Source organism: Podarcis pityusensis (genome assembly GCF_964106645.2).
Source record: "Podarcis pityusensis genome assembly, chromosome: 1".
NCBI classification, from domain to species: Eukaryota; Metazoa; Chordata; class Lepidosauria; order Squamata; family Lacertidae; genus Podarcis; species Podarcis pityusensis.
Window position 1 is genome coordinate 36,222,912 of NC_138028.1, and position 144,179 is coordinate 36,367,090.

At 41.2% G+C, this 144,179-nt stretch overlaps 2 protein-coding genes and 2 long non-coding RNA genes across 11 annotated transcripts; 2 read left to right on the top strand and 2 right to left on the bottom strand.

Annotated features, from left to right (window-relative positions):
- Positions 1-2,922: 2,922 nt before the first annotated feature.
- SCFD1 (sec1 family domain containing 1) lies at positions 2,923-46,180 on the bottom strand. 2 transcript variants are annotated; one of them, XM_080978191.1, is made up of 25 exons: positions 46,044-46,180; positions 44,120-44,190; positions 42,268-42,356; positions 41,356-41,446; positions 39,127-39,249; positions 38,759-38,846; positions 38,147-38,236; positions 36,675-36,730; positions 29,384-29,469; positions 28,899-28,998; positions 23,690-23,829; positions 22,458-22,548; positions 21,492-21,565; positions 20,306-20,387; positions 15,775-15,871; positions 14,452-14,522; positions 13,294-13,373; positions 12,426-12,488; positions 11,503-11,578; positions 10,607-10,660; positions 9,225-9,277; positions 8,304-8,337; positions 5,375-5,440; positions 4,612-4,680; positions 2,923-3,145 (listed from the first exon to the last, which is right to left on the bottom strand). In XM_080978191.1, the coding sequence occupies exons 1-25, from the start codon at positions 46,072-46,074 to the stop codon at positions 3,122-3,124; spliced, it is 1,899 nt and encodes a 632-aa protein (XP_080834317.1). In that variant the 5' UTR covers positions 46,075-46,180; the 3' UTR covers positions 2,923-3,121. The 2 variants fall into 2 exon arrangements, with proteins under 2 accessions (XP_080834317.1, XP_080834318.1); XM_080978192.1 differs by lacking the exon at positions 42,268-42,356.
- Positions 45,617-60,997, top strand: LOC308462500. 5 transcript variants are annotated; one of them, XR_013979180.1, is made up of 7 exons: positions 45,617-45,909; positions 52,480-52,660; positions 53,425-53,541; positions 55,951-56,085; positions 56,550-56,632; positions 57,286-57,348; positions 59,087-59,224. It is a non-coding gene; the product is annotated as an uncharacterized lncRNA (long non-coding RNA). The 5 variants fall into 5 exon arrangements; XR_013979181.1 differs by lacking the exon at positions 45,617-45,909 and adding an exon at positions 46,124-46,263; XR_013979182.1 differs by lacking the exon at positions 45,617-45,909 and adding an exon at positions 46,270-46,405.
- G2E3 (G2/M-phase specific E3 ubiquitin protein ligase) lies at positions 52,180-68,291 on the bottom strand. The gene is given in 17 exon segments (XM_080977985.1): positions 52,180-52,376; positions 52,379-52,596; positions 52,852-53,051; positions 54,407-54,579; positions 54,833-55,014; positions 56,285-56,586; positions 57,562-57,690; positions 59,112-59,244; positions 59,332-59,459; positions 60,443-60,559; positions 61,199-61,305; positions 62,788-62,950; positions 63,484-63,608; positions 65,189-65,290; positions 65,447-65,544; positions 66,783-66,838; positions 68,191-68,291. Coding segments are annotated over 17 exon segments (2,322 nt in total). The 5' UTR covers positions 68,235-68,291; the 3' UTR covers positions 52,180-52,331.
- On the top strand, positions 67,116-105,440 carry LOC308462518. Of its 3 annotated transcripts, XR_013979192.1 has the most exons (5): positions 67,116-67,571; positions 68,282-68,489; positions 84,037-84,129; positions 97,538-97,656; positions 105,125-105,440. It is a non-coding gene; the product is annotated as an uncharacterized lncRNA (long non-coding RNA). The 3 variants fall into 3 exon arrangements; XR_013979193.1 differs by lacking the exon at positions 84,037-84,129; XR_013979194.1 differs by lacking the exon at positions 84,037-84,129 and having other exon boundaries at positions 68,362-68,489.
- Positions 105,441-144,179: the final 38,739 nt, after the last annotated feature.

The window sequence follows — 144,179 nt, forward strand, 5'->3', positions numbered from 1 at the left end:
GTGGTTTTATGCTGGCTCTGATAGCTTTCTTGATGCTGGTACAGAAAATCTTGCAAATAAATTACTCCCATGTGCAGCTTCATTTTCAAAATGCTAATTGTGATACCTAATTTCCCCAGGGTGATGAATGGCCTATGAAATCTGGATGTACCTTTGTTTGAAATCTGGATTATCACTGCCTGTGGTGGTAGGAGCATTTGGAGGGAGGGGGAGGGGGCAGTAAAGGATTTGAAGAAAATGGCACAGGGATATACACACTATAAGGGTTATTTTATAGCCTTGGTAAAATGCTTGATATGTATTTGAGTTTACTTTAGATAATGTCAATCCATAGAGCAAAGTAACTCATCATTATCAGTGAGACACACAGCTCCCTTCCTTCCTTCCTTCCTTCCTTCCTTCCTTCCTTCCTTCCTTCCTTCCTTCCTTCACAATTTTAGAAAGAGTGTCTGAATGGATTTTCATTCACGTTTATATTGGAGTAAGAGATCATAGAATCATAGAGTTGGAAGAGACCACAAGGGCCATCGAGTCCAACCCCCTGCCAAGCAGGAAACACCATCAGAGCACTCCTGACATATGGTTGTCAAGCCTCTGCTTAAAGACCTCCAAAGAAGGAGACTCCACCACACTCCTTGGCAGCAAATTCCACTGTCGAACAGCTCTTACTGTCAGGAAGTTCTTCCTAATGTTTAGGTGGAATCTTCTTTCTTGTAGTTTGGATCCATTGCTCCGTGTCCGCTTCTCTGGAGCAGCAGAAAACAACCTTTCTCCCTCCTCTATGTGACATCCTTTTATATATTTGAACATGGCTATTATATCACCCTTTAACCTCCTCTTCTCCAGGCTAAACATGCCCAGCTCCCTTAGCCGTTCCTCATAAGGCATCGTTTCCAGGCCTTTGACCATTTTGGTTGCCCTCCTCTGGACACGTTCCAGTTTGTCAGTGTCCTTCTTGAACTGTGGTGCCCAGAACTGGACACAGTACTCCAGGTGAGGTCTGACCAGAGCAGAATACAGTGGCACTATTACTTCCCTTGATCTAGATGCTATATTCCTATTGATGCAGCCCAGAATTGCATTGGCTTTTTTAGCTGCCGCGTCACACTGTTGGCTCATGTCAAGTTTGTGGTCAACCAAGACTCCTAGATCCTTTTCACATGTACTGCTCTCAAGCCAGGTGTCCCCCATCTTGTATTTGTGCCTCTCATTTTTTTTGCCCAAGTGCAATACTTTACATTTCTCCCTGTTAAAATTCATCTTGTTTGTTTTGGCCCAGTTCTCTAATCTGTCATGGTCGTTTTGAAGTGTGATCCTGTCCTCTGGGGTGTTAGCCACCCCTCCCAGTTTGGTGCCATCTGCAAATTTGATCAGGATGCCCTTGAGTCCATCATCCAAGTCGTTGATAAAGATGTTGAATAAGACCGGGCCCAAGACAGAACCCTGTGGCACCCCACTAGTCACTCTTCTCCAGGATGAAGAGGAACCATTGATGAGCACCCTTTGGGTTCGGTCAGTCAGCCAGTTACAAATCCACTGAGTGGTAGCATAGTCAAGACCGCATTTTACCAGCTTCTTTACAAGAATATCATGGGGCACCTTGTCAAATGCCTTGCTGAAATCAAGGTAGGCTAAATCCACTGCGTTCCCTTCATCTACAGGTTGATGCAGGTTGTGGTGTTCTGGTCTGGAAATCAGTTTGGTAATTTGGGATTAGAATTCTACTGAATCTGGGGCTTGGATTAAAATCCCAGTTTATTTCCCACCCATCAGCAAAATGGCAGGTGGGGACGCAAAGAGTAATTATTTCTTGTCCCAAGAGTTTTTAGTGGTAGGTTGCTATTTGCGCCCCCCCCCCTTCCCAGCTTGCCATTTTCAAGGCTGCAGAGTCCTTAAATCTGTGTTGAAACCCAAGTACTTGGATAAATTCCACCTACAACTGTAACCAATAAAGTTGTGGTCATTTTTAATCCAGATTGTTGTCTGTCTGAGTTGTTATTAACCATATATTACATGTAGACACTGACGGGGGGGGGGGCAACACTGAGACTAAAGGTGTCATGGGCTTTGAAGATACCCAAACTCAGGACACAAGGGAGAAACATGCTAAGAGGAAGGCACGCTTGGCAAATCCACACTGTGATCAACTCTCTCCCCCCCGGAAACCTATGTCCCCACTGTGGAAGGACGTGTGGATCCAGAATTGGCCTCCACAGTCACTTACGGACTCATTGTTAAAACCGTGTTTATGGAAGACAATCTTACTCGGCTACAAGTGATCGCCAAAGAGGAAGAAGAAGAAGGGTCTGCAACTAACACTCCAATGGCATAATGGACTTCTGTGCTTGCAAATGAACTTCCTCTACTGTTCCCTCCAGCCCCTGCACACCTTCAAAATCAGCTTCAGAGTGCTGGAGGCCTGTCTGGAGCAGATTTTGGGGGCTGTAGAAGAAATGGCAGTCCCATTGCACCTGTGGAACTATGTGTGTGGGGCATCGGCAGTAATTCACAGGTTATAGAATATATGACTGGTAAATGTTCACATAGTACAGTGATGATCACAGATCTCTCAAGACTCATTAGGCTGGTACAAAAGTCTCGCCCCGCTCTGCCCCCAGGCAAAATGAAGTGTTTCCATATCAAAGGCTTTCGAAGGTAAGAAGAACTGAAAAGCCACCTTGTACAAGAAAGATGAAAGATGAATGATTAATAATCTATGCACACACAATTGAATGCCTTCACAGCTAGATAAAATTACACAGCTGAGCTAAGTGTTCCTTAGGAGGGATCTGATCTTAATTTATTCCAACAAATTAAATGAAAAATATTAGTACAAATTACATTCCAGATGCAATAGCCTACCGATAAATTATCACTTGAATCTAACAACATACAAACAAATTGAAGAAATATCACAGCAGGCAGAATCCAAGTGTTGTGGTTTATTTGATATCATTCTGCATGTAGTATGTCTTATATATATAGAAGTACAGAATATCCTTTAATAAAAATTATCAGTTTAAGGGATCATTTGAGGTTTAAATACTATGCACAGGTTAAGATGTTACATGTTGCCATGATCTTTTCTTCACATTTTGTCAAAAAGCCAGGTAATCTTTTCCTATTTCTGTCCAAGTTGGGAAAGCTAAATATAAAAAGATAAGAAAAACGTTAGATTACCCATTATACTCCAGTTTATAAGGAGAAAACTGACTTCATCCAAATATTGTGTACTAATGTATTACTAAAGAGAAACAAAGTAGGCAATATTTTCAGACTCAAAATAATTTATTTTCTCAATAATGTTTCATTAAATAGAGCAGGGTTGAGGAATCTGTGGCTCTGCAGATGTTGCTGGACTCTCATCCTTAGACAGGATGTCCAATAGTCAGGGATGATAGGAGTTATATAGCAATATTTGGAACACCATAGATTCCCCACTCCTGAAACAAAGCAATATTTTTAGTTAAGGAATGATTCTTCCCTGTGGGTACACAGCCGTTCTCTCTTGAGCATGACAAGAGACAGCACAACTGTCTGAATGGGAGACCTGGATGTGTGTCATCTCCACATCATACTCCATCTCTCCACTTAGACAAGTTGCCTGGGTCAGATCTTCCATTTCCAAGATTTCCATGGGATGAAGGCAAACCAATTTATTTTAAGTCCTACAGGGATTCATCTGCATGTAGGGTACTGTGTGCCCACAAAAGGCTCATAGGGGGGAAACCCCAAAATAAACACCTAGTACAGTATAGGTGTGAATCATGCTTTCATGTCTTTGCAGAAGAACTCCATTATGGGTACTTGTTATGTAATAATAATAATAATAATAATAATCAATTAAATTTATATACCACCCTTCTTCCAAAGATCACAGCGTGGTTTAAAACATAAAAACTTAATACCCAGATATTACTTTGCTCTAATACTACTAGAAAAAGATTTAATATGCACAAAACATCTGGAAGGGGAAGTATGACCAGCAACGCTAACTAAGCCAAGCTGTTAAACCTTCTGACCATCAGGAGAGGAAGTTATTTTAGCACTGCTACATAGTGGAGGGAAGATCACTTTAATAGGGACACCACTTTTACTCGTTCCTGGTTTTTTCTGCTTCACACAGCCCTCCCTTCACACGGGATGAACAGGCTGCTGTTGAGGAAACAAGTAGCAGCAGGGTAAGTAGAAGCAAATTTGAGAGGCTTGTTTTACACCAGGTTTCTGGTTCACTTTCCCAATAGGTTGGAAAAGACTTTGCAAATTCAATGGAGTTGGTGCTGGCCCACCCAAAGCAACATCTGAGAAACTTGCATGCTGTTTTCAATCTAGCTGACGAATCACCCCACATTTTTTAAAAAAACATGCCTCAGATAGCTTTGAAGTATGCATGCAAAGTGTGTATTCTCTCCCTCCCTGCCAGCTCGTTTCCTCTATAGCACTTCTATGAGCAGTGAACATCTTGCCAAGCGCAATGAACCAACAAACTTGATGGGCCTTTCTTGGGTTTACGATGAATACCACAAATAAAAAGACTTGTTGAAAAAAACTTTTAGCTGACTTGTGCATTATATTTTAAAATGATAACTGCATTATCATTTAAATTCTTACCTGTTTTAAAAACTGTGCAGCATTAAAGAGTTCACTGCAGCCATATAAGACATGTTTACCTTGCTTGCCCTATGTGAGACAACACAGATTTAATCAAAACATTGCTCAATTTTATATTAGGAAGGCCGTTCTACAACTTCAGAGAATGGAGGTGTGTTGTTTTTTTTAAAGAACTGCAGTGTAGCAGGAAGAGAGCTCAGTTTTCCCCCATTGTTGTATATAAGCAATTGACAACCAGAACAACAATTTATTTATATGCCGCCCATCTGACTGGGTAGCCGCAGCCACTTTGGGTGGCTTCCAACAAATTAAAACACAGTAAGACATCAAACATTAAAAACTTCCCTATACGGGGCTTCCCTATTTAGCCTATCTTTCTGTTAAAAACATTTTCAAAGCATTTTAAAAACAAACAATATAAATAAAACCATAAATTTGTGAATCTGCATTTCAACCCTCACTTGTGTTTCAAACATACCACAAAAAAAGTAATTGTTTGCGGTGGAAAGTTAAAGAAACTGAAGAAATAAATCACTGACTTTACCATTATATAAATGACCCGATGTATTAATTTCATGTGTGTGCTGCTGCCTTCCCAATTTACTTCAATGGAGGAGGAAGCATGGTGCACATATATCTGTGTACACGTCTATACTTGTGATTAAAATGAAAAAGGAAGTCCACTTGTGTACCCCAGAGAGGCATGCAAAAAAATGCAAGAAGAGATATAATAATAAAAGAAACTCATAAAGTGGTAACATACCTTTACGTAATCAATAAGGTTTTGGTATTCGATGTAATTGCCTCCTCCAACTACAAACACAATTGCCTACAATGCAAAAACAAATGAAACAAATAATATTCTGTAGCTACTGCTGCATTCTAAGCTTGCTACAGAAAGAAGATACAAATTCGTCATATTTTTAAAACAGTTGAATTTGTGTTATTTGGATGAATTTCAGGGCATCAAAAAGCCGAGTACCAAGAAAGTACTCGGTTTGTGATGGTAGAAACAGAACTTTTCAGCTGTTTAAACCTTTAGACTGCATCTCAAAATCTGGGCACAGCAATCCTATAATCCTGCTAAATCCTTTTGGGGAGGGTAAGATGGGGCACAAATGTGGATCCACTAACTCAATGATCTACCTGCCATGGAGACCTTGGTATGCCTATGGAAAAGCTCTGTGGATGTAGAGTTCAATCCTGGGATTGGTCCTGAATCTGTTAAATCCAAAGTTGCTTTGCTCCTGTGGAGCTGGATTTGGACCATTAACTATGCCAGCCTGAAGCAGTGCAGTTACCGTATTTTTCGCTCTATAGGGCGCATCGGACCATAGGGCGCACCTAGGGTTTTTTTTGGGGGGGGAATAAGGGGGGGGAAATTTATTCCCCCCCCCCGAGCCCCAAAGAGCAAAGAAGCCATGGATCCCGCTCAACCTCGCCATCGCTCCCGGAGCTTGACGGGCTGGGGGCGGGGGAAGCCCAAGCTTCCCCTGACCCCAGAACGGGTTGGGGAGCGAAGGCGAGGAACTCCCGACGGGCTCTGCAGGCTTGCAGATAGCTGCCCTAAGCCCGGGGTGCGCAGCGCCGCGCTCCCTGGGATTCAGGCTGCAAGCACCTATCCGCAAGCCTGCAGAGCCCGGCGGGAACTCTCTCTCTCTCTCTTGTGTGTGTGTGTGTTTGTGTGTTTATAAAGACAGAAGAATCCCTGGCCTCTTCAAAATTTTGAGGTCAATGTCACCCTTATTACAATGTAAGATTAGCCACTCCTGTTCTAGAAAATGTATGATTACGGTGGATAAACAGTCAAATTTTCTTTTAATTCTCCAAAGCAAAAAATGTCCATCTAGTAACAAAACGTCAGTTTAAACACTCACTTATTTTTATTGAGTTAAGTTACTACCACAGATGCTATTTATTATTGTGATTTTAATTACTTTTTTATTTATTTAAGGTATTAATATATTTCCCTTCATAATATTTATCTCAGGACAGAATGTGTTTTGATTTACGCCTTATGGGACTTTTTATAGTGGAAATGCAGCATCACATTAAAAATAGATAAATATACAAACATATAAATCATGGGCTTCATCCGATGCTGTCCACCCTTGAAGACAACAGACTTCCACTTGCACAACGGGACTTCACCTAACTCTCTTCCTTTCTTGTAGTCTCTTTCATGCGATCAATTCTGCTCTGAAGGGCTGGCGGACCCTCTAGAGTGGATTTTATTTGGCAGGGTAAGTTTCTAAGGGTCCTCACACAACGACAGATTGTGCCTCATGTATTTTGCCAAAGGCAGCTAATTATCCACACAATTTATTTTGCCATAGGGTTTAGATATTTTATTTTTGCAGTTAAGAGCATTGAACTATTTATATTTGATCCAATTCTAATTTAAAATAGCAGTTTCATGACAAAATAGTCATTTAACGGGAAAGTATTGAATCATATTTATTTCGTAAATATTTGCAGTCTGCTTTTCTATTTCAGGGAAATACTCGACATCAATCAACATCAAAATAGTAAACTTCATCTAAAAAATGATAACCACCATAACCAATTAAAAAAACTCCCCAATAAATCAAAATTTACATTAGATAACATTTTAAAACACTGCAATTTTACTGCCTGCTGGAAGAAGAGCAGAGAAGAAGCCCGGCAGGGCTCCCCTGGAAAGGGCATTCCATAACCTTGGCACCACAACACAGAAGGCCTTGTCCTCATGCCCACACTTCTGGAAGTGAAGGCGCACAGCTGATGTAATATTCAATTAACTTCATTCTGTTTGACCATAATATTGGAGCTGTATATCAACATATTTAAGCTTAACCATTTCTACATTCTATTACAAAATATGATCAGAGAAGTCAAAACTGGTTTTTGTTATTAGCAACATTTCCCTGTAAAAATAGGGATTTTGTAGGAAAGATATATAAGCAGTAGGAGTCAGAAACCCAGTCTTCTGTTTAAGAACTGCTTCTGAATTGTGCATCCCAATAGTGTTTTTCATGTGCTTTCCTTCATGTGTAATTCTCTATAGAGGAAAACCAGTTACTGTTCAAACAAGACCATCAACTCCAATATTGTACCTAGGAAAGACTAGGAAGAGACTCTGAGCTTGCTCACAGCTCTTTTCCCCAACACAGAGAAGTGAATGACCAGACCAGGACCTTTAACTGATACTCCCAACATTAAAACCAAATACCGATATCTCCCTTGTGCAATATTGTCTGCACAGGGCTATTATGCTGGGACTGGGTCAAAGTTAGGAGAGAGAAAAAAGGTGCAGAATGTGTGTTTTTAGTGTGTACCCACTTTCAGCAAAATGGTGAATTTTTTTTTGAAGTTACGTTTTACATTGCTCCTTAGAAGTGACATTTTACATTTTAAATTGCTCATCAACCAAGAACCTATACACATTTCTTTACAATTAATTTCTCCTAATATCTTAAGTAAATGTGTTTAAGGCCAGGGTGTTAAGAATGTTGGAAAAGATTAGCTTATGCTTACTTGACTCTTTGAAGATGAAAGGAGCTTACTAGTTCTGAATATCATTTAACAAAACTGTAATCACACTAATGATTTCATATAACGGGATCCAATTTTCTGTAAGGAGTGACCAACATCTATTATATTTAAAGCAAATGTTCATACCACTGATTTGGAGAAGTACGATCTGTTCTTACCTCCTGAAATGGATTTTTGTTTCTTGGAACTGAGCTGAAATAAATAAATAAAAACTTTATTGAAAGCTCAGTTATCTTTTAAACATCAAGCATTCAATATTCATAAACACCTTGAACTATAAAACGCTCCTGTTGGTCTTACCTAAAATGTGTTTGTGACTGGGTATTAATATTCCTCTAAGTGGGACTGTGTTGCTTCTCCTGCTTGCCAGGTTCAGGCTCGGGGCATTTGTGTAAGGGCTAACTCTTTGGTGACAATGCAATTAGAGAACCTGCTGCTCTAGAGGACTTCAGTTGACCTTTAGTGGTTCACAAGGCAGAAACTGCCACTGTTCAAGCTTCTAAAAAAAGTTTAAAGCTCCTAAAATCAATCGCATATTCTCAAACTAACCATTTCAGGGTTGTCAGGAACAGAACTTTCAGCCATCAAATGCTTGGATTAACAGGAATGTTTCAAAATTTCTCCTAAAAGTTCATAGTGAGGAAGACAGACACATCTTATTAGGGAGGGCATTCCACAAATGAGGGAATGTCAAAGGCCCTGTCATTGGTCACTGCCAACCAGGGAACCCTTAGTAGTGGGTCCACTAACAGGGCCTCCTCTGCTGATCATAGGGCCCAAGATGGTTGATAATGAGAATGGCACTCGGTCACCTAAACATTTAACTTAAACATTAGAAAAGCACATCCCAGAACACATGAGTTGTAGTAGAGTTCTGTTCAGACAAGAGAACTTCATCTTTTTCTCCTCTTTGTGAACCCTCAAAATCTTGGGCCAAGTGCAGATTTTGGCATGTGTACAGGAGGATCCAGATAAGAGAATGGTTTCTTTACTCTTTTATTTAATGTTACACAGACTGCACATTAACTACATTTCAAACGGCAGGCATCACACTTACTAAAATTTCATGGTAAACTCACCTGTCACTGCCACGCAACATCTTAGGGTCAAAATACCTGTAGTCATCTGTTTCCTATTTAACAAGAGAAATCTTGGTAACAATTTATTGCTATGTTCAGTCCCACAAGTTTGACTACTGTGGCTTCTATTAATCCATTTCCCAACTTACAAATCTAGAAGTATTCATACATAAAAACAAACACATATGCTAGCAGCCACCAATATTCATTCAGTCACATTGGTAAAATACCTATGTTAGCTGCTACCAGCTGGTGGGTGAGGAGAAGAGGTGGCTCATGGGAAATTCACAACTCCCAAACTTTTCAAAATATACTACTTGCGTAATATGTTCTAGCTCTGAAGCAATATATTAATCTAAAGATGTCACTAGTTTTAGATCTCACACTAGGTCCCCCAACAGTATGTTTTCCCCCCATATAGTAACCAAGATTGCCTGCTTTCTTTTCAAAAATGGCAATGAATGTTGAAATGATGCACCAGTCAAATTTATTTCAGCCCATAATTTACTAGTACTATTAAAGCAAAATAAGTTTGTTTTTAGAAAACATGAGGCATGACATTTTTTTTTTTACTGTTGACATCATTATGATATGAAGGTTTTTTTCCTCCCTCAAAGACACTCAATATTTTTATTGGCAAATAGCACCAGTTTTTCTGTCTCTACTTTTGCAGTTACTTTTATCAAGGAAGTTGAAGAAGAAATAACTCTCACTAGGCTATATTTTCCAGATTATATCTGTAGAATTAAAAAAACCTCCTCCCAAATGAATCCACAACAATTTTCAGAAATTTAGTTTATTCTTGTGCATACCAATGTACAAAAACTTCTGAATGGAATTATCTTATAGAGATTCATCTCGTAGGCCACCAAAATATGTGCCCTCAGTTGTGTTTGGGAGCTGTTTTTCATGATACAACCTCACAGATGTTGGTTTTTCTATAGTATTTACCACCTTGGTGGCATATTTGTGTGTATATCTACACCCACACAAATAAGGAAAGGTAATGAGATGATACTGAAATACTTGAAGTTTTATGTTTTGGTCAGCTTCATCATTCTGTTAAACTGTAAAGTGGTACATGCAGATTTACAGATACGATATGAAACACAATTTCTTCCTATAATGTTAAAATTAGTAGTAGTTCATGGCACCAAAATTGTGTATATCAGTATTTTTAAAAAATTATTAAATTTAATGCACACCCTTCACTAGCAGAACCCAGAGTGGGTTACAACAATTTACAATTCAGTGTTAAAAGCAGTTAACAAATTAGTCACAGGTATAGGGTGGATCTGGAAAACACACCTCAGGTTTCAAAGGCCAGGGTAAAGGGACTTTATAAATAAAATCTAATGTGCAAGCTTGTTTGCTGTACTTACAGGATTGGACTTCATCTCCATAAGGTTGTCTAAAATGCGGGTGACAGGAAGATTCTATAGAAGAGAGTACTTAATTCAAGTAAATTGCAGAAATTGTTGTTCAATGTAGCTTAGGAAAGAAACAGGCACAGACACAATTGGATCACTTTTCACATTGCTATTGGAGCCCTTCCTCATTTTAAAATGAATACAGTTGGCCTGCTATACATGCCTCTGCCATAGTAAAATAAGCACACACTATCTGAGTGTTTGTTCCCAGGGTAAAAAAGAAAAAAAAGAGAGGTGATTCAGATATTGCATTTATTTATTTATTTGGTCATTACCCATCCTTCACCCTGATGGAATAGCAATGGACATACCAGGTGGAACAGCACACAGGCGGTCTGGATATTAAGACTGACGGAACTGCGCCCAAGTTAGTAGCCACTGAACTTTGAGCCTCAATATTAGGAAAAGCAGCTTCAATCAGTTAGCCTGCAGCTTGTCTTAAAGCACCTGTTTTTTTCCCTTTCAAAGCTCTCACTGGGTCCCAACTCATCTGCCACCCTCCTTCCTTGAGAAACAGTCAAGAAAGAGGAGATATAATAATAGGTAGTAGCATGGAGACTGATGGGAACAGACAAGTCTTCAGAGATATTCTGGAACTGTAGTAGATTATTCTTGTATCGCTTATCAATTTCTTTAAAATTCTAGGTGTCCCATATGAACTACTGAATGCCAAAGAGCTGCATGCAACTTAAGAAACAGTTTGCCCTTTTCTTTAAAGTTTCTTGTTGGCAGTCCAAGAAATCTAACCCATGCTTTCTAGTTATACTGTGAAATATCATTGGTTTCAAATACTAGAATATGAACATGCTTAATGTTCGTCAACATAGAATCTACATTGTTAAACACACCTGTTGCTTTAGCACGAAATTCTTGACTCCTTCCATCACAAACTGGGATCCTGTATTCATGACACGTGAGAAAAGGCTAAAACATAAAGAGCACATCGAGCATGATTTTGTGTACTTTCAGGTGTTAAAAAAATTATTATTATGGTGAACTATACCATATGAAGGTAAGAAACAGAAATTAAGCATCAAAGATATGAAGAACTGCCACCACTCCCTTTTGTTCTGTTTCCGATTTATCTGAATATCGTTTATTTTTTAATGCACCTTTTGTTTCTTTGTTCATTTTTTTATTTTATTTAACTGAATTTTTAAAACAAAAAATAAAATTAATAGGAAAAAACCTGCGTGTGAAATATTTTACCACACTTTTCTTCTATTCCCTTAGGATCTACACAATCAGACTATTAGTTTTTTTGTTTTGTTTTTTGTATGGAAAATAAATTTTGCATCTACTTTAACCAATGTAATGCTTGGGAAGCTCTGTATTGAAACAGCCTCTAGAGAGTAGAGCGAGGGTTGCTGGTGGGAAACTGCCAAGCAGTGAAATCCTGAATCTTCAGCAAAGCTTCTGCATACCAATTCATACCAATACTGCAATACTGCATACCAATATTACTATTACTGCTTTTGAAATTATTTTTTTCTGTTGCTTTTACATATATTATACAATTTCATTGCTACATAATATTCATTGAATTTTGTTTCACTCTTTGTTGTTCTAATAGTAAACCACTTTGGGAGTCCTTTGGAACCGAAAGCCCAGGGCAGTAAATTAAATAAATGAATAAATAAATAAATAAATAAATAACCTAAGAGAAGTTAAACCTCACAGGCAGAAGCGATCAGAGGCAGCACTCAACTTGTTCCCAGTAAAAAGGCAAGGCTTTTCAAGTAGCAGTAACAAAATGTACTTTGAAACTTACCCCAGAGACTTGGCTGCACTGTTTCCATACGTAGTTGGAGCTGAAGCCATCTTGGCAAAAGCTCTGTGAAATAAGTAAGTTAATATCTGCACACTTAATTTATTTTCATCAGAACACTACTAAATCTACCAATTATACCATGAAAGAAGCATTAAGTTTGAAAATCTAGCCTTTCTAGGCATTTGAGGATGAAACTGCTCTTTACTTCACATTAGAAAGGCAACATGACTAATAATAAGCACATACTACAAATAACACCTGTCTCCTACTTTACTACCTCCCAAATACTTCAGCTTCACAATTCACAAAAAGAAACCATTTTGAAAGTATTATAGAGAAAATTCTGTGTTCAAAGCAGAACAAATAATTGCAATACATGTTCAAAGTCAAAGGGGTCAAAGGGGACAGGAGGGAATAGCTTAAAAAGAAAAGGAAAAAAAGGTATTTTTTAGAAAGAATTGTAATAATCTTATCTATTACACTGGCTATCATCCTGAACCTATAAAAGTCTTAGGCCAGTTTGGTTTGGAAATGTTATATTCTAATACTTTAAAATTTCTGTAATCACTATGAAGACCCTTCTCCCCTAGAGATGTGACTATGGTACTGAACAATGTATGACTGCAGATGCTGAATCTGACTGCTGCTCCACAATCGTGAGAATCTGAGGCACTATATTTTGAAGCAGAATAAGTTTTTAGTGTGCATGGTAGTATCTACTGCACTTTTTGTTGAATTGTTTGAGGGGAAAGAGGGACAGGATGAAGTGCCCAGTAGCCAGACAGTAGACATTTTCTTTCAACTCCAGGTCTCTCTAAGTTTTTGCAATATATAATTTCATTGCTTTATGAAAACAAAAATAACTTACTTCCATTGTTTAATGTAGTTTAAGGGACTAAGATTACACCCTGCATCTGTCAACGCTTTTTTGTATTGTTCCAGATCTGCCTAGAATCAAACAGGAGATTTGAGATGTGTTACATGTCTTCTAAATTTAGCAGTAAACTGCATTTTCAAATTTAAAATAAAAAATGCATATTAAATAAGATCCAAGTTAGCATAAAAGAGGAGTCCTACATGTTACTCTTCTTTGTGCAGAATATTTTTTTTAACACGAGCAAGCATTCAAGTAAGGATTCTCCACCTGCAGGCTGAAGCACCTGATCTCACTGTGTGTGTCAGTCAGCTCCTATGAAATACACTTTAGAAAGGCTAGCATTAAAAAAGCTACACTCTTCCCTTGCTGTATTAAAGGGTATGTTTCATGACGAATGCAAATCCAGAGACTCCTTGGCCATGTGGAAATAGAAAAATAATCTGTATTTTTAATACAGATTATCTTTAGTCACCTCAAATAATAATTATCCTAATTGACTTATTGCATTTTAAGCTATTTAAGCTGTCCTGATAATATATTTATAGGAAGTGATTTAGAATTATTAAAAAATACAATAAATGCTTCCAATTTCCTGTCACTGCCAAATACGTATTTCTTTATTTCAAGAAAACACACCAAAGCTCCTCACAAATTTGGTTAGTTGTGACCAAATATTTGGCAACATTTCAGAATTTAGCTTCAAGTGTGACGGCTGGGGAAGCTAGAAAGACCATATGAGTAAACATGTTTAGGACTGCATTGCCAAGCAGTAAACTTTTATAGAGTTCTTTCTTAGTGGTATAAAACGCTTTATTGAGATCCTCAACGTTGCCTACCTTTACTTTTCAGGACAGGGCATCTATGGACAAGAATTTTACACTTAACACACTGAAGTTGCTCTGTTTCTTTGTGCCCACAGAGGCAAGTGGTGAAACAATGCCTGCACATAGTACTGGAGTGAAAATAGCAGATTGCTTGTAAATCTCCTACTTTTAAACTCCAGAAGAACATGTGTCTGTCAACCTGACTCAGGCCTGCATTTTCTATGCTCTGTCTACAGCCAGTGCCACAGCATACTACCAAGTAAGAGCAAAACACGGGGAAGGATTCCTAATGAAATTGTGTGACCGTTTCATAAAAAATCCATACCTCAGAAGGACACTGTACACAACTTATGTAATATATAAGAAACAGTCGCATCTTGTCCTCTGCAGTTCCCGCTGAGGAAAGAAAAGTTCTGAATTAATTTTCTCTCTCTTAATAATAATAATCTGTGTAATTAAAAGCAATTTGGTATACAATATCATAGGCAGGAAGTAAAACTTTGAATTGTTTCAATGAAGTGAACTAAGTTTAGTAACATACAACTAAAGTTTTATATACAACTAAATAAGCAGCCTTTTAAAAAAAAGAGTACTGTAAACAGTTAAAATCTTTAGCAGGGATGCAATGACACTTGTAATGTGGAATGATTTAGGATAATTATGGTAGTATAACAGATGGATAATGGTAAAAGATGCTGCAAATTTAATCTTAAACATGGAATACATGGAGAGAGAGAAGAAGGTCCGAAGGCTCAAAAGAATGCTTGAAATGGTTATATTAAATGTGTATAAAATTATTTTTAAAACCAATAAAAAATTATAATAAAAAATAAAAAGAGTACTCATGAAGCATGATATTAAGACTGAAGTATGGGAAGTTGCCATCAGAGGAGGAGGATTTGTCAAGACAAAGCTATCACTCTGGGAGTGTGACACAGCTATCACATCTCTGAAGGACTTTTCCATCAGTTGTTCCAACTCAGCCTACTTGGCCTCAAGGAAAGGTACTTGTTGCCTGAGGGCCAGGAGCTCAGGGTATCCATCAATCGAGGATACACCCGCCACTTCTGTCCAGGAGGCAGATAGTAATACGTGTGACATTCTGTACAATACACTGGATATCGCTCATCCCTGTTGTCTTTCAACCTATCTGTTTTTGTAGCCTATTGAATTAGTTTTCTAGGGAGCTTAGAATTTGTTAGTTCACAAAGGAGAAGGGCAAAGTAGTCTGCCCTAGCCTTCTCACCCTGCAGTCGAACTCGGCTGTTACCTTGGCTTGATGCTTTGTTACTGGGGTTAAGATGCTGAGCTAGCTGGGGTTCTTTATAGCCCTAGCTAGCACCCTCTACTTGCTGAAGCAATTGGACCAGGAGTTCCTGAGGCCTACCCTTTGACTTTAGTTTGTAAGCTGAATGTGCAAACTTTAGAAGACTGGCCAAATTTTAAAAGGTAAGACATTTAAAGAATAAACATACCAAACAATATCATACGGTGATATATTGTGTATGATATGATATCCAACCGGCAGTGGTATTTCAAGTTCCCAGGCAGAAAGTGTTTAATAGCATGAGCTTGTTTATATGGCAACAATTCTCAGAATGTTATGAACAGAAAGAAACTTTATAGTAAATTATTTTTTTTTACTCACCATCAGGATCAGAAATCATGTCCAAAAGTGATTTATCCAAGGTCGACTTGCTCATGATTTTCTCTTCATATTCAAAATACAAATCTAGTTTCCGTGTCTTTAAATTAAATAAAAACAAATTTGTTGTTAGAGTATCATTACTGCAGTAGATTTGATTAGCTACTTTTAATATATGAAACTGTTCATATGCTGATTTTCCTCAGCCCGGGATAACCTATGATTAGAGATTGGAAGCCGGTCTCAGAATCATATTTGTACACTCCTTCCCACCATGGGAGAAAAAAAGTCTGAATAAGGGGAGCCAACATTCAAATAACCACACAGTATGTTAGTTTGGTCATTCCCTTCCTCCCATGATCAGAAGTGAGAAAGTAGCATTCAAACCTGTCTTAAGACCTGTATTTATATAACATTTATATGCCACCTTTCTTCCATGAAACTCAAAGCAGCATACATGAAGTCCCCGGGGTAGTCTCAAAACCAAGCACTTATCAGATTCAAATGTACTCATTTTCAGCAAGGTTGCTATACTATGTGCCTTTAGACTGTGCTCTGGGGTCTTTGCTATAGTAGTACATACATTCTACTCATGTAAAAACACTACGCAGGCCCCACAAATAAACCAGAGATGCATTTTAAATAAAAGCACACATTCTACTCATGTAAAAACACCAGGGAGGCCCCACAAATAACCCAGAGATACATTTTAAATAAAAGGACACATTCTACTCATGTAAAAACATGCTGATTCCCGAACTCTATGCGGGCCGGATTTAAAAGGCGATTGGGCTGGATCTGGCCCCCGGGCCTTAGTTTGCCTACCAATGGTGTAAACAAAAGCAAAATGATGCATTTTGAGGCAGAAAATCTTCATTTTATATATACTCTTATGAGGCCTGAATTGGCGGTGACTGACCAAAACGAGATCTTGGGGTCAGAGTGGATAGCTTGATGAATATGTTGGTTGAGTGTGTGGCAGCTGTGAAAAAGGTAGCCCAGAGTTTAGTGCTATGCAAGAGGCAGACAAACAAGATGACTTACTAGAAGGCCCTTAGGCCCCTGTAAAGCAAAAAAGTACTTGATGGCTACCGTACAGGGGAAGGTGCTAATAGTTCTGCAAATATTTCAGGTCTTTAACTACATTCACATATTCTATGATGCTAGAGTAGTAATTGGCCAATTGTCACAATCCTTCTGTCAAACTATTTGTTCTATTATATCTTAAAATACACTTGTAGAAAAAGTCACATATCTACATTATTATTTTTGGAAATACTATAAATCTATGAAAAAATTCAACAGAAATCAGAACCACAATTAGATTAAAATAAGGAAATACTATACACCAAGACTTCAACCATGTACCCACTGCTAACGCTTAACTCTCACTGAAACTAGTGGGAAAGAAAAATGTGTAAAGGTGCCCAGAACAGCAGTATAAGAATGTTTCCAATAAAACGACAGCCTTTTTAAAAACAAAACAAAACAAAAAACAAACCCTATTTTGGCTATGATTATTAGTTGCCAAACTCCTAACAGCTTAAACAATTAACCTAAAACAAGGTTTCTTTTCTTCTAAGCTTTACCAATAAATATTTGCTAATCCATCCTGGGAAATACTGGTGTGTTCTTTCCAGAATTTTTGCTCAACACTGAAATATGCCAAAAAACTGCCAGGTTCCATGAGCTGGTGATTAATCTCACAGTTCCTCTTGCTGTGCCTTCGAAAATGATCTAACGGAATGTGGAAAGCAGCTGTAAACTGAATCTAAAAATACCACTATTACACATAGTATGATTTTAAAATTACTTCTCAGATAAGGTACAAATGATCAGATCAGGTAATACTACACTGTACGAAGTAACACCCTTTAAATAAGTCTTTGTAAATCTTTAACTGCAACTCTGTGCCCAATTACTCTTCTCTAAACTACACTGACGTCAAAAGGTATGTGTGTGTGTGCATGCGTGCACATATATGTGCAATCTTAAGACATAGTCTAATCCAAATACTTTATACTAAAGGGTTTTTACCATCAGAGCCTTGTGCCTCCTTCCCAACGCCCAGTGCCTCCAGCTTTGGGAAGGCAGCATGAGGGCTAGAGGAGGGGAGGTCAAATTTTGGCCTTCTCCTCCCCCTTGGCACGACAAGGCCCGCAGGTTCCATGCTTAAGTGCTCTTGCGGCCCACTTGGTATGAAAAGTTGGACTGCCCTGAGTTCGATGATAGATCTGTCTTTTATTTTTCTTTAATAATCTCCCATCTTGAGACAGAAAGGGGACACACTAATAATTTATTCTACCTCTGCAGTGTCAAAAGCATCCACTTCAGAAAGGACATCAGATTTCTGTGCCTTGGAAGTGGGAGATAGTCAACCATGCAATTATTTCCAAACCACATCCTGCCTTGGAATTTGATCGAAGTCCAGTGTAAAATGCTGCTGTCAATGACCTGCCACCACTTTCCCAGAAAAAAAAGGTGACAAATAAGGCATCAAATAAGGACTCAACGTCACCCACTGCACATTTGACTTCAATCAAATTCTATGGAAATACTGCACTATTATTCAGAACTCATAAAGCTTTCATAAAATGTTCCATGTCAAACACTGCAGAAAAAAGTGATATTGCTGTCAAATCCAGAGGAGGGGAAATAGTGTGTAAATAATAAAAATTCTTTCAATTAAAATTACACTAATTAGGTGCATTGCTGAAGGTGGGTATTCATTGTTTTAGGTTACATAGATTGGGCAGCTGGCGATCACAAATTTTCAAAATTCAACCGACGTAAATTATTCTTTGTGAAGTTATTATCAGGAACCAATAAGCTTTTTAAAAGGAAAGCAGTGGATAAAAATTGCTTGGGTTAGCTATTTCTGATAGTGTAGTTGTTCTCCTAATAGCAGCATGATATACAGGCATGGCCTTCTGCTTAAACCTTTTCCTCTCTTTATTTGTTCGTAAGATGAGAATATGATCTGGCAGAATACTTGCTTGTGTCTAAGATCATTTCTGAATAAGATAAAAATAAGTTTCTTATTCATTTTTATCAAACATGAGATGCTGTAGCTGTTTCAATTTTTGTTAACACTGTACATTCCAAAAATGTAGCCTATAAATTGACAACACAATGATATTCTCTATGAAAAAATGAAGGCTAGAACTTTAAAACTGGCTATGTTTTTCCACCCAAAGAATGACCCCTGCTTTAAATAATAGAACCAGGATTCCAAAATGGAACTAATGTATCCCTTCAGAGTCCTGAGAAAACAAACTTTATTTTACAATACAGTGGACGCTCGGGTTGTGAACGTGATCTGTGTGGGAGGCACTTTCGCAACCCCCAGCATCCGCAACCCACAGCGCCGTGTCTGTGCATGCACGGGTTGCGATTTGGCGCGTCTGCGCATGCACCGAAAACCAGAAGTAACCCATTCCGGTACTTCCGGGTTCGGTGCAGTTCACAACCCGAAAATGCGCAACCTGAAGCATCTGTAACCCAAGGTATGACTGTACTCATATTTTTAGCTCCAGACTGAAGATGAGCGATAGTACTTTGCCTAAATTCATGTAGAGTGTTTGTGGCTGATGGCAAATTTGCATTAGTCTACTGTTTATGCTATTGGCTTCCAAACTGCACCAGTTCTCAAAAATGCTGGAGATGATGGTAGTAGCTGCTAATGATTCAGACTGTCATGAAGTGGTGATCCTGCGAGCAAGTACTGCTGGGTGGGGCTCCTTAGGCAGGTGGTAACAATTAGTCTCCCAAAGTGGGAGCATGTGATGGGGCTGGCTGGTTGCCTGCATCCCCCAGCCCCTATAAATCATTGAGTTAACCTGCTGGGGGCAGGAGAGAACATGCCGTTTATTAGATTTGTTGTTTGATGCCCTGTAACTTTTGCCAAGGAAGAAGCCAATAAAGCCTGGTAACCCGCTCAGTGCCTGTGTGTAATTGATGAGTAGCCTGGAGCGAGGAATTGGGGAGCCGACACCCTCCATGACACAGACAACTATGGTTAAGTTTGCACAGCGAGGAAGTGGAACATCATTGCCTATCCATGTAGACTGCAATACTTGATACTGACAAGTACATACAAGCAGAATTACACTCCTTGCTCAAGGCACTTAGGATGAATCCAGCTCAAGCAATTGTTCACTATAACAGCTATTATCTACTGTCTCTCTTCCCATCAAAAATTTCTGCTCTCCCAGTTTCCTTCCCTTGCTCATAATAAGGCTTCATCAGTGGCAGCACCACAGCTATAGGAATAGCCCCTTCCCCAAAGGAAGCATAGCAGATCATTTCAGTGGTTCGCTTAAGCGCTCTGCAAAAATGTTAATTTTTGTCTGGCATTTTAATTTAATTGTGATAGATAGTATCTTTCTTGTTCTTTTTGCTGTTAACTTACTTGTTCCTTCTTCTAAAAATGAAGTTATTGCAAATGTTTTACAGAAGAACACTGATTTCAGAATATTTAGTATGTTAGAAAGCTTCATGATTAATGAGCTTCAAATAACTCTATTTTCCATACCTTTATGTGTTCCAGAACAGCTGTTGCCACATTTGTATGAAGATCTATGAGCCTCTTCTTTTCTAGAAGCTCTGGAAGAGAGCTGAAGAAATTACATACAAACTAACTGTCCACACTATGTAGTCCAATTCAACCCCATATTTAGCAACCAAAAATATGATATACATATGAGGGAACAAGATAATACTTTTGAGAGACAGTAGTATGCTCAAATCAGCAGCTTCTGAGATACAGGAAATGGATATCCAAAACAAGTTTAGGTTCTCTGTGCCAAGACACACTTTAGACCACCAGCCTTTTCCAGCCTGGTATTCTACAGATGTTTTGGATGACAACTCCCATCAACCTCAGCCAACATGACATCACGAAGGACAGAATTGTAGTCCAAAATGTCAGGGGGAACCAGGCTGGGAAAGGCTGCCTTAGGCCCTACCTTGCTCTACTCACTGGCTCTGTGATAAGAGTTCCCAAGTATGTGACTTGGGGACAGTGGGTGGGGAGGAACTTGACTGGAATCACCAGCCACTGAAAAGTTTTAAATGCCTCTAACGCACCTGTGATATCTGAGGCCTTTGGTCACTTGGGAAGCAAGCCAACAATAACAGTACCACCAGAGAAGAGATATGGAAGCTTGCTCGGGTGAAGGCAAACACACAGGCAGGCAGGCAGGCAGGCAGGCAGAACAGGCAATTTCAGCGGGCCATACATTGAGGCTCCCTGGCCACTGCCAGCACAGCGCAGGCAGGCAGACAGATGGGAGTGAAATGCGCTGTGCTGGCAGTGGCCAGGGAGCTGTGATGCGTGGCAGCCTCAAAAAGTCTGAAACCGATATCACAATCTGAACTTCGTACCAGTTTCAGACAAAGAATCAAAATATCACCCAGCTCTAGCACAGGATCAGGATACTGGATATGTAAATCCTATTTCTCTGCCCCTCAGCAAATGTTACAAGATGTAATCTGTAGTGGTATGATTTCAATAATCAGACTTCCTAATCTTCCCAGCCTATAATTTGGCACCCATGTTATCTTATATCATTGGGGTACACTAGTGTGTCACAGTGTTATGCTTCTACTATGGAACATACTCTGGAGAGTCAGTCAAGTATCCTTAAAACTGAATAAGAAAGAAAACCGATTAAATGTCTTTTGCAAACACTTAAGAATGCTTCAGTAATATTGCTTACCTAACAGCTGAAGTTAGCTTAGCTGTGTTATCAGAAAGCATACTTATTGCTCCTTCATCTTCCCCTTCTAGTCCCTGGGAAGAAAAATAATTTCAAAAAAACAACCACCATATATACTTGAAGAACAAAAATATGGTGAAAATCCAGTTGAAATATTGAACTTTATAACAGAAGAACCACAATTCAATTTTACACAGGTTTTGAAGAAAGATAACTCTAGGTCTACTGGTTTATATATTTGTTTATAATTTATATATCACTTAACTGGAAAAATAATTTCAAAGCAGTTCACAAAAATCCCAAAAAAGGATTGAAAATACTGAAACATTTTCAAGTCTCTTCTGTGAATGGCTCCCTAAAATATGATTACCAACACAATGGGTGAATGCAGACTTCCAACAAGCCCTCTGCCAGACCTTAAAATTACCTCAAAATATAGAGATATTGTTCACTGCTTTCCTAGTGTTGTTGGCAGCTGTCTGCATCAAAAGATACAGTGTGCCTCCAGGGATGAAGTCAAACCACTGGAGAATACCAGCACCTGCTGGGGGGCTGCAGAGACCAGTAACATGTAACTGCTGCCTCCTGTCTCCTCCAGCACTGAAGGGATTTCTTTGGGGTACAAGCCTGGACAGTGTGTATGGAGGGCCTGGGCTGCCCAGATGAGACGACCTTCCCCCTCTCAGCCCTGCTGATGTGGTCCAAATGAAAGCAGAGCAATACATCTGGCACAAGCTTGGTTGCAGGAGTTGTTTTCCATGCATCTCTTAAAAGTGCAACCTTGTTAGAGGTTTAAACTCCAGTCCTAATAGGGCTGTGCTGCACTGCCTCTCAAGTCCTCCCAACTCCCCCTTCCTGTGCATTTACTTCCTGGAAACACCCAGTACATTTCTTGAATGTCAACATTTTAAAGCACTGTATAAATTCCAAGAATAATATTTTAAGTTAGATATAAGCAAATCTTACCATTATACTTTTAAGCCTCTTGACTTCATCTTCCTGAGCTCTGTAAGTTTCTAGCTCTTGCTGAACTGACTCAGCTACCTCTGGGAAAGGGCTAAAGAGATTATGTAGGCACTGTTTAAATCTACACTTTAAATAAACACAGTCTGTAAAAAACCCGGCTTCCATAGTCCTTTATTCACTTTCATTCAGCCCACCAACCCTTCATCGCAAACACACCTGGGGCTGCACACAGTAACTCAGTACCCTTCTCTTTTCTCCTTGTTAAAACTGTTTTTTTTTAAACGAACCCTCACTGTCTCTCCATCCCTGCTTTACTCAAACCTCAGTTTTCTTCTCAGTGTCCCTCTGCCTAACTTCTGCCATTGTTTGAGGAGTCCAGCAAGAAGGACACTGAAAATTGGCTGTTTTAAACCTCTTCTTCTTCTATTCCTCAGCTGCTTCATGTGAGAGAGATAAACAATGTGAAGCCTTCAAACATTTCATAGTAACTTCCCACAATTATGTATTTCACTTCTCGTACCCTGTGTTGTCTTCGATATGACGTTCTAGATTCAATGTAGTAATTTAGAAGATATTTTATTAACAAGCAAACACCAATCTATGTGTAACACCCATCAAGTGACCTTAGTCTTCTGTAACTGAATAAGCTAACTGACAGATTTGCTGTTAAGATTTTATTCATCTTAAATATAGAGTAACATATATCATCATGTTGTGTAAAGAAGGCTGCAAAACTGGAGAGAGGAGGAGGCATGAAAATGGGAGTGGTCTGTGTGCAAGGGAGAGGAGGGTGGAGGAGGTGCAAAGGGGGTTAAAAAGGAGGGAATAAGAGGAATGGGATTGAAGCAGGGGCATGAAAGGGTCTGTAGAATAGAAGGGGGTGGCTTCATAGACAGGCAGAAGGTGAAAAGGCTGCTTAGTAGTTGCAATGTGTGGGATGAGAAAGATGCAAGAGGTTACTATGGGGGTTATTTGTATTCAAGGAGAGTTGAACAAAAGGAAGTTGGGGTGAAGGTGAAAATGAGTGCAAAGCAAGCCTGAAGAAGAGAGACGTGGCTTTGGAAATGGGGTTAGGAAGGTGAACAGTGATCTCCGTAGTGGCATGAGGTGGGAAGGGGTTTGGTGTGGTGGGGAATGGCAGAGAGATTGGTAAGTGGAGTGAGCAGGGGCAAAGCCCCTAGTTAGTAATAGACCTTGAAGCAGAAGTAGTTAATTTAAAATATCCAGCTTACCTTCCTTTATGCTTCTGCCAAAATTTATCAGCTACAGTTAAATCATATGACTTTTTATTTTTTTTCTTTGGTCTAGCACCTGCTGGGGAATTTTCCATTCCTGAAGACTCTTCCAAAACAACTCTGTTCAAATGAAAATCCTTTAAAGAAAATTATATGGATTAAACATTTTTGCCTGCTGCCCCACAATGGAAAGCAGAATATTCCTAATTCAAAATGGGATTATAAAAAGGGCAACTGTTGAATGTGATTCTGAATATGCAGAGAAAATGAAATCTCATATTCTTTCTATTAAATATGACATTTTAAACACTGCCTCAAATTGTGCTAGTTTACTTGTAGTCTACTCTTTGTACAAAAGCTTAAGAATAGATATTATTATTATTATTGGCTTTTTCCATTGGGCAACTGTTGCAACTTCTGAATATTACAAAACATTATTTGGCTATGTTTCTGCAAAACATTCAGACGCTTTTTAATTTGCCTCCTTCCTCTTTTGTTCTGAGAATGCCCAGGCAATCCAAGACAACCTGGGAAATGGGAGGGGTGGGGATGGAAGAAAATATACATTGAAAGTGAGAGAAAATAAGGTTCTCTTTTTTCCTTGTTGTGGATTACCCTCTCATCCTCTGAACTGGAGTCTGCATTGTATGAAGAACAGCTTGGAGATGGGATAGAGAAAAGAGAGACAAAGGGAGTTCTTTAATTTTGCCCATATCTATCTCCTCTCATTCCTGGAACCATTTCAGGCAACACAAATGAAAGGCACCTCTGGATTATTATTATTATTCAATGCATTTACACCCCACATTTCCTCACACAGTTGGTGTTTGGAGAATTAAAAATGGCATCTCCCGCCTAGAAGCTGCAGCTACCAGTGCAACTCTCTGTAATTGTTTCTTACTTTAAAAAAGATGGCTAAAAGTTAGTAACTGTCCTTACTGTTCTTTTTCTCTGCCTAGCAAAAAGTCAAAATTGAAGAGTCACACATTATATTAAGCACTACACACAACTATAATAAGTATTTCACACTGGCATATGATTGTGTTCAAATAATAGCATAGAATTGTAGAGCTGGAAGGAACACCAAGGGGCATCTAGTTTAACTCCATGCAATGCAGAAATCACAACTAAAGCATCTATGGCCATCCAACCTTTGCTTAAAAACCTCCAAGAAAGGAGAGTCCACAACCTCCTGAGGGAGACCGTTCCACTTTCAAACAGCTCTTACTGTCAGAAAGTTTTATCTGTTGTTTAGTCAGAATGGCTCCTAACTTGAAGCCATTGGTTTGAATCTTACTCTCCAGAGCAGGAGAAAACATGCCACTACAGAGAAGGTCCATTCTCATGTTGCCATAGCTTCAGGTATTGTGGTCCTAAGTCATTTAACTTGTTGTAGGTCAAAACCAGCACTTTGAATTGGGTCTGGAAACTAAGTGGCAGCCAAACCAGGACTGGCATTATATGCTCAAATAGTCTTGCCCCGGTGAGCAACCTAGCCACCAAATTTGGCTCTTCAATGGCTTTAATTCAACAGCAAATGGGAGGATACTGCAATTTTCCAAGCATTTTCTCCTTATGCTGACTGGCATTATTATACTTCAGCTCCATTTATATCTATTTTCCCAACCAAAAATATGGTAAAACTTTTGCATCGGTGTAGGAAGAACAGACTCCAACGCTTCAGGTGGTAGGGATGAAATGGGGGAGATGAAGATGTCCCATGGACTACTCAGTTCATAAGAACAGAAAGAGGATCTAACAGACCGATACTGCCATGGGAGGGGTGGGGAGAAAAAGAGAGAAAAGAGTTGGGTAGGAGAGCGCCAAGCCTACTCTTTGCTTTGCTTGACTCCTCTAGTAAAGAACTCAAAGATATTAATGTGAATTATGGGGAAATGTCTACCCCACTCAGGAGAAGAAAAATATTTTCTGTACTTTCACAGAACACAACTTTCTGACTCCCAATGAAAAGAGTAATGCAATTCTCCACAGATCAACCTGTTTATAAGCAGCAATGGTACAGTTATTACCTAAACAGATGAATTGCTATAAATATGTAGCTGGAATGGCATTTGGTTCAGCATGCCACAATCTGCCTTGAGTGCATCAGCCAAGAGAAAAATGAACATTGATTTACATAAAGAAGAAAAAACTTATGTAACTTTTTCCCATTAGAAAAATAAAAATTCTATAAAAGGGATAAAATGCCCCTAAATAAATTATACTAGCTTTATGAAGTATTAATTCTGAAATTCAACTTGTATGTCAGAAATGTTAGAAAAACATCTATAAACTCTATTTAAAATGTTTCCCGGAAATATGCTTTTAAGAAGTGGTTATTATTTGAATTTCAAAGGTAACTGTATCCTAAAAACAATTTCATATTTCAGAACCCCCACCTGCTTTAAGACATAATATACATTTTCTTGAAATAGTTTATTTTTATTAAGATATGTGATCAGTATTCTCCATAGGCAAGACTATAATGAGTGTCTGTGCAGATGGAGCGTTGTAATAACATGCTGTTGAATTCCACCCATATTTTATTGTATTACAATTTGAATACCATACAAATCAAAATATTATAAATTAAAAGTAGCAGCAAATATACAATTAAAAATCAATATGAATGTTTAATGTGATGCATATGCTGTCTTCAATCACAAATGCACAAACATACCATGGAGCACCTGAATAAAGCTCGCAGACCACTAGTGGTCCATGGACCACAGTTTGGGAATCTCTGGTTTGGGTTCATAAACAAAAATGAAGGATTTTTCAAAAAGAAAGTTAATATGCCCAGATTGGTAGCATGGGGAGTTGTCAAGTCTTAAAAGACTGATAAATTTATTATGGCATAATTTATGTAAGTGGACTCTAGTCTCCTTCAGATGCATAAAGTTACATGTAGATGTAGAGGCCTAAAATAGTCTAACAGGGCTATATCAGCTCTGGTTAACAGCTATCCATAATTCTTTAGGTTTTCTTTTCCTAGTTAAAAAACAGCAACTTATAACCACAAGACTGTCTTGTTATTCTTTGAGTTTCTTAATATGGAACATCTACACCATCTTGTGGTGATGAATAATATTTTAATGTTTAATGTTGATAGTTGTGTTATGAACTGAATAGGAATTATAAAACAGTACTAAATATTATTCTGATATGTGCAAACTTCATGAAACATTCAAACAGTAAACTAAAAGCTTTTGTTACAACAGGTAAAAATGATCCTAAGTATTGGCTATACAGTGGTGCCCCGCAAGACGAATGCCTCGCAAGACGGAAAACCCGCTAGACGAAAGCGTTTTCCGTTTTGGAGGTGCTTCGCAAAACGAATTTCCTATGTGCTTGCTTCGCAAGACGAAAATGTCTTGCGAGTTCCTGCGGGGTTTTTTCCCTCCCCCCCCCCTTTTCCCAAGCAGCTAAAACGCTTATCAGCTGATGGCTAAGCCGCTTATCAGCTGATCTTTAAGCCGCTTAACAGCTGATGCTAAGCCGCTTATCAGCTGATCTTTAAGCCGCTTATCAGCTGATCTTTAAGCCGCTTAACAGCTGATCTTTAAGCCGGCTAAGCCGCTAATACTGTAGCGCTAAGCCGCTAAACCTCTAATGGGCTTGCTTCGCAAGACGAAAAAACCCGCAAGACGAAGAGACTGGCGGAACGGATTCTTTTCGTCTTGCGAGGCACCACTGTATTTTATTTATTGGCTATATTTTAGTTAAATTTCTATACCTCCCTTCCTCTAAGGATCACAGGGCTGTTTACAATATAAAAACTCAAAAACACATAACATAGAAAAAAACAGTTTAAAAGGCCATAGATTTTTTAATTAGCCAAAGGCCTGGAAAATGAGGAATGGTTCCTATAGATATGTAACAAAGGCACCAGGCGAGCCTTCTAGGAGAGCATTCCACAAATGGGAAGCCACCACTGAAAAGGCCAATTCTTGTGTTACCTCCCCTCCAGACCTCTTGCAGAGGAGGCACACTAAGAAAGGCCTAAGATGATGATTGCAGGTTCGGGTAGGTCCATATGGGGAGAGGAATTATTAAGTTATTGTGGTCCCAAGCCGTTTAAGGCTTTATAGGTCAAAACCAGCACTTTGAGTTGGGCCCGGAAAATTAATTGGCAGCCAGTGAAGTCAGGCCAGGATTGGTGTTTTATGCTCAAACTGTCTCGCCCTGGCCGCTGAATTCTGCAGCAGCTGAAGTTTCCGAACCATCTTCAGAAGTAGCCCGACATATGCGTTGCAAAAATCTAACCTAGAGGTTACCAGAGCATAGCCAACAGAAGTTAAGCTATCTCTGTCCAAACAGGGGCACAGCTAGGCTACCAGCCAAAGCTGTTGGAATGCACTCTGGACCACCTAGGCCACCTGAGCCTCAAGCAACAGCAATGGATTGAGACGTATCCACAAGGCACATTCCCTCTTCTTCAGAGGTACTGTAACCTCATCGAGTACAGGCCACCTTCCTGTCTGGCCTAAAGGAACCACCCATTAACAGTGCCTCAGTCTTATCCAGATTGAGCTTCAGTTTATTAGCTCTCATCCAGTTTATTAGCTCTCATCTCATCTCACTGTTATTACTGCATCCACTATGCACATCACACAAGTTCAGTGGTCTACAAATATGGTAACCAACGCATATAAAATCCACCTCACCAGAAAGCAAGTACAAAAGCAATGTACTTGTAGAGCAGCAAGTGAAAAACCAATCTCACTGACTACTAGAAATAATGAATGGTTACGAAGTCCAGCCAAAATTTGAGGAATTTGACAGCACAACTGTCATTATGTGAAAGTTAGGTAGTAACCAAATTTGTACTACAGCAGACCACAGCCTCAAATTACATTCATAAACAGTTATAATGGGAGGGAAATTATGGTTCAAACTAACAGCTGTTTTGCACATGTAAGGATTTCTGTTTTCCTTTATGTGGAAAGAAATGGGTTTTTAGGCAGTTTTACCAGCCATGGATGGGGAATCTGTGGCTCTACAGATGTTGTTACTCAAACTCCCATCAGTTCTAGCTAGCATAACTGATGGTCAGGGATGATGGGAGTTGTCATCCAATGCTATCTGGAGAGAAACAATTTCCCCATTCCTGTCTTAAGGCAAGCACTGAACCAAAGTTTTACATTATTGAGCTGGTAATAATAATAAACAAAGAATATACAGTCACAAAAAACAAGTTTCTTACCAGTACATCGTGCACTAAGGCTTGGTAGGTCCAAGTATGGTGTAGAGGAGTTGCCAAATCAATGTTTCTGTCAACAAGTACTAAGAGAGGTCTCTGGAAACTAAATAAAAATATTAAGTTAATAACCTGAAACATATTTGGAATATTTCTGTGGCCAAATTCATTGCCAAACCCTGCAGAATAGTTACGAAATATGAAGCATTTTGCCACCTGCTATATAATAATAATAATAATAATAATAATAATAATAATAATAATAATTTATTTATACCCTGCCCATCTGGCTTGGTTTCCCCATTTTAAAATCATTCCATCATTTTAAAATCATGTAGAATGTTTTTCTCTCCTTAGGATTTTAAATCCCAATATTGCTATATCTTCCAGCTAAGCAGATGAAAAGCAATGACATGCTGCAAATCTGCAAAGCATGAATACATATAGGACTTTAAAAAGGGCTGCTGAAAAATACAAGTAGATGTTGATACCTGAATTGTCCAGCTCCAAGTGTGTCACCTGTGAAAAGGCTGTTTCTGGCATCTCTGAGGTTCTCCCGGAGTTTCTTATCTAGTTTCTGAAAAAGATTTATCAGAGCTTTCATATATCCATAAAGGTAAAGGTAAAGGGACCCCTGACCATTAGACCCAGTCGTGACCGACTCTGGGGTTGCGGCGCTCATCTCGCTTTATTGGCCGAGGGAGCCGGCATACAGCTTCCGGGTCATGTGGCCAGCATGACTAAGCCACTTCTGGCGAACCAGAGCAGTGCACAGAAACACCGTTTACCTTCCCGCCGGAGCGGTACCCATTTATCTACTTGTACTTTGACGTGCTTTCAAACTGCTAGGCTGGCAAGAGCAGGGACCGTGCAACGGGAGCTCACCCCGTCGTGGGGATTCGAACCACCAACCTTCTGATTGGCAAGTCCTAGGCTCTGTGGTTTAACTCACAGCGCCACCTGCATCCCCATATATCCATAAATATAGCTAAATATAACAGAATGAAACTGTCAATTTCCCCACAGCCTATATGAGGACGAAGATGAAAATAATGAGAAAATGGTCCATGATGAGATAACGGTAGAGAGATAACCAGCTTGAGATTACCTTCTGGAATTGAAAAGGTGGGGTATAAATATCTCAATAATCAAGGAAAGCTGAAAGATCCAAACTTGAGAATGGAGCATTTTAAACTTACTGTGAATGTGTTACCATAAAGCACCAATGCTGCAGCAAGCAAAGGCTCTAGCAGCTCAGCCAGCTGCTTGTGGCTGGAAAGCCAGACAGGATGTTTGTGACTGTTGCCATGGAAACAAAGGGGCAGTCCATTCTGTACTGAGCACCGGATGTTAGCTCAGTGTGTGTGTGTGTCATATGACCCGTACTGGATGTACTTGGGAGGAGTTTTCTTCTTGCTGTTGTTGAGTGCAGACATGATTCTCTGTACTGATGTAAGAGGCAGAAATAAATGATGTAAATAGTTTTCTGTCTGCTTCTTTCCCCTCCCTGGGGACACCAAAGGGGAGAGAGGAAGAACGGTGTGTTCCTCTCATACATCTGAGAAGAATCGCCGGACCTCGCCTGCTTATCAGCAGAGGTTGGGAGACGCGGGGAGGTCGACAGGAATATCTGCCGGTGCCTACGCTTGTGGCACATTCCTCTGACCCAGGCAGAATTCCAACAGTGGCAGCCTTCGGATGGTTGCGATTCATCGGACATCTGCATGAGAGGCTGGTGGATTGTCCTCCTCTGCTCCAAGGAGGAAGAGAAGCGTCTGAAAGCAGCCAGAGGCTCCACAGACAGCTGGTGGAAAGAAGAGGTGTTTTCCAGAGCAACAAAGTTCAAGGTATGCTGCATTTCGGGCTAAAAGTGTGAACGCAGGAAGATTAATTCCCTGGTTCACGGAGCTGCGTTTCAAAGAAAACAAAAGCTCCGGAGGAAGAGGCCTGCAGCTTGAAGGCTGAAGCCTGCATTCCACAAATTTTTGTGGTAGATAAGATGTCTTATTGAAATGCATTGTTGCTAGGTAACGGAAAGTTACTGGCAAAGGGGCTGGACTCTGAGTGTGAGCCTGGGAAAGCGAAACAAAATCAGAGAATGTTTTGGCTACAAGGTTTACGAGCTCTTGGAAGGGACTTTTCAATAGCAGCCTGAGTTTAGCTGCCAGGTGCAAAGAGCGTAAACAATTTGCAGTTTGCTGCGTGAGAAAGGAAAAAAACGACTGTTGGATTTTACAGTTTGTTTGAGAGTGTGGGCTGGAAAGCTGAAGAGGCTTGGCTTCAAGATGGATGCCAAGAAAGGAGCTTTGCCTTGCCCACCTCCCTTAACCAATGACAATTATTCATCTTGGTCTGTAAAGATGAAGGCCCTGCTGCAGAATCAGAGGCTTTTTGATGTAATTGAAAACCCCATCCCTGCAGCTCCAACCAGAGGTTGGGAGTCACAGAATGTAAGGGCCAGGACTGCTATAATTCTGTGTGTCTCAGATGATCAGTTGGTGCATGTTCAGCATTTAGAAAATGCGAAAGAGGTATGGGACACGCTGCGTACAACGCATCAGAGAGATGCTGGTTCTTCAGCGTTGCTGTATTTTGAGAAATTGACCAATCTGAGACTTGCGCCTGATGGAGATGTTCAAGCGCACCTGACAGAAATGAAGTTTCTGCGTCAACAGATGGTGGAACGCAATTTCCGTCTTCAGGAGGAAGTGTTTTGCTTCATGATGATAAACAGCCTTAGCCGCACCTACAAGGTTGTTGCCAGTCAGCTTGGTTCCCTACCGGCCGCGCAGCTGACCGCGGAAAGAGTGTGTGCTGTGGTCCTGAATGAACACGACAGACTTGCTGCACTGGAAGAAAAGGACAGGGGGAGGGAAGAACAGAGTTCTAATTCCCCCACTGCTGATGCTACTGGAGAGCATGGAGTAGCATTGAGTGCTGTCCGATGCTACAATTGTGGACAGACTGGGCATCTACAGCGAAACTGTAAGAAGCCGCGCCAGTCAAGAGGAGCAAAGAGCAGGTCTACGAAGCCTCAGGCGTCAGGCAAAAGCCGTACCAAGTGCCAGGTGAAACCTGCAAAGGCTATGATGGCGAAAGGAACCACGCCAGATGTTGGGAACTCGTTCATAATTGACACGGGCGCAACGGTTCACATGTGCCCGCACAGAGGACTGTTTTCGACGTTGAAGAAGCAAAGCTTCACTGTGAAACAGGCCAACGGTCAGGAGTTGGAAGCGACTGGAATTGGGACTGTGTATCTTGAGAGTCTGAACTTGACTATAAGTGATGTTTACCTGATTCCAGAACTGAGATTTAATCTGCTGAGCGTGTCGCAGATTGCAAAGAAAGGACTGAAACTGACCTATGATGCTAAAAGCTGCAAGATCTACAAAGATGGAGAACTGTTTCTTACTGCCAAAGAGAAAGATGGATTGTATTTGTTGACTTTTGATCAAAGTGATTACATGAAATGTAATTCTTCTGTTTCTAACGAAATCTCTCTTACAGGCGTGACCAGTGTGAGCACCAGGAAGGTGACGAAGAAGGTCGACAGAGCATTTCAGCGGGTGTATGCTGATGTGATCGGTCCTCTAGAACCATCTAGAGGCGGTGCACGATTTTACCTTGTGTGTGTGGATTGTTTCACTAATTATTCTTGGGTTTATATGATGGAGAAACCGCAAGAAACTTTAGAAAAGTTTCAGGAGTTTTGTGACAAGGTTAAAAGTATGCATGATGCTAACATTGATTGTCTTTTCACAGATGACAAACAAGTTTTTCTGTTACAGAAGTTTCAGAAGTTCCTGGATGGAAAAGGGATAGACCACAAAGTGGCAGTTTCGCAAGAAGCGTGGAACAGGGGGGTCTGTGTAAAAGTGAACAAAGAATTGCAAAAGGGAATGAATGCGCAATTGCTGAGTTCACATTTGCCACATGAATATTGGGCCGAATCGCTAGCGTCCTATCTTCATGTGTGGTTGAGAAAGGTCTCAACAGAGTTGGGATATTCTCCTTTTGAAAAGCTGTTCAATAGAAAACCTTCTGTTGCCTATTTTAAGGTTTTCGGGTCTCATGTGAGAACAGAAGCTCCAGGTGGAGTAAAGAATGCCAGAGGCATTTTTGTGGGTTATGAAAAGGGTCTCTACAGAGTAATTTTGTCTGAATCTGGTCAGGTGATTCTCACAAAGTTCCTAGAGAGTGCTCCAAAGCAAGAGCGGGTAGTACAGACATTTCCCACAGGAAACGATTCTGATGATGATGATGATGAGTTTGATCTTATTGAGTTCAGTAGTACTGATGATGACAGTGAGAGCTCAGAGAGTTCAGTTGTAACAGTCATTGAGAGGAAATCTCACACAATGGATAGACCTTCACAGGTGAAGGAAGAACCACTGATTGCTACTGGTTCTCAACAGAGTCCAAAGGTTGAACCAGTGAGCACAGAGGATCAGAACCTCTTACGTAGGTCTGAGAGAGCAACGAAGGGTGTACCACCCAAGAGGTATTCAAAGGAGTTTGCTAACCTTGCATATGTTGCTATTGTAAACGACCAAGGACAGATTGAAGCTGTGTCTGAGTCAGAGACAAAGGCACAACAGAGAGTTGTTAACCAAGGTAATGCGAAGTCACACAACCAGAGAGGTACATTGGTTAAACCAGTGGCGGGTAGTTCCAAGGGTGGAACTGAAACAACAGGGGAATGTTATAAATATAACAACTGTTTGTTTTCTTCTCTGGATGACGCTTTGCTCGCGGCACACATTGATACTTTAGGGGGAGTATGTTACCATAAAGCACCAATGCTGCAGCAAGCAAAGGCTCTAGCAGCTCAGCCAGCTGCTTGTGGCTGGAAAGCCAGACAGGATGTTTGTGACTGTTGCCATGGAAACAAAGGGGCAGTCCATTCTGTACTGAGCACCGGATGTTAGCTCAGTGTGTGTGTGTGTCATATGACCCGTACTGGATGTACTTGGGAGGAGTTTTCTTCTTGCTGTTGTTGAGTGCAGACATGATTCTCTGTACTGATGTAAGAGGCAGAAATAAATGATGTAAATAGTTTTCTGTCTGCTTCTTTCCCCTCCCTGGGGACACCAAAGGGGAGAGAGGAAGAACGGTGTGTTCCTCTCATACATCTGAGAAGAATCGCCGGACCTCGCCTGCTTATCAGCAGAGGTTGGGAGACGCGGGGAGGTCGACAGGAATATCTGCCGGTGCCTACGCTTGTGGCACATTCCTCTGACCCAGGCAGAATTCCAACAGAATGCTCCTTTTGGGAATGTGAGGGAGACAATGGGCTCAGTAAACACTGGCTAAAGATCCACTACCCAGACATAGACAGGGGTAAGGTAATGAAAGTAAAAGCTTAGCAGCCAACCCTCACATCCTGCCTCCAGTTCCTGCCCTGTTGCCAAGTTCTTGCAGACCTTAAGGAAGTGAAAACCGGGAGACAAAACCAAGAGGAAATTCAAGAAGAATCGTAATCAGGAGAAGAAGAAAAAACTATGAAAAGGCATGACACAAAGAGGATGTCTGACAAGTTCAAATGTTGGTGAAATTGCTGATATAAAAAGGAGCCAATTGAAAAGGCAAGGTCAAATAGAAAACTGGATGCCACTCAACCACAAGGATTGGTCATAAGGTCTTGTGTGTGTCCCCAGAAGCAGCATTCACATTATTCAATGGTTTGTGCTCTGTGAGAGCCCTTCAGTAAACAATGGGATGTGCTCAAGCAACTCATCATAAACCAGGTAACTGTGCTACAAATCTCCTAAACAGAACCATTAGCAGAGTGAGCAGCAAATGCTGCTGAAGTCCTGGTGGAATGAGCTGAACTGTGGTGTTTAAAGGTGAGGGATATGTTGGATCTCATAAGCCACTACAATAGATGTTGAAAGCTTTGCTAAGGTGGAACAAGACAAACAGGATGTAACAAAGGCATGTGTCACTGTGGTAAAATCAGACATCAGATTTCCTGTACTGTTTCTTTTGCACAGCTAATCTTATTTGTTCTTGTTTTCCCCCCAGAAGGAATCTTGAATGCCCAGGCTGAGATAAACTAACCTATTCCAAGCAAGGCAGGGAAAGGAACTGGAGCCAATATGAGGGGTGGCTGCTAAACTTTTTCATTTTATTATTCCTGCCTGTCTTTGGATGGGACTGAACCCACTGTTTACTGAAGGGCTCCTGCATGCTCATAGAGAAATGTCATTTTCCTATGAGCCATCAAAATTTTGTGATAATGGTTACATTAGATGTCCCACTTAGCTAACACTTCCATTGTTATTGTGATGACTATGTGAACAGCATAGACACCTTTGGTGTCACTTTTATTGCATAGCAATGCTACACCATTCTGCAATCTTTTCTTTTTCATGTGTTACCGTCTTTGAAGGCTGAGTGTTCATACACTCCCTCCAAAACAATTTAAGTTCATCTACATTCTGCCTTTATTCTTTCATGGAACTCTTGGAAGTGTACACAGGGTTCTGATATTATCTCCCATCCAAACACTAAGGCGATCCAAATCTTTTCATAAGAAAGCTTCATGAAACAACAAAGTCTTAAGTTGGCACCGAAACTCAGTACAGACTGTGCCAGATTGCTTTTTCTATACAAAAAGCACCACACTATTTCCTGTTGAGGACAGTTTGACACTGCCAGTCACCACTAGACATGCCTGAGTGGCATATTGCAAAGATTAGACCAGGTATAAGGAATAAGGTGATCTTTTAAGTACACTACCCCTAGTTCATGTACAAATACACTGTGTTCTCAGTTTATGCCCTTGAGAGGCACCAGATTACATATGGGCCATTTTTAAAAAGGGGACAAACAGGCCTTTCCACTTTACATCACAGCTATCTCCTCCCTTCCCAAGTATTACTGTTTTAAAAATATTCCACTATTGTTGCAAGCTAGCATAAGCTCAGTACTAACCCCACAATCTTATGCACACTTAACTGAAAGTAAGTCCCGCTGAACTGAATAGGACTTGTGTCTAAGTACACATGATAGGGTTATGCTGGACCAATAAAGAAGCTCTATCTTACAAAGAACTCAATATAATTTAGAGTTCTTCCCATATCCTCAACCTTGTCTGAAGAGACAACACTTTCATATGCCACTAGCTTTCCTTCCTAGACTACAGGAGCGCATGCCAGGATGTAATCAAAGACACATAAGACACATGCACCTAGAAGCAAGGGGGCACCGCATACCCAGGTCAGTTAAGAGGCAGCTAGCCAAGAACAACATACAATCCAAGACATGGGAAGTACTCAAAGGTGGTGGAATACTCCATGATGGAGAAACCACCACATCAACCTAACCTCTGCTGGCTTACCATTAGCAGGAGCTGGTTGAGCAGATTTTCCTAACAAGGCCTTTTAAAACTATTCCCTCCCACTGGAACCAATGGGAGGGAAAATAATTATGCCCAGAGTTTGCATACTTCTTAAATAAACCTAAGGCTGGTTTATGTAGCACTAAACCATAGCTTAATGCTATGTCCAAACCCAGAAATTCTACTGCACATGTCTTCCTAAGAATTGCAGTGGATAAAAACATTCTTAGATTGTGTCTGTTTAGCTTGGGACACACAAGTGGAGTTACCATGACAATGTAAAGTTACATTGACCGTTCTGTCTCCTCTGTGATATAGCTCAGTAAAAACAATTGTCTGTCTGCTGTTCGGCTTTCAGTTAAACAGTGATTCTCCCTTCATGATGCCTGTCATACATATTTCAAAAATTAATTCAGTTGGGATATTTCACAACTCACCACTGCCACCATTTCTGCTGCTGTTCCCCTTGAACATCGGATTATTGGAATAGCTCCTATTAAAAAATAAAAATTGATTTTTTGGGGGAAATGCTGTTATAGAGTCTACTACGTTTCTTTTAGGATAAATGGCTTTTATATTGCCTGCTACCAAGTTAATTTTATTAAATAAATATGGCTTAATAATATTTAAACAAAGCTTATGAAAACTTTCTAAAGTGCTGAGAAATTCCCTTATTCAGAGGGAATTTTTGAGCATTTTTTAAAAGGCTAGCCAATAGGAGATAGCTAGACACCTCTCAAGCTGTTAAATGTATTTCTTAGTTCTCCAAAGGGATCATTTTGCAGACCTAATACAGGACATATCTACTTTATATCTTCCAGGAGATTTAAGTAATTGAATTGTTTGAAACCACATTCTGAAACATCACATTTTGAGTGACAGATTATCACTGTCATAACAGGACATGCAAACTTAAATAGGGAAGCTTTTCCTGAATAATTCTTAATTTTTAATCTTTATCCAGATACAGATGGGTAAATTGTAAGCTCTGAGTTCAAACAATTCATATATCAAGAGCATCTAATATCTATCAGTATCTTTAATTCCTACAAATTATTAAATGTTCAAAGAGAATAACATGAAATCATATCATACTGTTGCTGTCCTCGGTCTAGGACTCTATTTCTTTTTTGACAACATTTACAGAAGAAATCCTTATTTTACAAAGTCCAAGCCAGTGCAGAAATGAGGTTGTATCCAATGAACTGTTCCACCAATGCATGGACTTCCACTTCTCGCAAACCCTCTCAAATCTGTTCTCCCAAGTCTCTGTAGCAGATTCAGGGAGGTGTGCAGGGAGAGGAGCAGTGGAACAGGAAGAACCTTTTCTCAATTACTTTGCTATACAACACCCATTGGGTTGGATCCACAAAATCCAAGTGGAAGTGGGTGGGCAGAATATGATTTCTCCATAGCAGCTCCCAAAAGCCTCTCCAGAGGTCTGGAGGATACTGCTGAATGCGGCAGGAAGCTGAGGGCAAAGGGGAGGTCCCTGAAAATGTGAAAATTTCTGCATGAGCAAATTCACTTAACCATTGATCTGTACAATTCCTATGCTTTCTTCTCCTCTCTTCCAGCTGAATTCACCCTACTTCATGTTTCACTACTATTCATGGTGCAAAATTATTTGTGTGCCAATGTTAATTTCAAGCATGATGAACCATCTTCAAATTCTTTTTTGAAACTCTGCTTTATAACAGCATTTGAAGCTGGTTTGCAAACTCTAGGAATAGGTAACCATGAATAGAGCTCAATTCTGTAAAAACAATTCAGGGCACTGGGAATTTTTGAGGAAGAGGTGGCTCGCTTTATCCTAACCACCTCCTTCAAATGACATATGACTTAATGTAGAGGGAATTTCACAGCATTCCTTACAGAGGTATGATATTTAAGAAACCAACATACTTACCAAGTGTAACAAAAAAACAGAAAAGGCTGTCTACAATTGTATCCATTACAGTCTCCATTTCCGTGTCTGTTATATCTGGTCTGTTGATGGCTGCAATACCAAAAAGGGAGAGGAGAAAAAAATCAGATTACTGTACTGTATAAATTATGCCTATGTGCACCCTCAAAATTTGTCCCAAAGGGATGAAGGAGAGGAAGCAAATTTTGGGGGGGGGGGGGGCACGTAGGGGGCTGCAGGGGTGATGAGAGGAAGCAGCAACCTTGTTGCATAAGCAGCAGTCTGATTGCATGTTGGATTCTACCCTCCATTTACGTTTCTTGCCTGATAGTAAAGATATATATCCTGGGTCTATGACACAAAAATAAGTTATTCGGTCTAAACAGCAGAAAGCACTTTATGTGCTTACTTTCATAAACTTCAATAATCCATTACAGCTCAATAATAAATGTAGGCAAGTAATCAAGGCGAATAATGGAAAATGAAGTCAGTAGCAAAACTCCACACCGTCACCAGCATTAGAATGTCTGGGTGCACATACAGAATTACACCATTATGTTCTCTTAAAATGCTAGACGTTTAACAAAATAACTGTTTTTAGAATAATCCACCTACCACGATACGAAACAAGCTCCTTGTTTTGATTGCATAATAAAAACATATCATCTTCTAAAGTAATGAAGTTGAGATATTGGTCAAAAACCTATACATCAAAACAAAGGGATCATTAGTAAAAATAACATGTAAATGATTAGTTTATATTGAATCACTACTATATCAAAACATTATTTTTGTTTAAGGAACAACAAGGGCTTATATGCAATAGCAGTATTATCTTTGCAAAATAGTTCCATCCTGCACAAACTGAAATACCCAATTTTGCCAACTCCCAACTTAAGAACCCCACACTCCAAAAAACTTGTTGAATCAGTTTTGAAAGTAACAGGTACTCCAATATGAATGTTTGGAATAATGTACTTTACCTTAGCTACTTGTGCTACTGCACTGGCACCCAGAGCAGCATTTGCAATATCTTCCAGTTTACTTCTTGAAATGGCAGAAATAAAATTTAAATAATAATATTCGTAAAGTTGGTTTCTAAGATCCTGAAAGAAAAAAATGAATGTTAAAAACACCAGAATTTTTAGATAACAAGTATACTTTAAAAATGAAAGCCTTTACTATACAGTAGTGCTTCTAAAAATTAATCTCCTATAAGGCAGCATAACCCATGCCAATAACAGACAATATATACAATACTAGGGAGTTTTGCAGAAAATGTTCTTCTGAAGTGTCAGTGTTTAATCTGCAGTGTCCCAAAGCTTAGTTTGAGGGGCACATCCCCAGTCCTATATTCATTTGTATGTATGCTGACATGTGGGAAGTATGCTCGAATGTCTCATGCAAATAAAATAAATAAAAAACTGGGCAGAACACAGTGGTATGTGGTTTCATTTGTAATCGCTCCAAGTTTAGTTAAAATTCTTGCTCCTTACTTGCCAGTGGCCTAGGGTAATCATTTGTCAAGTTCATATTCCACAAATACAATGCTTTTGACTGGTGAGAATGTGTGCATCTCTGAGTGGACATCACTCCTGGTTATTAAGATGTCTAACATGGGATAGAATAAAGCTTATTCAGAAAAGCAGTTATTCTGTTATTTTGATAAGCATGGGTAAAGCAGCTTCCCATTTAATATTATCCAAGTATCCACACTTCAAACCAAAAATTAACAGAATATGCCATTTCTTTATTTAGCCTGTTTTGACCCTAGTTAGAAACTTTTCTGCTGAGCTCATTTGGGTAAATTTTGAATATATTGATTAGTTCATTTTTCTGCACATTGTGTTATTGCATCTGTCCTGGATTAGATGTCTAGAGAAGAACTCAGTCTGAGATTTGAGTTTAAAAGCCTCTGCAGTGTCTGCATGTGTCCTGCAGGTGTCAGCAGTGTTAAATTGATATGCTGGACATTCATTCACTAAAAACTGCAATCCTAAATTGCACCAATACAAAGGTTGTGGCCTGCCCTGTATGGGCTTTGATGGGAGAAAAAATTAACCTATGCAACCTGATTATATATAATTCCACTAATACCATCTGTTGCCTCAGCTTGTATAATATACATTAAATCTACAGGAATGGGGCATAATGAATCATTTTCATGGTCATGGTTCCAGAAATCACTCCAAGAGATATCTCAGATTATGAAATGTTACATTCAAATCACCTGAAAAGCTTAATCAAATTAAGAATGTTGCAACAATTCTGGCTCACTCCCTTTACAAAAGGTGAAAATCATATTGTCATAATGCTCAGAGGTTGGGGTAAAAGAGAATGAAGGTTTTTTTTCCCCATGTGAAAAGGAGATTTGAGTTATACCTGATATTCACTGCTATATCAATTTCTGGATTTTAAGAAAAAGTTAAGCAAGCCAGCCAGTGTTACAAACTGAGATATGAAAGCTAGGAGCTAAATGCACCTTAAACCTAGGTTATGGGTGCAATAATGGAATGTCTAGGCAGACTTTTTTATAACAAGAATACAAAGCTGAAAATGAATGAACTGCAGCTAAAATATTATGCTCATTTTTCACATGATCTGGTCCTTCCCCTGCCCACCCCCCTAATATTCTTAAGAGGGTCTCTTCTACAGTCTTCAGAGAGTAGCTGGAAGTGGGGAGGCAGAAAAAGGTCTTCCTTTCCTTCCACTCTGCAGTTTGAAATCTTGGGCACAGTACTGCACCCAGAGCTCAGAAGCTGCTCATGCTAATAAAATTCCCTGTCGCAAAATGAGCCTAGAACAATGGGAGCTTCGAACACTTGACACCTGATATATTCGTACACACTAGCACAGGTAGTAGATGGACTTTAAAACTGCAAGGAAAGTAGGGAATAATCATACAAGACAACACGTTTGCAGGGGCTACAGCAGTAGCAAGCTGTCTCTCCTAACTGCCAACGACACTTAAGAACCTCTTTGATCCATAGCATAACCACTGTAAGTAGTAAGAGTATTTTCTAAGCAGTTGGCTCATCACTGGATTTGCTGATGTGGAGTACATGCTGCAAACAATGAAGTCACAGCCCTAACATCTATGCAGCTGAAGCTTAAACACTACCTTTTATCTGGCAGTAAAACAAAGTCCAGTTTCTTGTGTTACAACATGAATTTTTAAACTCTTACAATGGACATTAAGCACGTCACACTACCTGGCACAGCCTGTCAATATTTTCCTCTGTTGGCATTACAAAATATATTGCTGGAACGTCTGGAATAGAATCTCGATCGGAGTGCAGAAGACTGGAAATAAAAGAACAAGCTTCATTTGTGAACTGTTTTACTCTTTCTTGAAACAAATGGAACAACAACAAAAAGCCCTAGAAACAAAAAAGGCTTCAACAGCTTCAATCCTATGCACACTTGCTTGGGCAGAGCTTGACCGTGCAATCAGCCTTCTTCCAAGTAATCATCTATTGGATTGGGCACACGGCACTTTCTACATAATTTGCTGATGCAGAAGTAATGCTAGTTTTTCTTTAATTGCAGTTTAACTGAAAGCCTGCCCAAGGAAGGTGTATTCCTTTCTCTCCTGTTCCCTTAACTATAGTTAAGCAGTTTGTTGACCACACATCATGAATTGCAATCAAGGTTAACCACGGCATCTCAGTGTACCCATTCATAGCTTGTATGATTAGTCTGAAAAAAGGAAAAGGAGCTGTCTCAGGTGTTTCAGAACTATGACTTGAAAAGGTAGATTGCATAGACTTAAGTATAATGAAAATATGTTTTTCAGATATGCTCTTACTGTATGCCCAGTAACTTGCAAAATTAAAACTGCTTTCAGCCTTCTCTTAATTTTGTAATCAATGTAATGGATTTATGTGCTGTTTTAGGTAAAGACTGGCATACTTAGACATGCCAGAGCTGCAGTCTGCTCTTTTACAAGAGAGAATACATCACTGTAAGCATAACTAGCATCCTTCAGCTTCCCATTATTGACCAGTTACCCAACTGGTGGTTTAACATGCAACCTTATCCTCCTCACCATAAAAAAACCACATGTTTTTTCAAACAACGTATAAAGTAACACAACCGCAAAACGTATACATATAGATACATACAGATGTAAAGTAATGCCCATGTCTCTTAATTCTTTCACTGACAATAATGGAGATATTATATCTTGGCCAAATCTGTCATAAATGAGAACCTGCAACACAAAAATACCTATTAGCATAATTCCAGTAAGGAACTTGACATATTTAGGGGAGAGGATAGGACTCTTTTGAGGTCAACCAATCAGAGAGGAAGAAGAATGCTATGGTCAGGTTTTATTAGTTGCATACACACTAAGCAAACTAGAAAGCAATGTCAGTGCATGGATCACCATTCACTTCAGTGGGGCCTGAGCAGAGGTTGTGCAGCAGCTTTATGTCCATGAGCTTGTAATTATTTAACAGATAAAGGGGTCTTAAGCAACATTTCAGATTTGAAGGAGTCAGTCACATTCTCATATGCTTTGAAATAAATACAGTGGTACCTCGGGTTAAATACGCTTCAGGTTACATACGCTTCAGGTTCCGCTAACCCAGAAATAGTACCTCGGGTTAAGATCTTTGGTTCAGGATGAGAACAGAAATCGTGCTCCGGCGGCGCAGTGGCAGCGGGAGGCCCCATTAGCTAAAGTGGTGCTTCAGGTTAAGAACAGTTTCAGGTTAAGAACGGACCTCTGGAACGAATTAGGTATGTAACCAGAGGTACCACTGTAATTTCCTTTAAAACAAATTATTATTTAAAAAATATGAAAACAACAGGAAAGCATTAAAAAAAATTGTTTGACATTGCAATTTTTTTTAAAAAATAAGGGCAGCCTGTCATACAAAACCAAGAGAGAATATTTGGACATAATAACTAACCATGATTTATTATGAAGGGAATAATTCTAGATGAACCATTGGCTAAAATGCTTTTCCTGCTCCCTCCAGTGCAGTTGAATTAAGGTTTTTTCCCATGTTTTTTATTAAACACAGTTTAGTTTCTAAATCAATCAATCTCAATGTTATGTCTCAAGCTTCAACTGTACAGTGGTACCTCTAGTTACAAACTTAATTTGTTCCGGAGGGCCGTTCTTAACCTGAAACTGTTCTTAACTAGAGGAGTGCTTTCACTAATGGGGCCTCTTGGTGCTGCTGCGCTGCCGGCACCCGATTTCCATTCTCATCCTGGGGCAAAGTTCTCAACTCGAGGTAACTCTTCCATGTTAGTGGAGTTTGTAACCTGAAGCGTTTGTAACCGGAGGTACCACTGTATTTAATGTTGTTTGTCAAAACCAGGCAGCTTCATAATATATGGCTTGTTTCAAGCTAATCAGAGTTAAGATTAACTGGAGTTTCTCAGGGTCACACAACACAGCAAGCCTCAAACAAATGAAAGAAAGGAAAAGCTTCAGAGCTCCTCATTGCAGCCATGCCAGAGAAGGAGGGAATGGGGCAGTGTGCATCTGATGCTCACCTAGCTAGTTCCTGTCAGAATTAAAAAAGTGTTTTATGATGACATCTGGACTTAAAAACCAACTGGAAAAAGTAACATGCACAATAAAGGCTGAAATGGTTCTATCATGCAACATTAAAAACACAGTCAGAAACAATGTTTCTTAAACCATTAGTACAGTTTCCTCAATAAAATCCATCACCAGTGTCAAATATACTACCAAAGGAATTACTTCTATCTACTCAGTTATGTTTACTTTCACAGAGCTCTTCTTTATGCAGTTCTATGGGGTCACGAAGAGTCGGACACGACTAAACAACAATATAATTAAAACACTTTCATTTTCATTATCAGCAATTGGTCCAAGTCAACAACCTATTTCGTAAAGCTATAAAATGTCATTTTCAAGAACAAGGCAAATAAGTTAATTTGAAACTAGAAATGATTACCATGGGTGTAAAATTGGCATATAGTTTGACTTACTTTCCATACTGGTTCACCTGTACTGTTTTTAACAGGTGGCACATTGAAATTCAACATACGTTTTAGAGCCACTGAAAATGAGAGAAAAGAGGATTTTGAATAGTTTTGAAAACGTATGACTAACCACATAAAATCTATTGAGAACCTTTTCAAAATATTGCAATCTGACTATATGTTATTTAGAAATAAACAATGTTAGTTTATTTATTTGAGATTATTGTAGTCAAGCAGTATATAAATTGTGAAAAAATAAATAAATAAAGAGGCCATGGCTACTGTCTTATTTAAATTAATAACAACATTTGTCAAGATGTGGGGATATTGTAGCAACTGAAGAGACAAGAACCTAAGAGCAGAAACCTGGTATTGTAAAATAACAGTGTGTTTCCATTGTACTTCCTATGTACCAAAGCCTTCTTATACTGAGAGACATAAGTATGGTGAAAATTGATGTGAAAGTCATATTAGATATTCCCAAGGCTCCGCCCTGAGACTAAAACTTTTAAAATAATCCATGAACAAACGCATGAATGGGAACAAAATGGCAAAGGAGATTCAGCAGAAAGTGTAAAGTGTTGCACACAAGGGCACTGAATTTACATATATGCTGTCAAGTCCAAACTGGTAGTGACTTCTCAAAATCTCCGACATAAGAAGAATGAAACTGTAATAAAAAATGTGTGTATGTGTGTTGAAGTCTGATGAAGTCTAGTCCTAAACCCAAACCCCGACATGGGTGAATCTGTGAAGATTTCATACACCTTTGCAGTATGTGTTCCAGAATGGTTTCTTGAAACATTTCTTACTAATAAATATATGTTCAGTATGGAATGCTTTGGCAATTACAAGCCATTGGGACATACTACACTGACCTGCTTCTGACTGGATAACATAGGCAAATCTGTTTGTTTGAAACAACCTTCCCCAACCTGGTAACCCCCAGATGTTCTGGACCACAAGTCCAACCAGTGCTGATTGCGGCTAATGGGAACTAGTCCAAAAACAACTGGAGGACACCAGGTGGAGAAACTCTGACTTGAAGGGCTGTGCTTCAGTTTGGAGTAGTAACACCAGCCATTAAAATCACAGAAAAACACCCAGCCTAAAACCATCACGATCGCATAGATGACATGTTCAGAACTCCTCGGATCACAGCTTGAAAAGATGAAAACAATGCTGACTCTGATAAACCTTATATTTTCCTTTGAGGATGATGCGTGTAAGGTACTAAAGGGGCATTTCTTGGGGATCATTTGTTCTTGTATCTTCTAACAATGCCTTGCAAATTGCTTAACGCGGGTAGGCGGATGATGCAAAGGCTGCTTTTAACAACTAATAGCATGACTCCACTTTAAGTTTAAGGGCTCCTTTGGAATAACTGTAATGTCTATGAAACTGTGACGGCAGTCTCTTTGTGGACATGATGGGGTGGGGTGGATTCCCCCCCCCCTTTTGTACCAACTTAAAACTCCGTAGTGGTCTATGAAGTACCTACTGCCCTATAATCCCAAAGTGTTGTTGCTGTTCTTATAAAACCCGAGGGTTGGAGGCAGCGAAAGAAGAAACACAGCCGCGCCAGGAAACTAAGAGCAGGATGCGGGGTCAATACAGGGAACCCTCTCGGCGCCTTGGCCGCCACGGGGCAACCCTCCCCCCCCCAAAGTAGGGCAGGGCTCCGCTCCTCCAGAAGCGGGTCGGCCAGCCAAAGAGAGCCTTCTTCGCGCGGGTTTTAAAGGAAGAGGCCCCGCAGAGGATGCAGAAAGGAGCAGGCCGCGCGTATCCTCCGTGAGGTAACAAAGACGCCGCGAAACCCTCCCGCCGAGGAGGGCAGCGGCGGCGGCCCCGCCGCACCCCGCGGGCTCCCCGGCAACAGAGGGCCGGCGCCCCTTCGAGCCTGTCCCGGAGGGAAAAGCGGGGAACTCACCCGTCTGCTTCTCCCGGATGCTGGCCGCCATCTTTTCTGCCACTCAGGCCGGCTCCGCCCCCGTCGCCGCTACAGCAGCCGGCAGACGTGGCGCCCCGGCGAGGCGGCCCCTGCTGCTGCTGCGAGCGACCTGAGGCGCGGCGGGCGGAGCCTCCTTGCCCGGCGTCCCCTCTGGCTCCTCGTATATCCCAGCCGCCGGCGCCGCAACTGGGGCTTCTCGGTTAGCTTCGGGGATGGTTGGAAGAGGAGAGGGCGGCCGTTTCCCCCTTCTGCTTCTTCCCACCGCCGGTTCTTCTCCCACTGAGGCGCTCGCGGCCCTCGCGCGGGACGGGGTTGGCGGTGCCGGATGGGGCGGTTCTGAGGTGAATCGGCAGTGAGGAGCCAAAATATAGGGAAGAGGGAGAAAACGCCACGCACAAAAGTTGCTGCCTAGGGGCCGGTAGCTTCTTACGCTTGAAACAGCTGTTAGAAAATATACAGGGTTTCATGGGGAAGGGTTGGGCAACATCCTAGATCTGACCACCATGTACCCCCCCCCAAAAAAAACCCCTTTTCTGTCTCTCTAGTAAAAGACTCGCATAAGATCATCATAATATTCTCAAGGCTGCAATCCTAGCCCCACTTACCTGCTAGTAAAACCTTCTTAGATTCTGCTGGATTTACTTCTCAGTAGACGCGGGTAGCCTTGCTTCCTAAATTATGATTTACCTCCAGGGCTACCACTGGCTTTATTATTCTTTTGTGATGGCTTTTGTTGTTGCTAAACAACAGAATAGTCACACAGAACCTCTGTCTTCAGAAGTACCAAATATTAGCGGAAAGAGAAGAAAGCCATTGTGGGAGTAAGAATCTGGCTGACATTAAGCCATATGCAGAGTAGACCCACTGAAATGAATGGAAACATGATTTCAGTGGGTTTGAGTATGGCTTAATTGGATATGGCATTGTATTTATATTATTTTGCCATATACTCTATCTTATTCAGGGCTTGTATTCCTAACTGGATAGTCCAAGTTTGGCCTAAAGCCACAGTTCTCCAGGTTAGCTAGTCAGAGAGGTTTACAAAGTGCTAGAAGTTGACATTTGGTCCTGTACACAAGCACTGTTGTTATTTAGGGTAGCTTTTTAATGTTGAATGTTTTACTGTTTTTTATATATGATGGAAGCCACCCAGAGTTGCTGGGGCAGCCCAGTCAGATGGTCAGGGTACAAAATAAAGTAATAATAATAATAATAATAATAATAATAATAATTTAGTCTACCACAGCAATTCATACACAAACCCACAAAAAGAACTGCTTTGGTGTGTCCCCCGCCCCATTAATTGGCCACTGTTGGGAGACAGATGGAGGAATGTGACTCTGTTGATTCTTCTTGATCTCTCAGCAGCTTTCAGTACCATCCACCATGGTATCCTAGAATACCAATTGTGTTGGAAGCATACAGGCAGCCAGTGTGGTTCTAGATCCAATTCAATGTGCTGCTTTTGACCTATAAAACTCTATGGCTCAGAACCCCAGTATATTCTGGCATGTCTATCCCAAACATACCTGCATCCTTCTCCAGAGCCCATCTCCCTCTTTGGGGATGCTTGGAGGGTGGTAACAAGGAAGAGGACCTTTTCAGTTGTGGTTTCATTGGTTTAATGCCTTTTGCAGTGAAGTCGACCTGGCATCTTTGTTTCAGCACCAGACTTATCTCCTCCACCCAGCTTTTGATGGGTTACAAATGGATGTTTTGCTACTGCTGTGCCGGCGATTTCCTGTAGCTGTTATAGGGATTGTTACATTTTTGTGGCATAAAGTATTACTATTTGTTTTTAATGTGTGATAAGTCACTTGACTGGATGTGGGTGGCACTGTGGGTTAAACCACAGAGCCTCGGACTTGCTGATCAGAAGGTCAGCGGTTCGAATCCCCGCGACAGGGTGAGCTCCAGTTGCTCTGTCCCTGCTCCTGCCAACCTAGCAGTTCAAAAGCACGTCAAAGTTCAAGTAGATAAATAGGTACCGCTCTGGCGGGAAGGTAAATGGCGGTTCCGTGCGCTGCTCTGGTTCGCCAGAAGCGGCTTAGTCATGCTGGCCACATGACCTGGAAGCTGTACGCCGGCTCCCCCGGCCAATAAAGCGAGATGAGCACCGCAACCCCAGAGTCGGTCACGACTGGACCTAATGGTCAGGGGTCCCTTTACCTTTTACCTTTAAGTCACTTGAAGACCTTTGGGTAACGACTGACAAGTCAAATAACAGTATTTAAAAAAAATATAATTTAAAGGTTGCTTTATGGGATAATTATTCTTACTGAGCAATATTACCAGTAAGAGCCAGTGTGGTGTAGTGGTTAAGAGCGGTAGTCTCGTAATGTGGGGAACCGGGTTTGAGTCTCCGCTCCTCCACATGCAGCTGCTGGGCGACCTTGGGCCAGTCACACTTCTTTGAAGTTTCTCAGCCTCACTCACATCACAGAGTGTTTGTTGTGGGGGAGGAAGGGAAAGGAGAATGTTAGCCGCTTTGAGACTCCTTAAAGGGAGTGAAAGGCGGGATATCAAATCCAAACTCCTCTTCTTCTTCTACCACCAGAAATGTGTAGGTCCAGAGCCCTACAGCTTCCAAACCATCTTCATGGCAGGGGAGGAGGAAAAGTGTGCCAGAAGGAATAGTCTTCTTCCCATTGGAGCAAATGGCATGGGGATGGCATGTTCCGGCTCATTATGTGGCATAATTTCCAGCATGTTTGTGTCACTGGGATTTCAGGGTGTTAGGATTCAGCACATTTGCTTCTTCATGCTGCTGCCCATTCTCAAGGACCAGCAGGCCAAACATTGCAATTATGTCCTACCTTCCAAGGAGCTCAAAGGGACAAAGAGTTTTGCTCCTCCCCATTTGCAGGGTAGGGATTTCAACCCTGGTCTCCCAGGTTTATCCACTACATCAATAGTGTAGCCTTTGTGAAGTGTATAGAAGCATTTTCAGAGCCATGTTTTTGGTGGAAGGGGGTAGTCTAAATCTGGGAATTTTTCTGTCTCATCCTTCAACCCCTCAGTGGAAACACTAAGTTTAGTTTATAATCTTTTCCCTAAGTACCTGAACAGGAATCATATAAAATATATAAGAATGGGAATCCCCTATCACACTTTAGGAAGAAATAAATCAGTGTCATTTGTGAATCTTCAGAGCTATAATATACCAATTTTATTTGTAAAATGAAGCTAGGTAAGTAACACTGGACTATGATATAAGATATTCCTGTTTGCACTATTAACATTGTATGGTAACATGAGGATTATCATGAATCCCAGATGAAGCAACACCATTGTTGCACATGAACATCCTCAAAAGAATCAAGTCCAACTACATTTGAATGCATATATATTTAATACTGTTAAATGACACATCGTTGATTTATTGCACTTTATATACAGTACATGTAAATGACGGTTCTCCCATAATACATTGCTGCAAGTAATAGAAGAGCAAACAGACACTGGAAGCCATAGAAAGCCCCAGGAAATAGATATTACAGTTTTAAACAAAAACTAATATTTACAAACTTATAATTGTACATGCAAATTTGTATTCTACACTATTTCTACATAATGCTAATTGTTTAATCCCCCCCCCACCCATGAAAGAGTTCAATCATACAGAAATGGTGCCTTCCTTTAATCCAAATTACAGAACAAAAAAATCAATGAATTTAAGAATGCTATGATAAAAGCATTCAGTGAAGTGTTAAAGGTACCTGAGCTGCCATAAGGAATACTGTTGCCCTGAATTGACATCTATTTGCGGATTCCATTCATTTGCAATTTATCCTACTTATGCTAGTATAGATGTAGCATTACAACTCTAATAAAGTAGTACATATTCAAATAATCACAATTAGGAGAACTTAAGAGGTTCACATCCTGTGCACAGAGGTTTTAAGGCAGAAATAGCACAACAGCATTTTCTTTACTCCTAGTACTTTAACCCAACAAACGGCTAAGCTAACAAGGTCATAAAATCACAAAGTGCAAAGAATAGATTGCCAGGATGCACCAATCATGGGAAGTAAATTAAATCCACAGATACTGCAATATAAAATACAATGATCAAGACTTCTGTAGGGAACACAGATTATACAGTAGACCAGTGGTGTCCATACTTTTTTCAAAGAGGGCCAGATTTGATGAAGTGAAGGGCCATGAGGGCTGACCAAAGTTGTTGACCTTGTTTTTTAAGATTGAAGTTGTGGAGCTTTTTTTAGGATTGAAGTTGTGGAGGTCTTTTTAAGGGCCCCGAAACGGACTTTGGACATGCCTGCAGTAGACCAACATGTTTATAAACTTAGATGGTTCTATTCCATGCTGTATAAATAGAGCTTCTCTGCCCCCAAACATCTCCAGAGGGTCCCCCAACCTTCTGGAACAGATTTTGAGGGGGGAGGGGAATGCAGGGAAGAAGAGAGAGGAAATTCCATTGTGCAAATGGAAAAGCTTAATTGAATACAACCCATAGCAGCCCAAAATCCTTTCTTCCTGTAGCCTACAAATTTTTGCTAGTTTGGGTAGCCAGCAAAATCTCTGCATTCCCCAGTACGGGAGGGAGCTCATTTCCAATGCTTAGCATGACATGGGAGGTCTTTTAATGCTCAGCATGTCTGAGAGGTCTTTTAAGCAATTTTCCTCCCTGTTCTTAAGCTCAAGGAAAAGATTGAAGCATGTTTATATGATGCTTATGATGTACCTGGAGGATTTTCAAAGCACAGTGCAACTGCAAATATATAGGCCTGCAAAACCCAGGGCAGGGAGGACATAAAGAAAAGCCATATACAATCCAACAGAAAACACTGAAAAATTATCTTTTTGAGTAAGTGAAATATTTACAATAAGGCGGATAGCTCAGCTGGTTAGAGCGTGGTGCTGATAACACTTAAGGTTACAGGTTCAATCCCCATAAGATACAGTTGCATATTCCTGCATTGCAGGGGGTTGGACTAGATGATCCTCTGGATCCCTTCCAACTCTATGAGTCTATTCCAAGGTTCTATACTAAGGTTCTACAGGACTCAGTGTAGTATGGAATGTTTAAATGTAAGGATCTATGCTACACAGAGAATAATAATTCCTGCAACACTGCAATTCAAGATGTATTTCTACATATAGTTTGTTGCCATTCTCATAACAGGCACATATAGGGCCTTCAATGTGTGTGAATTTCTGCATGCTTTCATTTGAACTTTGATATGCGTTTGGAGATACTCCTGCATGGTGTAGTGGTTAAGAGCGGTGGACTCGTAATCTGGTGAACCAGGTTCGCTTCCCCGCTCCTCCACATGCAGCTGCTGGGTGACCTTGGGCTAGTCACACTTCTCTGAAGTCTCTCAGCCTCACTCACCTCATGGAGTGTTTGTTGTGGGGGAGGAAGGGAAAGGAGAACGTTAGCCGCTTTGAGATGCCTTAGGGTAGTGATAAAGCAGGATATCAAATCCAAACTCTTCTTCTTATTCTTCTTCTGCATGTCCTTTTGACATGGCCCTTCTCTTGAAGTCAACCTCACCTTTTCTCTCAAATGATTGACATCTAAGTGTCCATGTTCTGTCTTAAGTCACTTATAACTAGCACATAAGAATATGCTTACACTTCTATGAATTGCAACACCTTTACACACCAGCACATTTTTCTAATACTAAGGAAAATATTTGGAATGACTGTAGAACGGAAATTTAATTTTAAAGCAGCTGGGATACTGCACCACAACTGTATTCAGTGTCATAAAGCTCTGTTATTCTTTTAATATATATATATGTGACAAAAGTTAAAATGAGGTATTATTTTTAGCTTCCTTATTATAGTTCATAAGTAATAGCTAGGATACTTGAAATTCACTTAGAATGTAAAATATTTTCTCATCTCAACAAACCAACAAGTCAAAACTTACACAAAAACATGATTTTCTGGCTATATTACAAACCAATGTAAAAGGGATTTGTGAATCTAGTTGTCTGCTAGTGTATATTTGATTATAATATAAATGGATGGATGGTACAGTACATCAGCAGACAATTATGTCACCAGTTGCCTTATGTTATGAAGTGGGGCTGTGCTAAGGATGAGATTGGGGCACAGTGTTAAAAAGAAACCAAATAATGCAAAATGGTTTGGAAAGCTTTGTTTGTTCATTTTGAATCAATGTTCAAAATGTAAAGACTGAGATTAAGCCATTTCCACGATCAAGTTGCAAGTCTGTGAGGATGAACGTGTGTGTTATCCAGTAGCAGCTAGCAAGCTTCTTAAATGCTTCATCATTCAATTTTCAGCATCCATGGTAGTGACTAATGCACTTCTGATTCTAACCTTAGAGTACTTCTGATGGTGCAATCCATAATTCTTTTAAACTTCTCGTAAGACTTTGTTATTGGAAGCTCTAAACAATTAAGGTGTCTCTTTCCAACAGGGTATTTTATATGCAGAAACTTAACTGCAGGCTCAGGATCAAAGCCAATGGGTGGGATATCACGAATGCCAGTTGCAAACACTAAGATGTCCTCTAGAGTTACTGCTGACTCACCACCTAGACCAAGAACGAGGAATTTGATTAGCTGAAAGCAGCTTTTACAAGATTTTCACATTAGAAGGTAAGAGTGACTCAAGCTAATGATAAATTGACCATAGTTAATCATTACTGCAAATGTAAAGTGAAACTAAAATTCATAGGCAAGGCTTGTCTTAAGAGTTTGATAAATAGGAACTGAAGTCTTTTTTAAAGCCCCCAACACATTCCAGATTCCTAGCTCAGATTCATTTAGGTGGGTCCATTTTTTCTTACCTTCTGTTTCCTGTAAGTAACCCATCCAGAAATCTAGACTTCTGGCTTTGTCTGCTCCTGGTACACAGTGGATAGCAAAGAGATCACCAAGAAGTTTTGCTGTAAGTTTCTCAGGCTTGTGACATAATATGCTACAGAATGCATCAGGATTCATCTGCATTTTTTCCAAAACACCAAGTGTTTTCAAACCTTGTCTAAAGCTAAGGGGAAAGAGACAATGCATTGAACCAAGAAAGTGCTATGAGGTTTTTTTGTTTTTAAAAAGATAGGAAAAAAACTGCCAAATTCATTTGCATATTACAAACACCACTTTAAATTTCTAGAAGCAGTAATTCCTTAGGGCTTTGCTGGAATTATTAAAAACAAAACAAAACAAAACAAAACCAATTTACTGATATATTTCTGTACATGTACTAGTCAGAATACCCTTGCTGGAGCTGGTACCAGCTACAGATTCTAATCAGTAATTTATTTTAGAGCTTCTAAATTTTCCTGAAAGCTACTTACAACAATGGATGGTGTCCAAGTGTGGCATCCAGCTTACAGGAATTTCCCTCTTTTCCCTTCTCCCAGGCAGCCCCAGTACACTCCCTGAAACCGTTCTGGAAAGTTGGGGGATCCTGAAGGACAGATTAGGGAGCAGGGAGGCTATAGAGGCAGCCAAAAAGGGAAATCCTGTCACATCCACAGGTAAAATGATGGATCTCGCCCCAGTGAAAGAAAGCTGCAGAGCTTCCTCCCTTGGGACACTATTAAGTACAGTGGTGCCTCGCAAGACGAAATTAATCCGTTCCGCGAGTATCTTCGTCTAGCGGTTTTTTTCGTCTTGCGAAGCAACCCTATTAGCGGCTTAGCGGTTTAGCGCTATTAGCGGTTTAGCGGCTATTAAAGGCTTAGCGGCTTAGCGGCTAAAAGGCTATTAAAGGCTTAGCGGCTTAGAAAAAGGGGGGGGAAAGCGGAAAAAAAATCTCAAGACTCGCAAGACATTTTCGTCTTGCGAAGCAAGCCCATAGGGAAATTCGTCCTGCGAAGCGCATTGAAAACGGAAAACCCTTTCGTCTAGCGGGTTTTCCGTCTTGCGAGGCATTCGTCTTGCGGGGCACCACTGTATATTTAAGTATTCATCCAACAACTCAGTTTTTCAAATTTGAAATACCAAATATCTTTAAGCATTTTTGAGTAACAATGTAAGATGAACAATATTAAGAACAGGCCCGTGGCTCACCTAGGATCATATTCTCACAGTGGCCGACCAAATGTGTGAGAGAAGCCTGCAAACTGGACATGAGCGCAACAGCACTCCGCCTACTTGCAATTACCAGCAATACATCTTTCACTTGGTGTCATAATAAAATTTTATATTTTCAGTACTAGTAAATGAGAGGGGAAGCCACCACTAGAACAATAAATTCTTCATAACACGTGAAACTTGACTTGTAAAATTTTAATTTATAAATGCAAAACATGAATTAATTCACATGGAAAGAGTGTGGCTACAGAACCCTGGAGTATAAACTGCAAAAGTATAGTAATGGGTTCTATGTGCAAAACAAACCTTTCAAAAGGTAAAAGTGTTCTCTTTATGACATGGTAATTCAATATCTCATTCACCAACACATTCTTATCATGTAGAGCTGTTACAGGTTTCAAACATCCAGCAATGGCGAGATATTCAGAGCAATCACTTATTGCTGATTCTAAGCTGTTCAGAGTTCTTGCAGATTTTATCTACAGTAAGAAATCAAACATCAACTAGTTAATTTGATGAATAAATTCAAATGGATGGATGCAACTTCCTCTTTGTTTCAGATCTTATGTCTGATCACTTTTGGCTGACAAATAAGTGGCACATATATTATGCCAACTATTGCTGAGAAAAGAAATGCCCTCAATACCAAATTGATTTAAAATTAAGATGTTAAAAGAGAAAAAAATACCAAGACCCATCCCTATAGTGCTATGCAGTTGTAGAACAACCTACCTTCTCTATTGTCTGCAGAACAGTCACATCAGCAACATCTTCAATAGTTGGTTTCACATTCTCTGTGCCATAAACAAGGCAGTCAAACAAGGTCTTGGAAAAGAAGCTAGGAGATGGCCCTCCATGAACCAGAGAAACTGCTATCATTTTTCCAGCTTCATAGTATAAATTATCTTTAAGAGCTGAAAGTACAAAGTATGTAAAATAACTCTTGTGCTTACTAAATGCAGCTGGGATGAGCCCCAATCAATCTAACCAACTGCACACCTACTTCAATATTCTGTTTCCCATCCAATAAAATGCCCCTGGAAGCCCAGAAAAAGTGCACAGAGGCCACAGCTCTCTTCCCCCATTTGTTGCCAGCACTTAGTGTTCAGAGGCACCATTCATCTGAACAAGTGCCCATCTTCCATGAATTTATCTAAATCTATGTAAGCCAACTGTACTTATGGGATACAAAAGAAATGGGCTGGACATTTATGCTAAACTACCAGGACTTGTCTGTTTCCCTTCCCCACTGCATACCCAACCCCTGTGGTCACAAAAAGCTGCCCTGGAGTTTTAGTCAGAAAGGAAACTGAGCCATCAACTCTACTTCAAGAAACAACTGGGGCAAATGCTCAGGTTTTTTTTTGGTATGCCAGCAAATATGCTCACCAGAACTTAACAAAGACAATTTTCATTACCCCAAAAACCATGACTTAAAACTATTTAATAGTTCTCCTGTCCCTTGATACATAGTAAAACACTAGAGCAGAAGGTATCTCCTCTACTTGTATTGGTTTTTGTTACCTGGACAGAGTCAATAAAAACTCAAAAATACAATTACCAGCACCCCTCTAATTGTAGTTGCTCCATCCACTACCAGTTTTGCTATTTCTGAGCAGCCTAAACAGCAAAGAGAGTAAGGAGACTCCTATATAACTAAGTGAATATTCCTATTAATATTAATTGGAGAATTCGTATTACTGAACTTGCAGTACACAGCCAGTGTGGTGTAGTTGATAAGAGTTTTTGAATTTAGATTGTGGTAAGATCTAGGTTCAAATTTCTGCTCAACCCATGCAGCTTGTTTGGTAGGAAGACACTTGCTTAAGATCACCTAATTCACCTCACAGGCTTGCTGCACACCAACCACATCAAGAGTGCTCAGAACCCAATGGAGAAGGGAGAAAGAAGCATACAGTTGTACCTTGGATTTCAAAAGCCTTGGCTCCCGAACAAATCAGCTCCTAAATGGTCGAAACCTGGAAGTGAGTGTTCTGGTTTTTGAATGTTCTTTTGGAAGCCGAATGTCCAACAGAGCTTCTGCGGCTTCCGATTGGCTGCAGGAGCTTCCTGGACGTTTTGGAAGTTGAACAAACTTCCAGAACAGATTCCGTTCAACTTCCAAGGTACGACTGTACCCACTTTCCTCCAAAAACATTTCAAATGTTTATAATTTAGGCTTACCTTGAGAATCAAAAGACAATATTTTTGAGGAATCGCCTTCAAAGAGCGAGGAGTTCTGAAGGTGAAGAATCAGTAATAGAAAAAAATCTCCCTTTGATGAATCCATATGTGTTTTTGTCCTGCAGTTTATGTACTTTACTTCAATAGTATTGGCAGGATTGAAGCTCCGCTTTTGAAATCCCTTTAAGGCGCTATCCCAGATGTTTCGTCTATTGATATTCAGTCTTGTTCGTTTGGTATTAATTTGTGATCTTAATTCCCTCAGAATATTGGAAACTTTTCTTTGCTGCACTACAAGTTGCCTGCACAAAATAAAAGGTCTGTTTTATTAGCACAGCATCTACTTAGGTATGTACAGCAATAGTTCTGGGTATATATAACCATGTAACCTCAAGTTGCTCTATTTTTTTCCAGAATAAATTACTAATGGCATCCTAATAAGTAGCTCACTGAAACTGCTAACAGCATGATATCTCTCTCGCTCTCTCTTTAGAATCAGCATACTTACTACTCAAAACAATTCAATAACATTTAAATAAGGAAGCACAAAGTTTCTTGTTGAGAACAGGGTCAGACAAAATGCTGATAAACAACTGTGCACCATCTCTTTAAATACTATGTTCCCCACTCAGTTATGTATCTCAAATAAAATCAGTGTAGTGGATTGTATCTAATACTATACAAGCAGACTTCTGCTAGTGTGATGGGACTTCTCCTCCTCCTCTGCAGCCCCCTGTGCATCTCAAAAATATGCTCCAAAAGGTGTCCCAACCTGGAGCATATTTTTGAAGGTTTATGGGGGCTTCAGATACAGGAGAGGAAGGAGCAGTTGCATATAACCCCCAGTCTCTATCTAACCTTAAAACAATGGTCTGGATCAAAAGAATCATTAAACTATTTCCACGAGCCTAATGGGCAGTATCTAACTGTGATATCTTGATACTGCAATGAACTACTATTTGTGCAAATGTTATTTTCCTGTCCTTTCTTCCTGCCTCCAGCCAAAGAATCTGCTCTGGAAGTCAAAGAAACATTTGGAGCTGATTTGGAGGCCAAGTCAGAAGGTATGTGGGCAAGAGTAGAAGGGAAAGCCCCATCATGTATGCTGACATGACACTGGATCTCAAAGTTGTTTCATACTTGTTCTCCTGCCCATAGCAGTCCCCAGTGGGAGGTAAAAATTCCACTGGGCTGCAAGCTCAGGGTCAATCCCTGCCCCCCAATTCAATTATTTGGTATAAAATAAAAAATTGGCTGACAGTTCAACATTTACTTACGTTTTTCTTAGTGTCAGATTCCTCACGGAAGGACTAATCACGGAGGAAGGGGATATCAGTCTATTATTCGAAGAGGGGAGATCTAGTTGTGAACACTGAGTAAAGACATTGGGGCATATCTTTGGGGACCTAGAAGGGAAGAAGTCCAACCACCTTGTTAGTTGAGTTAGCCATACCCTGACTCAGAAACAGCTGAGTCAGGATACAGGTATCTCCAGCATACAATATTGTCCATGACAAGTGTACAGTCAGTAAATTACATTTGTTTTTTTGTAAATGAGTACTTCAGGCATGAAGGATTGCTTCTAGATGCAAACAAAATAAGATTTGCACCATGTCCTTAAACAAATTACATGCTTTATGCTACTCCCCATTCAAAGAATACATTGCAGGCTGCTTCTGAAGTCCCCAAGTTTCAGAACAGCTTGTTGGATGGAATGAAGAGCTGCTACAAAAAATTCTGGAACATTAGGTTGAATTCATGATTTAGCCCTTTGATCAGTTATTATTTTTAGGCTCTAACTATAATTTGATAGTGCCGATGTTCACACAAGCTTTGCCACATGAATGAACAAGAATGAGCTGCAGCAAGCCTTAAATTTGATAGCACATCCCCACTGTCCAATCCCAGTGCAGACTGGAGTTCAGGAACAGAAGGTTTTGCTTTTGATTACCCACCATTGCCACATCCTCTGGATCTGGAATTGGGGTTAGTCTTAACCACAGTTAAACATGTCAGTTTCAGTAGCTATGGTTTGAAGCTGGCACTGAAATAAAGTACAGGGAAGGTGGCTGCTTGGTGCTAAAAGGCAAGGAATTCCATAGTATAGGTGCTGCCACACTAAAATATCAATTTCTCACAACTGTGGAATGAATATTACGTGGCACCTTTAACAGTGCCAATTTTGGTCAAGTGACATATGGAGTAAGGTGATGCCGCAAGGAAAACATTCCCAAGCCATTATGGGCTTTATATAACAACAGTTAAACCTTAAACTTGGCTTGAACAAATTGGCAACTAGTACAGATCTCTGGGCAGAGGCATTATGTGCCGACAGGGCCTTACTCCTGTCAGCAACTATGCTGCAGCATTCTGCATTAACTGCAGTTTCCAGGCAAAGTGAAAGGGAAGCCCCACATAGAGTATACTGAGTTAATCTAATCTTGAAGTCACCAGTGCTTTCCCAGCCCAAGAACAGCTGAAACTGTCATACCAAATGCAGCTGGTAAAAGACACTTTTAGCTACTGGGGCTACCTGGGCCTCCAGTGGCAATGCTGGGTCCACAAGAACCCCCAGACTGCACATCTGCTCCTTTGGGCATGGGGGTGGACCTCAGCCAGGACAGGCAACTGACCAATGTTACAGACTGCAGAACCAAAAGTAAGAACTCTCAACATCCCCCAGCCATGTGGGAAGAGCGAGCATAAACATGAGGTTCACTGCAGCTCTTTCCTGTTCATTTACATTGCGTTCAACTGTGGTTTAGCATGATGTGTGAACACTGCCTGTTTGTTTCCACACAGCTGCAAATGAAAGAACATCACATGCCTGACAAGGAAGCCAAGATGGGATCCAGGAGACTGTCTGGGACATTTGGGTGATGGCTCTTCCAGCAAGCTATCGCCAATATCTGTTTTTTCTGGCATACTCCGAGAACGCTTTCGCCATTTCTGACAGTTCCCTGTGTAATGAAATTAACACAATTTCTCATCCAAAATCTTTAAAAAAGTTTAAATTAATTCAAGTAGAATGGTGAACAGTTTCATACCAGTTGATTTGGCAAGGATAGTTCTACATTCTATGCATTCCCAATTTTGCTCCCAACTTGTTAGTGAGGAACATGCCAAGTGAGTTCCACTCGAACCACAATATTGACAGCGCTTTATTTCCCATTTGCTAAAAGAAAACAAAAATGCATTTTAAAAATTAAGACCGTTAAACTTAAAAAAGAGAAGAGTTAACTCAATGTAACTAGTTATGGCTTCACTTTGCATCAGTATATTTCCCAAGATGGGACATAAATTTCAGTTGCAACATATATGTGGTAAAATGGGAGGTGCAGGTCAAAGATTACCAATATTATTTTATATTTAATATATTTACCCTGGCTCTCTTTAGCAAAGGATACAAGATACTTAGCAATAATAAATAATACACTTTTAAAAAGAATCAAACATAACTCCACAGCTGCAAAAGCACACTGGGCAGGACTCAAATGTTCTATTCAGCTCACAGAACTAGCCATTCAGTTCAACCTAATGGTAACTCAGCTCTACAGATAGTCAAAGTATGCCATCCCCCAATGCCTTCTAGAAAAGCCACTACTTCATTGAAGGAATAAAAATAATGATGAAACCTTCCTAGTGATGGCATGGGACATGGACCAGGTCCTCTAATGTTGACACACACATAGGGTGCATGCTTTCCTGTTTCTTCAGAGTTTCAGATTTCTAAACATGAAGACCTAATGACTGGCAACATAAAATCAATATGCCAATATCTTATTACAAGGAAACAAAAACTCACCAGGCAATTTAAGTTAAGGATCACTAGTTTTGTTGTCTTAGTATAATTCCATATATAGAATAAGGTGATCAACAGCTACTAACTATGACAATAATGTTCTACCTCCACAGCTGGCCCTATAGTGGGGCTTCCTACAGACATCTAGGGAAGGTCATTGCAAGAACAGGATGGTGGACTAGATGGGCCTGATCCACCAGGCACTTATGTGGTCATCATCATGTCCAACTGACTTTGAATTAATTTAATTTAATTTAATTTAATTTAATTATGGATGGAAGCGGGACAAGATGACATTCCTATAAACTACGAGCATATTAAACATGCTTATGTCCAAGGACCACATTTATTAATACCTATCAGGCTCATTGTAGTTTCTTCCATTTTCGCAGAGGCAGACATTGACGTCACAGTGTTGGTAGCACTGAAGAAGGTCCTGGTATGCATTCTCTTCCAGTTCCCAGGAGGCATCTCTGGAAACATTAAAACTTATTTGAACATTTCAAGCCTCCACTGCAGCTTTCCTTGTTTCAATAGTAATATATGATTTTACTATTATCAAGAGAAGATGGAATCTACAGAAAATCAGTAGCTGTTGGATAGTCTATGCTTTTGTAATTCAGAGCTCCCATCTATCGGAGCAAGCTGATTAACCCCTGGGTTCCTGAACAACCAGCATTTACAAAATTTGGAAAACTTCAAAAAAAGATTTCCCACATCCCTTTCTAGGGTTAAATGCGGCTTTGTATTGTGTGTGTCTTGACAAAAATCATTTGTCTCCTAATCCAAGTCTCTGTGCCTTCATCTCTTAAGAAATGAGTTGTTAAAATACTTTGCAGTAGCTAAAATGTTCAGTTCTTTCCATCTTGCATCTTAATTTCAACCTTTACTATTAAAACTAATGAAAAACATGCCTCCTGCTCTTAATATAAACCCATGAAAAAAGCAGCTTAATAGAAAAATGATACAAAATAATACACCATAAATTTCAAAAGAGAATTAACCATGTATATCTCACTCTCCTGTTAAATATACCTAGTGGTATACAGCCTTAACTATAAACCTGTACAATATATTCTTAAAAATAAAACAATATTTTGGGAGGTACTTACTTTTCTGGAATATGTAAGCCCATTCTCAACATTTCATTCTGAAATTTCTCTTTATTATTACATACTGGGCATCTAAAGAAAAATACCCCTGCACTTAGCGCTTGACACTGGATCCAAAAGAGAGAAAAATGATCAGTAAATCAGACAAGATTCTGGATGCTGGACAAGATGAGGGTACAACAGACAAGATGAGGGTACAACACAGTATCTGTAGTAGGCTATACTAATGACAATTTCTTTAATGCTTATTACCATTACTATATTTATTTATATCCTGCCCCCCCCCCCCCCCGCTCAAGGATGCCTGTGCAAGTGAAGATCCCAGGTCCCATGCAGGTTCATATGAGAAAGAAAAACTTTCAGATAGCCGGGACCTAAGCTGTGTAGGACTTTATAGGTCATAACCAGCACGTTGACTTGTGCTCGGAAACAGACTGGTAGCCAGTGGAGCAGTTGTAACATTGCCTGCTATATCCTTACTTTTGCAAGTGCTTACTAGTTCTGAGCTTGTAAAGCTTTCAATGCAAAAAGCACATTTACTCCACATTATCAGTAGTTATGGCTAAAGAGTACAGGATGAGTTTGGCAGTTCTATCCTGGTTTCCAACAGAAAATTGATTTTCCCAAGTACATGTTACTGCATTTGCTCATATTCATTCCTTTTATCGTCCTCCCAAATCTTACTAATGACATTTAGATTATAAACTTTGAAGTAGGGATATGGAAATTTGTTTGTGTACATGCATGCTTATGCTACTCTAGGAAACACCACTGATGCATTATAAAACTTTATAGTTTGCTCCCATGCCAGTTATTATAGAATTTGTGACTCATTTCAGTTAGCTTTTAATGCAGGGGTGGGAAACCGTTTTCCCCCTGGTGGGCCAGATCTGTCTTTGCCCTACCACCATGGGTAAGATTTGCCAGGTGGGTGGAGCCATCACCTAACAATCATCTGATGTCGCAGCGATATCAGGTAAAAAGCCTCTCTAGGAATGTTCTGAGTGTGCCTCTATAGCAGTCATGGCCAAACTTGGTCCTCCAACTGTTTTGGGACTACAACTCCCATCATCCCTGACCACTGGTCCTGTTAGCTAGGGATGATGGGAGTTGTAGTTCCAAAACAGCTGGAGGGCCAAGTTTGGCCATGCCTGCTCTATAGAGGCTTCTCAGGTTCATGAAGCAGTTTGCATAGAGAATGTTGCTAAATATGAAGGTCTTTCTTCAGTTTTAGCAGGGGTTTCAATGCAAACCCCTTCTTGATTCTGAAGCAAGGTACACTCCCACTGCTCATCAGCTGATCAGGATCAGCTGATGGGTGGGTAGGTGTTCATCTTGCTTCAGCAAAGGAATAGTAAGGAACTCACTTTAAAGTTCTTTGCTTGAAGCTGAATTGGTCCCCAACCTAAAATGAAGTCTCCTGGAAGAGGGCAAGCTGGCTGGCTCCCTGAACAGGAACATTCAATTTTGCAACATTTTTATTGCCGGTCCTACTTGAATTAAACTATACAAGTGCTTTCCATCATTGTACAGCATACTTCTTTTTAGTAGTAAAAGGAAGTAATATTATTGTGGTGTTCTGGACATACCTGCAAACAGTCTCTATGAAACCAAGCGTTTTTGCAGCACGGACTTGCCAAAATGTTATACGATGGTGCATGTTCAACCAACTCTAAACATATGGTACACTGTGATGATCCTTTAGAGGTTGGGGAACGTTTTTGTGTGGGTCGGTGTTTCCAACAGAATGACCTGAAAAATACAGAGCCACTGCAAGGTTATTATCTGTAAAAGCTTACTGACATTCCAAGCAACAAAGAAACATAGGGCAACTTAAGACCAACAAATTTCTCTTGGTATAAGCTTTTGTGGGCTGGAATCAACATCAGATATATGAAGTGATCACCTAAGTGGATATGTATATATAAACAATGTGTACAGAGAGAAGGGTGTTTTTAAGACCCAAAGTAAGCCAAATAAGCAAGCAATGAATGAAATAGCAGTAGAGGTGTTGCATTACTATGCACAGCAGAAAAGTTCTAACCAATGGTGATATCTGATCTCTAGGGATTTGGGAGGTGTTTATGTGGTTGCAAGATGAGAGAAGAGCAAGAGGGATTCCTGTTTTTATGTGAGTGGAAATCTGTCGTGCAAGTGGGACGCCACAACTAGATATCATCCAATTTATATATTGTATTTAAATAACTCCACATTAACAAGAACTTTGCAACTTGCAGCTTTTTGGCTCTAGTTAATTCTACTAAAAGTTAATGAAAATAACTTACGGAAAATTTTCTCTGAATTGGAAAATGCATCCTCTCTCTACCCCACAAGGAAAGTGGTAACTTCGTTTGCATCTGGACGCCACACAACCAATTGAAGCACCTCTTTTCTTACAGATAGCACATTTCTAAAAACAAATACCACCAGTTGTTTTAATTTTTTGTTTTAGTAGTTATTCTAACCTCTGCTTAAAATAAGAAGCAATATATAACTGTATAAAATGTATATTAAGAGAAATGCACTGTTGAATAATTCATCACTACTAGTCAAAACAATAACAAGCCTTTTCTCAAATGTTCCACGAGGTGGAACCTCGACTTACGTACAGCTCTACTTACATACCGTTCCAGTTATGACCTTCAGTAGGTGCTTCGACTTATGAACTTTTCTCTAGATATGAACAGAGGCCTTGCCAGCAGCCCGGAGCTAGCCCGGCTGGCTGCGGAGCAGCGCTGAGGTCTCTGCTGCTGGGGAGAGGGCCCCCATCCCACCCCCGAAGCTGTGGAAGAGGCGCAGTAGGGCGCACTGTAGCCCCAAACCCCGCCGAGGAACTAACCTGAGGAAGTCCAGAAAAAAACCTGGCCTGGCAAGAAAAAAGTGACCCTGGCCGAAGTGAGCCAGCTCTTTACTGACCCTTGCCCCACCCCCAGCTTGTAGCCAGGTAAGCCCGCCCACCCTCAGTGCACGTAAGAAAAAAAATGTTAATTTTTTTCATCTACAGTAGTGTCTTATTTATTTTATAGTACAGTACATTGATTATTGCCTTCATTTTATGGATCTATGGTCTCGTTAGACCGTAAAATCCGTGTTAAGTTACTGTTTTAGGGGATGTTTCTCATTGTCTAGGACGGATGAATTCACTTTTCCATTACTTTCTATGGAAAAGTGTACCTCTACTTATGTACATTTCTAGTTATGACTGGACCTCCGGAACAGATTATGGTGGTAAGTAGAGGTTCCACTGTAGTTCATTTTTCTATTATGTAAATGAAAATGTAACTAGCTTTCTTTTCTCTTTTGGTTCACTGCAAAACCAAGCAATAATCCTGTCATCTGCATAGCCACTCATTCAGAATTGTCCATTATCACTAGCATTTTGTATACAGAACTCCAGCTAATGAGAACATTTAAAATGCTGGTTTTCGATCTTTCAGATTTGCAAATAACTTTATATAACAACAGAACAGCATTAATGACTCTGTCTTAAAAATATATGTAAGTATCTTACTCCCAATTCCCACTCTACATCTTCAGTACTTCTATTTGTGGCAGAAATTTCTAGCATGCTTTTGGCATTTCCAGAACCGTTAGTTTAGAGATTTGATTAATTTTGCTTAACACCAATCACAGAAGTTAACTGTTTTTATACAGTTAATTCTACAGGTTACCTGAGAAGTGATTTTGCTTTCTCAACTTCAAAAAAAAAGAAAGAAGCAGGATTGTTTACTACAACTATTTTTTTTAATTCCCTGGGTTTTATTCACTGCTATCCTAACCATTAACTAGAAATGACTGCTTAATGCTATACAGATTTCTTTAACCAACACAGTTGCATCAATATCTGCCTATAATGCCAGAGCAAGACTGTAGCCTTAGTGAAACTCAACTATATCATATTTTAGCATATTGTACTGGTATACATGATGCTATGTCCTTCTGGTCAGATAACTCTTTGGAACAGTCTCAACATTCAAGATATATTCTTACCAGTCTTGCAGCTCGATTAATTTCTTTTTGGATGTCCTCAGGTAAAAACCCATAAAAACCTTCTTCGTCTTCACCTCTCTGCCAAATCCCACTTGACATTAACTACAATAAAGGAATGGATTACTGCTAAGTTATAAAAATGGTAACTTTCCACTTGAGAAAAAACATTACTGAAGAAACCCACGTACACATGCTCTGTGTTGGTTTTCACTGTAGCAAAGTACTTAGAACTTTGCAGGTTCAAAAGAAAATACTTACCACACAGTAATAATGAACAGTGAGATTGTAGTCCTTGTAAGTCCTCCTTTCCCCATACTTTTCAGGACGGTCATCAGCCCGTTGACAAAATTCACAGGCTAAAATATTAAGAAGCCATTTTATATAGTGCATTAGTTCTCTGAAATGCCACTTTTTCTTTAGATGTTTAACAGATGTTTCAAGTTGTAAGATATACCCTTTCGACACAAAGCAACAATACCTGGACACAATGGGTTGCATCCAGTATCCCTTCCATTCAAAGAAGGGACTGAGATCTAGCAGATGCTCCTGCTAGAGGAAAGTGGGGAGGGGGAGGGGGAGGGGGAGGAGGCATTGTGTGGCATGATGTTCAGAGACAGGAATGAGCTGCAGTGAGTGCCCCTCCCTTGCACAGCTGGGGAGGGCGTTTGGAAGCACTGAATGAGGGGAGCATGACCCTGAAGCTCCCTGTGGTGCATTTCTCTGTGCTGAACTATGTTTTGGCACAGAGGTCACCCATATTTCTGGAACAGTGGCAATTCACAATCACAGACACATACACTCCCTCTTCAAAAATATGGGAACATTGCATCCAGTTGTTGAGTTCAATAGGAAAAATCAGAACTAAAACAAAATTGCTAGAACACTGAAGATTGTCCAACATGGGGGTTTTAGTGACTGATCCAGTACGGATAACAAAGCCAAGAACATGATACATAGATGATGAAGCATTCTATGTCTGAAGATTTGGGGCAGGGACTGCAAATCTAATTGCAAGGTTAGGTATCAGTTTAAATAAATCTTTCAAATTCCATCTGCCAGTAATTACTGCAGTGCTTGTTTGTAGCAGGTTAGTGTGGTACAGAGGTTAGATTAGGACCTGGGAGACCAAGGTTCAAATTCCATCAGCTAGAAAGCTTACTGGTTGACCTTGACCCTCTCTCAGCCTAACCTACTTCACAGTACCTTTGGGAGGATAAAATGGGGAGGAGAACAAGGTATGGAACCTTTAGCTCCTTGGTACAGCTAGGCTTATTAAGAATGGGGCAAAGTGACAATGTCCAAGAATAGTTAATTATCCAGCCCCTGAAACAATTGTTACATGAATTTGAAATGGCAAATTGCACTAGCATTAAAAACACAGTTCTTTTTTTGTACAAATCCATGATTGGCATTTGGTTACATTAATTCAGGCTTCCTCAACCTCGGCCCTCCAGATGTTTTTGGTCTAAAACTCCCATGATCCCTAGCTAGCAGGACCAGTGGTCAGGGATGATGGGAATTATAGTCTCAAAACACCTGGAGGGCCAAGATTGAGGAAGCCTGCATTAATTAAGTAAACATGCACGGTACTTACTCAGTTTCTGAAGGCAGCCAACAATGTTATCACTCATCCTAGCGTTCTCCTTCCAACTGTTAAATATGGAAGAAGAAAAAAATCAGTTGCAGCATACCTGATATTAGTCTTTTTAGTCTAGTACCATACCCAGTATTCTCTGTTTCAAATTAAAAACAAAGTACAGGAAACAGAATTATTGGTTTAACTACTCAGTATACTTTTCTGCTGTCATGACAAATCTGGCTTCAGGTTTTGTATTAATCAGTAGTTCATTGAAATTTGCCGTTATTTTTAAAAGTAGCGACAACAACATTTTTAGAATAAACTTGAAATTCAGAAAAGCAAATACATTATCTTTTCGGTGGTACAAAATTATCTGGAAGAAAATAAGCTCCTAGCGTCCTTGCAGTTAGCTATTTTGTCTCTGTGAGTCAGCTGAGAGTCCTGCCTTCAGTCTTCATCCAGAAAAATAAGATGATAAGGAACAAGTGAAGAAAAAGAAAAAAAGAGGGAAGGAGGGGTAGGGGAGGGGATGAGAGGGGAGTTGAGTTTTTGTGTCAACTGAAGAGGCAAGCAGTGAGATGAGATAACAGGTCACAAAGGTATTACTTTGGAGCAATTAGGTCATAAAGGCTCTTGCTCTGGGACAGTATAGTTGTTATCCAACACTCCGGAAAGGTACCTCATGAGCCAGTAAGCTTATACAAAAGGGTATTTTGCCATTATAAATGCCTCTTGCTCCCTTGGAATGACTTGGAATGTTCCCTTGGGTACCAATCTAGTAGATACCCAATAAAAATCTCAGTGGTAAGTTGAATTTCTAAGCCTGCAAAATAAGCCACTCTGCAATACAGCAAACCCCAAGATGCAAGTATCTTCTATGCCTAGTGTAAGGTTAATACTTTGCTTAAAATCTTCTTCCCAAACACAATATGTCAGTTTAGGTTAGCCTCCAACGTCCCACTTCTCCAACAAGCAAAGATATCACAACAGTTTAGCTTGGCTAGCTGGAAAGGAGACTAATGAATTTGCACCACTATCGCTGCATTACACTGACCATATGTTAAGTTTTGAATGAAAAGCTAAATTTATTTGTTTTAGGAATACAGTATGCACCAACAAAAAGTTCTGAAACAGATACTACATAGAAATCCTAGTTATAAGCTCCATGCAGGATCATCCATTTGGGAGAAAACAGGTCTGCAAAAATAAGGCTTTTGCCTGCTGCTCAAAAGACAGCTTGCAGGGATTTTATTCCACAAACAGAGCTCCAACAAGAGATAACTCTCTGCCCACCCCCACTTCAGAGGATGGCTTCCAAGAGGGACATTGGTTTGAAATTGGCAAAAGGCCTCTGCGTTGGCAACAGTATTTAGCCGACTATACAAAACAACCAAATCACAAATCTTTTTTGTTTTTTGATTACCTCTCTTGAAAAAATATTCTTTTCTCAATAATTTCCAAAGGCATTCAAGATCCACTAGCTCTAAGTATTTCAACTGATATCATCTGTACAGGTAGGGTTTCCTGTGTAACATGGACAGAAGCAGATGGGAAAAGTTACAACCTTCACTATCTTTGATCATTCCTCTTACAGAAAAAGAAACTGGGAATATTTTATTATCCTAAACACTTGTCTACCCAGAAATAAGCAAGATACTCCTGAGTAAGCATCTTGAGGATCACAGCAGAAGTTTCCTAAATTCAGCAGATGGATAAAGAAAGGTATGCATGTGCACAGAGTCTTAATGATCTTGAGCAAACTTTTATTTCCTCTGCAGGCTTTTTTGTGGGGTGGAACTTCGGTTATCCGGATCATGCTAAGTAATCAAAACACTATTTTAAAAAGCTTTATTTTTCTATTCCCAGACAGGTACAACATGGGTTACAGAAATACATTTCATACAAGTCAAGGTTGATACTTTTTATCAAAAATGAATAAACGTAACAAGGCAGGTTTTATTTCAAACTTGAGATGGTGTCATGACTTCAGATAAAACAATGGCAAAGAAAAGGATCCAGCTGGGGGGCTGTATCCTGAGCTTCCTCACCCCTGCAAGCCACTCTGACAGGTGGGTGGCACTGTCCACCTGTCAATCACCTGGTGTCACCATGATTTCAGAGAACCTATCTGCCCCTTATGCTGCACCTCTTCAAGTCAAAGTAGCGCTTGAAGTCATTGCCGAACACCATTTTCTGCTTTCAAGCAGGGACAAGCTATATTCCTAAATTCCCTGTTCTCACTGGGGCTTGAAGTCACACCAAACAGCTGATTGGTGCTGACTTCAAATCCCAATTTTGTCAGCAATGCACTCCACCTGGGAGCTCTGATTGAGTACTCCTGAATGGAACCAACCCTAGCAGGTCTTGGAAGCCCTGCTTACCAAGAAACAAGCAACAGTACACTTTACAGCAGGCTTCCTCAAACTCGGCCCTCAGGTGTTTCTGGCCTACAACTCCCATGATCCCTAGCTAGCAGGACCAGTGGTCAGGGATGATGGGAATTGTAGTCTCGAAACATCTGGAGGGCTGAGTTTGAAGAAGCCTGCTTTACAGCTCCCAATTGTTCGTTTGCAGCCATGTTTTTTTTAACCTGCCCCACACCTGATGTCATATAAACCACTCTGAAGATTTTCCCGAATCAAGTGGTACAAAATTTTTATGAAATAAAAAATAAATAGAAAAATGACTTGGGGCATGGCTTGGAGAAAATGGCTTTGTGGGTAAAATTAGGACCCCTGCTGGGCCAAAGGTTCTCCACTGCTGAGATAAAACAAAAGAACACCTGCAGCTAACAGTCACTTTTGAGAACTATGGAAAAAATGTGTGTATTAAAAAAACCAACAACTTATTTTGGAGCAAGTCTGATTTCAAAGTCAAATCTACACTACCACAGTCAGTCAGTTTTAAATAAAATGTTCTAAACAAACAAAACAAGGAAAGGAGACAGAATTTCAAATGCATGTTTTCCCTTCTGTTAACAGGCAACAAAGACAAGCTTTGCACTTCAGGAGCTTTCACAGATGCCATTTCAGTTCACTGTATGTGTCCTGAATTTAAATATGAAGTGGTCTTAAGTTCACATTGTGGTTTGTGACAGCCTAATGCTACCACTTGAAAGGAAACCACTGGGCTATTTGTTTAGCAAATCATATTCCGTTTTTAGCGGAAATTCTCTCTAAATTGAAGGACAGCTCCAAGCAATAATAACCAGCCTCCATGTAGTATACACAGCAAATCTGAAATGACTTAACATTCCTGAACTTGGGAAGTATCTTAGAGTCTTTTAGCTCAGTTTACTCAGAACCGTCCACTGAATTCAATAGGACTTGCTTCCTAGTACTTTGGACTTACAACCTACAAACCTACTTAGACTGGAACCCAAACAGTAACTTAAGAAATCTCACTAGAAAAAGGAAGATATTTCAGCCTAAGGTTCTAGGGTGTTCAGTGGAAACAGGGAAGATAACCCTATGAAACAGAAGCACATGTGTAATATATGGATGCTGAAATACGTCAACTGCTTCAGCCCTTTCACTACTTATAGAAAAGAGTGCTCCAACCATAAACAGTTGCTAAGTCACAGTGATCAACTTGACAGTAATAATAATATTTATACACCGCCCATTTGGCTGGGTTTCCCTAGCCACTCTAGGCAGCCCACAGCATATATCAAAGCATAATAAAACATCAAACAAAACTTCCCAATACAGGGCTACCTTCAGATGTCTTCTAAAAGTTATATATTCTTTATCTCTTTGACATCTGAAAGGGGGGGGGGAGGTGTTCCACAGGGAGGGTGCCACTACCAAGAAGGCCCTTTGCCTGGTTCGCTGTAACTTCACTTCTTGCAGTGAGGGAACCAGCGGAAGACCCTCGGAGGAGGACCTCAGTGTCCGGGCTAAACAATGGGGGTGGAGACATTCCTTCAGGTATACTGGGCTGAGGCTGTTCAGGGCTTTAAAGGCCCAGTGGGGAAGAGTCAGTAACGGGACGTTATCTGCTTAGGGCAGTGAATGACTGAGAGCATCACCACAGTGGTTGGGAAGGAAGAGACAAATGAGAAATGAACTGAAAAATGGCTCCTTGTCACCTTCCAGCCTTGCAAAATAATGGCACAAAAGGAAACAAATGTTATTCTCTTTTTGTAAGTGCTTCCCTGGGTTGGGTTGCTTTTTTATTTCTGGCATTGACAACTGTGTGGCACACAAAAATTCAACAGGTAAAGCTTTTCCTGACATAACGGAAATGATGGGAAATGGTTTGTTTGCACCAGCTGAATTCCTGTATGACATGTTTCCAGACTATGAACCTGCCTGCTCTTTAAGTTCTGCATTTCAGGCTCTACTCCTAGATGTCATTTTCAAAGCTGAGGTGGGTAACTGGGATTTAGGGACTCTTCATTGATGATGCCCCAGTTGTGAAATAGCCCCACTTTAGTGCATGACACTAATGCATAGGGGAGGTTCCCAGTGTGTGAATTAGTGATCAAGCTATCCCTATCCAGGAAAGGACATAGTGTAGCGCAATTGTAGTTGATGGTAGGCATTCTTCTTTCCCATTATCTGTGATTTCGTTTTTCTGCTTTAAATTGTTTTACTTTACAATTTTACCTTCATAAGCCACAGTATAAAATGATTAAATTAATGATTTTAACTTTTTGACAGGTGAAAATTTTATTATTTAGCGCTCTGAATGAAAACCCTATTGTTTCCTTGTTTCCCTCTCAAATTTTTTTTGTTTTAATTGTAATGTCAAGAGTTGAATTTAAAAATGTTTTTCAATATAAAATGCTAGCTGTTAAATGTAGAAAGAGGAGCTCTGTCACAATAAAAAAAATGTGGAAAATCATATTCCTGGGGATTTCAAACATATAGAAAACAGGCATCAGTGGGAAGAAAGAGGGGCTGTAAAAAATAAAATCCTCAGTAAACAGCCCTTTAAAGCAAACAAATAAGAGTTTTATCCTACCTTAAAGCTAATAAAGTTACTTTAGCATAATCTACTTTGAACCAACTTCACAATAGTATGCATGTTTACTTAAAAGCACACCCAACTGAATTCAGTGGGGCTTACTTTCAAGTAAGAGTGCATGACTAGGGAGTAAGTCTTGCACAAAACACAGCAAGTCCTGATATGCACAGGATCACACTATAATTCATCAGCCTTAATGGTATTTTCTGTAGCATGGCTGTCCCTCAAAAAAAAATCTTCTTTTAAGCATGTTACAGATTCTCCTACTGTATTTCTTTGAGCAGAAGTAACTCTGTCAACCACTCGAAAAACTGTAACTAGACAACAGTACGTTGCCATCTGAAAGAAAAGCTGGGAGGGGGCTGTACAGTATATCTTTCTTCTCTTCTCCCACCCAGCCAGGAGGATGGAATAAGGTATTGCTCTGGAAAGAAAAGACTCCAGTTTTGAACTACACAAAGAACTGAGTACTGAATTTTGGGCTCTGGGGGCATTAGTGTGTGGTTTCTCTCTCAACATATAGGATGTGGAATACTTATAAATATACTCCAATATTACAGAACACCAGTAAAACATCCAGTGTCTGGCACTTTAATTACAGTATGTACCTTTAGGCAGCAGGCATAGAACATTCCTCTTCAACCAGCCTTTGCTGATTCACATTCAATTAAATGTGTAGTAGGAGGGGAGTTTTTTTGGTTTGCCTTTGTTCCTATTTTTATTGTGCATTTTGCCTGTTTTATATTGTATTTTTATGTTGTACCACCCTTCATCTGTAGATCTCAGCGCAGTATACAAATTTAATTGACAGCAATACAGTGGTACCTCAGGTTAAGTACTTAATTCGTTCCGGAGGTCCGTACTTAACCTGAAACTGTTCTTAATCTGAAGCACCACTTTAGCTAATGGGGCCTCCTGCTGCTGCTGCGCCGCCAGAGCACGATTTCTGTTCTCATCCTGAAGCAAAGTTCTTAACCCAAGGTAATATTTCTGGGTTAGTGGAGCCTGTAACCTGAAGTGTATGTAACCCGAGGTACCACTGTAGTAATAATACCAAAGGAAACTGAAGTCAGGTAAGTGCTTCTCACCACTCAGACCGTAGGATGCGCCCAACAACATCAACATCACCCTCCTATACCAACCGTGATTTGCACCCGGATCCTAGTGCATATTTACTCCGAAGGCAACCCACGGGGAGAAAGAATACAAGGGCTCTCGGGATGAGGCCAATGGCTCACCTAGTCCAGCATCCTGTTCTCACAGTGGCCAACTAGATGCCTGTGGGAAACCCGCAAGCGGGACCCGAGCACAAGAGCAACTGGCATTCCGAAGTAAACCCCACAGCAGTTTACTCTCGTGTAAGGATGCTGCAGAACCGCAGTTAAATGCCAAAGCAGCTGCTTTGCATGCAGAATGTCCCACGCTCCACCCCCGGTCTCAGGGTTGGCAGGCGCTCCCTGCCTGAAATCCCGGAGAGCAGCTACCAGCCAGAGCAGGCAATACTGAACTGGACGGGCTGATGCTTCGGCGTCTCCCGGAGCGCCGCGTGAAAAGGCGGGAAAAACGCCCTCCCTGCGCGCGCCCTTCTCCCAACCCCCGCGGCCACCATTCCTGCCCCGCGCACCTCAGGCTCACCTGCGCGATCCGTAAAGCGGGCGGACCCGCACCCTCCCGCTCGCACGTCCACTCCAAAATAACCGCCGGAGCATTCAAAACTCCAGCATCCGCTTGCGTCACAAAGGCGGCCAAGGACGCGAGGAGGAAGCCCCGCCCCGGCCCTGGTCCTTCCGATCGCTTGGTCGAACGCTCGGCTGCTCTTGCCTTAATTAAGCAGCATTCCCGGATCTCCGAGGGACATCTGTTAATCGGACGCTAGGCTGCTGCTGTCTTGGTGCTCCTCTTGTCACTCATTCTGTCTCTTAGCTGTCGTAGGAGGGAGGTGCTTGCGGTGCCTTCGCTCCTCTTCACCTCCCGCGGTCCGAAGCCTTCGGGGCGACGCGGGGTCGTAGCGGCGAAGCTCCTCGCTCGCGGGAAAAGCGGCCGCGGCGGGGGACTGGCTTCAGTTTGAGCCTGGCTTGCTCGCCGGGGACGTGCATTTTCGCCCCAAGTTACCGAAGCACAGCCGGGGAAGGTTGCGCGGGGCTGGCGGGGAGCGGAATACAGTGGTACCTCGGGTTACATACGCTTCAGGTTACAGACTCCGCTAACCCAGAAATAGTGCTTCAGGTTAAGAACTTTGCTTCAGGGTGAGAACAGAAATCGCGTGGCGGAAGCGCAGCGGCAGCCGGAGGCCCCATTAGCTAACGTGGTGCTTCAGGTTAAGAACAGTTTCAGGTTAAGAACGGACCTCCGGAACAAATTAAGTACTTAACCGGAGGTACCACTGTATCAGCCACCGAAACGGGAGGCGCCTCGCTCCGCTGTACTTCGGTTCCTGCTAGTAAAACCCCATTGCTTTTTCCTAAGTAGATGGGTGCAGGATCGAGCCCAGGGGATGTACTCTCTGGGGGAGCAATTGCGGGGAGGATCGCAACAGAGGGGCAGGGTGCACACATTTTACAGCTTGTCAGTTTGCGCCCCAAGCTTTGCAGCATAAACAAGAGCTGACACACACATGCGCACCCCATTACTGACAAACTCCAGTGTGTTGGCTTCCTATAAGGCAAGCTGAATTATGAAGTCTTAACTCAATTAAAAGGGTAACGCTTCCAACCCTTCATGTTGGCTACTGTGTGAACAGGATGCTGGGCTAGATGGGTCATTGACCCGATCCAGCAGCAGGCTCTTTTCCCGTTATATTAAAGCTGTATATGTCGTAAATTAAATATTGATTCCCTGAGGTGTGCTGTTCCCATGTGCTGTTTTCTAAAAAATGGGGTGTGATTTGTGAGAACACTACTGTTTCATTTTAAAATCTCGGAAACTGATTGTGAGAGGTAGGGTGAAAATTCAGTGCACAGTAATTTAACTCGATAGCATTATAGAATTGTAGAACTGGAAGGGACTGTGCAATGCAGGAATCTAAACGTTGTAATTTTTTATTTCTCCCCAACCCATTTTGACTGAGTTGCCCCAGTCACTCTGGGCGGCTAAAGCATCCTACATCTGTTTGCTCCAGGGATACTATTTTCCAGAGATTTGCTCCTTTAATGATGAGATATCTTCATTTGCAAAGCAATTCGTTAGCACCCCTACTGAGGCAATAAAAGGGTTTTCTTTTTGTCTTTCTAATGAACTGTAAATACTCTGCCTCTATTTCTCTACCACATATAAACTCCTCATAGTTTATTTTGGGTTTTTTTGTTTTTCGGCCACTTTAGTAGTTGTGACCCCTCACCTCCCGCATCTCTTCCATTTTTTCTTGTGTATCTAAGAGCATTAGGCCCATGCAGCTATTGGTGCGCTTTCAATCTGGCCATGGTTAACTGATCACTAGTGTTACAGCTGCACTGAGCCTTGGTAGGTTGACTGGAAACATGATGCATAACTAGACATTCAGGAAATGTGCTACCACATAGTTGTTTGATATATTCATAACAGCTGTACACTGTGTTGTCAGGAGTTCCTTCTTGACACAACAGATACTACAAGGTAATCTGTCTCCAAAATAGCAAACACAACGTTCAGATAAAATGCTACCTGTGCAGCTCTGCCCAAAACATTTAAATATATGTTTGTACAGAGAATCATACAGTGGTACCTCGGGTTACAGAGGCTTCAGGTTACAGACTTCAGGTTACAAACTCCGCAAACCCAGAAATAGTACCTCAGGTTAAGAGCATTGCTTCAGGATGAGAACAGAAATCACACGGCGGTGGCAGGAGGCCCCATTCGCTAAAGTGGTATCTCAGATTAAGAACAGTTTCAGGTTAAGAACGGACCTCCAGAACGAATTAAGTTCTTAACCCGAGGTACCACTGTAGATTGTTTTCCAGTGAATCTAATGGGGCTTACTTTCAAATAAGTGGGCAAGGAAAGCCTTGTAGCCTTAATTACAAAATTAAAAGATAATTCCTGGTATGTAATACTTTAGACTGGAGATCAATATTAAACTGGCTCACCTAATAGTTCTGTGGTAATTAAGTTTCACATATTCAAACTTCCAACTTACCACTTCTTAGGTGTATCACTTTGATGTTTGCCATAAAATATAACTTTTTAAAAATACAGCCCTCTTCTATTATATTCTTACATCCTTGTGTGAGTGTTTTGATCCAGAAATAACCTCTGGCTGTGCTGGGTGCCTTTTAAATTCAAACATGCCACCTTCTTAGCAGCAGGAATTTTTTCACAAAACAGCAATTTCAGGTCTCTTGTTACAGGGTTGCTCGGATAATAAGTAGCTACGTGAGCAGCAGTGCCTGGGAATGATATTTCCCCTGCTGTGTGACCATGCGGCTTCACTAGGGAGAGCTCAGATGTTGCCTGTACGTTTGCGTTACTTTGCTCTAATGTGGGTCACAAGTATAATGTGTTTATACGAATGCAAGATCATTCTGCCACATTCCTTGGTCTTTGAAGCACGGCACAGGCTCAATTGCTCTTCATTTCCCTCTTCCTTGTTTCACACTTTTAATGGTTCGTCTTTTCAGATGCATTTGAATGTAAGGTTTCAGATTGATCAGAAGCCCAATTAAATGTGAGTCAACTGAACACAGGTAGGATTTGGCTTGGTGCGGCATCCAACCGATACAATTTTTGTTTCTTGCACCTGTGCTTTGAAACTAGTCATTCAGGTTTAGCTGCAAACTAAAAGATATTTGGGCTGAGGGGACAGTCTAATTTTAGGTATGCAAAGTTGTGATAATGATTAATGTAATTTCCAGTTGTTTCATTAGTTCATCCATCAGATGAGTCACAAGATTCCCATTGTTAACTACAGTGTAGAGATAAATGCTAGCAAATGTCCCATATCTCCTCAACTTCCAGCCAACCAACCATGAGACTCAGCTTAAAAATATGGCTGCCAGACTTCCTTGGTATCTGCAGCACCGCATCTCACCTAGGCGATGTTGGCCGTGACTGCTAAGATGTGACCAGTAATTGCCAGATTTCATTTTGAGAGACAGCAAGCACAGTTTGTCTTACTACAGATCCCTTCGGATATCCTTTCCAGTCCCATTAACCACTTTTCTAAAATCAGCTTTACAGTGTTATAGCACTATAAAGCTTTTGTTTTTAAGTTGTATTTCACTATTTTAATATTTTGAAAATGTAGCTGAAAAAGCATTCCTGTACTAATTAAAAGATTAAAATGTTAGAAAGGCATGGGAAGACAAAACTGCTCCCATTGCAAAGTTAGAGTGAATGTGTGCTTAGTTTTAAACAGCCATTCAGGTAAATTGAACCTCCCCCACTATGGCAACTATGTTATCCCTACTGGCTTTAGTATATTGGATGTAACTGGATGTACATATAGAAAAAGGATAAAACTCCCAGTAGTCAATTGCAATTCCACTTGATGGGTCATGATTTGGTAGCCCTAGCAGTCACTTATCTGGAAGTAGTAGCCTAGTAGCTGGGAAGCATTTGTGTATTTTCTTTATCCCATTTTTCCTTTCTCCCACTTAGGATTATCATTTTAAATATTAAATAATACATGGCAGAGGTGTGGATACTCAGTTCCAGTGCATTGGTAAGAGCTATCACAAGTCTTTGATGGTGATGGCCATTGACAAATAGTCCCTGCTACCAACAGGTTATAGGACGCGGGCTACCAACAGGTTATAGGACGCTAGGACTTGCCGATCAGAAGGTCGGCGGTTTGAATCCCCGCGACGGGGTGAGCTCCCGTTGCTCGGTTCCTGCTCCTGCCAACCTAGCAGTTTGAAAGCACGTCAAAGTGCAAGTAGATAAATAGGTAGGTAAATGGCGTTTCCGTGCACTGCTCTGGTTTGCCAGAAGCGGCTTAGTCATGCTGGCCACATGACCCGGAAGCTGTACGCTGGCTCCCTCGGCCAATAAAGCGAGATGAGCACCGCAACCCCAGAGTCGGTCACGACTGGACCTAATGGTCAGGGGTCCCTTTACCTTTACCTTTATCTTTACCTTTACCAACAGGTTAAATTGCTCCAGCACTGTCAACTTCCAGTTTCAACCTCATGCACCTGCTTTTCTCCTTCAATCAAAACTTCCAGGAGAAAGATTCATAAAACTGTCCATTGCATGTGTTTTGGTAAAGATGAGATCTTATCTGTGAACAAGAAAGAGCAAAGTATCTGTGATAGCTTTGCTTCCTCTTGTCATTGCCTTGGGACTTGCAGTATAGATAAGAAGGGCTTGTGATTTCACAAAGTCAGAGGATGCACATTCGTCTTGAGGCTTTACATTATGAGTTGTATTCAGCTAATTTTTAGTGCACACTTTGACATAAATTGACCCAAGTTCATTGCCATTAATTTCAGTGACTCTACTTGAGTAGTAGTTTTCTGCAACTCTGTTGTTTCACTCTCTGTCCGTTCTCACAATTGTCATGCTGTTATTCCCCACTCAGGCCTGGCCTAGTTACCGTATTTTTCCATGTATAGGAAGCCCTTTTCTAATGAATTTTTTTATTGATAAATTGGGGGTCGTCTTATACACAGGCTAATATGGTGTCACAGCAGGGGGGCATTAGAAAACAGTTCAACAGCTCAGCAAACTTCAACAACAGGTTTTTTTTGGGTTTTTTGCAATTTCCCAAAAATAGGGGACATATTATACATGGGGTCATGCTATGCATTGAAAAGTATGGTACATTATAGAAAACTCCCCTTATTTCAGTACCGTATTTTTGCCAGCACAGAGTTTCACAGAGACTTTGGTAATGGGACCACTCTGATGGCACATATGGTTTGATGCAGGGAGTTCACCCTCCTCCTCCTCCTCCTCCTCCTCCTCCTCCTCCTCTTTTTCTTCTTCTCTGCCCTGAAGTTCTTCCATCATGTTCTGTGTGCATGGATCCTTAGCTTGTGACTGCTTGATTACACCAAAGCCATTTCATACAAGTAGTCCATCCTTGTTTACAATAGTATTGAAACTTCACCTTTGTAGGAAAGTCTATTCTACTGTCCTTTTATTTTATATAACACATAGATCCTTATATCTGCTTATGGACCAGGGTATACTATAATAGGAAACTGTTTTCTCAGAGCACCTATTCACGCATGATAATATCCCTGCCTCCATCTTAATGCCATTTGTGACAGATGCGTGAATATGTTGCAGCATGAGTGAAAATAGACGTGTGTGTTCATTACAGTTGACAGTGTACATATGGACACATAGGATTTTCTACTCGGAAGAAGTGATACTGATTGTTGTTTTACCCCTCCATAAAGCAGCTTTGTAGAATAACGAGTCACCACTAGATGGCATCAAAGAATTTCTTAGTTATCCATAGCAGAAGAGACACCAAGAAAATCGTGAATTACAAAATGATTTGCTTCAGTAAAATAAGTGATCTATACTGATAAGCAGTGCTTTTTTATGGGGGGTACCCAGGGGTACGCATACCCCTAAACATTTTGTGAATCTAAGTTTGGCTTCATTGAGGGGCAGTATTTCAATATGAGTAGGAAAATGAAAGTACCCCTAAACTTTTTTTTTTAAAAAAAGCTTCTGATAAGTGAAATGTGATAATTTAAGTGAAGGTATAAGGATTCAGCTGCCGAATTCCATTAAACTCTGGAATACAGATGCCACAAACTTGAACAACTATAAAAGAGAATTAGACAAATCAATGGAGGGGAAGGCCATCAGTGTCTACTTGACCTAATGGTTTTGCTTTACATGCACTGTCAGCAATTTGCCCCTGAATACCAGTTGCTGGGAATCAGAAGAGGGTAGAATGCTGTTGTGCACACACTCTGCTTGTGGGCTTCTCATAGTTGCCTGGTTGGCCAGAGTGAGATGCTGGAATTAAATGCTGGACTAGATGAGCCATTTGCCTGATCCAGCAGGACTCGTCTTAGGCTCTTATTCTCCAAGCCATGATTCAAGGATGAATGTATGGAGAGCAGATAGTCAGCTGTTGTGACCTTCCTTTTGCACTTTTTTGGCCCATGGTCAGACTCAGACTTCAGGCTTATTGAGAGCTGGGCTTAATTTCTGCTTTTTCTTTAGTCCCTAGGTAAACCTCCCTTTCTGCTAACAAATGTAGAATGCAACTGTCTCGGAAGCAATCCCTATTATGCTCGATTAGACTTACGTGCATAGGATTATAAACCTTTGTGTTTTGAAAAAGCATTCCTTGTCTTGCTTGCTCAAGCCTGCTGCTACTTTGATCCCTGGCCCTGCAAACGTTCTTATCATTCCCACTACTTGCTTCTCTCCCTGCATCCAGTGGCGTAGCTAGCCGCTCAGGTGCCTGGTATGGGGCTGTGCCCTGCAGCCAGGGGCAGGGCGATCTGTCCGTGGGGGGAGCGAACTGCCCATGGTGTCGGTGCAAACCTCTCTGACGCTTGGAACCTCTCCGCCGCCTCCCGCTCAATTGTAGGGCGGCTGAGGGAGAGGCAGTACGCAGATGCAAGTCTCACGCTGCTGTTTCAGGCAGCGGCGAACCTGCAGGCACCTAAGCCACCACGTCACTCCTAAAAAGTTTGGTGAGCCCAATTTTTTATTTATTATTTATTTTAAACTCATTTTCTCACCCCCCCCTCAGTGATGACACCTGAGGTGGACCGCACCCCCCGCACCTCCTTACTCCGCCACTGCCTGCATCTGCCTCAATTGCCTTGGTTGCCTTTCTGGAATTGATATTATTATTATTATTATTATTATTATTATTATTATTATCATCATCATCATTGTATTTTTAATAGGTATAGAACAGGAAAAGCAACATCCCAATTACAAACAAGAAACGGACCATAACAAGGGATGAGAAAGCAAACATAGTTTTAGGCATGTATGGCATACAAAAGTCATAATGGACAAATGTAAAAGTTTGGTTACAAAAGAAGATCATCAGGATTAAACTCAAGAAAAAGACAGCACCAAAACATTGCATGATCCAGTCAAGTATATTTCCACATATGCCAAGCTTGTGATGACAGTTGTCTAGAAAATAGTGTTATCAGCTTATAGAGTGCCCGGGCTCCCCTTCTCATTCCTGGGTGCCAAACTCTGGATTTAGCATGTTAAAATGCAAGCCAGGAGCCAGTTTTGTATTGTGCTGCTAAAGATGGGCCATTAGCAGGGAACAAGGACAGGCAGATGGGTTACCAGCAGAGCAAAGACTCTGTGCCAGCAAATGGTTGCAGCCCTTCCCTGAGCTCTGGGTATTTAGCAGAACACAATGCTAGAGTACTGAGGAGGGAGATTCAGGATTGCAGTTGAGGATGATGCAAACTGGAGGGGAACAGCTGCAGCTTGCAAGCTGCGGCAAGTTGGAGAGTAGGTGGTCAGAGAACAATGTGGGCTGACAATTTTAATTGGCCACTGGAGCAATTGGAGGAACAATGGGAGTGCAATGTTTTGAACCCCTCCGTCATAAGTTCAGGTTGTATATATGTGTAAATAAACCATATGTCATAAAGACACCACAATCTCCACTGTGTCTCATTTCCAAAGGAAACACAAATCCTGGACCCCTGGACTCTCGCACCATTGGGAGATTGGGATAGTGTGTAACAATATATTGTTTGCTGTAAAATAAATAAAGGATTCTTGTCCTTGTCTAAATTTTAAATGATGTATGATTTTTGTGTGTAATTGCCATGTTCCATAAAGAATGATACCACCTGTCCAGCATGAGATCTTGAGCTGTTATCAATTGAGTTGTAAGAACAAGACGGACTGCTACAATCATATAAACCATTATTTCCTTTGATAATATGTTAGCTTTCCCCCCATCAAAAATATTTAACAGCATCTGTTTAGGCCAACATATAATCTGTTCCTTAGAAAGATCAATCATTTCTGCGTGAACCAACTTCCAGAACTTTTTAACAATGGTACAATCACCATCGGTAGTGGCATGTGCCATTGTGCCACATTGCCTGAAGCCTCTCCAACATAATGGTGGTATTGATGAGAACATTTGAGATAGTTGCCTTGGCATGCAATACCACCTGTGGAGTAATTTGAGTGTGTTTTCTTGAAAAAAGCTGGATACTGATTTCAATGGGCAAGTTTCCCAAAATTTGTTCAAGTCATTAACCTGAATTGTTTTTACCAATGTCTGATTCCCATACTTTCATAAGTGTTCTCATGGAGCCAAAAGTTACAGTTAAAAAAAAAAATTTTTTTTTTTAGATCAGAACTTTTTCACCTCTTCTCATTTCGGTCATTAGGTTCTCACAGCGGCGTAGCGTGAGTTGTCAGCACCCGGGGCAAGGCAAGTAATTTGCGCCCCCTAACCCGGGGCAAGGCAAGTAATTTGCGCCCCCCCAACCCCTAACCTGCCGATCTGAGTCGAGTTGCTGCTGGCGCTGCCGCCCAAACCACGCCGCTTGCCCGGAGGAGGAGGGGGGCAGAGAGGCGAGGAAAATGCAACATGGCCCAGCAGCTGCAGCAGCAGCAGCGGAGGCGGGGCTGTGAGGAGGGGCCGCCTGGCACGTCCTCCGTGGCCCTGACGCGCGGGGCTGAGAGCCGCTGCCTGCCGGACGCCTTCAGCCCGGGCGCGCGCACAGCTCGTCGGTTCCACGAGACATGGGGCTCTGCTACAGCCTGCGCCCGAGGCTCTTCGGCGACTCCGGAGGCAGCGAGCGCGCCCCCCCAGATGTTGCGCCCGGTGCGGCCGGCCCCCCTGGCACCCCCCACGCTACGCCACTGGGTTCTCAGTTTAGGTTAATGGCCTCAGGGCTTCCCTTTTCATATAGTATTTTATAATGAAGCTGAAAATTTGATTGGAAAATATCCAGATTGTGGAAGCTGTCTGACTTTGCATATTATTCTATTTTTGGCGACCAATGGACAACCTGAGCTCATTTGGTTCCGTTTCCCTTTTCACATTCAGCCGGCTGAAATTCTTGTACCATTTTTCACTCATGTGCTGGACTTTCCTTTTCGGTTTATGGCATGGCATATGTAAAGTATGAAAAAATTATAAAATGCATTTATAGTTCTCTTTTTTCCATGAAGTGGTTTACATACAGATCCCAAGTAAGCTACGTACACATTGACAGCTCGAAATATGGTGAGGCTTTTCTCTTCAGCTGTGTTTTAAGTTGCAGTCTTGTGCTGCTGTACAGACCAAAGAAGAAGAAGAAGAGTTTGGATTTGATATCCCGCTTTTTTACTACCAGAAGGAGTCTCAAAGCGGCTAACATTCTCCTTTCCCTTCCTCCCCCACAACAAACACTCTGTGAGGTGAGTGGGGCTGAGAGACTTCAGAGAAGTGTGACTAGCCCAAGGTCACCCAGCAGCTGCATGTGGAAGAGCGGAGATGCGAACCTGGTTCCCCAGATTACGAGTCTACCCCTCTTAACCACTACACCGGAAAGTTTTGACCTTATGCTCATAACCTAATTTGTTTTCCTGTGCCAAACGCCAGTTCACTGAAACTGTTACCTGCGCACATGCTATAATCTGTGCATGTGCAATGGCTGCATGAAATGCACACAGCATTTAAGCGCAGCATCCATTTTCAAATCAGATGGAAACTAGTTTGAAGGAAAGCACATCAAACAGGATTATTTCTTGAGAAGATACCTATGGAGAGTGGTTAACATTTTGTAGTCCTTGGCTTCAAACACCAGTGGTGGGAGTGCACTGGAATCAGAGTAAGCAGTAATATACACACTGCTATCGTCTCCCGTCCAGGCACTGACCACAAACTCCTTCTTTTCTGGAGCAAGGTGGCTGCATTATGAGCCTTCAGTCCATGTACTTGACTGAGGTGCACCTGTTGGTTCAGTTTAGCTGAATGTATATCTTTCTGTTTGGACCATTGGCAACCTCTGATAGCCACACTGTACATGTGCTGGTTTGCTTCTTCTGGTTAAATTCTAAAATTGCACCAATCGGAACCGACATGTTCTCTTTCTTGCATGCCTATCTGTGACCAAGAACTTTAATCGCTCGCAGTGAAAGCTGTTCTCTCCCTTTGTGAGCCAAAAGCATGTGGGGTTTCCTACACCTCCTCTTGTCAGTCTAGATGATTCATGAGGCAGAGTAGGCTGTGTGCCCTATATCAATACAATTACATAATCAGTACCTGTAAGTTAAATCACTCTTCACACCCACTAGTGAAAAATATGACAATAAAGCTATTCTCATTATGATTTTGCTCCATTGAAAGTAATTATATATAGCTAGAAACTATAGTTTCAAGCATTATCTTCACCCCATACCTAAAACTTTTTGTTCTCCATAGGTAGTGCTGAAAAAAGAATGAGCCCATTTCTGAAGAGGCAAAGTATATAATTTTTTCCCCCCATGGCACTATAATAAGGCAGGAAAAAAGGAGGTAAGAAAGGGCTTGATTAGTTAATTGAAGGTCCTGTAAATGTCAGCAGTGGGTTCCTGAAACCTGGATCTTTTGATTTAGGGGCCACTTCCGCAATGCAAGCCATAGTTAAACATTAAGTGTGTTTGTGTGTGTATAAAACCTCTCTCCTATATATGACTTTTCCCTAAGCAAAGGGTCAGGTTCCTGTAAAGATATTCCACAAAAGATGCTTATCGTTGGGGTCTGATCTAGATGTTACACTTTACCAAGTGTTATTTTGGAAAGTGATTTTGGATATTGTTGATTGTTTGCCTTTTACAGTCCGTTGTAGATGTTTGGCTATGTTGTGTGGTACTTTGAAAAAACAACAATAACCCAGTTCTGTGGTGGTGCTGTCACAGGGCTTCTTTTCCCATTAGGGACTTTGAAGAATTCTATCCCATGAGTTCTTGCTAGTGTTTGAGAGGCAGTTGCTGAAGAGGTTGCCGGAGGTTTTGTACTCAGTGAATAGGGTGCCTCTGTTGCAGAATGTGGGAGTTTGAAGTTCTGCCTTTCACACCCCCTCATTTGTTAGAAGTCCCCCCCCAACCGTGGTTTTCATGTCATTATTACTGTTTTCTAAATTACAGTGCAGTATGGTAATTAAAATTAGGCTAGAAGGTCAATGCAATGTGTTGAATGTATCTGTACATTATGCTGGCTTTTAAAAAGTTTTAAGACAGGAACATAGGAAGCTGCCTTATACTGAATCAGATCAATGGTCCATTCAGCTCATTATTGTCTACACTGTAGAGGAGCAGTTTCTGAAGGTTTCAGATGGGGTCTCTCCCAGTGTTACCGAGAGCTGCTGAGGACTGAACCTAGCATCTTCTGCATATAAAGCAAATGCTTGACCACTGAGCTATGTACAATCCTTCCCTGTAAATATATTTTTTTAAATGTTCTAAAAATCAGACTTAGGCAAATGATTTAGATGCTTCAGTCCAGAAGAGATGCAAATATGGAAGCAGACTTTGATTACTTGACGGATAAGGAACTGTGTGCGCGCATTCGGACATGCAAGCAAGTATGCATGTTGCCTATCAAAAGGTTTTATAGTTTTCAGCGGAGGAGTTCTTTAATGGTCATTCCCATTCTGCTAGAACCAGTCACATGTGTCAAGATCATTCTTTTGCATACCTTGAGCATAAATGGATGCTGTCACCATTTCCTCTGTTTCTAACATTCAGGCTGTGACTGCCATGACTTGTGTAGAGAAATCTCTTATCAACTCACAAGAGGCAGTTATCAGAAGGCTTGGGGGAACCCTCATTTGACAAGGGTAGAAACCTATTTGGGGGGGGGACAAAACAAAAGGGGTGGAGACCAGTGAGAAGAAGAGAGTATGCTCAGTAGATGCAGAATGCTGATTGGCTGTTTTGTGTGTATGTGAAATGGATTGGGGGTGGGGTAGGGCAGGGAGTAGGATAACGAAATGGAATAGTTCAAATCCTGAAAAGGGAACACTCCAGACTGCACTATTTTGTTGCAGCAATAATGTGGTAACACTAGGGAAACATTGCAGAACATATACTGTAATAAAGCAGAATAAATCCACCACTAATGCACTATTATTGTGTCAAGTCCTAAGAAAATTTTGCAGAATACATCCACAACAAAACGCCAGTCTGGAGGGGTTCTGAGTGACTCTCTGTAGGCCTTGAGTTTCTTTCCTATTATAGGCTGGGAGCAAATTGCAGGAATGCAGTTTCACTCAGGTTTACACCTGATGTTCCTAACTCCTGGCAGATAATAGAGGGATGCTTGATTTGGCCTGATATATGGCTAGGAGAGAGTCATGCTTAAGCAAATCTCCCATGCTGGAACTGCTGCTCTGCTCCTTCTGGCTGTCCCAGTTACATCCAGAGCAAAGTCAAGTCTCTTTTTGAATTGCAGATGGTAGATTTCTAGACTTCTATAACAGGGTCCCTCTTTTATGATCTAGGACAGTGGTGGCGAACCTATGGCACGTGTGCCAGAGAGGGCACTCAGAGCCCTCTCTGTGGGCATGCACGCCATTGCCCCAAAAGGGCCGTAGCTTCCGTGCCGGGGTTGGGGGAGGAGGAGGAGAGGAGAGCTTGCGTGCGCCATCCAAAGCCTGCGGCACCAGGGCCCGCTGAGCGAGCGAGGGACTGAGCAAACATTGACTTTTGATGCACCAGGGCCTCCCGCCAGTCTGTTTTTCCTACTCGAGAGTAAGCCGCCTTGAGTTTAGCAGGGCTTAACTCCTAGGTCACTAAGCATATAAAGCCTGCAGCCTAAGAAGGGGCTGCTGGGTTTACATGTTCGTTGCACTTTCCCGCGGAAGCCTACAGAGAAATTAATTCCGTGGAGGCTGTGATCAAATGGCAGCCGAAGAAATGGCAAATAACAACAACAACAACAAATTATTTATACCTCGCCCATCTGGGCTGGGTTTATTTATTTATATTTATTTGTATGTGCGCATGCGGATAATCATTATTATCTCATATTAAAAATTGGGAGAGGGTGGCTCTTAGTACAGCCCTCCAGGGTACACTAGTGGCCAAAATTGTGGAACCTTCTGGAAAAAAATGTATTTCCAATGTTTGATGGCTCATAACATCACTTTGTTTTGGAGTAATACCAGTGTGTTTTCTCTGTGGGGACGCAGGGGGACGCATACCCCTTAAAATTTTGTGAATTTAATGGGAGAAGAAATTCACTGTATTTATTTTTCCTGATTTGAACTGTATTTATTTTTCCCTGGTGGTGATTTTCTTGAGTCAAAATGAGAGTACCCCCTAAACATTTTTTTTAGAAAAAAAGCACTGAGTTATACCATAAAATTATATATCATTGGAAAGATAATTTAATGAAGAATGTAATGCAATAAATTTTATGAAGGATTATTAATACAACAGCAGTCATAAAGAAGAAACGTGAAACACACAGAAAAAAATGAGATATTCAAGTTAAATTGCCATGTTGGCACTTTGCGATAAATAAGTGGGTTTTGGGTTGCAGTTTTGGCACTCAGTCTTTAAAAGGTCACCATCACTGATCTAGGATTTTTGTGATGGTCTATACTTTTAGACTGCTTCTCCTAGACAAAGTTCACTGAACTAGTTCAAAAATCCTAGGTGAACTAAAAGTGAATTAAGTTCATTTTCGGGTACAACTTTTATAATTCATCCTCTTGGTTCATCCCAGCCTCATAGCTTTTCATTTAAAAAGAGTCACACAAACAAAAGTTAGAAAGCAAAATGTGGAGGCACCATCCTAAGGTTTATTAGGCAGATACAGAGACACTGCTGTTGCTAAAGCTGCTCACTTAGTCACTTAATCACTGCTGAGCAATTGGAAGGAATGTGATGCATTTCCTGGATCTTCCTTGCTGAAGAGATTTTGACCACACCATACATTTAAAGCACATTCAGCACACATTTAAAGCACATAACGTCCCCTAAAGATTCATGGCAATTGTAGTTTCACTAAAATTCCCAGTTCCCCTAATAAACTATGAGAAACTAAAAAAGTAGCCAAGGTAAGTGATAAATTGAACATATGCAAAAGAAGAGAGAGCCCCCGTATCTTTTAACAGGTACAGTATGTAGAAAAAGGAATTGTTGTAGCAATTCCAGAATAGGTTATGTAGGTTTCCAGAATACCTGGGTAGGAATTGAATTTAGGGCAGGAATAAAGCAGTGGAAGGAGAGATGGGGGAATTGAGACTAGAACTAGAACCAGGGAAAAAACCTGATTTAGATATAGCAGGCAGACTTACAGACAGGGAGGTTCTTTTACTACTTAATGATAGAAATTAGATTGAGTCTCATTATTCTTAAATCAAAAGTTAATCTCAATGGATTTGTGCCGCCATATGCTGGATGTTCTGTTAAATAACAATTTGCTACTAGTTATGCTGCCTTGTCACTCGAATGAGAGGGGAAGGTCACATCGCTGTCCGGTTTCTTAGCTGAGCCCACATCCTAGGCCTGATTTGCCCCTGTCTTGCATTGGAAACCTATAGGCCTGTCCAATTTCACTATCTGTTTCTTTGATTTATTCTGAGGTGAACCACAGACATAAGAGCATAAAATTAAGCTCCATTTGAACTGTGCAACTGATTGATTAATTTTGCGAGGAAAAAGAAGTCAAGGGCACTAAAGAACAGGTTGTTCGGCGTGCAATGCAAGTGATATTTATGAACACCTAGTAGGTGTGCATAAAGAGTATGTTTGTGTAAAGTGGTATTTTATTGAAGAATGTGATGTAGGTTGTCATGGAGATTAAAAGCTTTGAAGTGCTTTTCATTGGTGCTAGTTATGGTTGCTGGGCACAAGGATATTAGTTCTGGCACCCTGAATCTTTCATTGTTGCAAAAATAATTGCACTTTCATCTGCGCTGCAAGGGCTATTGAAGTAGGATAAATAAATGTAGACACATGAACACATCTAAGTTTAAAGGTAAACACGGTGCCCTTGTGACACGTCTCTGGTCAAAATGATGTGGCTGCAGCTTCCACAAACCACTCAAATGCTTGTTTTCTGTTGCACGGCCGTTCAGGCCATTTACAAGATGTCATTACAAGCTGTATAGAATCGGCACTTGCTTCAAAAGGCAAAGGCGACGGAGAGGTATCGACAGCCTCTGCGTTGCTGGTAAATATAAAGGGGCCCTTTAGAAGCAAAAAGCAAAAAGGCAAGCTGAATGAAAAGCTTGTGTTTCTGTAAGGAGAGTCTGGTATACGGTATTTGTATAACAACTCCAGCCTCACTTACAGCTTTTTTATATATATCTAAAAAGCAGAGCAATTTCTCCAACGATTAGGCGGACAAATTACATTGACAAGTTTTACTTCTGTGAAAAGCTCTGGACTGTCTGTACAGGAACACTGTTGTTTAGCCGAATTGCTTTGGGTAACTTCTTAACCAATAAATCAATGGCAGGAGCTGCAACCTTAAGCGGCAGGCGGCCACAAGCACAAAATAGACATCAAACGAGTTTTCAAAACTGACTAAAAGTGATGGTGATTAACTAGAATTATAGATATTTATATTTAAACTGACACCACAGAATACTTTTGAATCTTGACAGATATGTGGAATATTTAAATGCAGTAATTGCAGTTACGGGACCTCCTGGGATTAACCTGTTCGAAGGGTAGTGACATATTACAGGTTTGGGAAGAAAAGAATACGGAAAGGGATAGAAATGAGATTAATTCATGCATATACAAGTATGTAGTGTTATTAGTATTCTGTTCTAGTCTACCTTTGAAAACACACAATGTTTCTCTTCGTTCTCTTGTAGCGCAGTCGTGTGAGAGTTTACTCGGATGAAAGGCCCAGGGTGTGTACAGTGGAGCTTTTTTCCTAGGTGGTTGTGGATAGCATTCTGATAAAGTAGCATAATCTGTAGACTAGCTGACAGTTAACAAAACTACCACCACATATCCTATATCTAAACTATGGTTTTGTTCTATAGTCAGAATACTTATACAGTGTATAACCAATGTGACTGTATTTCAAAGGGAAAAGGGCTTCTGTTCTTTTAAGATTTTAGATTTGGGATTTAATTTGTAAATGCTCATCGGCAACCTATCTATCTGCCATCTATCTATCATGAGGTCCGGCGCCGAGGGCCTTCTGGCGGTTCCCTCATTGCGAGAAGCAAAGCTACAGGGAACCAGGCAAAGGGCCTTCTCAGTAGTGGTGCCCGCCCTGTGGAACGCCCTCCCATCAGATGTCAAAGAGATAAACAACTACCTGACATTTAGAAGACATCTGAAGTTTTTAATGTGTGACATTTTAGTGTATTTTTGGGTCTTTGTTGGAAGCCGCCCAGAGTGGCCGGGGAAACCCAGCCAGATGGGCGGGGTACAAAATAATAATAATAATAATAATAATAATAATAATAATAATAGTAATTACAGTGGTACCTTGGGTTAAGTACTTAATTCATTCTGGAGGTCTGTTCTTAACCTGAAACTGTCTTAACCTGAAGCACCACTTTAGCTAATGGGGCCTCCTGCTGCCACCACGCTGCCGGAGCATGATTTCTGTTCTTATCCTGAAGCAAAGTTCTTAACCTGAAGCACTATTTCTGGGTTAGCGGAGTCTGTAACCTGAAGCGTATGTAACCTGAAGCGTATGTAACCCGAGGCACCACTGTATTATCTATCTATCTATCTATCTATCTATCTATCTATCATCTATCAATCTATCTATCTATCTATCTATCTATCATCTATCTATCTATCTATTTATCTATCTATCATCTATCTATATCTATCTTTCTATCATCTATCAATTATCTATCTATCATCTATCTATCTATCTATCTATCTATCTATCTATCTATCTATATCATCTATCTGTCTATCTTTCCTGGAAAGTTGATCCTTGGTCCAAATAAAAGGGGTGGGGTGGGGTAGAATTATGGACTTGTATTTGGATGTCAACAACTTAGTGTGGTCGTTGCAAAAAAACTTGCATGCACAAGTCACACAGAAGACACTTTTCTTGAAGCACCCATAGTGCCATCACACTACACAGTGGAAATAACATTTACATGCATTGCTGATCTGGGATGAAGTCACTTTTCCACAGCTGGATTTGTGTGCCCTTTAGGTGGCTACAGCTGCACACTGGAATTATATGAGACCCAGGACTAATCTATACCGATCAGTTAAAATGTTATAAATGCGTTATAAACGTGTGACACCAGAGGGCACTGTAGAGCAATGTAAAATCGTCAATGTAAAATTGCATTGAGAGCTACATAACTTTTTTTAAAAAGCACTTTTACAATCAGTATAGATCTAGCCCCAGAAGCACGGCGAAATAAAATGCATGCTTGTCATTTTTGTATTCCCTGTTGCCACTTCTGGGCAATGTGTGAAGTAGCTCTTCTGGTTGCAGGAAACCAGAATGATGAATATTACCCACTTGACCAGGGTATTTTTTTATTGCCACTTTTTGGTGAAACATACAACCACAGGGAAGAAGTGGAATTGTGTTGTGTGCTAATGTGCAAAGGGCAAATTGCAAATGGACTCTGTAGCTCTCATGTCCTCTCATCACAGCATTCAGTTGTGATCATTAAAAGAATCCTTCAAATGTATTTGTTTGGTAATCAATTCTGGAATTTCTAGCTGGATATTCTAGAATATAATCAAGGCAGCTTACAAACGTTAAGACAAACTGTGTAGCAAAAATCTCTGGTGATTATGAGTGTACTAAGGGGCTGCATATCAGTGGTAGAGCACTTACTTGCCATGCAAAAAACCTTAGTCTGGAACCCCAGAAGCCCATTGCCAGACAATAGTGTGTTAGTTGGCTCAATGGTCTGACTTGGAGTGAAGCAGCTTCCAATGTCCCTTTGAACTGCAGATTTCATTATGCGGTGAGAAAAAAAGAGCTTGTTATCAAACTTCCCTTAAAGTGCAATCTTATGCATGTTTCTTCAGAAGCAAACCCCTGCTTTATTCAAAGGAACTGACTCCCAATGTGTTTTTTTAGGACTGCAGCTTTAAACATAGTCGCTTTGCTGTCATCCTATCAGCTTGAATGGAAGTTCATTGGCTGCATTTTATGTTCTACTAACCTGCCCATGACAACAGCAACATCAAATCACATTATTATTATTATTATTATTATTATTATTATTATTATTCTGTTGTTGTTGTTAATTTATTTATACCCTGCCCATATGGGCAGCTCCCAACAACAACAACAACAACATCATAATAATAAAGTGATAAAGCATCAAACATTAAAAACTTCCCTAAAATGTTTTAAAATATTATTTTATGTTGTTTTTAAGCAGATTGTTTTACTGCATTGTTGTTTGCTGCCCTGGTGTCAAGAACTGGGCAGAGGAGGAGGAATGGTGGAGACTGCCTCCCCATCCTGACCCTTCCAGGGAGGAGGAAGAGGATGACAGTTTAGAATTACAACAGGGGTTTGCGGGAGGTCACAGCTCAGAGGCAGATGAGGGGAAAAGTTGGGAAATAATGGAAGAGGAGGAGCAGGCAGAGCCGGAGCAGCAGCTGGCTGGTTGTCATTAGAAAGCATTCCAGACCCACCTTCTCCCAGAACCTGGCAAGCCTTAAAAGTAGGAGAGCAAAAAGCTCAAAGACAGAGGGCACATAGTAGCACCCGTAGAAGAGACAAGGTGAATGACGAATGAGAAAGTGGGAGAGAAGGGGGTGGAGATTCACTCGGGATGCCATTATCCAAGAGGCTGGGTTCTAGAGCTTCTCTCTGTAAAGTTTGAAATAAAAAAGGACAGTAAGAAACTTTTCCTTGTCTTTATATTATCCTGGGCAACAAACTGGGAGCCACTGACAGCCTCCTGACAACTGAGCTCTATTGGGAGGGTAGAATAGAAATTTATTAAATAATAATAAAACAACTTCTGGAGGGCTGTAGGTTTTAGATCCCTGACCAGCACCACATTTATTATTGTTATTAAGAATTACATCTTTCAATCAAGTGATTATTTGGGTGCAGAATTTAGTGTCTAGGCTGCTTTCATAATAAAAAATGGCAAACAATTTATAGCTCTGCAGTGCACCAAGAATGAAGATTGTGGTAGGTATGGTGACTCACAGTATTAGAGGAATCAGAGCTGAAAAGAGCGAATAGACATAACGTCACATTTTATTGCATTTTTAGCTTGTCACAGCCTTTGCGTTTCTACAGTAAATGTAGCTGTATTTGCATTTATTCTAATGCTCAGTGCCTCGCTTCAGAGTTGTCCAAATGATGTATGTAGGCGTTAAAAGCATTCGGGGGAAATGGAAGTGTTTGGATAAGACTTTCGGTTTTTTAGATGTGTCATAGTTCAAAGTCATTAGAGTCTCGATTCTTTCAGATTACCTATTTTCTTTTCTAAAAAATAAAAAATAAAATAAAAATACCGGCTGCAGATCATCGGCTTCAAGCTTCCTCGGATTCCCTTGGGAAGGAACATTGACACTGAGAGCAAACATGACGTGCTCAGCTCATATTTTAAGACAAGTTACAGCAATTGGGCTTGCATTTTGCTACTTTTTGCGTGCGCATCCTTCACTCATGTGCTGTCAGCTGCAGAGTATGAACACAATTCAGAACTGGAAGAGGGTTTTAAATTAATGCGTTGCATGAAGGCTGTGAGGCACAGGTCCTAGGCAAATGATTTAGTTTAAACTGACTTAGAGCGGTACCACATAAGAAACATATGTCGGCTGCCATAAAATAATGCCTGTATTGAGTTTCTCCTTCATCTCTGGAACGTCCAATGCCGCTTAACCTGTGTCTTGAGTCTTGATATCATTATTCTGAAAGCCTATATCAACGGTTGGCAGTGTAGCACAGGCAGGAGGTCATCGCTCACCTGCCTTCACAGTCTTCAGTATAACTACGGCAGAACTGGATTTATGGTGGCGAGTACAATCCCCCCAAAGGGACACGGGTGGTGCTGTAGGTTAAACCACAAAGCCTAGGACTTGCTGATCAGAAGGTCGGCAGTTCAAATCCCCTCCACGGGGTGAGCTCCCATTGCTCGGTCCCAGCTCCTACCCACCTAGCAGTTCGAAAGCACATCAAAGTGCGAGTAGATAAATAGGTACTGCTCCGGCGGAAAGGTAAATGGCGTTTCCATGTGCTGCTCTGGTTCGCCAGAAGCGTCTTAGTCATGCTGGCCACATGACCTGGAAGCTGTCTGCGGACAAATGCCCGCTCCCTCGGCCAATAAAGTGAGATGAGCGCCGCAACCCCAGAGTCGGTTATGACTGGACCTAATGGTCAGGGGTCCTTTACCTTTACAATCCCCCCACAGGGGGCTGAGCCACAGGCCACTGATCAAAATAATAATGATGATGAATGATGATGATGATAAACAGAAGGTGAGAGGGAGGAGGGCATGCAAGTAAGAAATATTGAGGGGGTGCCAAACTTTGCCCTTGCTCAGGGCCATATTACCAAAGTATGACCTGACTGCTAGCTCCTGTGAGATATCGGGGTGAGGCATGAAAAACTCAGTGCGGTGTGGCTGCTGAGGTGGAGCCAATCTAACACTCCTGATATGTCTGTACCACACTGAGTTCCCGATGTTTCCGCCTCTCAAGAACTGACAGTGGAACCGGTGAAGGAAAATGCAAAGGAACGTTTAAGTTGTATTACATATTATGGACCAGTAGAGGGTATTCAACATGGGATTGCCATTTTTGGCAGTAGCCTCAGTGTTTTTGAAAACCTGTATCTCTTCCCTTTGAGTGTAATTTTTTAAATTCAATTTCTGTTTTACATTTTAGAATATCCACTTAAACAACCTTAAATTATCAATGACTTCCCCTCCTCTCTTTCCATGGTTCATTTTGCACAACATAAATCCCTGCATATTTTATATAAACTAAACCATTCAGTACCCCATTATTACATCCATCAAAACTTATTTACACTGTTGAATTTATCTTAATGTGGCCCACATTTTCAAATAAACACAAATTTCCTCCATATATTCAATAAATATTTTCAAATCTTCTTTAAACATATGTTCTTCTTGTTCTCTTTTTCTATATTTTAAGATTGCAAGCTGTGCATATTCAATCAATTTAAGTTGCCCATCTTGTTTAGTTGGGACTTAGCTCGTTTTCCATTTTTGGGCTAACAAAACACAGGACATGGTAGTGGCATACATAAATAAACATCTCTTCCCTTTGTAGCAGGCTGGGTTTACTTATATAAAACATCACAATTCAGGTGTGCATTGTTAGATTCAGATACTATATCTGTATTAAAGATAGGAACCGAAGAGTTAGCTGTTTCAAAATTAAGTCTAGGTGTGCAGCAATGCTGGGTTTTACTATGAAAGAAATGAAAAATAAATTAGCTCCTCAGTGGGGTTTCCACATTGAGAATTTTGCATGGGTTTCTGACAGATAGAACTGGAGAGTGTAGGAAGACGATCAGTTGAAATGATCAGTGTCATGAATCATCCTATTATGGAGAAATCGGGGCTATTTCCTTTTTCTTCTTTACCTGAGGAAGGGGGAGAACAAGGGGCATGACAGAAGCATATGATGGTGGGATGGATACAGGGAAAGTGGATCGAGATAAGGACTAAATCTCCCCAGACATCAACAGGATTATTCAGTGAAGCTGGGAAGCAGCAAATCTGGGACAATGAAAAGGATGCATCCACATACTGGATGGAACATATCATAGAAAGTTGTGATAGTCTTTTTTTTAAAAAAGGGGGTGGGGTGGGTGGGGCTTGAAAAAGAAATGCACGAGATAAAAATGCCTTTTGTCTTCCCTACCTTTGCAATGAAAATACAGTGGTACCTCGGGTTAAGGACTTAATTTGTTCTGGAGGTCCGTTCTTAACCTGAAACTGTTCTTAACCTGAGGTACCACTTTAGCTAATGGGGTCTCCCGCTGCCGCCACGTGATTTCTGTTCTCATACTGAAGCAAAGTTCTTAACTGGAGGTACTATTTCTGGGTTAGCGGAGTCTGTAACCTGAAGCGTCCTGAAGCGTCTGTAACTTGAGGTACCACTGTATGCTGTGCTGTCATGTTGCTGAGTCGACACATATAATATGTTATAATTGAACTTTGAATATTGAAAGCAACTGTTCCCTGCCCCTTTCTAGCTATGTTTCAAAGGAACATAGGTGGAAAGCCTGCAAAAAGAGCACTTAATCCTTATAGCAGTAAACATCCCAGCCAGTATCTCCCATGTACCTCATGAAAGGTCTCAGTCAATACCCCCTCAAAATCCACAATACAAGAGAGACTGTTTGCTTGTCCTGCTCAGTTCCTCTCCTACATTGAAACAGATATCTATTTTGCTCAGTAACTCCCCCCCCCAACAACATAGACCACAATCTATCCCCACTGAAATGCATGGAAGATATGCAAGAATATTACTGAGAAGATTCCAGTGGATTGGGCCCATAATCTTTTCATATATCACTTTGTATTTATAGTAAGTTTAAGAAAGACAAAGAAAAGGAAGAAACTGTTTTGCTTAGTATGAAAGAAAGCCACAAAATGAGCATTCAGCATGAGGAGTATGTCAAGGAACAACAGTACCTTATACAACACTCTGGAAAAATGGTAAAAAGTACAAGTGTTCACACCATATTGTAAAGTAAATTCTTTAGAAATTGCTCTGTTATCTCAGAGGTAGCAGACATACCATATGCCGTGTCTAGCAGTTGCTATGGTAACTACTCTTAAAATTTTAACACAGGAGAAACGGTTGCCTAAAATCTCCATGGCTTGGGAGGCCATATTCTGCTCAATAGTTAATGCCCTGAGCTTCATTAATAATCTTAATGCAGATTTAGAGTTCCATTTTAAAAAATTGTATTTAAATTGCATCATAATTGTGGGATATGGTAGTATTTGATACTTCTGGTTTTAGGTAGGTTCACACATTACAGTTGTGATACTGAACCTGCCTGAAACCTTATTTGCGTTGTGGCTCCTTAATATGGAACCTGAGGTGTGCAGTGGGGTGTATCTTGTATGCATGTATTGATTACCCCAGTCATGGACAGTCTCTGTGTCATCACCCAGCTATTCTAAAAGTGGCACACTGCATCCAGAAAGCTATAGCAGTGAGATGGGCTTGGCCAATATTGCAAGTCACTCTTATGACCACCATTTTATTATTATGCAGAGGCTGTTTCAAGTGGTCTTCACCTGGCTATTGCACAGCACACATTTTCCCATGGGAGCGAAACAAACCACAATAGACTCAGCTATACAGCTGCAAATATAAGGTTTTAAGTGTGTTTTAAGTGCATTATGCGAATGAGACACTAGATGGGGCCAGTGAGCTGATGGCAATTTCTACATATATTTTAAAATGTTTTTTAAAAAAATTCAAAGTGTTTTTTATATACAAGTAGACGAGTTCAGTATACAACATTAATGCCAGTCCTATCTACATTTCCTCAATCACGGCTTGAAAAAAAGCATTATGAGAAGCAAGAACAGGTCTATAGCTAAATTGGGTGGGGTGTGTGTGAAGTGGCTGTTTTGGGATATTGGGGCTTTCCAAAGGGAAAGAGTAGGCTTATCTTTATAATATATTCTCTAAAACGGGCTCCCTAAAAATGTTACCTAACTCAGAATTTGATGGTTGCTTTTTTTCCTCACAAAACAGGAGTACCCAGTTTTAGGAGAATAAAAAATACCGGTAGTTTTCACAGAAGGAAAAAGGGTGTGCAGAACAAGGCCAAAACCAAAGGGGTCAAGGGGTCAAAATACCTCCTGTGAAATTTCCTGTGAGGAAAGCTTAAAATGTTTATGGAATGTTAGGGTTTTTTGGGGGGGACGACGACAAGTAATGGAACGGGGGAATTCTAGACAGCATGGTGAAGATAAAGTACATAGATAATTTCTCTCTCTCTCTCTCTCTAGAACCTGAGGTCATCTGTCAAAGCTATTCTCAGGATAGAGAAAAAGAAGGGCTTCCTCCCAAAAAGCAGACAATGGAAATCACCACCACAGGATGAAGTATGGCTATTTACTACCACAAGGTGAAGTGTAAAGCCAACTTAAATGGCTTTAAAAGGGGGCATTAGACAAATTCAAGGAGGATAAGACTATTAATTGCTGCTTCTAGTAGTGCTGCTAGCTCCAGGATCAGAGTCAGCATGCCTCTGAATACCCTGGGGGACTAACAGCAGGCGAGTGTTGATGGAGTTAGCTGCAAAAACATCTATATTTTTAGACAGTGATACAAGATACATATAATGGCATACATAGGGTCACAGAAACACGCAAGGGTTATACTGTGTAGGGATGGATGAATCTGTCAGTTTTGGTTTCTCTCTATTTCTCCTTTTTCAGGTCTTATGTTTGGTTCACCTCATTTCCCCATACTTTCCTGAATTTTTCATTAAACATCCACACGAAAATTCGCATATATTTTCATCTGCATTGCTGCTAATATGCACAGTATAATACACAATTTTGTCTAGTATAGGAATAACAGAATGCATTTTTTATTTTCATTCATGCACAAAGTTTTGCATACACTTTCCACTCATCTAGGCAGTTTTGTACACATCCTTTAGTTGGAGAACTGCACCACAAAATCTGGAGAAGGGCAAATGGCAAAGGAGACCTGTGTTTTGCTTCACGTACTGTTTTGCGAAGTATGAAAATACGTTCATATTAAAATGCAAATATGATCTCCTCCATCCTAAATGCTATGTTGATGTAGTCAATTGCCCATGTATAAGCTTCACTGCATCATCACTTTAAAAAATCAAGCAGTGGCCCCATCTGCAATACACACCTGAAGCATCATCATACCACTTTAAACAGTCATGGCTTCCTACAAAGAACCCTGGGAACTGCAATTTATTAAGGGCGATGAGAGTTTTTAGGAGACTCTTATTCCCCTCAAGTGTGCCTCTGAATTTGAGTTAGTTGTGGTAAAAATAACAATTAACCCAGATGGTCACATGTGCCACAAGAATCACCACAAGAAATTATCAATATTTGAGTAAGCAGTTACCAGATCATAGACTGAATGACTGATTGATTGCATTTTATATGCCATCTTTCTGCGAAGTCACCTAAGGTGGTTTGCAATTTTCAAAAGCCAAAACAAATATAAAGTTGGCCCTGGGGGTTGGGGAGGAACAGTTTGACTTGAGTGGGCCCTGATGTTGGCCACATTCACACCATAAATTTAAAAAACTATGATACATTAAACGATCATGGCTTCCCCCCCAAAATCCTGGGAGCTGTGGTTTGTAGAGGCTGCTGAGAGTTGTTAGGAGACCCTTATTCCCTTCCCAGAGCCACAATTTCCTGAGTGATTTCATAGTACAGTCATACCTCAGAAGTTGAACACCTTGCGAGTCAAACGTTTTGGCTCCCGAATGCCACAACCCTGGAAATGAGTGTTCTGGTTTGCAAATGTTCTTTGGAACCTGAACATCCGAGGCGGGTTCCGCGGCTTCTGATTGAGCTTCATGCAGCCACTCGGAAGCCGCGCCTTGAATATTTTGGAAGTCGAACGGACTTCCAGAATGGATTCTGTTTGACTTCCGAGGTATGACTGTTTTTTAAATGTTTGGTGTAAATGTGGCTGCTGTCTTTGCATGCACACTCTTCTTCCTTTGCACATGGCAGTTGGTATCCGTTCTCCCTGTGATGGGACAGTCTGGCAGGAGCAGGCCCTGATGTTGTCTTTGCCTGCCTCTCTTGTTCTCTTCTTCCTTTCCACAGGGATGTTAAAAACCTGGTAATAACTAGCAGTCTCCACAGTGGACAATACTACAGTGGTACCTCAGGTTAAGTACTTAATTCGTTCCGGAGGTCGTTCTTAACCTGAAACTGTTCTTAACCTGAAGCACCACCTTAGCTAATGGAGCCTCCTGCTGCCACCGCGCTGCCAGAGCACGATTTCTGTTCTCGTCCTGAAGCAAAGTTCTTAACCCGAGGTACTATTTCTGGGTTAGCGGAGTCTGTAACCTGAAGCGTATATAACCCGAGGTACCACTGTACACTGCAGGTGCTTTTTCTAAATATTAGAGATTTCTATCCATCCAAATGGAATTTTAATCTCCTAAATGTTGGTGCATTTGTGAGGGTCTTTGGCAGAGGATGGGCCAAATACACACCAAGTCTCAGAATGTCGCCATCCCTGCCCACCCCTGATTCTGGATGGGTGCATTACCTGCTCCCAAATTTGCTTTTTGGGATGGAAAATAGAGGGGCAAAAACTCTGGGGAGTTCTGAAAGCACATCAGTTTGATTTCGCAAAATTAGGGAATCTGAACAACTAAACCATACTCTTTCATTTTTGGCTCAATTATATTCTTTCAAAGGATGTGTGAAAAAGTAATGGGCCACACAATTAGTAATTATAAAAGAACAGAGTTGCCTGTGTTTTTTTGGAACTTGTGCATGGAGAGCTCAAATGTTATCATTGCAGGATTTAATTTAACGATCATTTATTCCCAAACTTGGCTGTGTGCTTTCATTATTCTCCATGCCCTGGTGTGTGTGTGTGTGTGTGTGTGTGTGTGTGTGTGTGTGTGTGTTTAAATGAGAGAATCATTGGGAATTCTGCACATGTCCTCATCCCAATAAACACATTTTAGATTTGGCATTTTGGGGCATTTAATCACCAGTATCCATCTTGTCTTTGAAGCTGGCTACATGCTACTGTGGTACCTTGGTTTTTGAATGAAATCCATTCCGGAAGACCATTCGACTTCTGAAACGTTCGAAAACCGAAGCATTTACTTATGGAAGCATTTACTTACGGAAAACTCAATACAGAAGCAGTGTGGCATGTTCAACTTCCGAAAAGCGTTTTCGAAAACTGAGGTACCACTGTATAGGCCAAATGGTAGCTATAAGCTGCCTCTGGTAGGACTGCCTCCAGGTCTAAGGGATCCCTTTTGGGCCTGCTTCATGTGCTTCGGTTTGAGACTGTGAGGCTCGGTGAGGGCCTCCACTGCTGTGAGGAAGCCCGGCCCCTCAAGTTTGTGGTGGCTCAGCCCCATCCCTGCATACTTTGGCACCATAGAGTTGGTGCCTATTGTTCCCAGGATTCTTTGGAGGAAGTAATGTGCTTTAAATGCATGTGGTGTACGCAGCCAATGAATCATGCCAGTGCAAAACGAGTCCCTCACTTATAGCAGGGCAGGGCAGCCCATTCTCCCAGAAAGAAGCAGTGTTGCGGAATCTCCTCTCCCAAGCAGTAGGGAGAAAACTGCAGCAAACTGTTCACACCATTTCATTTCTTCACTGTTTATCTGCTCTACACAGACTTACGAACGACTCTAGGGAAAGAAAAAACACAAAGGATGATATAACTATCAAACATGACGTGACTGACAACTGGGCAATGAGGATGTACATTTTAAAACACAATACGGAAATGGTGAGAATTCATTAAAGAAAACAGTGGTAGGCAGGCTGATTGGATGAAGATTACTTCATTCCTGCTTGATGGTATGTTCTGCAATAATTCTCTGCTTGACATTGTGTTTGGGGCTGCAGAACATTCATGATTTCAGTCTGACCCCAGCAATTCCACCTCCTGCGTGGAGAGCATTTGCTTGCAGGAGGTGACCTGCCGCTGAGTATACATCAAGGCACTGATGTTCACAGTATAGCTGATAACTGGTGGAAATGAAATAATCTGTATTGACACATTTGGAAGTTTCACATCTTATCCTACTTAACATGCTAACGTGATAATTGCTAGACTGATGATTTTTCCAGTGACACATCTCCCTTTGTCAATATTTAGACCTGTGTATAGAAAGCTTATCTAACACACCTGGCTAATTTTCACTTAATTTAAAAATAAATGGAACATGTTTAGCTTGCAGGGTTAGTGGAACAAAAATAAAATGGAAAAGGGAAGGTTTCTTTTTTACCATTTTCTTTCTTGAAATATATGCACATTGTAGAGTTACTGATACACAGGACTAGAGAATGGGCAAGAAGGATAATGGATTCTCTCCTAAATCCCCCATTTTAAAAACTTCATTCAGGTCAAAGGTTGGCAAAAATTAATTCCACTGACATAAATCCTGGGTCAGTTTTCACTGACTTGAGTGCTATCTATTCACCATTCTACTTATCAATTTATTTATGAGTACACACACACACACACACACACACACACACACCCCAGAGATTGTAGGGAGGCTTATGAATAAAAACAGTGGTACCTCGGGTTACAAACACTTTGGGTTACAGACTCCGCTAACCCGGAAGTAGTACCTCAGGTTAAGAACTTTACCTCAGGATAAGAACAGAAATTGTGCAGCGGTGGTGCAGTGGCAGTGGGAGGCCCCATTAGCTAAAGTGGTACCTCAGGTCAAGAATGGTTTCAGGTTAAGAACGGACCTCCGGAACTAATTAAGTTCATAAGCAGAGGTACCACTGTACAGTCAATTGAAGCCACTATTGGTGATTTTTACTGGAACTGTAAAATAACAGGGTGACACCTGCCCTTTCCCATGCACCCAAAATTCTGATCCTGCCCTTTCCCATGCACCCAAAATTTGCTCTGGGGGGTTGGAGGACCCTCCTGAATAGATCTGATGTCACAGTGGGCTGCAGGCAGAAGAAATTCAATTGCATAAGAAATTTCTGTTCACATGACATTTCCCAGAATGTTTAAAAACTTGTTCCTTGTTCCCAGCACCCTAAGTGGTGAGATGATTCTGGGACAGCACTCTTCTGTGTTTGATTTCCTTTGGGAGGAGAGATCACTGTAAGCTTCTGGCATTTTGTAGTAACAAAAGAAGCTGCTGCCTTATACTGAATCAGAGAATTGGTCCATGGCTGGCAATGCGTCTCCAGGATTTTAGTCAAGGATCTCCCAGAGTCCTACCCAGAATTAATCCTGGGACCTTCTGCATGTCCAACAGATGCTCTTCACTGAGCTATGGACCACCCTTGATAATATTTAACTTATTTACAAATATGCAAGCCATCAAATACACCAGCCTTCCATATAAAGTGAACCTACCCTCAAGTTTCATTCCTCATTTTCTTTTTTTGCTATTAGGACAATGTCTGAATGATGTCAAAAGGATTCAGAGTTTGCGTTCCTATTTGTGTAGCATTTTGGCTTGCTTTCTGCCAACACCTGAAGACATTTCTTCCCGACCAGTTTTTAATTTTGCTGTGACAACTACGTTTTTTAGTTCTGTTCTAGCTCTCTTTGGTCTTATAACAACTTTTTTTTGATGTGATGCTATTTTTATTTATTTATTTACTGCATTTTTCATGATTTTATAATTGTTTTCTTTGCTTTACTAGCTGCTTTGAATGACCTCCCTTGGAGTGAGAAATGTGGGTTATTAATTTTTATCACACATCTCTCTCTCTCGCTCTCTCTCTCTCATCTTTCTATCTATCTATCATCTATCTATCTATCTATCTATCTATCTATCTATCTATCTATCTATCTATATCTATCATCTATCTATCATCATCTATATCTATCTATCTATCTATCTATCTATCTATCTATCTATCTATCTATCTAATCTATCTATCTATCTATCTATCTATCTATCTATCTATCTATCATCTATCTATCTATCTATCTATCTGTGCTATCTATCTATCTATCTATCTATCTATCTATCTATCTATCTATCTATATCTATCGTCATCTATCTATCTATCATCTATCTATCTATCTATCTATCTATCTATCTATCTATCATCTATCTATATCCATCTATCTATCTATCTATCTATCTATCTATCTATCTATCTATCTATATCTATCTATCTATCTATCTATCTATCATCTATCATCTATCTATCATCTATCTATCTATCATCTATCTATCTATCTATCTATCTATCTATCTATCTATCTATCTATCATCTAGTCTGATTTCCCGCTACGACAGCCAGTGTAATTTTTCATTTGATAACAGCCTAGTGCTCCTGCCCTGAATGCTGGAGACATTACTAGCCATGATGCAGCTGAATGAAACATATGAACACAAAAGAAAGATTCTGATTTACAACGTTAGTTTTCAAGTGGTGGCTGAAGGTCCAGAAGGTGCTAGCATCCTGATCTAAGGTCACATGAGGATTGTCACACAAGGCAGGGCATTCTTAGTGGTAGCACCATGTCTGTGGAAATCTGTCCCAAGTTAAATCATGTTATACTTCAGCTGTGTTCAGGCACATTTTGAAAACTCACCTGTTTGCCCAGTCCTTTTGGGTGTGATTGGTGTAAGGTAGGTAGTATCTGCTGCTATTTTTATGGATGTGGATCTGTTTGATGTTTTATATGTTTTTATGATTAATGCATTGTTTTATGTTGCTAGCTTCTCTATGTTCCTTTTTGGGAGAAAGGGTGGGATGTAATAATGACCAATAAATAATATAAAGGTGGGCTACACCAATAGCATTCCTGTATGTACTACTTCAGTAAGAATTCCAAGTAGATGTCTATGATTGTGCTGCTTAATACAAGGAGAATGATGGAGAGAGACAGAAAGAAGGAAAAGAGACAAACAGACAGAGAGAGAAACTGATATACATAATATTAAAAGTGGGTCACAGGTTGGGGTTAAAGGAGAGTTCAGGTCTAAAAACTTTAAAGATGTCTGTCCTATAGAACATATGTGTATAATATCCCTGGATCTTGTTAGCAAGCAAACTTTCAAGTCAACTTGTATCCTATAATGCTTCACTGTTTTATGGTATAATCAACAACAAAAGTAGGTTCAAGATTTGGAGTTTGAGATTCCTGCTGCTTGAGTTTTTCATCATTGATAAATGTTTGGCAAATGCTGATTGTGATCAAAATACAAACATAATTTTAAAAAGAGAACTTGCATTACCTGAGTTTAGGCTGTTGTTTTTGTCATAACTTTGAGAAGGATACCAAATTCAGTTAATGGGTTAGAAAATAAGGGGGGGGGGGCGCGTGCGTGAATATATTTATGTACAATGACATGCGTTTTTAGGTCATTGTGAACCATTAAATCCTTGAAGCTCTCTTCTATCTACTACTTATTGCATCTGAAAACTAATGGGTTGCATGGGTCCTAATGACTATGGCGTAAGTGCAGAACTATAAACCATAATGTGACACTCTGAATGCAGATACATCCATGCAATGTGGGGGATCATGAAGAAGCCAATGAGTTATTGTTCCGTATAGTGTGCTATCAAGAAGAGTGTCTCTTCTGTTCTTACTGCTAGAAAGGTTTCAGACCGATTGGATTATCTGTGTTTGCAAACTCCTCTTTAACCCAACTGCACATGAAATTCCCTGCCTTGCTGCTTTTCAGACTATGAGTGGCATCTGTCCTTACGCTGTCATGCCAGCATAGCTTTGTAGCACGGACTTGTTTTGTGAAACAAGCCTAATTTGCAGTGCTAACAGTGGGCAATCACTAATCTTTTTGTCTCTGCTGGCTGTGTGATTATGCTGCATTCAGCATTGAGATCTGTTTTGAAATTCAATTTTTGTTCATTTATTCCCAGTGTCACAAAGCAATCTGTTGTCAAGTCCTGTTTTGTACATTCACGGGGAAGAATCAAGCAAGAAGTTTGTTTCTGCGTGATCATCACCACCACCATCACCACCACCACTACCACCATCAGGCCTTTATCTTACAGCTGCATGTTCATTAATGTATTTTGCTTTTGTCTCTATTCTCAATTTGTGCTGAGGAAAACACATTTCTCTCAAAGAGTTTGCTTTTATTGCATGTCTGATACTTTGCCCCTTGTGCTGGGAGTCTTTGCATTGTGTTGTGATTGCCTCCACATTTATTAGAAACAAATCTGGTCTCTGCTACTTGTTTACCCTCATTGTGTCTTTATGTATGGGTATCTGTTTTTAATTAGGCACACTCTAAATCATTCACTGCTTGCTAACACTTTCATTGGGGAAGCACAGTTTTCAGTAACCTCGCAAATATCCTGAGTTCTTTGCAAAATCAAATCCGTATCTCAAAATAACTTTGTCATAGTCTCTTGTTAGCAGTGACACACACACACATATATACAGACATACAATCAGTCTGTAATTAATCCATCTGTTAGCTGTTCAATTTTACACTGTGCATTAATTATGTGCTTATTTTCCACAACGCAATGGTCAATGGTTTATCCTTGTGTCAGCTGACTAAGAAAGGATGCAGCTAGCTCATGATACACACTCATTAACTCCATTTCCATTTGCAATCATAATCCACAGCCCAGACAAGACAATGTTAATCTGGATTTACTGCTATTAGTCAATGGGGCTAAATCAGCCTGAAGCACCATATTTAAGCTTTGATGGTTTTCTTTGTTTTGTTTAGAAGGAGTAGCCCATTCTATGTCCAGAGTGTAGGGTTTCCCATAATGCTGTAATCAATTTTTTTCTAAAATATTGTGGCTAGTAAAGTACAATATCACTACTCACATTGCCTCCTTAATTCTAGAACATATTCAGGTGCATCCTCTGATGATTCTCTAGGCTATCCTTCAGAGCCCTCCAGACTACAACTCTCATCAGCACCAGCTAGCCTTGGAAATCAGGCTTCCCTGCAGCAAGGAAGACCCCTGGACTTGCGGAGCCTTCGGTGTGTTCTGGAACCCTGGAAAACCGGGGTTCCAAAATGTATGGGAGCTTTCATGAGTATAGCAGGCTCTTCTGCTGCAGTCATCTTTAAACTTGTGGAGGGCAGTGGGTATGGACACAGTGTGGCAGAATAAACGCACTTGTGCATGCTTCCCCCCTATGTTCATTCAAATCCACATATCAGAGGTGGCTAACTTTCAGTCCAAGCCAATTTGGGTGTCACAGGGATTTACTGGAGGAGGAGAGGTAAGCCCCAATGTACTAGCAGAAATCCTTTTATAGGATTCTGCTAGCAGAGTGGTTTAGTTGAATCTCCATGTTGGAGAACCTTCAAGGCTCTGATGCATGGGTCATAACTACTAGAAAACGTGTTCTGTGTAGTGGGCCTAATCCTGTGGAACTCCCTCCCCCCCCATGAGATTAGAAAGGCACCCTCCTTGCCTCAAGTGCATAACTAAGTCTTTTTTTTGTTGTTCCAGCAGGCATTTTAAGGTAGGGTTTTGTTTTATTGTCCATTTTCTGCAATTTTTTTTATGTACACTGCTTAAAAATGCGAATAATTAAGTTTTGATAGAAATTACCATAGTTTTCAGTGTGTAAGACTAGGTTTCCCCCCTAAAAAATAATCTCAAAAATTAGGGGGTGTCTTATACACGAGGCCACCTCCCCCCATTTTCTTAAATCTGAGTGCCCCAAAATAGGGGGCGTCTTATACATGGGGGCATTTTATAGACGGAAAAATACGGTAAATAAAAATAATATATCCAGAATCATGGCAACGTTCTCTCCAAATCTTTCTCTCTTTTTTATTTTGTTACTGGTGTGGCAGTCAAAGTGAAAACAGTGACCTGAATGAGGTCACTCAGGAAATCTATGGCTGCAATTTAAAGATGGGATGCCTTTGTCTCAACTTTTCCTCAAGTAAGAACATTTACTGTATTTCGGCATCAATCTGTGGTCACTGTAGTATTGCCAAGTTGTTATAAGAAACTCTTGTGAATCCAAAACAAAAAAATTCCTTCCAGTAGCACCTTAAAGACCAACTAAGTTAGTTCTTGGTATGAGCTTTCGTGTGCAAGCACACTTCTTCAGATACACTGAAACAGAAGTTGCCAGACCAACACGGCTACCTATCTGTAACTGAATCTTGTGAATCCAAATTATGTATTTGCACTAACAAGGCTGCCTAGGATCTTCCACATTATTTACTAGAATGTAATACCTTGAACACATCTGGACAGGAACTGCAACCCACAGAACAGCAATTTGTGGTTAAAAAAAAACCAAAATAAAAACTGTGTACCAGGGTGATTGTTTCTGTCTTGGCTGTCACTGTATATCTTTGGTTTGTAACAATGAACATGATTGATTGGTTGAAGTCCAATATTCTTTCCACTGGATCATACCATTTGTCATATTGCTTTTCACTTAGTCCCTGTTTGAGAAAGGAGAGAACCCACCATGTGAAGAAAGGCCTCTTTTTAGTCAGTATGCTTGACTCTTCCAAAGACATGATTATAGATGAGCTTCTTCTTGCTTGTTTGGCAATTTCCAGCTCATTGTCTCATCTCATGTTCCAGGCAGTGCTGCCAAACAGTGAGTTCTCATCATCAGCCGAGGAACATTTTTTAATCTCATCATGCTGCTGTTATTGTGAATTACTGTTTTGGTAGACTGTAAATCATATGAGCTGTTGGCATCACAAGGTGTGTTGCAAGGGAGGGGGAAGCCCAACTTGTCCTCACATCCATACACAGTGAAACCTCAAATACCTAATATCTAAAGTGTTTGGCTGGTCAGAAGTTTGGATGAACATAAGGTTTACTTCTACAGGGCTCTGTTGCCAGGTTTGTTCAGATAAGGAGTCCGCTTTACAATGCAATTTGCAAAACAATGTCCAGAAACTCTCACAGGGGATTCTCAGGAACCCAGAAACCACATTCTCCAATCTTGGCTAAATATTATCCAGTTGCAATTTTCAGGTTGAAAGCAGTGAATCTGGTGGGGTAAAAAAAAAACCTGGGAAACATGTAGCGCAAATATTCACCTTTTTTATCCTTCTTGTTGTTTCCCATATCTGCTGCTGCTTTGAAGCCATTTCCCCCTGGCTGCTGCTGTCTTTCTTCTTCTTGGATGAGTCACATGGGTGATCCCAGCCAATTGGGCATCATGAGGTAAACAGGATGACATTGTGGCACAATGTACCAATGAGATTATTTAAATATGTGATGATGTCATTAAAGGTGAATGAAAATACTTCAGGGTGATGAAATGCCTCCAGGATTAGACAGCCACCACTACTTCTTCTTTTTCATTTATTTGTACTCCACCTTTTCCCCTCAAGACACCTTACTGATAAAAACAAGACCAGTTAAAAACTTAGTCAACAAGATTCAAACCCCCACCTTATTTTGTTTCATCCCATCTTTGAATCCAGGTCCAGAAATATGTGCATGTTTCAGTGGGCTGCCCAGTGCCCATGGGCTCCTGAGAATGGCCTTTAATCCAAGTGATGGTTCCATGGTGTAAGCTGGGACACTGCCAAAAACTTGTTTAGGAGGGACAGAGGGAGTGAGCTCAATCCCCTACCCTACTAAAAGAGGCAATTGGTGCTACCAGAACTCCAATCCAATGCTGGGATGCAGAGACCCACTGTTTGTTTGGAACTGTGGATGTAGCACGGCTGGAGCAGAATCCATTCAGAATGACAATCCAAAATGAAACAGATGGTTTCTTAATGCCATAGGAACACTGGAAATGGCCTTATATTGGTCAGACCACTGGTTCATCTAGCTCACACTTGTCTACCTTGACTGTCAGCAGCTGTCCAGGATTTCCCATCTGGACCTGGACATTCTGAGAATTGAGACTTGGACCTTCTGTGTGCAAAGCAGATGTTCTACCATTGAACTACAACCAAAGTTGAATAAGCCCCATAAAATCAGTATAAGGAGAGCTTATGCACATTTAGTGTGCTTCCCTTTTGGCTTCCCCAATATGTGGAGGGGGAGCGCAGTGCAGGGCAATTGCGGGGATGGGGTAGCCCTGCTCTCTCCCTCGCGAACCTGGAGTCAGAACTGCACAACCCACACACAAGAGAGAGGGAATAGACAAATGCATGGAGGAGAGCTCTGCCATTGACTGTTTGCCATGAAGGCAAAATCGAATCTCCATGTTCAGAGATAGTATTCTGTAAACCAGCTTTGCCCAGACTGGTGTTCTGCAGATGTGTTGGAGCCAGTGTGGTGTAGTGGTTAAGAGCGGTAGACTCGTAATCTGGTGAACCAGGTTCGCTTCCCCGCTCCTCCACATGCAGCTGCTGGGTGACCTTGGGCTAGTCACACTTCTTTGAAGTCTCTCAGCCCCACTCACCTCACAGAGTGTTTGTTGTGGGGGAGGAAGGGAAAGGAGAATGTTAGCCGCTTTGAGACTCCTTAAAGGGAGTGAAAGGCGGGATATCAAATCCAAACTCCTCCTCTTCTTCTTCTTCTTCTTCTTCTTCTTCTTCTTCTTCTTCTTCTTCTTCTTCGACTCCAACTCTAACCAGCTGCAGCCAGCACAGATGTTCCAAACATCTAAGGGTACCAGGTCTTGATGTCGTCTAAGCCGCTAGATTTCTGCCTCTGTGTCTATTGTTCCTGAATAAAGAAGGCTCTTGACTCCTGCTGTTGCTTTAAATAAGAACATCTAGTCCAGCATCCTGCTCTCACAGTGGCCAAGCGGTTGCTTGTGGGAAACCAGCAAGCAGAATTCAAGCACAACAGTAGTCTCCCCTCCTGTGCTTTCCAGCAACAGGTTTTCAGAAGCATTGCTGCCTCATACTGTGGAAGCTAATCATAGCCATTGTGGCTGTTAAGAGCCCTCTCTATGAATTTAATCCTCTTTTACAGCCATCTAGGCAGGCAAGCTGGAAGGAAGTTGAGTGTGTTTCTCCACAACCATGTCAATAGAGAAGGAGACACTACTGAGGGGCTCATGTAGACACTGCAGTCTAACTAACACCCTGCTCAGTTCAGGAGATCCAGAAGTAGAGTATCTTCAAGAGATCACTGTCTACTTACTGCTTAAAGACCTCCAGTGAGTAAGGGCCAACCCCTATCCCACATATTTTTTGGGGGGGAGGGGCAAGTGTTTATAAACCGTTCTTTGGGTGCTCTTCAGTTCCATGTCCTAAAAGAAAATAAGCTACCCTAGTTGGGGGGTGGATGTGTGCGTCCTTGCGAGAAAACAACAAAGAACACCCCACAGCAAAACACCAAACCGCTGCACAGTAATTACAATTGTCGCAGAATAGGAAGGCAAGCAATTAAATGCTCCATAGGTGCTGCTCGTAATTGTTGCAGGCAAATCAGGAGATTAAGCATAGCAACAATGCACAGCACAAGATGGCCTAAACTCTGTTTTTCCTGCAGAACTGCAAATAGTAGCAAATCAAAAGGCTGTTCTCCTTAATTACCGCTGTATGAGGCATCAGGCTAAAAGCAGGCTCATTCTGTAATGTTTTCTATACAGCTACAGTATGAACATACAATGCAGGCCTTTATGCGCCACCTAATAGACAATATTACACACCAAATTATTGCCTGCTTTCATTTTGCAGGGAGAAATCACTGGTGAGTCGAGGCCATTGGCTTCTCAGCTTCCCCAGCAAGCAATGTGTTGACTGAACTGAGAGAACAGTTTTACTTCTTCAAGCCAGTGGTGACTATTTATACTTAAACACATTGCTTCACAACTTCCAGCATCTCGTATTATGTGACAGCGTGGAAGCGGGATGGACTGCAGTCTCCGCTTGTGAGCTTTGCAAGTTGGCGCTTGTGGTGTACTTTGCGAAGTTTGCACATGCCCCTTCTCTCTTTGCTCTGCAGTCATCCATCCTGCGGCTCCAGCCTCCATGTGGGATCCAAACTCAATAGGCCCATGGAAGGGAACAGGCAGTGGCCACAGACCTCCCAGGGGTGTGCGGGGAGCAGCAAATAACGCAGCAGTTTTGCACATGGAAAGCTGATATCCTCCACATTTATGAACGCCTCACTCGAGGCATAAACAAGGCAAGCAAAAATAAGACTGTGAAACTGCTTAATTCATGAAAAGAGCCAATTATTCATGTTGCTATAGCACATTTGTTTTATTTTTAAAGTCACATGGAAGGTCATCAGTAAACAAATGGATAGAGCTTTCTTCTTATTCGCAGTATTCAGCTGCTACGAAATCTAAATGACATAACTAAATTCAGTAAAATGTCAAGGGCCACTCTTGGAGGAACTGAATTGCAGCAACTAAATAAATAATAATTGCGTTTTGTGAGCATTTGTTTTGGCTCAGTTTTTCACTCTTGAAATGCTATCACCGCAAGATGGTTTTGAGCTCTCCCTTTTGTTGCAGGGGGAAGGGGAGGAAATGGATTTGTGCTTTTTGAGTGAGTGCCTAGTAGACAGGCCAATACAGTAGTTTGGGGTTGTTGTTTTTTTTCTTGGGACATGTTCATTGCAGGCAAAGAGATCCCTTTGGGTTCAATCAACACCTGGATACAGCCCCCTACACATGGTGGCATAATAACTGTATTATTTATACACCACCCATCTGACTGTGTTGCCCCAGCCACTCTGGGCAGCTTAAAACATATGTCAAAACATAATAAAACATTAAACATTAAAAATAAACTTCCCTATACAGGGCTGCCTTCAGACGTCATCTAAAGGTTGTATAGTTACTTATCTCCTTGGCTCAGGGGTCTCTTAACTCCATACCCTCCAACATTTCTCTGATGAAAATAGGGACGTCCTAAGGAAAAGCGGGACATTGCAGGAACAAATCTGCCCTGGAAAATAGGGACACGGAGTGTCTGCAAAGTTCTGACAATATGTTTTTACAAGTACTAGGCTGTTGGGTGGGGATAAATAAATAAATAAATAAAGGAAGGAAGGAAGGAAGGAATGTTTTCACCTGGTGCCTAAAGATATGTAATGAAGGCGCCAAGCGAGCCTCCTTAGGGAGAGCTTTCCACAAACGGGAAGCCACTGTAGAAATGGCTCATTCTCATGTTTCCACCCTCTGGACCTCTTGTGGAGGAGGCAAGTGAAAAAGGGCCTCAGCTGATGATTGCAGGATCCAGGTTGGTTCAGCGGTCCTTAAGCATGCTATGCAGATGTTCTCAGAAATATGAAAGAGCCAAGTGTGACTTTTCCACACCAAGTGCCCAGTCACCAGTACTCTGTTTCTACGCCAGGTCTGGGAGACTGAACTCTTTGCTTGAGGGCGCCATCTAGGCTTGAAGTACCAGCCCACCAGAGCATTTAATCAGCTGACACCATGGGCCAATCCCCATTCTACAAAGCCATAGCGCTTGGTCCTCAAGTCTAATCAACAGGTCTCTGGTGTGAGGATGCTAATTTCCCAGTGCTCCTGATCCCCTGCTGACATTGGCGAAGGAAGAGGAGTGCAGGGGGAGTTCACCGCCCTTGGAAGTGCGATCCCGGTGGGGTGCCATCATGGCTGCCCCCCTGCCCGCTCTGGGTGCCGCGCCCCTACGGGTGCCGCGCCACACCCCCAGGATGCGTGCCATGCTCCTATGGGCGGCATAGCTGTCAACTTTCAGATTTGAAAATAAGGGATCAGCAGCCTCAAAAATAAGGGATCAGCAGCCTCACCTGTCCCGGGGACAGTCTACGGGATATCTAACAATCCGGGATAGCAGCGGGAAACGGCGCTGGAATAAGGGAATTTCCCGCAAAAAAAGGGAAGGTTGACAACTATGATGGGCGGCGTGCCACACCCCCAGGACACGCGCCAGTCCCACCTGGCCTGCTCTCTGCCCCCCAGTGCTGGAGCATGAAGCTCTGCCACTGCCTGTTGATGCTTTGGAATTTGAGCCCTGCCTGGTTTTGACTGTACACTTCCCTCTAGCCCCATGGTTCCCATCGTGGGGCACGCGCTCCACAGGGGGGCAATTTGATTTTCAAGGAAGGCATTTTTGAGAATGAGTTATTAACAGTTAATGGCCTTTTAGGCTTCCTTCACATGAATTGGGGTTCACTTTTTGAATAATAAGACTTATATGTCACAGGATATTAGAGATACTTAGGTGCGGCATGTCCAAAAAAAGGTTGGGAACCACTGCTAGCTCCTCCTGAGACTTGCTTGTTGCTCTACAGCTCAACCCTTGTCTGTTTTGGACCGCTCACCTGCTTTAAGCCCATAACCCAATGGCCTGATGCCTGACCCCTGCTGAAGGCGGGTGCCCGCGGAGCCACAAAACCTTCTTCACCAACCCCTTTCTCACAAGCCAGCAGTTTTCCCCTGAGGGAATCAGTGGGAAAACATTTGGTCTCAAGGTCAATGTTTAACATCTGCAGGTAGGGCTGCCTGAAACCCCCCTGCCTGAAATTCTGGAGAGCAGCTACCTGTCAGTGTCGACAGCACTGAGATAGATGGGCCAATGGTTTGACTCAGTAGAAGCCAGCTTCCTGGGTTCCTAGGTTTAATCTTCCAGCTCTGGGTTCTTTGAGATCAGCAGACCATGACAGATTGAGCCCTTAATTGGTGGCTCACCCAGCAATACTTTGCTTGGTCAATATCCTGTAAAGAGCAGGCCTCGGCAGCTGACTAAATATGTTTACTAGAAGCATGGATAATTGATTTTTTTAATATGTTAAGATCAAAGGATTATTCTACATATGTAACAGTGTAAAAATGAGCCAAATCTGGTAAACTTAGAAATATACAGCAGGGAGATGTCTAAGTTGCGTGCTGAACAGCTATGTGGGAATCTACTGCATTAATTACCCTCCTATCATTAGTGACAAGTAATTGCCATAGCAACCTCATTGCCACCTCTCTCTCTCTCTCTCTCTCTCTCTCTCTCTCTCTCGCACACACAATGCACTGAATGAAAAGTACATAAACCTTATTTTACTGAATTGCAAGATATTACCTCTGCCACCTGACTAAATATCTGCACTTAATTTTAAAATAAAAATCCTGTGCTGAGCCATGAAAATAAAGGTTATTCAAGCAAAGACAATCAAACCAACATTAGATATTTTATAGGGGATACTGGACTTAAAAACCCCCCAATCAAACTGAAAAGGAGTTGATGTAATTAGGAATATTAGAACATTTTTTTAAACAGAGGGCCTGCTTAACCCTTTCCCTTCCTGCTCTTTGTCCCCGCCCCCCGCTGTTTTTCCAACTGCAAATGAAAATATATGAGGTCTATGAATAAAACAGTTCTGTTTCCTCTCTCTCTCCCCCCCCCCCTTACCGTTGTTGGGTCCATTACATTAAGCAATGTAAATAAATAACTCTCATTAAAGCTACACTATGGTACTTGTGGTAAAACCAGTGCTTAACTTATGGCATAAATTTATGCTAGTAAGAACTGTGAGATCCCTTCTTTGCCATGGATGACCAGTGTGCATAATTACCTCAACTTTAGAATGTGACTGCAAAGTGGTAAGAGCTTTCAGCAAAAATTATAACCCGGCAGTAGCAGCTTGTTTAGTGGTTAAGAGCGGTGGACTCGTAATCTGGTGAACCGGGTTCGCGTCTCCGCTCCTCCACATGCAGCTGCTGGGTGACCTTGGGCCAGTCACACTTCTCTGAAGTCTCTCAGCCCCACACACCTCACAGAGTGTTTGTTGTGGGGGAGGAAGGGAAAGGAGATTGTTAGCTGCTTTGAGACTCCTTAGGGTAGTGATAAAGCGGGGTATCAAATCCAAACTCCCCCCTCCCCCTCCTCCTCTTCTTCTTCTTCCTCCTTGAGATAACAATTGCCTTCCATGATATAGCCCCTTTTAAAATTTCTTTTAGTTTGCTTACGAAGTCTTCAGGGTTTCCTGGAGTATGGGGCCTTTGTTTGCTTCTTAGTGGCCCAATTTTGACTCTTTCCCCCAACCTTGGCACTCACCCCCTGAATTTGCTGTTGTAAGGAGTAGTATGTGTCTGGGTCAGGCAGTTGTCGTTAGGCCACAATCCCATCCCCGGTTACCTGAGGATAAGTTCCACTGAACTCATTTGGCCTTACTTTTTAGAAGATATATATAGGATTGTGTTGTCAGTGTGAGAATAAGGCTGTTACAAAAACATGCAAATATGTGTTTTCACCTGTGAAATGCTGGAAGGTAAGCATGCAAGTGTGAGTGTAGGGCAGACCATCTTTTTAAAAAGAATTAGGAAATGGTGGGAGGGAGGAAGCATGACAAAAGCTGGGGTTTTTTTTTTTTTGTCCATATCTATCAACCAATGTCTCCTCAAGTACCTCAGGGCTGAGGCTCACCTTTGAAAAATGAAAGAGAAGGTAAGGCACTAGGGCAGTTAAATATGTGTTCAGGGGCTCACCCACGCTTACCCTTTGCCCCATACTTTCTAGGTAGAGGCCCACACTTTGAAGCTCAAGGTCTGAGTCCTCTCTTCCCTTGTTTTCCCCAGGAAAACCCACTTTTTAAAAGCTGAATGGGAACAAATGGCAATTTGGGTTTTCTGTGGCTTGCCATTTGCTCTGATTCAGCGGCAAAGAGTGGGTTTCTATGGGGAAAGCATCAGGGCAAATAAAATAAAATAAAATAAAATAAAATAAAATAAAATAAAATAAAATAAAATAAAATAAAATAAAATAAACACTCAGGCACAGAGCTTTAAAGCGTGGCCCTGTGCCTAGAACGCGACACAAAAGTAAATTTGGATGAGCCCCAGGTGAAGAGATATAGGGGAAATAAATTTGAACGACTAGGAAGGAAGCAAGAAGAAGGGGGTGTGTGCAACAGATCCTCTTCGTCTTGCCTAAATACTGAGATCTGGTCTGCTGCCATAATTAAGAAGAAATATGGTGTTCAGCTTTCTTTATTGTGCACATAAAAGCCAGATAAAAGCCTGTTATATGTGCTAGTACCACTAGATGTCGCCAAACCACCAATAAAATCACCCAGGTCTTTGAATTTAAAAATAGACTCTAGGTTTCTTTAACCCTATCATTCAGCACATTTGAATCTGAAGGCAAAATTATACCCTTTAAAACAAAAGGAAACTGGAGAAAAATGCAGAAACACGATGCACTGGTATAAACCATTTGCATCCTTCCAGTTCTTTCTATTGATTATCTAGCAGTGCATTTTAAAGCTAAATATGACATTATTTTTGCTTCAGATCCAAAACAGAGATCGTTCCTCTGCTCAAAAGATTTTTTTTACCCCTGGGCAACAAAAGGGAAAAGATGAAGGGGAAGAAGATTATCTCTCCATGAATAAGGTGATATGCAATTTTGTGGCAACAAAGCAAACAATGCTCCCAGGTAGCAAATTCCTGGCAAAAAAATTGAATCTTCGTAGCATTTATTTTAGATTACATTTACTATTCGTTTCATTAATAAAAAAATAATTAATGCAGATTTATTTTAGCAGCAGCTTAAAACGAATGTCTATTATTTGTTTAATCAAATAAAATTACTGCCTGGAGTTGTGTTCAATTTAAATCTTTTCTTTACTGGGAATACATTTGTCTGTCTAATCCTACAAAGGCAAGGTTTTAAAGGCAGGGAACAATAACTTGTATCTGCAAGGGATTGAAATGTGTATCTGGTTGACTTAAATAACAACCTCTGTGAAGTGGGGATAGAGTTGAGGGGGGTGGGTAGGTGATTGGACCGTTTCCAGTCATTAGCTTCCAGAATGAAATGGTCGGCCAATCACACGAGCCATGGACCGACTCCATCCTCCCAAAGCAAATCTCCCGTCTCTCTTGAACTATTTAGCTCATCTGCTGCTGCTGCAAGTGCACGATCGTGTTCTGATGCTCCATCTCGGGACGAGGCTTGGCCTCCTGTCAAAATACTGGGCATCACGCAAGCAGAAACAAATATCCATTTGTGCTCCCCTTTAAGTAGCACACATCAATTAGTTCACCGCTGCAAGGATTTGCAAGTATGCTACATGTCTATCCTTCCTGGTATCCTTCTCCCTTTTAATTGCTCTGGGTCTCCATGTCCACATGAGCGATTCATCCAAGGTTGGGGGGGGGGGTCAACAAATTTACAAGAGAATGGGATGTGGAACCTGGAGAAGGTAATTTGAAAAGATAGGGAAAAAAGCCAACAATCAAACATTTATGCGGAATGTAGGTCGTAGAACATGAATCGAAGAATGTAAGACATTTTAACAGCATAGAGTGCAGCAAAAAAAGGGGTTTCTCTGACATATTTTCCTCCTTTCTGTAATTTCCTCTGTTCTATCACCATCTATTTTCAGAGAGGGATACGGGTGGTGCTGTGGTCTAAACCACTGAGGCTCTTGGGCTTGCTGATCAGAAGGTCAGTGGTTCAAATCCCTGTGACAGGGTGAGCTCCTGTGGCTCTGTCCCAGCTCCTGCCAACCTAGCAGTTCGAAAGCACGCCAGTGCAAGCAGATAAATAGGTACTTCTGCGGCAGGAAGGTAAACGGCGTTTCTGTGAGCTGTGGCTTCCGTCACAGTGTCCTGTTGCGCCAGAAACGGTTTAGTCAAGCTGGCCACATGACCCAGAAAGCTGTCTGTGGACAAACGCTGGCTCCCTCGGCCTGAAAGCGAGATGAGCGCCGCAGTCCCATAGTCGCCTTTGACTGGACTTAACCGTCCAGGGGTCCTTTACCTTTACCTTTGTACTTATTTTCAGAGATACAATGCTGAATGTTTTACTGAAGCCCTCCAGATGTTTGTGAACTACAGTACCCATCACCCCTGACCACGGGACCATGCTGTCGGGGACTGATGGGAGTTCAGGAACATTCAGAGGGCCATAGGTTCCCCACCACTTTTACTTGCACACTATAGCCCCATCACAGAGAGCCAGTGTGGTGTAGTGGTTAAGAGCGGTAGACTCGTAATCTGGTGAACCGGGTTCACGTCCCCGCTCCTCCACATACAGCTGCTGGGTGACCTTGGGCTAGTCACACTTCTCTGAAGTCTCTCAGCCCCACTCGCCTCACAGAGTGTTTAGGGACGCAGGTGGCGCTGTGGGTTAAACCACAGAGCCTAGGACTTGCCGATCAGAAGGCTGGCAGTTCGAATCCCCGTGACAGGGTGAGCTCCTGTTGTTCGGTCCCAGCTCCTGCCAACCTAGCAGTTCGAAAGCACATCAAAGTGCAAGTAGATAAATAGGTACCGCTCTGGAGGAAAGGTAAACGGCGTTTCCATGTGCTACTCTGGTTCGCCAGAAGTGGCTTAGTCATGCTGGCCACATGACCCGGCTCCCTCGGCCAATAAAGCGAGATGAGCACCGCAGCCCCAGAGTCGGCCACAACTGGACCTAATGGTCAGGGGCCCCTTTACCTTTACCTTTTTATAGCCCCATCATTCATCTTTGGTGCTGCTTCTGCTGTTGTGTTCCCAGAGGCATGACCCTGCCATCGTAGGAACAGAGGAACCTGCCCTACTACCCTAAGCCAGACCACTGGTCCAACTAGCTTGGTGTTGTCTGCACGGACTGGCAGCAGCTTTTCAGGGTTTCAGGCAAGGTTCCCTCCCAGCCCTACATGAAGATGCCAAGGATTGAGCCCAGGAACCTTCTGCATGTGGAGTGGATACTTTCCAGTGAGTTGCGGCCCTTGCTTAATCCACACATTAAGGAAAAACCTGCTCTCCCCATGGTCTGGAGCCCTGTGTGATCAGATCATAGGAAAAAAGTGGGATGTCAATGAATAAATGCTATAAAACTGCTGGATCAGTTTGAAGCCAGAGTTGCTTGAAGCCGAAGCATTCTGGATTAAATGTTTTAGATTAAATGTTTTGGTTCACTATACGTCCTGCTCATTTGCCCAAGGTCTGATTAGCAGTGCCATCATAGACCTTTTGGCGCTAATTAGAAATGTACCTACTCACCCCGGCTTTTGCAGGGGACTGATGTCTTGCTGAATTGCAAATAAGCTGTTACCTGTTCGCTGAACTATTATACTGTTGTTCCATTTAAAATTATTCTCATGGTTTTATTTTTTTGCCGAGTTTAGTGGTTCTTCTTTACAGTCCTCCTTGGGTTAATCAGGGACCTGATTAAGGGTTTGGGTAGAAATGCAAATAAGTAAATAATAAAATACAATGGGACCAGCATCAGAAATGGTTATTTAATATAATTTTTTTTAAAGTAGTATCTTTGTTTGTTTGTTTAAAACATTTCCTACCCTGCATCAGCCTGAAGGCTGTCAAAACACCTAACAATAATTAAAAGCACAAGAAGACAACAAGACGAAAAATACAATCAAGCAGAGCAGCCGAAAATAAAAAAACCCAAAGCTGAAAAAAAGGCTAAGAGGCCTGGGGAAAAGAAAAAGGCATTACCTCAGTGCCAAAACAACATCAGGCTCAGTGCCAGGTGAGCTTCCCTGTGGAGTGTGTTTCTGGGTTGAGTTGCCACAACTGAGGAGACCCTATCCTGGGTTTCAATCCACCTCAAGTGTAAAGCAGTGGGAACCAAAGGGCCTCTGAGGGTCACTTAATATTTGGGTGGTTTCATGTGAGGGAAGGCAGTTGTTAAAGCAGGGGTGGAGAGGAAAACCTGTGGCCCTCCAATTGTTGTTGGACTCAAACTCCCAACATCCCTGACCATTGGCCAAGCTGGCTGGGGCTAATGGGAATCCAACAACATTGGGAGGGCGGTAGATTAGCCACTGCTGCCTCAAATACGTTATCCCAAAGCTAAGTGAAAATGGCCTCCCCTAAGTCTCAACCCTTTTTGTAAGTGGCAAAATGGTGGGTGGTGGAATTTGCCCCCCCCCTTAAAAATGGGGTTTGTGTTGGGTGGATTCCTCAACAGTGTTGGGATGGCTATAAAAAACACCTTTTTCTTCTGATAATTTTAGCTCAGTTAATACTGCATAAATTGTTTTGTTCATAATAATGGGCTGAGAGAGGAGCAAAAGGGTGAAAGGGTGGACTAAGAAAGCCCAGTGGGCTAAGAGAGGAGGACTGGAAGGAGCAGGAGCCACGATATATTAAAATAATTAAAATAATATTGAACAACATTAACATGGGAATTTTATTTTTATGCATTTTTCATTCAGTGGGTATACATTTTTTTAAGGAAGGAAAAAGAAAAGAAAGGACAACACACACACACACTGCACACAAAAATACACATCATGGACATGGTAGGTATACAAGAGGGAAAAAATAGCATAGAGTTTTTGAAATACTGTGTGTATTGCAAGCATGCACACACACACACACACACACACACACACACACACACACTGCATTTATTTAACAAAATCAAGAAAAGAGCATTCAGTTGGAAGGAAAACAATAAGGGGAAAATATACAAATGAGTTAAGTCATGGATGAGGAAAACAAACAGGCAAAATACTAGTTAAAGTTACTTCCAGATGGATTCATACTTTGCAGGGACTATATTGAGATAGGAGTGATTATTAGGATAGATAATAAAGGCCCACAAAATACCTACATAATCCTCAGGCTCTGCAGTTCCTTGCAGCACACGCAGATGAAAAGGTTTTCCATGACTGCAGTATTTCATAGAACCACCACTGGCCGGATTTCTTCCCTCATTTTAGAGCCTGTTTGCAACCAGATGTCTGCATGGATGGTTGGATCACACTTTCTTTGATGCACATAGAGGAAGGGAAAGTCACTTGCCCACTCCTCCACCATCTGAGGACCACTGGTGCTGAAGATGTATGAAATTTGGCTAGAGTTTCATATTTTGTACTTTGATATGCCGTCTTCTCAAAAGGTTGAAAGAGCCCACACGGAAACAATGGAGATATCCTAGTGAACATATGAACCTAAGAATAATAAATGTATGAACCATTTAATAATACAGTGGTACCTCGGGTTAAGAACTTAATTCGTTCTGGAGGTCCGTTCTTAACCTGAAACTGTTCTTAACCTGAGGTACCACTTTAGCTAATGGGGCCTCCTGCTGCCACTGTGCCGCCGCCGTGTGATTTCTGTTCTCATCCTGAAGCAAAGTTCTTAATCTGAGGTACTATTTCTGGGTTAGCGGAGTCTGTAACCTGAAGCGTTTGTAACTTGAAGCGTCTGTAACCCGAGGTACCACTGTAAATGGAATGAAGAGCCCTGCTGACCAAAGGCCCATCTAGGTCAGCATTGTGGCCAACCAGATACCCATGGGAAGTCAGCAAGCAGGTCATGAATGAAAGAGCGCCCTCACCTCTCGACATTCCCAGCAAATGTTATTCAGAATAATACTGCCTCTGACACTGGACACAGGGAGCAGCAATCATGGCTAGTTTCTCTACCATAGCTAGTTAGATACCGATAGCCTCATCTTCCATGAATTTGTCTAATTATCTCTTAAAGCTATCCAAGATGGCAACCCCACGACATCTTGTGGGATTGAATTTCACAGTTTATCTATGTGTCGTGTGAAAAAGTATTTTGTCTGTCCTGAATCTTCTAATATTCAACTTCCTTGGATAGCCCCGAGTTCTTGTAATATGAGAGAGGGAGAAAAAGCTTCTTCCTATCGACTTTCTCCACACCAAAGATAATTTTATACACCTCTATTGTGTCTTCTCTTACTCACTTTTCCCCCTAAGCTAAAACAAAAAATGTTTTAACCTTTCCACATAGGAGAGTTGAGCCAACCGCTTGATCATTTTGGTCATTCTTTTCTGAACCATTTCCACACGACCAATATTCTTTTTGAGGGTATTGCTTAGTGCTAAAAAGTATTTGGTGTGCTTCAACAGCTGAAACAGCTCATTATGTATTTTGATCTGATAAAATTTGTACGCGGTGTGGGGAGAGGGAACTCTCTTTCTCCCTCATAATATTAGAACCTGGTGTCATCCAATTAAGCCAAAGGGGAGGAGATTCAGGAAAGAGAAAACCTGAGTACTTCTTCATACAGAACATAAAACTGAATGCAACAACAACTCAGATGTTGTTAGAAGGGGTGTATTTCTTTATCTATATAATTTATATCCTGCCATTCCTGCTAAAGGAGCCCAGGGCAGTAAAAGCAGGTGGCAAAAAACTGAAACAGTCTGAAAACAATTCCAAAACTGTGAAAGATCTCTTCTTAAAAGGCCTGTTGGGATTTAGACAATTTCATGGACGACAAGGCTATCAATGGCTACTAGTTGTGATGGCTAAAACACCTTCAGGATCAAGGGATCCATGTAGGAAATCACAAGTGGAGGAGATTACTGGGTAACTGCAGTTTCTTAATTATCAATGCTTATATTCCCCCAACTAGCGAAAAACCCGACATCGAGAGCAACTGGAATAGACTGGAATCTTTTGTCAGGTTGTGCTCCTTTCTGGCTTGTGGGCTTCTCAGCGGCATCTGGTTGGCAAAGGCAGGCAACAAGATGCAGGAGTAGATGGACCTTTAGTCTGAGCCGTCAGATCTCAGGCAAAGAAAAGACGTTTATTTCAACACATGTTTTACATTCTTCAGTATGTGTATAATCAGCAGGGTCTGACCAGAAGATGCGTGTGTTACCAAAGGCAGATTCAGGGGCTACACTGGAGAAAACCCACTTTGTTTTCCCCTTGCATGCTGTGCTATCAACACTTTTGCTAGATAGCAAAGGCTGAACAATAAATGGTGTTCCAGTCTCCATGCTACCATCTGGTATCTGTGTGTGCCAGTAGTACTGGTGAAACACTAAGGAAGAAAAGAGGGAAATTCTTTCTTTTGTGGGGTGAAGGTTGCTCAGAGATTCTACTTTATCTTTCGTGTATTGTTTTCACCATAATCCTTGGAACAGAAGAGATGTGGCTTCTTGCTGGACCTGAAGTCAACTTGCTATCTTTCCAAATCTCAGCTTCTGATCAATTTCATTCAAAATGCCAAGGCCAACCTTTCAACATCCTGTACAAAAGGCATATTGAGTGTGTGGGCACATGAGTCACACATTCATCGCACACATGAAAGCAAAACGTGCTGGAGCTCTAGGAAACTAGACAGAAGGGCTGACAAGCCAACTGTGATGGAGTGAGCCATATTGAACCTTCTTTAAATGCTGCTGCTTGTGGGGGAAACTTTCTGAACGAATATCCTGCTGGATCCTGTTTAGTGAAGAGAAAGGTGGGCAGCACTGAAGTCTAGAAGATGCCTCCCACTTTGACCTTCCAATCCTGCTGTTCTAGCTTGTGAGCTGCATGCCTTCCTTCATGGGTAGCTGGCTGTCGGTGGGGTTGTGTTATTATGTATGGTGTAGAAAAGGTGGACAATGTTTTCTCCCTCTCTTTCAACACCAGACCTCATGGAGGTCAAATGAAGCTGAATGTTAGAAGATTCAGGACAAACAAAAGGAGGTACTTCTTCACACTGCGTACAGTTAAACTATGGAATTCATTTTGTTGAAGAGACATTGATGGCCTCTGTGCTGGATGGCTTTAAAGAAGGATTAGACAAATTAATGGAGGATAAGGCCATCAGTGGCTATGTTCTATGTTGGAGATGGAGACAGTATGCTTCTGAACACCCATTTCTGGAAACTGCTGGAGAGGAGAGTGCCATTGGGCTCAGAGCCTGATTGTGGGCTTCCCATAGACATCTGGTTGGCCACCATGAGAACAAGATGTTGGCCTAGACGGGCCAGTGATCTGATCCAGCATGCTTTTTATGTATGTTCGAAAGCTGGAGCAGCATGACTCAATCTCTACAGTGAAGAGAAAGGACTCACATGCTGCCCAGGTATCCTCCTACCCTTATAACACCTGTGGATTGTTGTACCAAATCATTTGGTTGCCATGCAAGAGCACAAGAGGAATAGTCCTGCTTGGTCAAACCCAAAGGCTTATCTACCCCAGCATCCTGTTTTCAACAGATGCTCATGTCCACCCAAAGGACATGAGCTCAACATCACTCTCCTGTTCATGATCCACAGCAGCTGATCCCATCTTGCACATGGATGAGGGTCTATGCCAATGGAAGAGGAGGATCAGTCAATATCGGCTCTTCAGACTGTCATAAGGGGTGGAGAATAAATTGGATTAAGTGTCAACTGACCCATATGAAGCTGCCGCACATACCAAGTCGTATAACTGGCCCATCTAGTTCAATATTGTCTACTCTGCCTGGGACTGGGTCTGGTGTAATAGCCTTTCCTACTTGGCCATTGAACTGGAAACATAGCAGTAGAATTTTCTGAAGGCAAGGCATGTGCTCTTCCACTGAGATGCTGCCACTCTCTTGCATAATGGCCATAATGGCTGACAGATCCCGATGTATTATACCTTTCATTCCCTATTCAAGGAGGGAATGTATCATTAACACCTCCATGGGAAGAGGATTAAGGCTGAAGGATTAATTAGTTAATTTCATCTAGCTACCCCATAACAAGTCTAAAAAGCTTGGAAAGCAAAGCAAAACAGAACAAAAAAACAAACAAAAAAACCCCGACAAAGAAAAACATTAAAATGTTTTAATAGGATTAAGGAAATGCAGGTTCGAATCCCAGCCCCCCCACATTATTGTGAGATAAAATGGGGGAGGAGAGACTCCTATAAAAATTTAGGGCTGCCTTATTTTGAAGAGCAAAAAAGAGGACGCTATGATGATTCTCATTTTAAATACCCCTCCTATATGTAAGCTATAGAAGCTGTGATATATTGCTGAGGGGAGCAGGAGAAGAGAAGAGGAAAGCATGTCTTCAGCCATCAGTTATGTCTATGTCTCATCCAGAAAGTATAGCCAGAGACATTTTGGCAAATATAAAAAATCCTCCCAGGCAGAAATTTTACCGCTGAAAAAGAGGACACATGGCAACCCTACCTGTATTATTTGTAGGAAAGATGGGAAGTAAATATCACAAATAAATAAGTAAACAGTGACAACAAATGAGGTTAAAACCTGCACACTCAATTAAAACACAATTTATAACCTAAATTTAGATGATTTGGTACGTTTCTGCCGCACTCCTAATCCATCACCTGGCTGCTAACTGTTCTTTAGTTGAGGGCTGCAATTGTTTGAGCACCAGTAAATTCAGAAAAGCCCATAATGTGCACCTACAACAGGATAAAGTCAGTCAAATGAAAGACACACAAGGTCCATTATATCTTTTTTAAAAAAACCCTATGTACCTCAAGTTTCTAAAAAAAACCTGCGGAATAAAAGAATGTAGTAGTTCTGCTCTAACGAAGCCTGCTTATTTTTTTAATGCAGCTGGCTGAAAGTACAATTGAGGAAGTGAAAAATAGTTTGGGCACAGCCTGGAGATTAAAATGCATAATGATTCTGCTTTGTTATATCTATTGCATCGACAGCACACACTGGCTTTCATCCAGAGATCCAACATGCCTAGCACTACACTGTTTGCATGCTCCTTCATGTGAGAATGTTCTTCCAGTGAATAGATGGCCAGCTGTCAGCTTCCACAGTCATCAGCTGGTGGAGCAGAGGGCAAAGGTAGAGTGATGTGAGGAGTGATGTCGTACCTGGAATCAGTCATGGGACCAGCACTGCATCCAGGGTACTAGAGAGAGTCCCCTTCCCCAGCCTAGGAGACTTTTGCATCCAGCGATTGCATCCATCAAGATGTTCAGTTTATAGCTGCCTTTTTACATGATTGTGTTGAGATATATATATATATATATATATATATATATATATGTGTGTGTGTGTGTGTGTGTGTGTTTTACAATTTAGAATATTCATTTAGACAACCTATCAATGACTTCCTTTCTTCTCTTTCCATGGTTTCTTTTTGCATAGCATAAATCTCTGCATATTTTATATAAACCAAACCATTCAGTATTCCATTGTGACTTCCATCGAAACTTATTTACACTGTTGAATTTATCTTAATGCTGCCAACGTTTTCAAGTGTACACGATTATCCCCCATATATTCAACAAACATTTTCCAATCTTCTTTAAACAAATGTTCTTATTCTATAAGTTAGATCCACAAGCTGCACATATGCCAACAGTTTAATTGGCTATTCTTCTTTGGTTGGGACCTCACTCATTTTCCATTTTTGGGCTAACAAAACACGGGCCGCCATAGAGGCGTACATAAATAACCTTTTTCAACACCTGGGAATTTCCATCTGAATTATCCCCAACAATTTTTTTTGTTATGAATGTGTTGTTTTTGGTGGTTTGGGGATGAAGACATCTCCCAACCCCTTGCAAAAAAGAGAGTCTTACATTTTAAGTGGACTTGGGAAAAATCACAAGGTAGAGCCCATTCCAATCCTTTGTCATAACTTTGGGCTCCAATTCCTTGACTCAGTTACAAATAGGAAAGAACACTCCCAGGACTGTAATTTAGATATTCTGTTTCCCAGACATTCTGTGACTGTACAAAAGCACAAGTTCCTCATCGTTCCTGTTCGTACAAAACAGGACCGTGCTAGAATATGACCACCACACCTCACCTACCTAAGGGAAGCATGAGGCTCTTGCAGCGGCGTAGCGTGGGTTGTCAGCACCCGGGGCAAGGCAAGTAATTTGCGCCCCCTAACCCCTAACCTGCCGCCGCTGCCAGCTTCTTCTTGCTGCTGCCTGGTCTGGTCTGGTGTGGTTCTCTCCCGCGCTCAGCGCTGCGCTGGGCGGCCGCTGCACTGTCCCTCCCCCAGATAGTCCCTCGCTCTCTCTCCGCACCGCACGCCTGGCACCCACCCCCTCCACAGTGGGCAGTGACCCAGTGGCTCGGATTGGATTCGCACAGCCAGCACTGCAGTGAGAGAGAGTGAGTGAGCCAGGTAGGGGCAGAGAGCTGCGAGTGCGAGCGCCCCCCCAGATGTTGCGCCCGGTGCGGCTGGCCCCTCCTGCACCCCCACACTACGCCACTGGGCTCTTGATGCAAAGATAGATCACAAAGCAGAAAAAGAACATATGGCTATAAGCAGGAGGTGAGGTGATGTGATTTGTAGTCTATGAAGAGCTGAAGGGCACTATATTGACTACCTCTAGCAGGGAGTAACTGTTAGTCAGACTAATCGATGATGGGCTAGAATTATGCAGACAGCCTTTCAGAATTCTAGCACAGCACCGATTGCAGTTACTCTCTGGCATGGGTAGCCAATATCATGTCCTTCAGATGTGGTTGGACTACAAATCCCATCATCTCCTGCTCATTAGTCATGCTGGCCAGCCTGGGACTGATGGAAGTTGTAGTCCAACAACACTTGGAGGGCACCACATTGTATATCCCTACTCCAAGGTCTGAAGCAGAGGGGTTCCCCCCCCCCATAGCCCTGCTACTAGGGATCATTGGCTAGATATGCCAGGAATTGAAAGATGTTTTGCCATTGATTTATGAATCCTACCCCTGCCCCTAGTGGAAAACAAACCACTCCAATAGCTGTCAGACTAGAACACAGGGCTTAAGAGTGACTCCCTAACTCTGGGGTAGCCAATGCTGTACCCTCCATATATTGAATAAATAAATAATAAAAAAGTCCAGTGGCACCCTAGAGACCTAGAGACACTTCTTCAGATACATGCACACGAAAGCTTATACCCAGAACTAACTTAGTTGGTCTCTAAGGTGCTACTTGACAATTTTTTAAATTTATTTCGTCTGCATAAGACCAACACGGCTACCTACCTCCAAATATTGTTGGACTACAATTTCCAGCAATCTGGGCCATTGGCCACCCTGGCAAAGGTTAATGGGAGTTGTAGTTCAACACCATCTAGCGGGCACCCTCCTGGCTATCCCTGCCTACTTACCCACAATGGCAGGGCATAGTTCTCATGCGACATTGCTACAAAGGAAGAGGAGTCAAAGGGGACTTGCACTTTCTGACTTGGTGCAGCAACAGTGCATCAGACATGCATTGCTTTGCCAGCCGGCTTTCACTCTGTCTCTATGGGGGTGGGGGGAGAATGCTTGCTCATGTTTAATTTCCAGATTCTAAACATATCGCACTGCACCATCATAAAGCTTTCTGGAACTCCAATCTTTTGCTTCCATAGGTAATTAGGAGCTATTTAAAAACTCATTACCTTGTGCAGAGCACTATATATAAAAAACCTTTTCAAGTTATAACCTCTGAAAATAGAATGACAAAATACTTTATTTATAGTGAACTCACGCTGCGAGAACGCAAAGGAAACTGTGGAAGCTTTATGTTGTTGTGTTTCATTTTCTGCAGACATCACTTTACATGTGTGCTGCTGACGCTATGGAAGCTTACATTATATTTTAGGCTGCATTGCTTTTTACAATTAGATGTATTAAACACAGCCCAGCAATATATTCTGAACTTCAGCTCACTGTTAAAAAAAGCAATTAATATACAATAACAGTTAATTAGGTGACTAAATGCCATGTGGGTATTTATAAAAGGGTATAAATATAATTAACTGTAATAAAACATGAAACTTTCAAGTACCTGCAGAAAAGAATGTTTTTTCCCCTTTATGTTTATTGCAATTATACAATTGTTGACTGTTTTTAAAATATCTAATTGTAAAGAGGTTTATCGTAAAGATATACAGCTTTGAAAATTATAAACGAACAGTTTCTTAGCTTTGTAATGTGTACATATTCCACTGAACGGCCACAAAGAACTCTTCTGATTATGTGAAGTAGCACAATATGGATAATTTAAAAGTCTGCTCTTTAATATACATAATAATAGATGCTATTTTGTATTCTTATATAGAAAAAAATAGGTGTGCCTCACTGACAAAGACTGAAATCCTTCAAAGGGAATTCTTTCATAAAGAAGGACAAAAAGACTATTTAGTATGGTAATGCTGAAAAAGTAGACAGCATAGCAGACTTTAAGTATAATAATCAGCCACTGAAGATAACTCATGGGGCTAATTTTTTTCTAAAGACAAACAATTTACTTGTTCATCTATTTATTTTGGCGACTTGGATTAATTTTGCCCTTTTTACTCTATGTCTTTCTCTCCAACACGTTGAATACTTTTATGGTACACTGTCAGAAAAACCCCCACATCAGATCATTAAATCTTCATGTCAGTCGCGAAGGCCAACCTTTTTATTGCAATTCTGCCTTAGGAACCCCAAGATATGAAATATGGCATAATTGCTGTTTGACACTTTTGATCTGTTACTGCTCTCTAAAACCATAACCTTGAAGAACTAATCTAATTTCATTGCAAAAAAACCACAAAAAACCCCAGAAGTGATTATTAACCTCAAAGGAGCTGTGAATAAGTGTTACAGATGGAAGACGATGTGGAACTTCCATTCATGCAGTCAAATTAAGTGATCAGTCTCTATTTAGGAACCTTTTTCAATATATTTGATCCCCCAGGGGATCGAGATCCCACCTGGAGCAATGGGGTTGCAGCGGCTCTGCCTCCATTTGCAACAGCTTGAGGCATGTCGACTCACATGGCTTAGGGAAATTGCTGCCAGCGTAAACCAAATAATTCCCTCCCTCCGGCCCTGGAAGGATAGCTGGGAAGTGCAATCTCTCATTATTAAGATATCTGCCATCCTGCTGTAACTCTGTGTCACTGGTCGGGTTCACAGTCACCTTTTCATCTGAGTCACAAAGACTTCCCTCCCACCCCCCATGTGACAAAATTACATTTAGCAGTCATCAGCTCAAGGGATTCCTGGAGGGTGCAGGTAGAATCCTGGAGGCGGTCACCACTCAGCTCTGGGAAACTTGACCAATTTAATCTCAAGCCCTGGACATCTTCACCTGTTTGGTTTCATATTTTAAACTTGATTGGAAGGACGAAGGTGTCATTAGGACCTAACGCTTTCTATCCGCGAAGATTTTTCTCTTGAAAAGATCACAGTGGTTTCAATATACTAATCTAAGTTTTCAGGTCATACTTGTTGGAATTAGTTATTTGTGAGGAGGTAGTGGTGGCTTGGGCTGCTGTCCATGCACCAACAACTACTACCTGTCTGGAAGTAAATACAAATAGGTTGGCCCCATAGGAAGCTGTTACTCTACTAGTGCTTGCTAGAAACTGAAACAACAAAAATGTATTTCCTTCCCCAAGAATTTTGATTCCTCCCCCGAGTCAGCATTGTAGCCAAAGTATTAGGACTGATTGATCCTGAAGCTGAGACTCCAATACTCTGGCCACCTCATGAGAAGAGAAGACTCCCTGGAAAAGACCCTGATGTTGGGAAAGATGGAGGGCACAAGGGGAAGGGGACAGAGGACGAGATGGTTGGACAGTGTTCTCGAAGCTACCAGCATGAGTTTGACCAAACTGCGGGAGGCAGTGGAAGACAGGAGTGCCTGGCGTGCTCTGGTCCATGAGGTCACGAAGAGTCGGACACGACTAAACGACTAAACAACAACAACAACATTTTTATGTTTCCAGCACTGCATTATTTCTATATTGTTGGAGTCATACACAAGACAAATCCTAGAAATGAGTTTTATAGTCCCAAACTATTTCACAGTGGAATGTAACAACCTTAATAACCTTTGTAGATTTATTAGTGGTAATTTTTTGTCTTTTGCTGCAGTGGAATGTTTTAAAAGCACAAGACAATCCCATGCAGCAGATTTAATAGTGCAGAACTTCAGTTGTTTTCTTTTAAAACTGAAAGTATTTTGCAATTCTTAAAAGAGAGGTGCTCTTTGAAGCAATTCTCAAACTAAGGGCTATATAAAAAGAAGTGTTCTTAGGATCAGAGCCCAAATCTTTAATTAGATTTCTACTTTAAACTCTGAGATTTCTAAGCACAACTGTTGAAGCATCTTGAATGTTAAAGCTTTGGAAAACAATTGTAGAGCAATCCATTTTTGACTTAATTAGCAACCACAATTTCTTGTTGGCAAATCTTGGTTGAGTTAGATGGGATGATGTGTATGCAGTTATTCACATACATTTAAGTGTCAAGTTAGGAGTTCTGAATGTATACAAACAGGCTACTAAAGAACATGGATAGCTCAGTTGGTTAGAGCTTGGTGCTGATAATGCCAAGGTTGCAGGTTTGATCCCCATATGGAACAGCTGCATACAGTGGTACCTCTAGTTATGAACTTAATTCATTCCGGAGGTCCCTTCTTAACCTGAAACTGTTCTTAACCTGAGGTACCACTTTAGCTAATTGGGCTTCCCACTGCTGCTGCGCTGCCCCTGCACGATTTCTGTTCTCATCCTGAGGTAAAGTTCTTAACCCGAGGTACTACTTCCGGGTTAGCAAAGTCTGTAACCCGAAGTGTTTGTAACCCAAGTTACCAATGTACCTTGCAGGGGGTTGGACCTCAGGGTCTTTTCCAACCCTACAGTTCTATGATTCTATGAATGCATATCTATAGCCAGATACACAAAGGGGTGCTGTGCACACAATCCACTTTCCAATCCAGCAGCACGGGGTGTGCACATGGAACCCATTGAAGGAAGAAGGAGTTTGATTCAGCCCCTTCACTAAAGGAATGATGGTTGGAATTTTATTTCTAAGCGTACAGCTGAGGCTGTTCAGTGAAAACTGGGCCAGAGGAGTAGGAGTAGTAATAATAATATATTTCACCCTTGGATTAGATTATTCCTCAGGAAGACTCTCTTCTCTCTCTCTCTCTCTCTCTCTCTCTCTCTCTCTCTCATCTTGCAGAACATGGTTTGTGCAGTCTACACAAACAGCAGACCCCGTGGTAGGCTGCTTAGATAGCACCTCTTCAGACTGCAGGTAAATAATGGAATAGCATGTTTTGAAGGGGGATGGAATCCTCTATACAGAAGCCTAGTACAAAAAGGCAGAGAGACACCTTCTCCACAACATCAGTTTATTTCTGCACAGAGAGTGTTTTTATATTGGACTTAGAGGTTGAGCGACTTAGAGTCAGCGAGCTAGATGAGAACTTCATTGTCCTTCTTAGACAAGAACAGAAGAGGAATAAGAAGCTCCTGATTTTACCCCAGCTATAACTAAATCCAGTGATACCCTGTGACCAAATTATATCATGACACTATCCATAAAGGAGGTAGCATTCAAGCATGCAATTTTCCCATCTGTAGTTTGAAGTGCTCCAATTCATGAAAAAACCAAACAAACTTATGCACGTGATCTGGTACTTCTGTGGAGAAAACGTAAAATGAAAAGTCGTCTTCTTTTTCTTTGGCAATCACGCGTAGCCGAGTAAGATTGTCTTCCACAAACATGGTTTTAACAATGAGTCTGTAAATGACTGTGGAGGCCAATTCTGGACCCATACGTCCTTCCACAGTGGGGACATTGGTTTCTGGGCGGGAGTTGATCACGGTGTGGATTTGTCAAGCGTGCCTTCCTCTTAGCATGTTTCTCCCTTGTGTCCTGAGTTTGAGTGTCTTCAAAGTCCATGACACCTTTGGTAAAGGCTGTTCTCCAACTGGAGCACTCGCAGGTCAGTGTTTTCCAGTTGTCGGTGTTTATACTACATTTTTTTAGATTTGCCTTGAGACAGCCTTTAAACCTCTTTTGTTGACCACCAGCATTACGCTTTCCATTTTTAAGTCCAGAATAGAATAGTTGCTTTGGAAGATGATAATCAGGCATCTGCACAACATGACGAGTCCAATAAATCTGATGTTGAAGAATCATTGCTTCAACGCCTGTGATCTTTGCTTCATCCAGTACACTGATATTAGTTCGCCTGTCTTCCCAAGTGATGTGTAAGATTTTTCGGAGACACTGTTGATGGAATCTTTTGAGAAGTTGGAGATAGCGTTTGTAAGTGGTCCATGTTTCACAAGCATACAGTAAGGGTTGGTAGTACAATAGCTTTGTAAACAAGCATTTTGGTTTCCCTACGAATGTCCTGGTCCTCAAACACTCTGCACTTCAATCGGAAGAAAGCCGCACTCGCAGAGCTCAGGCAATGCTGGATTTCAGCATCAATTTTGACCCTTGTTGAAAGTTAACTGCCTAGGTAGGAGAAGTGATCAACATTTTCCAACATTACACCATTGAGTTGGATTTGTGGTGCTGCAGAGGGGTTATTTTGTACTTGTTGGTGCAGCACTTTGGTTTTTTGGATGTTGAGCAACAGGCCAAGCTTTTTGTAAGCTTTTGTGAAGATATTTAGGATGGTTTGGAGCGTGCACACACTACGTTGTCGTCAGCATACTGAAGCTCTATGACCGAAGTTACGGTAACCTTACTCTTTGCTTTCAGCCCGCTCAGATTGAAGAGCTTTCCATCTGTTTGATATATGATTTCTACCCCCGTGGGGGAGTTTCCCTTCGACAAAGTGTGGGATCATGGCAATGAAAATAAAGAATAGAGTTGGGGCAATAACACAAATGGAAAGTATCAGATAGAACACAACAAAACAAAGAATATAATGCACATCACAGATTTACTGCAGCTGGTTAAAACGACACACACAAATATGAAATGTGCATAGATCCTTCATTTCTAAATTGCAGTGGTCCGTGTCAACATGCTCATATAAATTCTTAGAACAAATTAACTCCTAGGTTCTTGTATAATATCATACTTATAGATGCTTTCTTGTTCAGAACTAACACTGAAGAATCCAGGGCTGGTATCGAATAGTGTGGTTTAGCTTATGGTACAGCAACCATCAGTGGAATGGAAAGGAAAACTATTTTGACAACCCCCTTCCCCTCTGCAGCTCACTTAATTCTGCTCTATAGGGTGCCCCCTAAGCAGATTTAAGTTTGGCTTAGGGAAGGGGCAATTGCTAAAAAAAAAAGATTTATTTCCCTGTTCTCCTGATGGAAACCTTGCCAGCAGCTGAGTGACACCATAGGATCCATTAGGCTCAAAAGGGCCTTCGGTTGTGCAGGATTTTATCAGCCGTGGTGCATAATTTTGCCTGAATGTTTAGTTCCTAAAGTGGGGGGTGCTGGGAGAACAAGCACAGATATAAAAATTGTGGTTAATTTTATTCCAGGACTTAGGGGGACTCAGTTTCAAAGATGTCTGCAAATGTGACTGGCAACCTCAACCCTGCTTTGTGGGAATCCCTTGCAGATGACCACAGTGCCTGGAGACAGATAGTCAGGTTGTGTCTCCATGGCTGTGACCAGAGAAGGAATGATGGCTGAGAGGAGCACAGAGAAAAGAAACACACAACTGGAGGCCTTCATCTGCCCCAGTGGCAACAAAACATGTCTCTCCCATATTGGTCTCTGCAGCCACAGCGGGCGATGCAACCTTCCAAAGGCGCACTCCTCTATTGTCTCCCAAGACAGAAGGATGCCAACATGGGGAATCATTTATGAACTGAATCTGACCATTTCTGATCAGATGTGAAGCACTGAGAATCCTCAAGGGCCTTTTGCAAGGAACTACAGTTCATGGGCTATCCTTGTAGCTGTTCGGATGAATACTTAAAAAAGAAAAAAATTATTTAAAATATTGATATTCCACTATTTATTTTAAAAATCAGAGCAGTTTACAACAATTATACACAAAGCCATACAATACATGCCAATTAGTTCATCACAATGTGCATCTCAGCTTGAACACTAAGCAAGATCTGACCACACAGCATAGCCACAGAATCTTCACATATAACTGGTTAGTCACCAAAAGGAATGATACAAAAGAATATGTTATTCAACTCACAGGATACAATAGATCCTGTCTCAAAATAAAATGGCATTTCATGCATGCCACTAACTTTCTATAAGGTTCATTTGAGCTATCCATGGAAAGCATATTCTGTGTGATAAATTTCCATTGTTATACAGCTCCCTCCCCCTACCGCAGAACAATTTTCCATTCAAATTTAGATTCATTGGAACTTTGCTGTGACTATTAAAATAGATGGTTGCAGGAATTAGATTTATGGGGCTGACAGTCATTTGTCATATCACTGGGATCAGCATCTGTACTTTGTCACGCATAGAGGGAAATATTATAGTCTATTTGTGTTGTGGTAAGGGGATTAGGTCAGGATTTGGGTGGGGGGAAATCTGCTCTTTCCTGATATGAAAAAGGATAATAAGATTTTTAAATAAATTATTTCCTTCCCCGGCTATTATATGAAGGAATGGCCTGAAAGCATATAGAACTATCACATTGCGTTCCATTTTCTTCTGCAATATTTCTTTGCAGGCAATTTCTATTTGTAATATGTCTGTGGGCAATCATATATCCATTTAAAATATATATAAACAGTTTGTCCAAAGCTGTGTGGGAAAGCATGTTCAGTTAAAAGGATATTACCAGCATAAATAGGGGGTGGGGTGGGAAAGTATCCCTAAAGCCTTGAAGAGCTTTGGACAAGCAAAGCAAGCTAGCTGGGCCACTGGCTTAACCTAGAGATGGGCAAATCTGTCAATGCCAGTTTCTCATTTTCCAATCCTAAATTCAGTTCTCCCGCACAACTTTGCATTTTTAAAAAAGTTCTCATGAAAATTCACCAGCAGTTTTCTCCTAACACGAACGTGTTTATGTGCAATTTTGCCCAACACACACACTTTTTTGCAAAGCTAATTTACCTGACATGATGATGCCATTTTCACCAATATATACATTTTTACAAATGCCTTATCCTAATTTTTGTACAAATTACTTGGTTGGAGAAGTCCATTGCAAAATTCAGATAAGTTCAAATTTCAAAGGAAGGTTTCGTTTTGGTTTGCATATTACCTTGAAAAGTTCATAGTAGGTAGGTTTGCCTTTAAATGTGAACTGAGTCAAGTTTATCCCAATCCCTAAGCTTAACAAAGTATTAGATAGCTTTATATAACCTCCCCTGTTTTCAGTGCTCATGCTGTGAATGCTGTCACATAGCATAGCCTTAAAAACACCAGCTACATGTAAGAAGGAGATGTCTACCAGCTTGGGGAAACCCCATGGTTTGTGGAAATACTCTACCAAGTTAGAAAAAAACCCAAGAAAGGGACCCTCTCAGCAGCAGCCCAGTGAGGACCGAGTGGCCTTGGGAAAGATATAGCATGACATAAGGTGATTGACAGATGGGTCAACTTCCTCCACGCAACTGGAATTGTGAGAGGGCTCATCATGCATGGCAGAGGTGACAAGTTCCTTTGGATGATAGATTTTCTATGGTTGGTGTCTGTAGCCAGTCTGCCCTTCTTAAAGCAACCCCCCCACCCCAGTTAAAAAAAAATTCTGATGGATATTGTTTGCATTCTCTTTGTTTATTGTGAGGAAGTAGGTCAGGGAATTCAGCAATTATTCAGCAAGAAGGGAGATTTCTAAACAACACTGCACAATGGAGTTGGCACATCTAAGATCTTTGCTGACTTGTCTAGCTGGCATATTCTGCTAAATCAGCATTGGCAGGACTCCACAGTGCATGTCACCAACAGTGGATGTTACTTTAAGTAAACACCAGTCCTGGCTGTGGCAATATGAGTTTAGGGACTCTTTCCTTGTCCAACAGATGGGTATCGGGTACAAGGTAAATAGTGAGCTCCTGATTCTTCCTCTGCGCACTGCGGTGAATATGGACACAGAGCAGTGGTCCCAACCTTCTTGGGTCCATGGGCACATTCAGAATTTTGAGATAATTTTAAGGGTCAGCATAAAATGGCTGCTGAGGTGGGTGGGTGTATGCCCATTCACAAAATGGCTGCTGTGTAGACGCAGCCCATCATAAAATACCCATTTCACAGAAGAGAAGTGAGACTGAGAAACAAACTACTCATTTCACAAGGCAAGGGCAACATTCACACCATACATTTGAAGTGCTATGATACTACTTTAAACAGTCCCAAAGAATTTTGGGAGCTGATGTCTGTTAAATGTGCTGAGAGTTGTTAGGGGATCCCCCTATTTCTCTTCCAGAGTTACAACTGCCGAAGTGAATTAACCATCAATCCCTGTTCATAGGGAACTCATAACAACATTAACATTGGTCTCTCTCCCTCCCTCAAATCACACTCCTCTGTCTTGGTGCCAACCATTTAAACCAAAACAAATTTTGACCAATATGGCAAGCACTGTATTGTCAAAGAAAAACACAGACTTTAATATTTCACCACACAGGCTAGCTAACAAAATGCAGATATTGAGAAACATGCATGTACAGCATGCCCAGTAATTACAACCAAATATGTCAGGGGGAAATTAGTAAACTGGACCAGTGTTGAATTATGAAAGCCATGGATCTTGGACTAGGGCATTTTTAGCCTATTCAATAATCCAGACCTGATAAAAATAGCCTCAATCTCTGTTGCCAGACCAAATAAACCAAGGGCAGCTATTACCAGCAGCTTTGCAATCTTTCTGCAGACCACCTGAATGGAGTCTGGAGACCACCAGTGGTCTAGTCAAGCTGTGGGGAACCTTGGGCCCTCCAGATGTTGCGTAACTACAATTCTCATAATCCCTGGCCGCTCCTCTTCTAATCTAAAGAATAAGATGTGAAGTTTGTTCTTTGCCTCCCACACACCAAGGCCTCTTTAGCCTCTTCTACCTTCAGTTTTCTGCTTACTACCCCCTTTCCTCCACATTGCATGCCCACAAAGCAATACAAAGTGTATTATATATAAACTATGGTACCTTATATGTAAACTATGGTACCTCAGTAGTGTATTCAATATATGATGTCCCTCATTTTAACAACCAATGACCAATGGATGAATGCTCCTAGTAGGAGAAAAAATCTTTCCCTCCCTCCCTCCACTCCTGGATAGCAATTACTAAGATTACTTCTCATATTGCCTAGGGCTGCCATACGTGTGGCAGTTCCCGAACACATCCAGGATTCATCCGCCGAAAATAGCGTACAAGTGTGATTTTTGAAAATTGATTAAAATGTCCAGGGAAATCTAGTCGCATGGCAGCCCATATAAGAAGTGGTTTTTTGTTTTTTTGCGAAATTCCTAAAAAATAGCTCAACTACCTTGGCCAAAACAAAGCTGAACAACTTTGGGCCAAAAACTTTGTCCAGATTTTCACGTTTGGAAATATGGCAACCCTATTACTGCCTGGAAGACAAAATGGGCTTATGCAGATACACCTGTTTTAAAAGGGAACACCCTATATATATCTATATGGGCAAATGGTACTGGTGTTACTTTCTTGACTGTTTTTCCTTACTAAGGCTGCATATTCTTTTCAAATTCACAACTGCTTTCACAAAGTTACAGTGGACGGGAGGTTAAGTGAGCTGTCATCAGAGTGTCACTTCCTTTCACAAGCACTGAAGCACCTTCATGTGTGATGGTGCTGAGGGAAAAGTCAAAACTCTGCAGAACTCCCACTGAACAGAGTGCTGCTTAAAAACAAATAATTTATCCTGTAAACAATGAAAGCAGACGTATTTAGCTTTATAAGTGATGCAGTTATCATGATGAAGAGGATTGCTAGCTGTTAAGAACTTTCTCTTCCCCTTTCTTTCAGGACATACAATAAAAAAATCTGTTGTTTTCTGCACTTTTGGCGACTTGTTATTCTCCTTCTTTCTGTAATGTACACTTCTTTCCCTGGAGGCCTGTATTTCACACAAGCTTTGCAAATGTTGAACCTGTACAGCAACAGCAGCAGTTCAAAGTATTACCAAAGCCATTAGATCATTATTGCTATTCTAAGATTCGGCCTGTGAGCATGGTAAGCATTTTATATTTGGAAATTAAATCCTACTGGGAATCCACAAATCTGCTAGCTGATCTCTCTCTCTCTCTCTGTGTGTTTGTGTATCTCAGTGTGTCTGTATATATACATTATATGGTCTGTTGCATTCACTTAAGTTGAGAATAAAAACATGTCAGATCTTCTTCCCTAAGCAAAGTTTCCCCGATCCAGAATTTCTGCATCCCCCAAGGTGCAGTGCAGGAATTGTTGTGTGTGCGGAAGCTGCAGAAAGTGGGAAGAGAGAGGATCGGTGGGTGGTCCGCTAAGACATATGATGACAGCAGAGCCATCTCTGATCAGTACATGTGGTGCGATGCAGCTGCCCACCTGTCAGTAGCATTCCTGCTACTTACCTGGATGTGGCTGGGGCATGGTGGCGCAGCAGTTAGGTCAAGGGCGCACAGTTGTGCTGGTGAGAGCATTGGATTGGATGTGTCCATCCTGCTGGTGCTATTGAATGGCCCGGCCTTCAACATCACCCTTTCCAACACCCCCCCCCCCAAGTGTTACATTTTATGTACAGAATATAGGCCAGTGAATATTCCCACTATGGCTCTCTGGTGTGTTTCAAACTGCTAGGTTGGCAGGAGCTGGGACAGAGCAACAGCAGCTCACCCCATCATGGGGATATGAACCACCGACCTTCTGATCGGCAAGCCCAAGAGGCTCAGTGCGCTCTGGTTTCTGTCATGGTATTCTGTTGCACCAGAAGCAGTTTAGTCATGCAGGCCACATGACCCAGAAATATGTCTGTGGACAAATGCCAGCTCCCTTGTCCTGAAAAGTGAGATGTGTGCCATAGTCGCCTTTGACTGGATGTAACCATCCAGGGGTCCTTTACGTTGTTGTTGTTGTTGTTGTTGTTGTTGTTGTTGTTGTTGTTGTTGTATGGCTGTATATATGTGGAACAACTTATAGTGGGTCATGTCATTAGAACAATTTTTTAAAATATGTAAATAAGTCTGCAGGTTATTTTATGTGTGTGTGGGTACACACACACACACACACACAGCCCTTGATCAGGATAGCTCTGAGAGAGTAGGGTACAAAAATGGCAACACAATAAAATAAAAGCAGGCATAACTCACCCCAACTAAACCAAGAAACAAACAACTTTTTAGAAAAGCACAACAGACCACAAACAAATAAATGTCTTTAAAAAACCAGGAAATTTTTAAGTTGACACAGGAATCACCAGTTGAGATTGTAGACACCACTACAGAAGAGTCCCTCTTCTTCTTGTAAGCATAACACACTTCAGCAACTGATGACACTCAGAGAAGGGTAAGTTACAATCAGTAGGATTCACCTTCTGGGAGATAGCTCAGTCAGTAGAGCATGAGACTCTTAATCTCAGGGTTGTCAGTTTGAGTTCCAAATTGGGAGAAAGATTCCTGCCATCGTAGGGGGTTGGACTAGATTATCCTTGTGGTCTCTTCCACAATTCTATGATTTTAGTGTGTTAGGTTCAGAATCTAAGGCTGCAAACCTAAACTCATTTATTTGGGTGTAAAGCGCATTGAATTTGATAGGACTTCTGAGTAGACATGGTTAGGACTGCAGTATAAGTACCTAAGTAGGGGAAAAAACATGAGGACACTGTTAAACACTAGAAAATTTCCGGCTACGAGAACAGAACCCTGAGTTCTTGTACTCGACTATTTGCCGTAAGCGGATGACTGACCACCCACTAATTTGTTCCTTGGCCATATGTTCAGTGAAATGCAGCTGTTTCATGCAAATCCATTTTCTTGACTTTAAGTATAATTACTTCAAATCTATTGGTTCCACAAGAATGAATAAAAAACGGGAAGAGAGGAAGCTATCTTATACTGGTCAGACTATTTGTTCATTTGGCATTAAATATCTACAATAGCCCTTCCGGGTCTCCAGCAGAGGTCTTTCCCATTACCTCATCTCACACCAGGTATTTATAGGAAGCCCACAGGCAAGACCTTAGTGTGACACCACTCGCCTAACTTGTGATTCCTGCCAATTGGTATCCAGGGGGCATGTTGCTTCCAACAGTGGAAATAGAACCTAGAAACTTGGGACCTTCTTGTCGACATGCAGAGGGGCTGGGAGGCCAGCTGGCAAGTCCAGCTCGGATGTCTCCTTCCATTGGCCCGTGCTCCGACATAAATCAGTGACCCAAACTTCAAAAGCCAGGGCATGCAATTAGCAGAGTGTACTGCACACACAGAAGTAGGCGTGAGGCGTAAGTCATGCTACAGCTACAGATTTATTAAACATAAATCAGAACAAAGAAACATGTCGCCTCTCTCTCATGTTGTCTCGGAGAGAACAGCAAAAGCAAAAACTACACACAAACGGAAGTTCCCAGCATACTGTGCTGGAATGTAAACAGACATGTGACATGCAACAATTCCACACGTCTGTTCCTTAAGGTGGAACGGAATTCTCAACACTTCTGCAGGTTAAGCACCAGCTCTACCACTGAGCTATCAGCTCTTGTCAAGTTACATATATTTAGCCATTATGCAATTATGTTTCCAAAGAAATTACTCTTTTTCTTGGTTCAAAACAAAATTATACAAAGTGTAATAATGCTTACTGCCCTGAGAAGGGTGGTATATAAATTTAATAAAATAATGCTGATGTTGATGATATAACATTTATAATGTGAACTGCTTCTTCCCTCTTGGAGTGAGATGATAAGAAATGACAATTAAAATTTAGTGTATGAAACTATTTTTTTTTTGGGGGGGGAAGGGCAGAACCACCCAAGGGGACTCATCTGCTTAATAGTTTTGTCAGGAAAATGGTGTGTGCATTTGTCTCCTTCATACCTACAATTAATCCCATTAGAAAGTTTTGTTCATCCTTGGGTGCTTACTTGTTTCTGTTCATTTCTCCATTTTTCTCTGCACTCATCTCTGAAGGAAGAAGCGAGCAGTACTGCACTGTGCTTCCTCTGGTTAACTCCACCTGGAAAAGGCAGTTGTGTGCATCAAAGTAACCTCCACAATGTGATGTGACATCGATTGCTTTGGGCACTAGCTGTGGATTAGCGCTACTACACACTGTAATTGTGTGTGCTGCGTTGTGTTGTGGTGTAATACAGACAAGTGAGCCTACACAATCAAAGCCCTCTCACACACAAACAGACATCACATGCTATAATTATATTTGTCTGTCAGGCCATGGTAATTGTAGACGGCAGGCAGGTATCATAAAAGCAATTCCATTTTTTCCTCCTGTTGTGGCATGTTTTGCCTTTTCTTTTTCCTCCAATTCGGGGGGGGGGGGGGAGAGAATTGAAGAAGAAAGGGTCAAGTGATTCCCTCCCCTTGTAGTATAATTTCAAAAGGCATAATTTGAATGAGAATTTCCTTATTTTTCATTTGGTGAAATCTTGTCCTGCTGCAAGCTTCTACGCATCTTTCATTAATACATTTCTGTAGACAAGATTATTAAACACAGGACAAAACACCACCACAATGTCCTCAATATAATTCAAATATAACTATGTAGAAGCAGTAGTTTATGCATGACTTAATAATTAGTTGCAGGGTCATCCTATATATAGCAAAACGTAAGTGTGGTATCTTAAAGCTTCTGAATGGATTCCTATTTTTAGAAAGAGAAGTTAGGCCAATCCCTCTGTGCCAAATCTGAAAAATCCATTTTGTTATTGTGTAGGTTGGATCACTGCTTGCTATTTGGAACACAGAAGATGAAAACAGTTTCCCTAGCATGAGGACTATATATTTTTCAAACACAATATTTTATAGAATGAGAATACAAAATATCTTTACCTGTTTTATTTTTCTCTTGGATTAAATATTTTGCACAAAACTGGAATGTACTTTTGCTGGAAGAATACCTTCCATAGAGATTTATCCTTTAAAAATGTTGCTCCCCACCTGCCAGGACTCAAAAGGAACTGGACCAGATCCTAAGCTGATGTTAAAATAGGCATTTGCATCTTGTGAGTCATCAAGACTCAAATAGAGTTTGCCATTCACATCTATTTTGAAGAAAAAGCAGATGTGCGCCCCCAAAGTGAAACATGTTCCAATTTGGGACCAGGATTCCCATGATAAGTTTCCTGCCAAAAAATGCGGCTCCAAGCTGCCATTTTTACCAAAGGTGCTGCCTTCAGTAAACAACGCCTTCAGGGACAGACAGCACTAGACTGCGGGATTCTCAGCAGAAAACTGGGGTGTGCTCCCAATTGGGACCTCTCAGCTAGTACCCTATTATTATTATTATTATTATTATTATTATTATTATTATTAGACTGCCCTTCATCTGAAGATCTCTGGGCAGCTCACAAGAGAAAAATACAAAATGAGAATACAAATTACATAATAAAACAGAAACAAACCAATAACCCCCTCCCCATACACTTTTTAAAAAACCGTAGAGTGTTAATCAGTCGAATGCCTGGTTGAAGAGAAATGTTTTTGCCTGGCGCTTAAGCATATGTAATCAACACATCAGGCAAGCCTCTCTTGGGAGAGCATTCAACAAATGGGGAGCCACCACAGAAAAGGCCCATTTCCATGTTGCCACCCTCTGGACCTCTCATGAAGGAGGCATATGAAGAAGGACCTTGGATGATGATTGCATAGTCCAGGTCAGTTCATATGCAGAGAGGTGGTCCTCATGGTATTGTGGCCCTGAGCCATTTAAGGCTTTATAGGTCAAAACCATCACTTTGAATTGGGTCCGGAAACTAACTGGCAGCCAGTACAGTTTGGTCAGGATTGGTGCAATATGTTCAAACCATCTTGCCTGGCTGGCAACCTGGTCACAAAATTCTGAACTAGCTGAAGTTTCCAGAGCACAAGTGGTTGACCTAACCAATCCAAGCACCTTGTCCACATCCTTGAGCCTTACTCAGGACTAATCCATACTGGCCAATTTAAAACGTTATAAATGCGTTACAAGCATGTGACACCAGAGGGCGCTGTAGAGCAATGTAAAATTGCATTGAGAGCTGTATAACGTTTCTTTTTTAGCGTTTTTACGATCAGTATAGATCCAGCCTAACTGAAACTTATCCAACACAACAGGACTACACAGTGCTCTGAACAGCCCTTGAGAGTCATTTGATATAATTGCAGAGTCAAGATCCTTGTGGATGCAAGTGATGTTGTGCTCAAAATGCTTTGCAAACAAGTTGCAGCAAGCTATCATTGGTGATAGAAAGAGATAGATAGCACTCATTGGTGTCTGACTGTGCAGTTTGTCTGGCACCTGTGTTAATATCTTTTAGGTACAAGGTTACAGCATTTCTATTCTCGAGGCATTTTAAATGAAATTATTATTATTGAAATGATAGCTATATTTTAAACACTGTAACTGAGTTGACTATTCTGCTTGTCTGGATAAGTTCTGAAGTTGTGATGACTTTAGAACTGGCATAGGCAAACTTGGCCCTCCAGTTGTTTTGGGACTACAATTCCCATCATCCCTGACCGCTGGTCCTCTTAGGTAGGGATGATGGGAGTTGTAGTCCCAAAACATCTGGAGGGCCGAGTTTGCCTATGCCTGCTTTAGAAAATGCTTCTGTTTTT

Bases quoted from the DNA above. Each gene is read 5' to 3' on its own strand.
- SCFD1 (XM_080978191.1), bottom strand. From the start codon at position 46,074: ATGGCGGCCAGCATCCGGGAGAAGCAGACGG. The intron at 44,191-46,043 runs GTGAGTTCCCCG...TCTCATTTTCAG, and splicing joins CATCCGGGAGAAGCAGACGG to TGGCTCTAAAACGTATGTTG. The intron at 29,470-36,674 runs GTGAGTTGTGAA...AATCTTTTTCAG, and splicing joins CAGCAGAAATGGTGGCAGTG to AAACTAGATAAGAAACTCCG.